Source organism: Bubalus kerabau, chromosome X, assembly GCF_029407905.1.
Source record: "Bubalus kerabau isolate K-KA32 ecotype Philippines breed swamp buffalo chromosome X, PCC_UOA_SB_1v2, whole genome shotgun sequence".
Taxonomy (NCBI): Eukaryota; Metazoa; Chordata; class Mammalia; order Artiodactyla; family Bovidae; genus Bubalus; species Bubalus kerabau.
Window position 1 is genome coordinate 67,190,609 of NC_073647.1, and position 140,031 is coordinate 67,330,639.

At 43.5% G+C, this 140,031-nt stretch overlaps 24 protein-coding genes across 24 annotated transcripts; 22 read left to right on the forward strand and 2 right to left on the reverse strand.

The window, feature by feature from the left end:
* Nucleotides 1-2,163: 2,163 nt before the first annotated feature.
* LOC129640046 (histone H2B type F-M-like) lies at nucleotides 2,164-5,085 on the reverse strand. Its single transcript, XM_055565301.1, has 2 exons — nucleotides 4,748-5,085; nucleotides 2,164-2,182 (listed from the first exon to the last, which is right to left on the reverse strand). Exons 1-2 carry the CDS (start codon nucleotides 5,083-5,085, stop codon nucleotides 2,164-2,166), a joined length of 357 nt encoding a protein of 118 aa, XP_055421276.1.
* Nucleotides 5,086-5,990: 905 nt separating this feature from the next.
* LOC129639686 (late histone H2B.L4-like) lies at nucleotides 5,991-6,541 on the reverse strand. Its single transcript, XM_055564871.1, has one exon. It carries the CDS (start codon nucleotides 6,420-6,422, stop codon nucleotides 6,063-6,065), a length of 360 nt encoding a protein of 119 aa, XP_055420846.1. The 5' UTR covers nucleotides 6,423-6,541; the 3' UTR covers nucleotides 5,991-6,062.
* Nucleotides 6,542-25,241: 18,700 nt separating this feature from the next.
* Nucleotides 25,242-25,760, forward strand: LOC129639667 (late histone H2B.L4-like). Its single transcript, XM_055564816.1, has one exon. It carries the CDS (start codon nucleotides 25,242-25,244, stop codon nucleotides 25,632-25,634), a length of 393 nt encoding a protein of 130 aa, XP_055420791.1. The 3' UTR covers nucleotides 25,635-25,760.
* A 994-nt stretch (nucleotides 25,761-26,754) lies between these two features.
* LOC129640047 (late histone H2B.L4-like) lies at nucleotides 26,755-27,273 on the forward strand. Its single transcript, XM_055565303.1, has one exon. The coding sequence runs from the start codon at nucleotides 26,755-26,757 to the stop codon at nucleotides 27,145-27,147; it is 393 nt and encodes a 130-aa protein (XP_055421278.1). The 3' UTR covers nucleotides 27,148-27,273.
* A 909-nt stretch (nucleotides 27,274-28,182) lies between these two features.
* Nucleotides 28,183-28,751, forward strand: LOC129639654 (late histone H2B.L4-like). The gene has a single exon (XM_055564805.1). The coding sequence runs from the start codon at nucleotides 28,276-28,278 to the stop codon at nucleotides 28,666-28,668; it is 393 nt and encodes a 130-aa protein (XP_055420780.1). The 5' UTR covers nucleotides 28,183-28,275; the 3' UTR covers nucleotides 28,669-28,751.
* A 1,011-nt stretch (nucleotides 28,752-29,762) lies between these two features.
* LOC129639718 (histone H2B 1/2-like) lies at nucleotides 29,763-30,307 on the forward strand. Its single transcript, XM_055564915.1, has one exon. The coding sequence runs from the start codon at nucleotides 29,789-29,791 to the stop codon at nucleotides 30,179-30,181; it is 393 nt and encodes a 130-aa protein (XP_055420890.1). The 5' UTR covers nucleotides 29,763-29,788; the 3' UTR covers nucleotides 30,182-30,307.
* A 916-nt stretch (nucleotides 30,308-31,223) lies between these two features.
* Nucleotides 31,224-31,830, forward strand: LOC129639658 (histone H2B type 1-A-like). The gene has a single exon (XM_055564808.1). The coding sequence runs from the start codon at nucleotides 31,312-31,314 to the stop codon at nucleotides 31,702-31,704; it is 393 nt and encodes a 130-aa protein (XP_055420783.1). The 5' UTR covers nucleotides 31,224-31,311; the 3' UTR covers nucleotides 31,705-31,830.
* Nucleotides 31,831-32,835: 1,005 nt separating this feature from the next.
* LOC129639544 (late histone H2B.L4-like) lies at nucleotides 32,836-33,354 on the forward strand. Its single transcript, XM_055564678.1, has one exon. The coding sequence runs from the start codon at nucleotides 32,836-32,838 to the stop codon at nucleotides 33,226-33,228; it is 393 nt and encodes a 130-aa protein (XP_055420653.1). The 3' UTR covers nucleotides 33,229-33,354.
* A 919-nt stretch (nucleotides 33,355-34,273) lies between these two features.
* LOC129639615 (histone H2B 1/2-like) lies at nucleotides 34,274-34,824 on the forward strand. Its single transcript, XM_055564745.1, has one exon. The coding sequence runs from the start codon at nucleotides 34,360-34,362 to the stop codon at nucleotides 34,750-34,752; it is 393 nt and encodes a 130-aa protein (XP_055420720.1). The 5' UTR covers nucleotides 34,274-34,359; the 3' UTR covers nucleotides 34,753-34,824.
* A 976-nt stretch (nucleotides 34,825-35,800) lies between these two features.
* LOC129639655 (late histone H2B.L4-like) lies at nucleotides 35,801-36,313 on the forward strand. The gene has a single exon (XM_055564807.1). The coding sequence runs from the start codon at nucleotides 35,884-35,886 to the stop codon at nucleotides 36,274-36,276; it is 393 nt and encodes a 130-aa protein (XP_055420782.1). The 5' UTR covers nucleotides 35,801-35,883; the 3' UTR covers nucleotides 36,277-36,313.
* Nucleotides 36,314-37,311: 998 nt separating this feature from the next.
* On the forward strand, nucleotides 37,312-37,926 carry LOC129639431 (histone H2B 1/2-like). The gene has a single exon (XM_055564589.1). It carries the CDS (start codon nucleotides 37,408-37,410, stop codon nucleotides 37,798-37,800), a length of 393 nt encoding a protein of 130 aa, XP_055420564.1. The 5' UTR covers nucleotides 37,312-37,407; the 3' UTR covers nucleotides 37,801-37,926.
* A 917-nt stretch (nucleotides 37,927-38,843) lies between these two features.
* Nucleotides 38,844-39,324, forward strand: LOC129640048 (histone H2B 1/2-like). The gene has a single exon (XM_055565304.1). The coding sequence runs from the start codon at nucleotides 38,932-38,934 to the stop codon at nucleotides 39,322-39,324; it is 393 nt and encodes a 130-aa protein (XP_055421279.1). The 5' UTR covers nucleotides 38,844-38,931.
* Nucleotides 39,325-40,455: 1,131 nt separating this feature from the next.
* Nucleotides 40,456-40,848, forward strand: LOC129640049 (histone H2B-like). The gene has a single exon (XM_055565305.1). It carries the CDS (start codon nucleotides 40,456-40,458, stop codon nucleotides 40,846-40,848), a length of 393 nt encoding a protein of 130 aa, XP_055421280.1.
* Nucleotides 40,849-41,900: 1,052 nt separating this feature from the next.
* LOC129639590 (histone H2B 1/2-like) lies at nucleotides 41,901-42,463 on the forward strand. Its single transcript, XM_055564718.1, has one exon. It carries the CDS (start codon nucleotides 41,980-41,982, stop codon nucleotides 42,370-42,372), a length of 393 nt encoding a protein of 130 aa, XP_055420693.1. The 5' UTR covers nucleotides 41,901-41,979; the 3' UTR covers nucleotides 42,373-42,463.
* A 1,040-nt stretch (nucleotides 42,464-43,503) lies between these two features.
* On the forward strand, nucleotides 43,504-44,022 carry LOC129639537 (late histone H2B.L4-like). The gene has a single exon (XM_055564665.1). The coding sequence runs from the start codon at nucleotides 43,504-43,506 to the stop codon at nucleotides 43,894-43,896; it is 393 nt and encodes a 130-aa protein (XP_055420640.1). The 3' UTR covers nucleotides 43,897-44,022.
* A 909-nt stretch (nucleotides 44,023-44,931) lies between these two features.
* LOC129639423 (histone H2B 1/2-like) lies at nucleotides 44,932-45,546 on the forward strand. Its single transcript, XM_055564575.1, has one exon. It carries the CDS (start codon nucleotides 45,028-45,030, stop codon nucleotides 45,418-45,420), a length of 393 nt encoding a protein of 130 aa, XP_055420550.1. The 5' UTR covers nucleotides 44,932-45,027; the 3' UTR covers nucleotides 45,421-45,546.
* Nucleotides 45,547-46,551: 1,005 nt separating this feature from the next.
* On the forward strand, nucleotides 46,552-47,070 carry LOC129640050 (late histone H2B.L4-like). The gene has a single exon (XM_055565306.1). It carries the CDS (start codon nucleotides 46,552-46,554, stop codon nucleotides 46,942-46,944), a length of 393 nt encoding a protein of 130 aa, XP_055421281.1. The 3' UTR covers nucleotides 46,945-47,070.
* Nucleotides 47,071-47,920: 850 nt separating this feature from the next.
* On the forward strand, nucleotides 47,921-48,469 carry LOC129640051 (histone H2B 1/2-like). Its single transcript, XM_055565307.1, has one exon. The coding sequence runs from the start codon at nucleotides 47,921-47,923 to the stop codon at nucleotides 48,467-48,469; it is 549 nt and encodes a 182-aa protein (XP_055421282.1).
* A 1,281-nt stretch (nucleotides 48,470-49,750) lies between these two features.
* Nucleotides 49,751-50,016, forward strand: LOC129639839 (histone H2B-like). The gene has a single exon (XM_055565110.1). The coding sequence runs from the start codon at nucleotides 49,757-49,759 to the stop codon at nucleotides 49,991-49,993; it is 237 nt and encodes a 78-aa protein (XP_055421085.1). The 5' UTR covers nucleotides 49,751-49,756; the 3' UTR covers nucleotides 49,994-50,016.
* Nucleotides 50,017-51,274: 1,258 nt separating this feature from the next.
* Nucleotides 51,275-51,540, forward strand: LOC129639880 (histone H2B-like). Its single transcript, XM_055565165.1, has one exon. It carries the CDS (start codon nucleotides 51,281-51,283, stop codon nucleotides 51,515-51,517), a length of 237 nt encoding a protein of 78 aa, XP_055421140.1. The 5' UTR covers nucleotides 51,275-51,280; the 3' UTR covers nucleotides 51,518-51,540.
* Nucleotides 51,541-52,648: 1,108 nt separating this feature from the next.
* LOC129640052 (late histone H2B.L4-like) lies at nucleotides 52,649-53,067 on the forward strand. The gene has a single exon (XM_055565308.1). It carries the CDS (start codon nucleotides 52,649-52,651, stop codon nucleotides 53,039-53,041), a length of 393 nt encoding a protein of 130 aa, XP_055421283.1. The 3' UTR covers nucleotides 53,042-53,067.
* Nucleotides 53,068-54,133: 1,066 nt separating this feature from the next.
* Nucleotides 54,134-54,667, forward strand: LOC129639666 (histone H2B 1/2-like). The gene has a single exon (XM_055564815.1). The coding sequence runs from the start codon at nucleotides 54,173-54,175 to the stop codon at nucleotides 54,563-54,565; it is 393 nt and encodes a 130-aa protein (XP_055420790.1). The 5' UTR covers nucleotides 54,134-54,172; the 3' UTR covers nucleotides 54,566-54,667.
* Nucleotides 54,668-93,836: 39,169 nt separating this feature from the next.
* On the forward strand, nucleotides 93,837-95,894 carry LOC129638744 (thymosin beta-15A-like). The gene is given in 3 exon segments (XM_055563386.1): nucleotides 93,837-93,856; nucleotides 93,858-93,934; nucleotides 95,857-95,894. Coding segments are annotated over 3 exon segments (135 nt in total).
* Nucleotides 95,895-113,723: 17,829 nt separating this feature from the next.
* On the forward strand, nucleotides 113,724-114,475 carry LOC129638952 (late histone H2B.L4-like). Its single transcript, XM_055563723.1, has one exon. The coding sequence runs from the start codon at nucleotides 113,819-113,821 to the stop codon at nucleotides 114,281-114,283; it is 465 nt and encodes a 154-aa protein (XP_055419698.1). The 5' UTR covers nucleotides 113,724-113,818; the 3' UTR covers nucleotides 114,284-114,475.
* The last annotated feature ends 25,556 nt before the right edge of the window (nucleotides 114,476-140,031 follow it).

Here is a 140,031-nt window from a genome sequence, read left to right on the forward strand (position 1 = left end):
AATACTAAAAAAAAAAGCCTTCTTCCCTCAAAGGTAAGTAGGTCATGGGGAGTTTCTATTTGAGACAAACAATGGTGAAAATTAATAGGTTTGGTAAATACATGCTTCTAGTAATTTTTGCCACAAAGTAAACAATAGGGTACCAATTATTTAATGTAACATTATGTTCATCATTCAGTCATGTCTGACTGTTTGTAACCCCATGAACTGTAGCTCCTGAGGCTTTTCTCCCCATTGGCTTCTCCAGGCAAGAATACTGGAGTGAATTGCCATTTCTATTCCAGGGGATCTTCTTGACTCAGAGATTGAACCCGTGCCTCCTGCACTGCAGACAGATTCTATACCTTCTGATCCACCAGGGAAGCCTAATGTAACATTCAGTTCAGTTCAGTTCAGTCGCTCAGTCATGTCCGACTATTTGCGACCCCATGAATCGCAGCACGCCAGGCCTCCCTGTCCATCACCAACTCCCGGAGTTCACTCAGACTCACGTCCATCAAGTCGGTGATGCCATCCAGCCATCTCATCCTCTGTCGTCCCCTTCTCCTCCTGCCCCCAATCCCTCCCTGCATCCGAGTCTTTTCCAATGAGTCAACTCTTCGCATGAGGTGGCCAAAGTACTGGAGTTTCAGCTTTAGCATCATTCCTTCCAAAGAACACCCAGGACTGATGTCCTTTAGAATGGACTGGTTGGATCTCCTTGCAGTCCAAGGGAGTCTCAAGAGTCTTCTCCAACAGCGCAGTTCAAAAGCATCAATTCTTTGGCACTCAGCTTTCTTCATAGTCCAACTCTCACATCCATTCATGACCAATGGAAAAACCATAGCCTTGACTAGATGAAACTTTGTTAGCAAAGTAATGTCTCTGCTTTTTAATATGCTGTCTAGATTGGTCATAAATTTCCTCCCAAGGAGCAAGTGTCTTTTAATTTCATGGCTGCAGTCACCTTCTGCAGTGATTTTGGAGTGCAGAAAAATAAAGTCAGCCACTGTTTCCACTATCATAGGCAATGGGAATTTACTGTATGGCTCAGGAAACTCAAACAATCAACCTAGAGGGGTGGGATGGGGAAGGAGGTGGGACTGGGGTTCAAAAGGGAGAGGATATGTGTATACCTATGGCTGATTCATGTTGGGGTTTGACAGAAAGCAACAAAATTTTGGAAGGCAATTATCCTTCAATAAAATAATTAAAAAGAAAAAAAATTTCATACAGATGTATCTAATTAGTTATCTTCTAACAGAGAATCTTTTGATCTTTAAAACAATAACTTTCATGACCTGCAATTTTGTGTCCATTAGGGGTGTCCAGGGAAGGCATTTCAAACATCTATCTCCACTGGTACAGCCAGCCTGTGAGTCACAGCTGTTGACTCAAAGTGTGGTTGAATGACCAGAGCTCAAGAGATAATACCCTTTCTATGAAAATCAGGCTGGAGATTAGGGGGAAAGAACTGTGGTACTTGGCCAGTTCTTTTTGGTTCTTTATTTATATTTAGCTATGGAGATTTAAGGACATGAATCCAGAGCGGGTCATGTCTTTGGGCCCTTACAGTAATGTAGAGGATAATTATCAGCAATAAAACCTACAGTATCTCCTTTTACCTCAAAATGTTTGAATGGCCAGCTTCATGTTGAAGTTCACGGCTTTTCTTGTCCATTCCCTTTTCTTTGTGGTCCAGGAAGATTTTTCTTTTAATTTCATTTGTGTAAATTTCCTATATATGGAGTGATGAATTTTAATGGTGTTGCTAATTTTCTATTAGTTTCCTTGATAAACAAGTTTCTAGCTTATGACATCTGTTGAGAGAGAACAATCTGTGGAATTTCAGTCCTTTACAATTTATTATGATTTTCTTTGAAGCTTATTACATCCTATTGTGAAATATTTCATTTGAATATTTAAAATAAGCTGTAAGTAACCCTTTTGACTAGGATGATGACACGTGTGGAGGATATCTCTGTTATGCAAACAATGAGATTAAAGTGATATAAACTACAAAATTCAAAAATTTCAGTGCTCATTCTTCACAGCAAGTGTTCTTGCCTGGAGAATCCCAGGGACGCGGGAGCCAGGTGGGGTCACACAGAGTTGGACACGACTGAAGCGACTAAGCAGCAGCAGCAGCATTCTTCACAGAGATCAAAAACAAATTATTATACCTCAGACAGAGCACCACCTCCTGAAGAGTAAAATGGGGGCAAGATTTGATTCCAGAGAGAGTTAATGGACTATAGCAAATATGAATGGGGCCAGTATCACCTCCAGACCTCTCTTTGAGATCAATAGAAAAAGAATTTAGGCAATAAGCCCCCTCAAGAAATTCATTTCTTATTATTATTCTGTAATGTTGAAAATTAAGGATTTTGAAGAGGAAAAGGAGCTTATTATGCAAGCTACATTAAAATCAACCATGAAATCCAGTGCATACCTTACTGTTGCAGCAATTAGAAATTGAATATCCACTGGGAAAAAAATTCAGAAGTGGAAACTCTGTGCAGATCCAGGTGCCTTCTCTGAGAAACAAATGTGAACCATTTGAAAAGAGTGACTTCAGAAAACACCTTAATGTCTATGTTGCTAATAGTTGCTGCTTCAAAACATCAGTTTTTCTTCTTATGAGTCAGGAATGCATTACCAAGGTAGATTTAGAAAAGGCAGAGGAACAACAGATCATATTGCCAACATCTGTCGGATCATCAAAAAAGTAAGAGAGGTCCAGAAAAAAATCTACTTCTGCTTTATTGACTATGCCAAAGTCTTTGACTATGTGGATCACAGCAGACTGTGGAGAATTCTTCAAGAGATGGAAATACCAGAACCCCTTGCCCGCCTCCTGAGAAACCTGTATGCAGGTCAAGAAGCAACAGATAGAAATGGACATGAACAACAGACTGGTTCCAAATAGGGAAAGGAGTACCTCAAGGCTGTGTATTGTCACCCTGTTTATTTAACTTATATGCAGAGTACATCATGAGAAACGCTGGACTGGAAGAAGCACAGGCTGGAATCAAGACTGCTGGGATAAATACCAAAAACCTCAGATAGGTAGATGACACCACCCTTATGGCAGAAAATGAAGAGAAACTAAAGAGCCTCTTGATGAAAGTGAAAGAGAAAGAGTTAAAAGGTTGGATTGAGACTCAACATTCAAAAAATGAAGATCATGGCATCCGGTCCCATCACTTCATGGCAAATAGATGGAGAAAAAGTGGGAACAGTGGCAGACTTTATTTTGGGGGGCTCCAAAATCACTGCAGATGGTGACTGCAGCCATGAATTTAAAAGATGCTTACTCCTTGGAAGGAAAGTTATGACCAATCTAGACAGCATATTATAAAGCAGAGACATTACTTTGCCAACAAACGTCCGTCTAGTCAAGGCTATGGTACTTCCAGTAGTCACGTATGGATGTGAGAGTCACACTTTAAAAGAAAGCTGAGCGCCGAAAAAAACTGATGCTTTTGAACTGTGGCGTTAGAGAAGACTCTTGAGAGTCCCTTCTACAGCGAGGAGATCCAACCAGTCCATCCTAATGGAAATCAGACCTGAACATTCATTGGAAGGACAGATGCTGAAGCTGAAATTCCAATACTTTGGCCACCTGATGTGAAGAACTGAGTCATTTGAAAAGACCCTGATGCTGGGGAAGATTGAAGGTGGGAAGCGAAGGGAACAACAGAGGATGAGATGGTTGGATGGCTTCACTGACTCAATGGCCATGAGTTTGAGTAAGCTCCTGGAGTAGGTGATGGACAGGAGGGGCTGGAGTGCTGCAGTCACTGGGGTTGCTCAGCCTTCTTGATAGTCCAACTCTCACATCCATACATGATTACTGGAAAGACCATAGCTTTGACTAGACAGACCTTTGTTGGCAAAGTAATGTCTCTGCTTTTTAATATGCTGTCCAGCTTGGTCATAGCTTTTCTTCCAAGGAACAATTGTCTTTAATTTTATGGTTGTAGTCACCATCTGCAGTGATTTTGGATCCACACCCCTCCCACCAAGAAAACTCCCTCACTGTCCCCACTGTTTCCCCATCTACTTGCTGTGAAATGATGGGATAGATGCCATGATCTTCGTTTTCTGAATTTTGAGTTTTAAACCAACTTTTTCACTCTTCTCTGTCACTTTCATCCAGAGGCTCTTTAGTTCCTCTTTGCTTTCTGCCATGAGGGTGTTATCTGCGTATCTGAGGTTATTGATATTTCTCCTAGCAATCTTGTTTCCAGCTTGTGCTTCATCCACACCAGCGTTTCTCATGATGTACTCTGCATATAAGTTAAATAAGCAGGGTGACAATATACAGCCTTGAAGTACTCCTTTCCCAATTTCGAACCAGTCTGTTGTTCCATGTCCAGTTCTAACTGTTGCTTCCTGACCTGCATACAGATTTCTCAAGAGGCAGATCAGGTGGTCTGGTATTCCCATCTCTTTCAGAATTTTCCACAGTTTCTTGTGATCCACACAGTCAAAGGCTTTGGCATAGTTGATAAAGCAGAAATCGATGCTTTTCTGGAACTGTCTTGCTTTTTCGATGATCAAACAGATGTTGGCAATTAGATCTCTGATTCCTCTGCCTTTTCTAAATCCAACTTGAATATCTGGAAGTTCAAGGTCCATGTACTTTTGAAGCCTGGATTGCAGAATTTTGAGCATTACTTTGCTAGTGTGTGAGATGAGTGCAATTGTGCGCTAGTTTGAGCATTCTTTGATATTGCCTTTCTTTGGGATTAGAAAGGCATACTTGCGGAGCTCCACAGGCAACAGAAGACGCACAGCTGCCTCGATGTCTTCGTGCGTGATGGTGCGGCGCTTGTTGTAGCGGGCCAGGCGCCCAGCCTCTTCGGCAATCCGCTCAAACATAACTTTCACAAACGAATCCAGGATGTTCACGGAGTCGTGGGAAAGACTCAGGCCTTTATGCATTTGCCTCAGCACCCTAGGGAAATAGGTAGCAAAACTTGAGAAATTGTCCTTACGGCAGTGCCGGCGACGGCGACGGCGGCCATTAGCTGTCTTCTGCTTTGCCTGTTTTGGTTCTGCATCATACGGCTCTGGTTTGGAGGTCTCTGCTTTCGCCATCTCCGTTTCAGAGGGTTCAGTTTCGGAGGATGGTTGGGACACGACAGAGCCACCCCTCCCCGTAGCTCAGCCCAGAACACCAGTGAGGGGGAGGTTGAAGGCCGTTGGCTGGATTTATAGGCCCTGCTTTCCCTGACGTCACAGACACTGTCCATATCTGACTGGATGCAAGGCAGGGAGGCGTGTTACTATGGCAGCCCATGTCACGTGACACTGGACGTCCCACTTCCCAACTCCTGATGCGCCCCTCCCCCACGTTTCACCCCCCCTCCCCCCCAGTCAGCCCAACTCCCCTGGTGGCTCTGACGGTAAAGTGTCTGTCTACAGTGCGGGAGACCTGGGTTCGATCCCTGGGTCGGGAAGATTCCGTGGCGAAGGAAAGGGCAACCCACTCCAGTACGCTTGCCTAGAAAATCCCATGGGCGGCGGAGCCTGGTGTCCATGTGGTCACAAAGAGTCGGACATGACTGAGCGACTTCACTTTCGCTTTTCACTTTCATGTATTGGAGAAGAAAATGGCAACCCACTCCAGCGTTCTTGCCTGGAGAATCCCAGGGATGGGGGAGCCTGGTGGGCTGCCGTCTATGGGGGTCACACAGAGTCAGACACGACTGAAGTGACTTAGCATAGCATAGCATAGCATACCCCATATAAAAATCTCTGGATGATACCTAAATATAGATGGGAAAATGAAAATGGAAAAGGCCAATGAAACTTGTAGGGAGAGAATTTTGACCATAAAGATCCCTAAACTTACGGAGAAACCACGAATAGAAATAACCATTTAGGAAAGTGACGCGTTGCGAAAAGTACAGGGGTTTCCATCGAACAAATGACACAACCGACACATATTGAAGCAAAGTTCAGGAGGTTTTTAATGTTTTCGTTGAGGTAGAAATGTTTTAAAGATTAAATGTAAGGCCTAAGGGGAGAACCCTTAAGTCTGGTTTGCGATGGTCAGACAGTCCTGAGGCAGTTCATCTGCAGGTGTGGTATCTGATGAGCGACTTGGTGGCCTCTGTTATGGCATGCTTGCGGAGCTCCCCAGGCAACAGAAGACGCACAGCTGTCTCGATGTCTTGGTGCGAGATGGTGCGGCGCTTATTGTAGCGGGCCAGGCACCCAGCCTCTTCGGCAATCCGCTCAAACATATCTTTCACAAACGAATCCAGGATGTTCACGGAGTCGTGGGAAAGACTCAGGCCTTTATGTATTTGCCTCAGGCACCCCGGGGAAATAGGTAGCAAAACTTGAGAAATTGTCCTTACGGCAGTGCCGGCTACGGCGATGGCGGCTATTAGCTGTCTTCTGCTTTGCCTGTTTTGGTTCTGCATCATACGGCTCTGATTTGGAGGTCTCCGCTTTCGCCATCTCCGTTTCAGAGGGTTCAGTTTCCGAGGATGGTTGGGACACGACAGCGCCACCCCTCCCCGTAGCTCAGCCCAGAACACCAGTGAGGGGGAGGTTGAAGGCCGTTGGCTGGATTTATAGGCCCTGCTTTCCCTGACGTCACAGACACTGTCCATATCTGATTGGATGCAAGGCAGGGAGACGTGTTACTATGGCAGCCCATGTCACGTGACACTGGACGTCCCACTTCCCAACTCCTGATGCGCCCCTCCCCCACGTTTCACCCCCCACCCCCCCGAGTCAGCCCAACTCCCCTGGTGGTCTGACGGTAAAATGTCTGTCTACAGTGCGGGAGACCTGGGTTCGATCCCTGGGTCGGGAAGATTCCATGGCGAAGGAAAGGGCAACCCACTCCAGTACTCTTGCCTAGAAAAATCCATGGACTGTGGAGCCTGGTGTCCATGTGGTCACAAAGAGTCGGACATGACTGAGCGACTTCACTTTCACTTTCAGCCAAACCCAGTGAAATTCACCTAAGTTGAAAAATGAAATAATCAATTAGAGTTTCCTGAAAGAGTATGACAGACCTGCATTCCTCAAGCTCTTTCAGGCATCAGTGTGACTCAGGTCACTTCGTGTACATTTTACTCGAACCCAGTCTGATCTACAGTGGCATGTGCAAAATGTCCTTGCTTCCTCAGCAGAGTGCTCCTGAAAATAATAGGAATTAAATGAACAGCTATTATCTCCAAAATTTATCAAAAGCAATGATCAGTATGAAGAGAATGACAAAATCCCATTCTCCAAATACAGAACACAAACAGAAATAGGAATACTTACACATACACACTAAAAATATTTAACATTTTGCAAATTATAAATTCTTTTCTTAAACATTATTTAGGCCCCCCAAATACCACACATACTGGAATTGATTATTTATAGTGGTTATTTCTCAAAAAATTATTACTCTTATTGCTGAGAAGCCACTAGGATGAGAGAAAGCGAATAAAAAAAGAGAGAAATAAACCACCTAGAAATAAACGTACCTAAGGTGGTGAAAGACGTGTACTTAGAAAAAATAAGACCCTCATCAAAGAAAGTGAAGATAATACAAAAAGAGGGAAAGGTTTACCTTGTTTATGGATTGGAAAAATTGATATTGTTAAAATAAACATGCTACCCAAGGCAATCCACATACTCAATGCAATTGCTATGAACATACCAGGGCATTTCCCACAAAACTACCACAGACAATTTTAAATTTTGTGTAGCAAATGTAAGACCCTGAATTGCCAAAACCATCTTAAGGAAGAAGATCAGAACTGGAGGAATCAGGTTCCCTGACTTTGAACTATATCAGAAAACTACATTAATCCAATCAGTATAGTATTGGCACAAAAACAGACATATGGAACCGAAGAGAGAGCCCAGAAATAAACCTATGTGCTTATGGTCAATTAATCTGTAATAAAAAAGACAAGAATATACAGTGGAGAGAAGACAATCTCTTCCATAAGTGGTGCTGGCATAACTGGATAGCTACATGCAATAAAGTAAAATTAGAACATTCTCTAACAGCATATACAAAAATAAACTTAAAATGGACTAAAGACCTAAATATAATACATATAGTATGTAGGAAGTAATTTTAAGAAACAGAATCCATTATTTTAATGAGCTGTGTTTCTTTCACATTTGTAAATTCAGAAATTAAATGAACATATTAGTCATAAAAAAACATTAAAAATACAAAACAATTGGGTTGTAAAGAGATAACTGGGACCTCAAAGGTCTCTGATACACAAGAAATGTAGCACAGAGAAGGGAAAAGCAGTTTGATGTTGAAGAATGGAAGGGGGAGTAACGCTAGTAATTGTTCACTTCAGTTGATGATTGAGGAAATAAAAGAGCCTAGTGGGCTGTCACCTTGCAATGTTGTAGTTCACTGTAAAGGCAAAATAAGGGAAATGGCTTCATGGCTGAGTTAACAATTTGCAAGTCTCAACTCACGGATGATGGTGTTGATAGGATAGGCATACCCCATTCAGAAACCTTTTCAACATTACCATTGTTTCTGGATTCACTTATAAAGAGGACCCCAACACAGCATAGAAGTTAAGTGCAACAAAAAAATCAGGGAAAAAAAACTCATTTCACACTCCCTAGAATCAGAAGTTTCTACCCTAACTCATTCAGATGATCTAATGTCGTTCTTTTTCAGCCCTTAATCTCTTGTTTTTGAAGTGGAAAACCTTCATGGTTTTCAGCTTAACATCCTAGGGATGACGAGGGCATTCATCAGAGAAGCTAAAAAGTTCATGTTGACTCCATGTCAGCCAAGGAGGGACTCAAACTGGTAGCCACAGTCACAGAGCCACCCTACAGCGAGGTTATCCTAACTAAACCAATAATGGTCTTCCTGGGGTGTTTGGGTCTGGTGACAGTAGTGTAAGAAGTATGATTATTTATTTTATTGTTCATTTTATAAAACTAATTAAGATCATTTAAATATTATATAAGTATTAGAAAATGGCCAAATAGTAAAGAATCCACTTGCAATGCAGGAGACTCAGGTCCAATCCCTGGGTCCGGAAGATCCCCTGGAGGAGGAAATGGAATCCCACTCCAGTGTTCTTGCCTGGAAAATTCCATGGACAGAAGAGCGAGGCAGGTTACAGTCCATGGAGTCACAAAGAGTCAGACACGACTGAGCGACTAATACTTTGAACACTTTCAAGTATTCTAGATCTCCTGTACAAAATGCTAGTGATTGGGTCAATTAAACACATTCATTTATTGTCTCATACTTGTGGAGGCTCTAAGTCCAAATCAAGGTTTCATCTGAGTTGGATCTTATGCAAGGTGTGAATGCATAAGGGGCCTCCATTCCTGGCCATTTTCCTTGGCTTGTAAATAGCTGAAATCTCCCTATACCTCCCCACATTTTCTTCTCTATATGTATGTATCTATGTCTGATTTTCCCTTGTTCAGTTCAGTTCATTTCAGTTGCTCAGTCGTTTCCGACTCTTTGCAATCCTATGAACCACAGCACGCCAGGCCTCCCTGTCTGTCACCAACTCCCAGAGTCCACCCAAACCCATATCCATTGTGTTGGTGAGGCCATCCAACCATCTCATCCTCTGTCATCCCCTTCTCCTCCTGCCCTCAATCTTTCCCAGCATCAGGGTCTTTTCAAATGAGTCAGCTCTCCGCATCAGGTGGCCAAAGTACTGGAGTTTCAGCTTCAACATCAGTCCCTCCAATGAACACCCAGGACTGATCTCCTTTAGGATGGACTGGATCTCCTTGCAGTCCAAGGGACTCTCAAGAGTCTTCTCCAACACCGCAGTTCAAAATCATCAATTCTTCAGCGCTCAGCTTTCTTTATAGTCCAGCTCTCACATCCATGCATGACTAATGGAAAAACTGTAGCCTTGACTAGACAGACATTTGTTAGCAAAGTAATGTCTCTTCTTTTTGATATGCTGTCTAGGTTGGTCATAACTTTCCTTCCAACGAGCAAGCGTCTTTTAATTTCATGGCTGCAGTCACCATCTTCAGTGATTTTGGAGCCCAAGAAAATAAAGTCAGCCACTGTTTCCCCATCTATATGCCATGAAGTGATGGAACTGGATGCCATGATCTTAGTTTCCTGAATGTTGAGCTTTAAGCCAACTTTTTCACTCTCCTCGTTCACTTTCATCAAGAGGCTCTTCCCTTTTCATATGGATATAACTCATTTGGATTAAGACCTACTCTAATGAACATATTTTAACTTGATTACTTGGTAAATTTTCTATCTCCAAATATGATCACATATGAGTGTTTATGGCATAGATACATTAATTTTAGAGGCACAAAATCAACCCATAGGAGATACGCATTTTGAACTACTTGTGGGCATATCTCCTGCCTCTTCCATCTTATTAAGAGAACACTAGTGACCACTTATGAGAAACACGGTGGCCCCACCACAGTCCTTTTCACAATTCTGTGAATGTTCAGTAATTTCATTTTAGTATTTTATTTCATCTTCCCTCTGTGAGGGAGAAGATAGTCTGTCATTCTCAATTGTTAGAAAGTATTCTTTACACCTACAGTTGTAATTGCTTCCTATTGTATAGAATATAAGAGCCCGTAAAGTACACCACTCTCAGCCAGACATTGAGATAAAATCCTGATAATCCACGAAATCAAACTTTTCCTGAGCACTTCAGGAAAGGGACAGGGCTCTACAGGACAGAAAAAACAGAAGACTTTCTTTAAACTGGCAGAACCTCATGAGATAAAGAAAAAGAATTGAGTTCCTCATTTCATGCCAGTCAGAATGGCTGCTACCCAAAAGTCTACAAGCAATAAATGCTGGAGAGGGTGTGGAGAAAAGGGAACCCTCTTACACTGTTGGGAATGCAAACTAGTACAGCCACTACGGAGAACAGTGTGGAGATTCCTTAAAAAACTGGAAATAGAACTGTCATACGACCCAGCAATCCCACTGCTGGGCATACACACTGAGGAAACCAGAATTGAAAGAGACACGTGTATCCCAATGTTCATTGAAGCACTGTTTATAACAGCCAGGACATGGAAGCAACCTAGATGTCCATCAGCAGACGAATGGATAAGAAAGCTGTAGTACATATACACAATGAAATATTACTCAGCCATTAAAAAGAATGCATTTGAATCAGTTCTAATGAGGTGGATGAAACTGGAGCCGATTATACAGAGTGAGGGCAGAAAGAAAAACACCAATACAGTATACTAACCCATATATATGGAATTTAGAAAGATGGTAAAGATGGAGAAGCTCTATATAGTCAGCAAAAGCAATACATTAATTTTATTATGTATTGGGAGCTGACTGTGGCTCAGATCATGAACTCCTTATTGCCAAATTCAGACTGAAATTGAAGAAAGTAGGGAAAACCACTAGACCATTCAGGTATGACCTAAATCAAATCATGATCAATATGTGAGCAAAACTACAGCTCTGGTATTTTGCAAATATTTTCCAGTACTGTTTGCTTTGTTCTACAAATCTTGGAATGTTGCTAAATCCAGGGAGTGGTTGGCCAGACCTCCTCCAGGGACATAAATTCCAAGATCCTCTTCTTATCTATCTATTACACAATAGATAATAGATTCTCTTCCACACTCACAGCAGGTGTGGCTGACACCCACAGCAGTAGTCAGGGCAGTGTCCTGGTAGGTCAGAAGCAAGGTCAGAGGCCTGTTCTGCTTTGTCTCTGAAGCCTAAACAAGACTTAATGTAATTTCCCTAACAATAGTGTCTATTGTTGTAAATATCATGATTTTTCATGTTGTCTCCAATTTTTTTTTTACAAATTAAGTTCTAAGAATGATGTGGTCTTTCGTGTGCAGGACATTTATGCACTCTCATTGCCCGAGAAAGGGATGGGATGAAGACAGGTGTGGGCAGAGGAAGAAGCGCATATCTAATGCTGACTCTCCAAAATTATTTTCTGATCCCATACTGAATCTGAAGGTAAAATGAGCCATTAAAATCACTTCATACTGGCCCAGCAGAGTCAGAACTTTATACCACCTCCTTGATCAGTCCTTAGAATTGGGCTGACTTGAGAAGTTCAATGCAGCTCTGTGCAGCTGAGGTACACCTGAAGTGGCTTATGACTAAGGAACAGCAGTAAGTCTGTCCTTGTTGTGGTGTTCTGAGTGGTCCATCTTTGAGTCTATCAAAGCCTTATCATGATACTTAGGCTAGGAATGCAACACTATCTGTGTGTTTGCTTACTCTCACTACTTGCTTTCTGCTTCCATTTGTTTATGAAAGGAGATTTACTGTCATAGTCTTTGGCATGGCTCTGTAGACAATGTGTCTTTTTGTTTGCTAGTATGATCTATATGCTAACTTTATCTGTAGCTTTACAACGATGTGTCCAGGTGTGCTTCCTGAATCTATGGAAACATAGCCTCCCTAAATTCTGGAAAGTATCAACTGTTTCTCTGTGAATATTATTATTCTAAAATTTAGCCCGGTTACCACTTTTGGCATGCCTACAAGATGTACTTAATACCTCCTTAGTATTAAGTCCATTTCTTAAGTCTCTTGCCATCTATTTAATCTTTTACTTCATGTGTCTTTCTATGAGGTAGTCTATATAATTTCTTTCATCTATATTCTAAATCAACAATTCTTCATCCAGCTGTGTATCTTCTGCTGTTTAAAATTTCTTGGAAGATATTTATAAGAATACAGTAATGTTAGGGAAGTTTAACACCACACTTACAGCAATAGACAGATAATTTAGATAGAAAATCAATAAGGAGACAGCAGTGGCCTTCAATGACATGTTAGTCCAGTTGGATGGAATAAATATTTATAGAATATTCCATCCAAAATAGCAGAATATACATTCTTTTCAAGTACACGTGGAACATTGTCCAGGATAGACCCCATGCTATGCCACAAAAAACCCAAGACTCAACAAACTTAAAAGAGCAGTAATTGTACCAAGCATTTTCTCTAACCACACTGTATGAAATTAGAAAATAATTACATAAAGAAAATGCAAAAACCACAAACACATGGAGACAAAAGAATATGATGGGAAAAAAAAAAACAGTGCATCAGTGAAGAAATCAAAGAAGAAGTTAGAAAATACCTGGAGACAAATGAAAACAAACACACATGTTTCCAAAACCTATGGGATGCAGCAAAAGCAGTTCTAAGAGGAAAGCTTATAGCCACGCAGGTCTACCTCAAAAACCAAGGAACATCTCCAATAAAGAACCTAACCTACCATCTAAAGGAATTAGAAAAAGAACAAGCCAAGCCCAAGGTCAGCAGAAGGAAGGAAATAATAAAGATCAGAGAAGAAATCAATAAAATAGAGACAGGAGAGAAGCAGTAATTTGAAAGGAGCCTAGGTCAGACCCACCTACTGATCTTGGAGTGTCTCTTGGAGAGGTAGGAGAAATCTGGAGCTCACTCTGGGGACATAGATACTGGTGGACGCAATTTTAGAAAGCTTTTTCTGCCACATGGACACTGGTGCTGGCAAGTATCATTTTGACATCTTCCCCCTGGCCTATAAGTCTCAGGACCAAGCCTTGCTCCTGACCACAAGCCCATGGGCACCAGGATTGGATGTCTCAGGTCAAGTAACTGGCCAGGCAGAGACACAGGCCCATCCACCAGCATCCAGCGTGCCTTATGATGCCCTGAGCCCACAGGTGCCACTGGACACAAGCCTGTCCACCAGAGTGCCTAGAATCTGTCCCACACATGAGAGCACAGGCACTAGACCTGGGACACCCAGGGTCCTGCAGCCAGAGCCCCAGGACCCAGCTCTGCCCACCATGGAGCTGCTAGTAGCCCTAGGACAGCCTGGGCCTCAGTCCCACCCACCAGCAGGTCAGCACCAGCTCTGAGATACCTTGGACTCCTCAGCCAGCTGTGCCAGGACACAGCCCCACTCACCAGTGAACCAGTGTTAGGTTTTGGATACACTAGAGCTTGCAGCCAGCTCTATCTGGAATGGGTCCCATCCAACAGAAGGTGGAAACTAGATCTAGGCTGCTCTTGGATACTGTCCAGCAGCTGCTTCAACATCTTTGTCTGTGAGAAAGCCCAAAGTGCTTGTCATTGAACAGATGTTGATGTGCCAAGGACGAGATGCACAGTCAGTGTTACTGTCTAATCTGGGTTACTAAAATTGTTACCAAACCAAACTTGGACCCACTATCCAGCACAGAGTAAAGCCAATCTACTGACACCAGGTTGTGGCGAAGGAAAGTACACTGCTTATGGCAAGCATCAAGCAAGGAGCATGGGCAGCTAATACTCAAAAGATCTGAACTCTCTAGTGGCCTTCAGGGAAGGGTTTTTTAAAACAGAGTGAGGGAGAGGGTAACAGGGTGTGTGACCAGCACACACATATTCTTCTGATTGGTTGGTGATGAAGTATAATGGGAGTGAGCATCATCAACCTAATAGTTCCAGCTAGTTTGGGGTCTATGATCCCAATGCTTGTGGTCAGCATAGAGTTAACTTCTTTCACCTGATGTGGGTTTCAGTATCTGCAAACAGCTCAAAGTATATGGCTCAGAATATTATCTATAGCCCTTCAGGAGAAACTGAGGTCCTTGATTTCGTGTAATGGCCAAACTATTATTATTTTGTCTTGCTTGACTGTTTTCCTTTGTCTCTGTATTTTCTTGCTTCTCTGATTCAGTTTTACTCTTTGGAATTCAGAGAAGATATAGCATGCTAAACTAGATATAGCATGCTAAACATTTTCTGCAAACAAGAGGCAGGTGGAAGACATATGGGGAGGGAGTCTCCTCGAATTCTACATAGTGTCCTGCTCAGTTACAGTAATGTGTAATGATACTAATAACGGGCTCATTGGCCCTCAGTCCTGGCTCTCCTTTTCCCAAGGTAAGCACTTGAGGTATGATGAGCTACCAGACTGCTTCCAAACGGGGCTGGAAATACCAGAACTTTCTGCCCCCTCCTTGCTCAGGCATTGTCCCCTTTATGTCTGCACTATTCAGTGAAGCTCCCTCTAGTGTCCTACCCTCTAGGAGAAGGCAATGGCAACCCACTCCAGTGTTCTTGCCTGGAGAATCCCAGGGACAGGGGAGCCTGGTGGGCTGCCGTCTCTGGGGTCGCACAGAGTCAGACACGACTGAAGCGACTTAGCAGGAGTGTCCTGTTCTGGCTCATTCTTTCTCTTTAGCTCACAGGCTTCCACTGAGGGTGAAATCCTGTATGTATTTGGTCTCTACAAAAGGGTTTTATACTTTCTGGATGGGCTCGAGAAAAGTTATATTTTTTGTATATTTTTGTGTTTGTCTCATTGTTTGGCTGAGAGTGATTCCTTACAAGTTTATACATCCTAATCCAAAGGAGAATTTTCAAACAATTTAAGAATACAAATAGAAAACTTGACACAGTTAACCAAAAATTGAGTTCTAATAATGAATTTGATAATATATAATATATATGAATTTCATAATAAATTCCCAAAGTTGAAATGACAGAACATGTTGTTTCTCCATAGAAATGGGAGGTTATAAATCTATTAAAAGTAACGAGAAAATCACCATCTGCCTCTGAGTTAAATAATAACTTACAGAAACACAGAACACCAATGGGCTAAGAGGAAAACACAGAGGAAATTAGATTATATTAACAATACCATTAATATTAATATTAATATTGAAACACTGCAAAGACAAGGTCATCTCAGTTTTTTGTTTTTTGTTTTTTTTTACTGCTCACCATTTTCTCTTAACTTAATGCAAAGGTCAAAAGACATGTTCCTCTTTCAGCTGTGGATTCATATCATCAAATAACCATGTTTGAAAACAAACCTCAAGGAAGCACACACAGGTTTATCCCAGGTCACCTCCCCACACATTTTGGGACAATGCCTGTGGCTCACAGGCTGTAGGACCCTCATTGGCTGTTCCACTGGACACTGGTGCTTGAGCTACTCTCATTGGGCACTCTTGTTATCCTGTGATACATAATTGTGGGTCACAAAACTTTTCTTTGGAATGTGGTAAGAAATAGTAGGTAAAAAATTAGAATTTGGTAAGTCTGAACATACCAATAATGGAGTATGGAATACTAACTTCATAATTCAGAGACCTGGAGAAGTAAACTGATATTTTTGTACTATTTTTTGTTTCTCACTTATGTATCTTAAATAATTCTGAATATGGGGTATGTGGTAACTTTGACTTTTCTTATCAGTTTCTTCACTTTACTTTTTTGTCATTTCCCACATAAAATATTCTGGATTACTGTACCCTATTTCTTAGACACTTACAGAATAAAAGAAGCAAATAAAATGTTTAGAAAACTGATAATGACCCTAGAGATCACCAGAAAGGCTGAAACAGGAATTATTTCTTGAACTTTTAAATTCAGCTATTTCTGCAACATATTTCAGTTTACGCTTATGTTTTACAATGAATTCTGTAATACAGACAATGTTGAAAAAAGTTGAAATGGGTATGCTTGTCAACTTAATACTATTTTCCTAAGGTGGGAATTGATAGTTTGTTATTTAAGCTGTAAAGTCCTTGCTGTAATTTGTATTTTCAAGCTAACACTGTTAGATCATGTTTACACTTTAGGTGTCTGCGTTCCTCAATCACCCTCTAAAGTGAAAAACAACATATTCTCATTTCCCATCCAGGTCTTTAACATTGAACCCCATTTTCCCTCCCTCCTTCCTAGAGGTCATGTGTGTCACTCACCCTTGCATTTCTGCTTCATGGCCCGTATGGTGCAGTTGTAACACTCGTTTATTAATGCCTGTATTTGATTATTGGATTCACTAAATGTAAAATACACCTAACACAATAAAAATCATCCTAGTTCATTCACAGGAATTCATACATAATATATCTTTCTGACTAGCATGCGAGAAAAGTTCTGAAAAACATTTGTATATCATATGGCCAGACATTGAGATACTGAAGCAGCAAACAATGAACACAACAGAAATTATGTCATTTTGGAAAACACTAATTTTTTAATTAATTTATTTGTTATTGAAAGATAAACACTATTTTTCTTATGGGTCCACAGTTCTGTTTTGAAACTTGATGGCTCTTCAGTGAGCTTTTCACTTCCAAAACTGTATCCTGGTTGTATAAGACCATGTCAAGGTCCCATCCAGAGAAATTTAATTGCAGGTGATTTGGTGGAAGTTTTTCCTGATAATCCTTGGGAACCATATCACTTTTTCTAATTCTTTCTTAAGATTTTTCTAGAGGGTTTCCCTGGTTTTCCAGTGGCTGAGACTCTGCACTCCCAAGGAGGGGTCCCAATTTCAATCCTGGGTTGGGGAACTAGATTGTGCATGCTGCAACGAAGAACTGCTGCAGTGAAATAAATTAATAAAAAATGATTTTCTAATATTCCACAAACATAATGAATAATAACCCTGATAAGGGGACTCATTTAATATAAATCTGTACTCCAATGATCCCAAGGAGATCTGAAGTGTGTAGCTGTAGGCCTAGAAACACTAGGTGCAGTATTCACTTGCTGATGGGAGGAGCCTTGGCCTCGGGGTATCCTGAAGCTGGTGTCAGCCCATAGGTAGGTCGGGCCAAATTCTAGGGCCAATGACTGAGCAGCCCAAAGTATCCCTGGGGTCCTGGGGATGGCACCAGCCATGAACTGAGAATTTCCAGGTGTATCACCTGGATTTAGAAAAGGCAGACGAACCAGAGATCAAATTGCCAACATCTATCCGATAATAGAAAAAGTGAAAGTGTTAGTCGTTCAGTCATCTGTAACTCTTTCTGCCTCTATAGACTGTAGCCACCAGGCTCCTCTATCCACGGGAGTTTCCAGGCAAGAATACTGGAGTAGGTTGCCATTTCCTTCTCCAGGGAATCTTCCCAACTGAGGGATCAAACCTAAATCTCCCACACTGCAGACAAATTCTTTACCATCTGAGCCATCAAGAAGACAGAAAAAGCAAGGGAATAAAAAAAAAAAGCTTCTATTTCTGCATCATTGACTACACTAAAGCCTTTGAATGTGTGGATCACAATAAAGTGTGGAAAATTCTTAAAGTGATGGCAAGACCAGACCACCTTAACTGCCTCCTGAGAAATCTGTATACAGGTTCAAGAAGCAACAGTTAGAACTGGACATGGAACAATGGACTGGTTCAAAGTTGGAAAAGAGTAAGTCAAGGCTGTATAGTGTCACCATGATTTTCTAATTTCTATGCAGAATACATCATGTGAAATGCCAGGCTAGATGAATCACAAACTGGAATCAAGATTGCCAGGAAAAATAACAATAAAAACAGATATGCATATGACACTACTCTAATGGCAGAAAGTGACAAAGAAGTAAAGAGCCTCTTGGTGAAGGTGAAAGAAGAGACTGGAAAAGCTGGCTTAAAACTCAACATTCAAAAATCTAAGATTGTGGCATCTGGTCCCATCACTGTGGCAAATAGATGGGAAAACAATGAAAACCGTGAGAGACTTTATTTTCTTGGGCTCCAAAATCATTGTGAACAGTGACTGCAGCCATGAAATTAAAAGATGCTTGCTCCTTGGAAGAAAAGCTTTCACAAACCTATACAGCACATTAAAAAGCAGAGATGTCACTTTGTCAACAAAGGTCAGTCTTGTCAAAACTATGCTTTCTCCAGTAGTCATGTACAGATGTTAGATTTGGACTATAAAGAAGGCTGAGCACCAAAGAATTGATGCTTTTGAACTGTGCTGCTGGAGAAAACACTTGAGAGTCCTTTGGACTGTAAGATTAAGCCAGTCATTCCTAAAGGGAATCAACACTGAATGTTCATTAGAAGGACTGGTGCTGAAGCTGAAGACCCAATACTTTGGCCACCTGATCCGAAGAGCCAAGTCATGGGTAAAGACCCTGAGCTGGGAAGGAGAGAAGGCAAAAGGAGAAGGAAGTCGCAAAGGATGGAGATGGTTAGTTAGCGTCACCGACTCATTGGACATGAATTTGAGCAAAATCTAGGAGATAGTAGAGGACAAAGGAGCCTACCATGCTATAGACCGTGGGGTCAAAAAGAATCAGATTTGACTTAGCAACTGAACAACTCTAAGCCCTGTGATTGTGTCACCTCATTGATATTTCAGCAAAAGTTTTGCTTAGGAACGTTTATGCTATTGCAGAGACCATAGTTTTCACTTCCTGTAAACCCAGTGATTATTTCAGAATGTCATCTCTTAGAAGGGAGTGGTAAGGTAATACTCAAGGTTGCAAAAAGCAACAGCATAATACCCTTTAGTCAGAAAATATATGAATATTAATAGACCACAGTCCGGATGCTTAGGCACTTAAATGCTAACATGGCTAATTGGTAGGATTATAGGTGATTGGTTCTTATAAATTTCAAGTGATAAATGTATCATTTTAGGGCAGCCATCCGGACTCATCTATTTATTTGTTTTGTTGATTATATTAGTCAGCTAGGCTTGCCATAACAAAATACTGTAGACTAGGTGGCATAAACAACAGAAGTTCATTTTCTCACAGTTCTGGAGGATGGAAATCTGAGAATGAAGATCTAGTACTGTCAGTTTCTGGTGAAAGCTCTCTTTCTGTCTTGCTAGTGGTCATCTTCTTGTTGGGTCCTCACATGTAGGGGAAAGATCTGGTATCTCTTCCTCTTCTGTATGGCCACAGTCCTATCCAAGTATGCCCCTGCTCCCATCTCAATTAATTACCTAAATACCTATCTCCAGATCCAGTCACACTTGAGGTTAGGGCTTCAACATATTAATTTTTTGGAGGGGAGCCAATTCGGTTCATAGCACCTGTGCTCACCACAAACACCAAAAATACTTGGTTCATAAAACAGTGAATTCTGTTCAGGACAAGAACCAGACCAGAAGTTCTGTGCTGCAGCTCATTCACAAGTATTAGATATCTGAGCTGATGCCCAATGAAAGATGTGATGTGCTTAGCAAAGCGGGTGTTAGCAAGAGCCTCTTGCCTCTCTCCAACCAACCCCAGCCTTTCATGTCCCCTGACTTCAGCTGAAAAGCACTTTCCAAAAAGCAAGAAGAGTCCCCCTAAAATTCTAGCCCTTACACGCCTTAGAAGATCAAATCAGACCCTTTGTTTTCATTTCTTCATTTCTGAGACAAAGGGGCTAGTATACATGACCTCTTCTTCCAAGGCTCTCTATCTCTATGATTCCAACTTCCAGGAAGAGCACTTAGTATCCATGTAGGAGGGCACACATATTGAATAATATCCTGCAAACTGAGAAGGAATTTGACACCAAAAGAACGAAGTGAGCGATGCCATAAAGTGCAATTATGAAGTTCACTGTGGGTAACTAACATAAGGCACAAAGACAGAGTCGACAGATAATCCAGAGACATTCACAGCTGCACTGCACACTGACTGCCAAAAAGGGTACAAGAGAATTTAAAGGGGCCAAAGCTAAAAGTAGAATCTGACTACCAAGAGAGAAGCACATGTGTACCAACTGGAATCGGGGTTCCTCCCTCCAGGGGTCTCATGACCATTAACTATCTATGTCAGCAGAAACCACTTTGCAGGTTTCATATCAGATGAAAGCAAAGGCAAAAGTTGATAGGGTACTCATCTGGCTTGGACTCACTTCTTGTAAATTAGGCTAAAGCTCAATCATGTGAAAAGAGGGGAACCTAGGACTGTGCAAATTAAGATGGAACTGACAAAATGGAGTGGATGTGGTTCAGCCACACAATCCCCCAATCAGGACCCACGTGCTCTGGACAGAAGCGGCCTCTCCCGTGTGCCAAATCTGCTAAAATAGCTTTCCTGCACTCATTTTATTCGGCTGAAAAGTAGCCTTGTGTACTTTCATTCCTTAGAAGACCACCAGAAATGAACCACAGGAGCTCGTGCTAAACCTATTGGTCGTATTTATTATTTTACTGCTTCATTAGAAATGAAAAAAAAAAAATTGTGAGAAGGTGCGAAACCATGGAACCTAAGGATTATGAAGCGATAGAGGGAATCATTGTAGAAAGTGAAAAGCAGCTTATCCTATGGGAGTTCAAAGACTACACATAAAGATCATCAATTGTGAGATTATTGACAGCATCTGCCTGCTGGAATTTATGCACCAATGGAAGTTTTAAGATGCGTGGACTTTGGCTACCCCTGACCTCTTAGCCAGGGGCTATGGGTGAAAAGACATCAGAAGATACCTAAAATCTCTACAAAGATTTGCCAAAAGCAAAACACTCAAGCAATGCTGGAATTTGCTCTTGCAAGGAGGTCCCCATTTTACATTTCAGCACACTCTTTCTCCTGCTGAATAGCTGGGGAAAAAAACAAATACACACCCACAAAAATTATTATGAGGATATTTTCCTAACATTAAGTTCAATTTCTTCCAAAAGAGCTCTTTGCCAAATCACTGGAGGCTGCCATAAGAAAGAAAGTGTTAGTTGCTCAGCCATGTTCAACTCTGCAATCCCATGACCTGTAGCTCTCCAGGCTCTTCTGTCCATGGGATTTCCCAGGCAAGAATACTGGAGTGAATTGCCATTTCCTTCTCCAGGGGATCCTCCCAAACCAGGGATCGAACCTGAGTCTCCTCATTGCAGGAGGTTTCTTTACTGTCTGAGCCACCAGGGAGGCTGCCATACCTTCTTTAAATTTAGAATGCCAAGGCACTAACCACAAATCCTCAGTGAGGTATGTGTGTGTGCGCAATGTAATGAACAGAACGTTTGTTAGACTCAACTGTAGTTTTTTTTTCCCCATTTGAGAGGTAGATATATGCTATTTTCATTTTTTCCACAGGTTGCTCTGAGACTGTGGGACAACCGAAGCATTTTCTTCAGAATGATCTATCACTATACAATTAGAAAGGAATGCCTTTTCAGACAATCTTGACTAACTTTGAAACTTTCAGATAAAACTACATGACAAAACGTTTCTTTTGGCTCGGAGTTTCTCCAGCAGGCTGTAAGTGAGGAGGGCCAAACTGATCCCCTGATCCCTGGGAAACTTGAGTATACCCAATATCTAAACTGATTATCTCACCTTATCCTGTCGTTAGGTAGGGAAGGCCAAATCCATAGCTTGCATGGCTCGTTAGGGATGAGATAAAAGACCCAAAACACTAGATGCAGAAAAATGACAAATAGCCAAAATTGGACAAAACTCTTATAGTTCTAATGTTATGTCCAGTATTTTGAGATTGGTTTTAATGTGATTCTTAGTAATATTCTAACAAAAAATCAGTTTTTATATTCCCTCATTACTACTAAGGCCTATATTTTAAAATTAATTAATTTATTTTAACTGGAGGCTAATTACTTTACAATATTGTAGTGGTTTTGGCCATACATCGACATGAATCAGCCATGAGTGTACATGTGTTCCGCATCCTGAACACCCCCTCCCACCTCCCTCCCCATCTCATCCCAATAGCAGCCATTCTAACCAGCATGAGATGGTACCTCATTGTGGATTTGATTTGCATTTTCTGATAATGAGTGATGTTGAGCATCTTTTCATGTGTTTGTTAGCCATCTGTATGTCTTCTTTGGAGAAATGTCTGCTTAGTTCTTTGGCCCATTTTTTGATTGGGTCATTAATTTTTCTGGTATTGAGCTGCATGGGCTGCTTGTATATTTTTCAGATTAATTATTTGTCAGTTGCTTCATTTGCTATTATCTTCTCCCATTCTGAAGGCTGTCTTTTCATCTTGCTTATAGTTTCCTTCGTTGGGCAAAAGCTTTTAAGTTTAATTAGGCCCCATTTGTTTATTTTTACTTTTATTTCCATTATTCTGGGAGGTGCGTCATAGAGGATCCTTCTGTGATTTATGTCAGAGAGTGTTTTGCCTATGTTTTCCTCTAGGAGTTTTATAGTTTCTGGTCTTACATTTAGATCTTTAATCCATTTTGAGTTTATTATTATTTTCTTTTTCTTTTTTAATATAAATTTATTTATTTTAATTGGAGGCTAATTACTTTACAATATTCTATTGGTTTTGCCATACATCAACATGAATCTGCCACGGGTATACATATGTTCCCCATCCTGAACCCCCCTCCCATCTCCCTTCCCATACCATCCCTCTGGGTAATCCCAGTGCACCAGCCCCGAGCATTCTGTATCATGCATCAAACCTAGACTGGCGATTCATTTCACATATAATATATACATGCTTCAATGCCATTCCTCCAAATCATCCCACCCTCGCCCTCTCCCACGGAATCCAAAAGACTGTTCTATACATCTGTGTCCCTTTTGCTGTGTTGCATACAGGGTTATCGTTACCATCTTTCTAAATTCCATATATATGCATTAGTATACTGTACTGGTGTTTTTCGGTCTGCCTTACTTCACTCTGTAGAATCGGCTCCAGTATCATCCACTTCATTAGAACGGATTCAAATGTATTCTTTTTAATGGCTGAGTAATACTCCATTGTGTATATGTACCACAGCTTTATTATCCATTCGTCTGCTGATGGACATCTAGGTTGCTTCCATGTCCTGGCTATTATAAACAGTGCTTAGATGAACATTGGGGTACACGTGTCTCTTTCAATTCTGGTTTCCTGGGTGTGTATGCCCAGCAGTGGGAGTTTATCTTTTGTATGGTGTTAGAAAGTGTTCTAGTTTCATTCTTTTACAGGTGGTTGACCAGTTTTCCCAGTATCACTTGTTACAGAGATTATCTTTTCTCCATTGTATATTCTTGCCTCCTTTGTCAAAGATAATGTGTCCATAGGTGCATGGATTTATCTCTGGGCTTTCTATTTTATTCCATTGATCTATATTTCTGTCTTTGTGCCAGTACCATACTGTCTTGATGACTGTGGCTTTGTAGTATATCCTGGAGTCAGGCAGGTTGATTCCTCCAGGTCCATTCTTCTTTCTCAAAATTGCTTTGGCTATTCGAGTTTTTTTGTATTTCCATACAAATTGTGAAATTATTTGTTCTAGTTCTGTGAAAATATCATTATTATAGAAAAATACCATTAATAGGATAATACCATAGAAAATAGAAAAATACCATTTTCTCAAATAGAAACTTGATAGGGTTTTCACTGAATCTATAGATTGCTTTGGGTAGTATACTCATTTTCACTATTTTTCTGATCCATGAACATGGTATATTTCTCCATCTATTTGTGTCCTCTTTGATTTCTTTTATCAGTGTGTTATAGTTTTATATATATAGGTCTTTCACTTCTTTAGGTAGATTTATTCTTAAGTATTTTATTCTTTTCATTGCAATGGTTAATTGAATTGTTTCTCTAATTTCTCTTTGTTTTCTCATTGTTAGTGTACAGGAATGCAGGCCTATTTTGCAACGACTACTTATATAATATAAGTAAAAAGGCAACTAATTGCTATTTTCTGATGACTCTTCTAAGATCTTAGAAGACATAACTCTTCTAAGATCTTAGAAGACATAACTCTTCTAAGATCTGTTGCTGTTTGCCTTTTGAAAATCAGCAGGTAAAATACATACCGACATTAAATATGACAATTTTGACTCTTACTCCTTAGTATGATAATAGTTCTACCACGGCACTTTTTTAAATATTTCTTTTCTATCTTTTGGTCAACATGAGTGATAAGTCAGACTTGTCTGAAGTAGAGAAGTCTGAAAGGACAAAACTGAAGAAAACTAATACTTAAAAAAAGGCCTTCCTCCATCAAAGGTAAGTAAATCATGGGGAGTTTCTATTTGAGACAAACACTGGTGAAAATTAATAGGTTTGGTAAATATATGCTTCCAGTAATTTTTGCCAAAAAGTAAACAATAGGGTACACATTATTTAATGTAACAATTATTTAATGTTCAATTAACTCTTTCTGACAACATGGACACCAGGCTCCGCCGTCCATGGAATTTTCTAGGCAAGCGTACTGGAGTGGGTTGCCCTTTCCTTCGCCATGGAATCTTCCCGACCCAGGGATCGAACCCAGGTCTCCCGCACTGTAGACAGACACTTTACCTTCAGAGCCACCAGGGGAGTTGGGCTGACTGGGGGGGAGGGGGGGTGGTGCAACGTGGGGGAGGGGCGCATCAGGAGTTGGGAAGTGGGACGTCCAGTGTCACGTGACATGGGCTGCCATAGTAACACGTCTCCCTGCCTTGCATCCAATCAGATATGGACAGTGTCTGTGACGTCAGGGAAAGCAGGGCCTATAAATCCAGCCAACGGCCTTCAACCCCCCCTACCGGTCTTCTGGGATGGGCTACGGGGAGGGGTGGCGCTGTCGTGTCCCAACCATCCTCAGAAACTGAACCCTCTGAAACGGAGATGGCGAAAGCGGAGACCTCCAAACCAGAGCCGTATGATGCGGAACCAAAACAGGCAAAGCAGAAGACAGCTAATGGCCGCCGTCGCCGTCGCCGGCACTGCCGTAAGGACAATTTCTCAAGTTTTGCTACCTATTTCCCCGGGGTGCTGAGGCAAATGCATAAAGGCCTGAGTCTTTCCCACGACTCCGTGAACATCCTGGATTCGTTCGTGAATGATATGTTTGAGCGGATTGCCGAGGAGGCCGGGCGCCTGGCCCGCTACAACAAGCGCCGCACCATCACGCACGAAGACATCGAGGCAGCTGTGCGTCTTCTGTTGCCTGGGGAGCTCCGCAAGCATGCCATAACCGAGGCCACCAAGTCGCTCATCAGATACCACATCTGCAGATGAACTGCCTCAGGACTGTCTGACCATCGCAAACCAGACTTAAGGGTTCTCCCCTTAGGCCCTACATTCAATCTTTAAAACATTTCTACCTCAACGGAAACATTAAGAACCTCCTGAACTTTGCTTCAATATGTGTCGGTTGTGTCATATGTTCGATGGAAAACCCTGTACTTTTCGCAACTCGTCACTTTCCTAAATGGTTATTTCTATTCGTAGTTTCTCCGTAAGTATAGGCATCTTTATGGTCAAAATTCTCTCCCTACAAGTTTCATTGGCCTTTTCCATTTTCATTCTCCCATCTATATTAAGGTATCATCCAGAGATTTTTTTTTTTTAATTTATTTTATTTTTAAACTTTACATAACTGTATTAGTTTTGCCAAATGTCAAAATGAATCAGCCACAGGTATACATGTGTTCCCCATCCTGAACCCTCCTCCCTCCTCCCTCCCCATTCCATCCCTCTGAGTCGTGGGGTATGCTATGCTATGCTATGCTAAGTCACTTCAGGCGTGTCCGACTCTGTGCGACCCCCATAGACGGCAGCCCACCAGGCTCCCCCGTCCCTGGGATTCTCCAGGCAAGAATGCTGGAGTGGGTTGCCATTTTCTTCTCCACTACATGAAAGTGAAAAGGGAAAGTGAAGTCGCTCAGTCGTGTCCGACTCTTTGTGACCACATGGACACCAGGCTCCGCCGCCCATGGGATTTTCTAGGCAAGCGTACTGGAGTGGGTTGCCCTTTCCTTCGCCATGGAATCTTCCCGAACCAGGGATCGAACCCAGGTCTCCCGCACAGTAGACAGACACTTTACCGTCAGAGCCACCAGGGGAGTTGGGCTGACTGGGGGGGGAAGGGGGTGGCGCAACGTGGGGGAGGGGCGCATCAGGAGTTGGGAAGTGGGACGTCCAGTGTCACGTGACATGGACTGCCATAGTAACACGTCTCCCTGCCTTGCATCCAATCAGATATGGACAGTGTCTGTGACGTCCGGGAACGGAGGGCCTATAAATCCAGCCTACGGCCTTCAACCCCCCCCCCACCGGTCTTCTGGGATGGGCTACGGGGAGGGGTGGCGCTGTCGTGTCCCAACCATCCTCGGAAACTGAACCCTCTGAAACGGAGATGGCGAAAGCAGAGACCTCCAAACCAGAGCCGTATGATGCGGAACCAAAACAGGCAAAGCAGAAGACAGCTAATGGCCGCCGTCGCCGTCGCCGGCACTGCCGTAAGGACAATTTCTCAAGTTTTGCTACCTATTTCCCCGGGGTGCTGAGGCAAATGCATAAAGGCCTGAGTCTTTCCCACGACTCCGTGAACATCCTGGATTCGTTCGTGAAAGATATGTTTGAGCGGATTGCCGAGGAGGCCGGGCGCCTGGCCCGCTACAACAAGCGCCGCACCATCACGCACGAAGACATCGAGGCAGCTGTGCGTCTTCTGTTGCCTGGGGAGCTCCGCAAGCATGCCATAACCGAGGCCACCAAGTCGCTCATCAGATACCACACCTGCAGATGAACTGCCTCAGGACTGTCTGACCATCGCAAACCAGACTTAAGGGTTCTCCCCTTAGGCCCTACATTCAATCTTTAAAACATTTCTACCTCAACAAAAACATTAAAAACCTCCTGACCTTTGCTTCAATATGCGTCGGTTGTGTCATATGTTCGATGGAAAACCCTGTACTTTTCGCAACTCGTCACTTTCCTAAATGGTTATTTCTATTCGTGGTTTCTCCGTAAGTTTAGGGATCTTTATGGTCAAAATTCTCTCCCTACAAGTTTCATTGGCCTTTTCCATTTTCATTCTCCCATCTATATTTAGGTATCATCCAGAGATTTTTTTTTCTTTTTTATTTTTAATTGATTTTTTTTTAAACTTTACATAACTGTATTAGGTTTGCCAAATGTCAAAATGAATCCGCCACAGGTATACAAGTGTTCCCCATCCTGAACCCTCCTCCCTCCTCCCTCCCCATTCCATCCCTCTGGGTCGTGGGGTATGCTATGCTATGCTATGCTAAGTCACTTCAGGCGTTTCCGACTCTGTGCGACCCCCATAGACGGCAGCCCACCAGGCTCCCCCGTCCCTGGGATTCTCCAGGCAAGAACGCTGGAGTGGGTTGCCATTTTCTTCTCCACTACATGAAAGTGAAAAGGGAAAGTGAAGTCGCTCAGTCGTGTCCGACTCTTTGTGATCACATGGACACCAGGCTCCGCCGCCCATGGGATTTTCTAGGCAAGCGTACTGGAGTGGGTTGCCCTTTCCTTCGCCATGGAATCTTCCCGACCCAGGGATCGAACCCAGGTCTCCCGCACTGTAGACAGACACTTAACCGTCAGAGGCACTAGGGGAGTTGCGCTGACTGGGGGGTAGGGGGGGTGGTGCAACGTGGGGGAGGGGCGCATCAGGAGTTGGGAAGTGGGACGTCCAGTGTCACGTGACATGGGCTGCCATAGTAACACGTCTCCCTGCCTTGCATCCAATCAGATATGGACAGTGTCTGTGACGTCAGGGAAAGCAGGGCCTATAAATTCAGCCAACGGCCTTCAACCCCCCCCCACCGGTCTTCTGGGATGGGCTACGGGGAGGGGTGGCGCTGTCGTGTCCCAACCATCCTCGGAAACTGAACCCTCTGAAACGGAGATGGCGAAAGCGGAGACCTCCAAACCAGAGCCGTATGATGCGGAACCAAAACCGGCAAAGCAGAAGACAGCTAATGGCCGCCGTCGCCGTCGCCGGCACTGCCGTAAGGACAATTTCTCAAGTTTTGCTACCTATTTCCCCGGGGTGCTGAGGCAAATGCATAAAGGCCTGAGTCTTTCCCACGACTCCGTGAACATCCTGGATTCGTTCGTGAAAGATATGTTTGAGCGGATTGCCGAGGAGGCCGGGCGCCTGGCCCGCTACAACAAGCGCCGCACCATCACGCACGAAGACATCGAGGCAGCTGTGCGTCTTCTGTTGCCTGGGGAGCTCCGCAAGCATGCCATAACCGAGGCCACCAAGTCGCTCATCAGATACCACACCTGCAGATGAACTGCCTCAGGACTGTCTGACCATCGCAAACCAGACTTAAGGGTTCTCCCCTTAGGCCCTACATTCAATCTTTAAAACATTTCTACCTCAACGAAAATATTAAGAACCTCCTGAACTTTGCTTCAGTATGTGTGGGTTGTGTCATATGTTCGATGGAAAACCCTGTACTTTTCGCAACTCGTCACTTTCCTAAATGGTTATTTCTATTCGTGGTTTCTCCGTAAGTTTAGGGATCTTTATGGTCAAAATTCTCTCCCTACAAGTTTCATTGGCCTTTTCCATTTTCATTCTCCCATCTATATTTAGGTATCATCCAGCGATTTATTTTTTCTAATTTATTTTATTTTTAAACTTTACATAACTGTATTAGTTTTGCCAAATGTCAAAATGAATCCGCCACAGGTATACATGTGTTCCCCATCCTGAACCCTCCTCCCTCCTCCCTCCCCATTCCATCCCTCTGGGTCGTGGGGTATGCTATGCTATGCTATGCTAAGTCACTTCAGGCGTGTCCGACTCTGTGCGACCCCCATAGACGGCAGCCCACCAGGCTCCCCCGTCCCTGGGATTCTCCAGGCAAGAACGCTGGAGTGGGTTGCCATTTTCTTCTCCACTACATGAAAGTGAAAAGGGAAAGTGAAGTCGCTCAGTCGTGTCCAACTCTTTGTGACCACATGGACACCAGGCTCCGCCGCCCATGGGATTTTCTAGGCAAGCGTACTGGAGTGGGTTGCCCTTTCCTTCGCCATGGAATCTTCCCGACCCAGGGATCGAACCCAGGTCTCCCGCACTGTAGACAGACACTTTACCGTCAGAGGCACCAGGGGAGTTGGGCTGACTGGGGGGGAGGGGGGGTGGTGCAACGTGGGGGAGGGGCGCATCAGGAGTTGGGAAGTGGGACGTCCAGTGTCACGTGACATGGGCTGCCATAGTAACACGTCTCCCTGCCTTGCATCCAATCAGATATGGACAGTGTCTGTGACGTCCGGGAACGGAGGGCCTATAAATCCAGCCTACGGCCTTCAACCCCGCCCCCACCGGTCTTCTGGGATGGGCTACGGGGAGGGGTGGCGCTGTCGTGTTCCAACCATCCTCGGAAACTGAACCCTCTGAAACGGAGATGGCGAAAGCGGAGACCTCCAAACCAGAGCCGTATGATGTGGAACCAAAACAGGCAAAGCAGAAGACAGCTAATGGCCGCCGTCGCCGTCGCCGGCACTGCCGTAAGGACAATTTCTCAAGTTTTGCTACCTATTTCCCCGGGGTGCTGAGGCAAATGCATAAAGGCCTGAGTCTTTCCCACGACTCCGTGAACATCCTGGATTCGTTCGTGAAAGATATGTTTGAGCGGATTGCCGAGGAGGCCGGGCACCTGGCCCGCTACAACAAGCGCCGCACCATCACGCACGAAGACATCGAGGCAGCTGTGCGTCTTCTGTTGCCTGGGGAGCTCCGCAAGCATGCCATAACCGAGGCCACCAAGTCGCTCATCAGATACCACACCTGCAGATGAACTGCCTCAGGACTGTCTGACCATCGCAAACCAGACTTAAGGGTTCTCCCCTTAGGCCCTACATTCAATCTTTAAAACATTTCTACCTCAACGAAAACATTAAGAACCTCCTGAACTTTGCTTCATTATGTGTCGGTTGTGTCATATGTTCGATGGAAAACCCTGTACTTTTCGCAACTCGTCACTTTCCTAAATGGTTATTTCTATTCGTAGTTTCTCCGTAAGTATAGGCATCTTTATGGTCAAAATTCTCTCCCTACAAGTTTCATTGGCCTTTTCCATTTTCATTCTCCCATCTATATTTAGGTATCATCCAGAGATTATTTTTTTCTTTTTTTTTTAATTTATTTTATTTTTAAACTTTACATAACTGTATTAGTTTTGCCAAATGTCAAAATGAATCAGCCACAGGTATACATGTGTTCCCCATCCTGAACCCTCCTCCCTCCTCCCTCCCCATTCCATCCCTCTGAGTCGTGGGGTATGCTATGCTATGCTATGCTAAGTCACTTCAGGCGTGTCCGACTCTGTGCGACCCCCATAGACGGCAGCCCACCAGGCTCCCCCGTCCCTGGGATTCTCCAGGCAAGAATGCTGGAGTGGGTTGCCATTTTCTTCTCCACTACATGAAAGTGAAAAGGGAAAGTGAAGTCGCTCAGTCGTGTCCGACTCTTTGTGACCACATGGACACCAGGCTCTGCCGTCCATGGGATTTTCTAGGCAAGCGTACTGGAGTGGGTTGCCCTTTCCTTCGCCATGGAATCTTCCCGACCCAGGGATCGAACCCAGGTCTCCCGCACTGTAGACAGACACTTTACCGTCAGAGGCACCAGGGGAGTTGGGCTGACTGGGAGAGGAGGGGGGGTGGTGCAACGTGGGGGAGGGGCGCATCAGGAGTTGGGAAGTGGGACGTCCAGTGTCACGTGACATGGGCTGCCATAGTAACACGTCTCCCTGCCTTGCATCCAATCAGATATGGACAGTGTCTGTGACGTCCGGGAACGGAGGGCCTATAAATCCAGCCTACGGCCTTCAACCCCCCCCCCACCGGTCTTCTGGGATGGGCTACGGGGAGGGGTGGCGCTGTCGTGTCCCAACCATCCTCGGAAACTGAACCCTCTGAAACGGAGATGGCGAAAGCGGAGACCTCCAAACCAGAGCCGTATGATGTGGAACCAAAACAGGCAAAGCAGAAGACAGCTAATGGCCGCCGTCGCCGTCGCCGGCACTGCCGTAAGGACAATTTCTCAAGTTTTGCTACCTCTTTCCCCGGGGTGCTGAGGCAAATGCATAAAGGCCTGAGTCTTTCCCACGACTCCGTGAACATCCTGGATTCGTTCGTGAAAGATATGTTTGAGCGGATTGCCGAGGAGGCCGGGCGCCTGGCCCGCTACAACAAGCGCCGCACCATCACGCACGAAGACATCGAGGCAGCTGTGCGTCTTCTGTTGCCTGGGGAGCTCCGCAAGCATGCCATAACCGAGGCCACCAAGTCGCTCATCAGATACCACACCTGCAGATGAACTGCCTCAGGACTGTCTGACCATCGCAAACCAGACTTAAGGGTTCTCCCCTTAGGCCCTACATTCAATCTTTAAAACATTTCTACCTCAACGAAAACATTAAGAACCTCCTGAACTTTGCTTCATTATGTGTCGGTTGTGTCATATGTTCGATGGAAAACCCTGTACTTTTCGCAACTCGTCACTTTCCTAAATGGTTATTTCTATTCGTAGTTTCTCCGTAAGTATAGGCATCTTTATGGTCAAAATTCTCTCCCTACAAGTTTCATTGGCCTTTTCCATTTTCATTCTCCCATCTATATTTAGGTATCATCCAGAGATTATTTTTTTCTTTTTTTTTAAATTTATTTTATTTTTAAACTTTACATAACTGTATTACTTTTGCCAAATGTCAAAATGAATCAGCCACAGGTATACATGTGTTCCCCATCCTGAACCCTCCTCCCTCCTCCCTCCCCATTCCATCCCTCTGAGTCGTGGGGTATGCTATGCTATGCTATGCTAAGTCACTTCAGGCGTGTCCGACTCTGTGCGACCCCCATAGACGGCAGCCCACCAGGCTCCCCCGTCCCTGGGATTCTCCAGGCAAGAATGCTGGAGTGGGTTGCCATTTTCTTCTCCACTACATGAAAGTGAAAAGGGAAAGTGAAGTCGCTCAGTCGTGTCCGACTCTTTGTGACCACATGGACACCAGGCTCTGCCGTCCATGGGATTTTCTAGGCAAGCGTACTGGAGTGGGTTGCCCTTTCCTTCGCCATGGAATCTTCCCGACCCAGGGATCGAACCCAGGTCTCCCGCACTGTAGACAGACACTTTACCGTCAGAGGCACCAGGGGAGTTGGGCTGACTGGGGGGGGAAGGGGGGGTGGTGCAACGTGGGGGAGGGGCGCATCAGGAGTTGGGAAGTGGGACGTCCAGTGTCACGTGACATGGGCTGCCATAGTAACACGTCTCCCTGCCTTGCATCCAATCAGATATGGACAGTGTCTGTGACGTCAGGGAAAGCAGGGCCTATAAATCCAGCCAACGGCCTTCAACCCCGCCCCCACCGGTCTTCTGGGATGGGCTACGGGGAGGGGTGGCGCTGTCGTGTCCCAACCATCCTCGGAAACTGAACCTTCTGAAACGGAGATGGCGAAAGCGGAGACCTCCAAACCAGAGCCGTATGATGCGGAACCAAAACAGGCAAAGCAGAAGACAGCTAATGGCCGCCGTCGCCGTCGCCGGCACTGCCGTAAGGACAATTTCTCAAGTTTTGCTACCTATTTCCCCGGGGTGCTGAGGCAAATGCATAAAGGCCTGAGTCTTTCCCACGACTCCGTGAACATCCTGGATTCGTTCGTGAAAGATATGTTTGAGCGGATTGCCGAGGAGGCCGGGCGCCTGGCCCGCTACAACAAGCGCCGCACCATCACGCACGAAGACATCGAGGCAGCTGTGCGTCTTCTGTTGCCTGGGGAGCTCCGCAAGCATGCCATAACCGAGGCCACCAAGTCGCTCATCAGATACCACACCTGCAGATGAACTGCCTCAGGACTGTCTGACCATCGCAAACCAGACTTAAGGGTTCTCCCCTTAGGCCCTACATTCAATCTTTAAAACATTTCTACCTCAACGAAAACATTAAGAACCTCCTGAACTTTGCTTCATTATGTGTCGGTTGTGTCATATGTTCGATGGAAAACCCTGTACTTTTCGCAACTCGTCACTTTCCTAAATGGTTATTTCTATTCGTAGTTTCTCCGTAAGTATAGGCATCTTTATGGTCAAAATTCTCTCCCTACAAGTTTCATTGGCCTTTTCCATTTTCATTCTCCCATCTATATTTAGGTATCATCCAGAGATTATTTTTTTCTTTTTTTTTAAATTTATTTTATTTTTAAACTTTACATAACTGTATTACTTTTGCCAAATGTCAAAATGAATCAGCCACAGGTATACATGTGTTCCCCATCCTGAACCCTCCTCCCTCCTCCCTCCCCATTCCATCCCTCTGAGTCGTGGGGTATGCTATGCTATGCTATGCTAAGTCACTTCAGGCGTGTCCGACTCTGTGCGACCCCCATAGACGGCAGCCCACCAGGCTCCCCCGTCCCTGGGATTCTCCAGGCAAGAATGCTGGAGTGGGTTGCCATTTTCTTCTCCACTACATGAAAGTGAAAAGGGAAAGTGAAGTCGCTCAGTCGTGTCCGACTCTTTGTGACCACATGGACACCAGGCTCCGCCGTCCATGGGATTTTCTAGGCAAGCGTACTGGAGTGGGTTGCCCTTTCCTTCGCCATGGAATCTTCCCGACCCAGGGATCGAACCCAGGTCTCCCGCACTGTAGACAGACACTTTACCGTCAGAGGCACCAGGGGAGTTGGGCTGACTGGGGGGGGAAGGGGGGGTGGTGCAACGTGGGGGAGGGGCGCATCAGGAGTTGGGAAGTGGGACGTCCAGTGTCACGTGACGTGGGCTGCCATAGTAACACGTCTCCCTGCCTTGCATCCAATCAGATATGGACAGTGTCTGTGACGTCCGGGAACGGAGGGCCTATAAATCCAGCCTACGGCCTTCAACACCCCCCCCACCGGTCTTCTGGGATGGGCTACGGGGAGGGGTGGCGCTGTCGTGTCCCAACCATCCTCGGAAACTGAACCCTCTGAAACGGAGATGGCGAAAGCGGAGACCTCCAAACCAGAGCCGTATGATGTGGAACCAAAACAGGCAAAGCAGAAGACAGCTAATGGCCGCCGTCGCCGTCGCCGGCACTGCCGTAAGGACAATTTCTCAAGTTTTGCTACCTATTTCCCCGGGGTGCTGAGGCAAATGCATAAAGGCCTGAGTCTTTCCCACGACTCCGTGAACATCCTGGATTCGTTCGTGAAAGATATGTTTGAGCGGATTGCCGAGGAGGCCGGGCGCCTGGCCCGCTACAACAAGCGCCGCACCATCACGCACGAAGACATCGAGGCAGCTGTGCGTCTTCTGTTGCCTGGGGAGCTCCGCAAGCATGCCATAACCGAGGCCACCAAGTCGCTCATCAGATACCACACCTGCAGATGAACTGCCTCAGGACTGTCTGACCATCGCAAACCAGACTTAAGGGTTCTCCCCTTAGGCCCTACATTCAATCTTTAAAACATTTGTACCTCAACGAAAACATTAAGAACCTCTTGAACTTTGCTTCATTATGTGTCGGTTGTGTCATATGTTCGATGGAAAACCCTGTACTTTTCGCAACTCGTCACTTTCCTAAATGGTTATTTCTATTCGTAGTTTCTCCGTAAGTATAGGCATCTTTATGGTCAAAATTCTCTCCCTACAAGTTTCATTGGCCTTTTCCATTTTCATTCTCCCATCTATATTTAGGTATCATCCAGAGATTATTTTTTTCTTTTTTTTTTAATTTATTTTATTTTTAAACTTTACATAACTGTATTAGTTTTGCCAAATGTCAAAATGAATCAGCCACAGGTATACATGTGTTCCCCATCCTGAACCCTCCTCCCTCCTCCCTCCCCATTCCATCCCTCTGAGTCGTGGGGTATGCTATGCTATGCTATGCTAAGTCACTTCAGGCGTGTCCGACTCTGTGCGACCCCCATAGACGGCAGCCCACCAGGCTCCCCCGTCCCTGGGATTCTCCAGGCAAGAACGCTGGAGTGGGTTGCCATTTTCTTCTCCACTACATGAAAGTGAAAAGGGAAAGTGAAGTCGCTCAGTCGTGTCCGACTCTTTGTGACCACATGGACACCAGGCTCTGCCGTCCATGGGATTTTCTAGGCAAGCGTACTGGAGTGGGTTGCCCTTTCCTTCGCCATGGAATCTTCCCGACCCAGGGATCGAACCCAGGTCTCCCGCACTGTAGACAGACACTTTACCGTCAGAGGCACCAGGGGAGTTGGGCTGACTGGGGGGGGAAGGGGGGGTGGTGCAACGTGGGGGAGGGGCGCATCAGGAGTTGGGAAGTGGGACGTCCAGTGTCACGTGACATGGGCTGCCATAGTAACACGTCTCCCTGCCTTGCATCCAATCAGATATGGACAGTGTCTGTGACGTCAGGGAAAGCAGGGCCTATAAATCCAGCCAACGGCCTTCAACCCCGCCCCCACCGGTCTTCTGGGATGGGCTACGGGGAGGGGTGGCGCTGTCGTGTCCCAACCATCCTCGGAAACTGAACCCTCTGAAACGGAGATGGCGAAAGCGGAGACCTCCAAACCAGAGCCGTATGATGCGGAACCAAAACAGGCAAAGCAGAAGACAGCTAATGGCCGCCGTCGCCGTCGCCGGCACTGCCGTAAGGACAATTTCTCAAGTTTTGCTACCTATTTCCCCGGGGTGCTGAGGCAAATGCATAAAGGCCTGAGTCTTTCCCACGACTCCGTGAACATCCTGGATTCGTTCGTGAAAGATATGTTTGAGCGGATTGCCGAGGAGGCCGGGCGCCTGGCCCGCTACAACAAGCGCCGCACCATCACGCACGAAGACATCGAGGCAGCTGTGCGTCTTCTGTTGCCTGGGGAGCTCCGCAAGCATGCCATAACCGAGGCCACCAAGTCGCTCATCAGATACCACACCTGCAGATGAACTGCCTCAGGACTGTCTGACCATCTCAAACCAGACTTAAGGGTTCTCCCCTTAGGCCCTACATTCAATCTTTAAAACATTTCTACCTCAACGAAAACATTAAGAACCTCCTGAACTTTGCTTCATTATGTGTCGGTTGTGTCATATGTTCGATGGAAAACCCTGTACTTTTCGCAACTCGTCACTTTCCTAAATGGTTATTTCTATTCGTAGTTTCTCCGTAAGTATAGGCATCTTTATGGTCAAAATTCTCTCCCTACAAGTTTCATTGGCCTTTTCCATTTTCATTCTCCCATCTATATTTAGGTATCATCCAGAGATTATTTTTTTCTTTTTTTTTAAATTTATTTTATTTTTAAACTTTACATAACTGTATTAGTTTTGCCAAATGTCAAAATGAATCAGCCACAGGTATACATGTGTTCCCCATCCTGAACCCTCCTCCCTCCTCCCTCCCCATTCCATCCCTCTGAGTCGTGGGGTATGCTATGCTATGCTATGCTAAGTCACTTCAGGCGTGTCCGACTCTGTGCGACCCCCATAGACGGCAGCCCACCAGGCTCCCCCGTCCCTGGGATTCTCCAGGCAAGAACGCTGGAGTGGGTTGCCATTTTCTTCTCCACTACATGAAAGTGAAAAGGGAAAGTGAAGTCGCTCAGTCGTGTCCGACTCTTTGTGACCACATGGACACCAGGCTCCGCCGTCCATGGGATTTTCTAGGCAAGCGTACTGGAGTGGGTTGCCCTTTCCTTCGCCATGGAATCTTCCCGACCCAGGGATCGAACCCAGGTCTCCCGCACTGTAGACAGACACTTTACCGTCAGAGGCACCAGGGGAGTTGGGCTGACTGGGGGGGGAAGGGGGGGTGGTGCAACGTGGGGGAGGGGCGCATCAGGAGTTGGGAAGTGGGACGTCCAGTGTCACGTGACGTGGGCTGCCATAGTAACACGTCTCCCTGCCTTGCATCCAATCAGATATGGACAGTGTCTGTGACGTCCGGGAACGGAGGGCCTATAAATCCAGCCTACGGCCTTCAACCCCCCCCCCACCGGTCTTCTGGGATGGGCTACGGGGAGGGGTGGCGCTGTCGTGTCCCAACCATCCTCGGAAACTGAACCCTCTGAAACGGAGATGGCGAAAGCGGAGACCTCCAAACCAGAGCCGTATGATGTGGAACCAAAACAGGCAAAGCAGAAGACAGCTAATGGCCGCCGTCGCCGTCGCCGGCACTGCCGTAAGGACAATTTCTCAAGTTTTGCTACCTATTTCCCCGGGGTGCTGAGGCAAATGCATAAAGGCCTGAGTCTTTCCCACGACTCCGTGAACATCCTGGATTCGTTCGTGAAAGATATGTTTGAGCGGATTGCCGAGGAGGCCGGGCGCCTGGCCCGCTACAACAAGCGCCGCACCATCACGCACGAAGACATCGAGGCAGCTGTGCGTCTTCTGTTGCCTGGGGAGCTCCGCAAGCATGCCATAACCGAGGCCACCAAGTCGCTCATCAGATACCACACCTGCAGATGAACTGCCTCAGGACTGTCTGACCATCGCAAACCAGACTTAAGGGTTCTCCCCTTAGGCCCTACATTCAATCTTTAAAACATTTCTACCTCAACGAAAACATTAAGAACCTCCTGAACTTTGCTTCATTATGTGTCGGTTGTGTCATATGTTCGATGGAAAACCCTGTACTTTTCGCAACTCGTCACTTTCCTAAATGGTTATTTCTATTCGTAGTTTCTCCGTAAGTATAGGCATCTTTATGGTCAAAATTCTCTCCCTACAAGTTTCATTGGCCTTTTCCATTTTCATTCTCCCATCTATATTTAGGTATCATCCAGAGATTATTTTTTTCTTTTTTTTTAAATTTATTTTATTTTTAAACTTTACATAACTGTATTAGTTTTGCCAAATGTCAAAATGAATCAGCCACAGGTATACATGTGTTCCCCATCCTGAACCCTCCTCCCTCCTCCCTCCCCATTCCATCCCTCTGAGTCGTGGGGTATGCTATGCTATGCTATGCTAAGTCACTTCAGGCGTGTCCGACTCTGTGCGACCCCCATAGACGGCAGCCCACCAGGCTCCCCCGTCCCTGGGATTCTCCAGGCAAGAACGCTGGAGTGGGTTGCCATTTTCTTCTCCACTACATGAAAGTGAAAAGGGAAAGTGAAGTCGCTCAGTCGTGTCCGACTCTTTGTGACCACATGGACACCAGGCTCTGCCGTCCATGGGATTTTCTAGGCAAGCGTACTGGAGTGGGTTGCCCTTTCCTTCGCCATGGAATCTTCCCGACCCAGGGATCGAACCCAGGTCTCCCGCACTGTAGACAGACACTTTACCGTCAGAGGCACCAGGGGAGTTGGGCTGACTGGGGGGGGAAGGGGGGGTGGTGCAACGTGGGGGAGGGGCGCATCAGGAGTTGGGAAGTGGGACGTCCAGTGTCACGTGACGTGGGCTGCCATAGTAACACGTCTCCCTGCCTTGCATCCAATCAGATATGGACAGTGTCTGTGACGTCCGGGAACGGAGGGCCTATAAATCCAGCCTACGGCCTTCAACCCCCCCCGCACCGGTCTTCTGGGATGGGCTACGGGGAGGGGTGGCGCTGTCGTGTCCCAACCATCCTCGGAAACTGAACCCTCTGAAACGGAGATGGCGAAAGCGGAGACCTCCAAACCAGAGCCGTATGATGTGGAACCAAAACAGGCAAAGCAGAAGACAGCTAATGGCCGCCGTCGCCGTCGCCGGCACTGCCGTAAGGACAATTTCTCAAGTTTTGCTACCTATTTCCCCGGGGTGCTGAGGCAAATGCATAAAGGCCTGAGTCTTTCCCACGACTCCGTGAACATCCTGGATTCGTTCGTGAAAGATATGTTTGAGCGGATTGCCGAGGAGGCCGGGCGCCTGGCCCGCTACAACAAGCGCCGCACCATCACGCACGAAGACATCGAGGCAGCTGTGCCTCTTCTGTTGCCTGGGGAGCTCCGCAAGCATGCCATAACCGAGGCCACCAAGTCGCTCATCAGATACCACACCTGCAGATGAACTGCCTCAGGACTGTCTGACCATCGCAAACCAGACTTAAGGGTTCTCCCCTTAGGCCCTACATTCAATCTTTAAAACATTTCTACCACAACGAAAATATTAAGAACCTCCTGAACTTTGCTTCATTATGTGTCGGTTGTGTCATATGTTCGATGGAAAACCCTGTACTTTTCGCAACTCGTCACTTTCCTAAATGGTTATTTCTATTCGTAGTTTCTCCGTAAGTATAGGCATCTTTATGGTCAAAATTCTCTCCCTACAAGTTTCATTGGCCTTTTCCATTTTCATTCTCCCATCTATATTTAGGTATCATCCAGAGATTATTTTTTTCTTTTTTTTTAAATTTATTTTATTTTTAAACTTTACATAACTGTATTAGTTTTGCCAAATGTCAAAATGAATCAGCCACAGGTATACATGTGTTCCCCATCCTGAACCCTCCTCCCTCCTCCCTCCCCATTCCATCCCTCTGAGTCGTGGAGTATGCTATGCTATGCTATGCTAAGTCACTTCAGGCGTGTCCGACTCTGTGCGACCCCCATAGACGGCAGCCCACCAGGCTCCCCCGTCCCTGGGATTCTCCAGGCAAGAATGCTGGAGTGGGTTGCCATTTTCTTCTCCACTACATGAAAGTGAAAAGGGAAAGTGAAGTCGCTCAGTCGTGTCCGACTCTTTGTGACCACATGGACACCAGGCTCTGCCGTCCATGGGATTTTCTAGGCAAGCGTACTGGAGTGGGTTGCCCTTTCCTTCGCCATGGAATCTTCCCGACCCAGGGATCGAACCCAGGTCTCCCGCACTGTAGACAGACACTTTACCGTCAGAGGCACCAGGGGAGTTGGGCTGACTGGGGGGGGAAGGGGGGGTGGTGCAACGTGGGGGAGGGGCGCATCAGGAGTTGGGAAGTGGGACGTCCAGTGTCACGTGACATGGGCTGCCATAGTAACACGTCTCCCTGCCTTGCATCCAATCAGATATGGACAGTGTCTGTGACGTCAGGGAAAGCAGGGCCTATAAATCCAGCCAACGGCCTTCAACCCCGCCCCCACCGGTCTTCTGGGATGGGCTACGGGGAGGGGTGGCGCTGTCGTGTCCCAACCATCCTCGGAAACTGAACCCTCTGAAACGGAGATGGCGAAAGCGGAGACCTCCAAACCAGAGCCGTATGATGTGGAACCAAAACAGGCAAAGCAGAAGACAGCTAATGGCCGCCGTCGCCGTCGCCGTCACTGCCATAAGGACAATTTCTCAAGTTTTGCTACCTATTTCCCCGGGGTGCTGAGGCAAATGCATAAAGGCCTGAGTCTTTCCCACGACTCCGTGAACATCCTGGATTCGTTCGTGAAAGATATGTTTGAGCAGATTGCCGAGGAGGCCGGGCGCCTGGCCCGCTACAACAAGCGCCGCACCATCACGCACGAAGACATCGAGGCAGCTGTGCGTCTTCTGTTGCCTGGGGAGCTCCGCAAGCATGCCATAACCGAGGCCACCAAGTCGCTCATCAGATACCACACCTGCAGATGAACTGCCTCAGGACTGTCTGACCATCGCAAACCAGACTTAAGGGTTCTCCCCTTAGGCCCTACATTCAATCTTTAAAACATTTCTACCTCAACGAAAACATTAAGAACCTCCTGAACTTTGCTTCATTATGTGTCGGTTGTGTCATATGTTCGATGGAAAACCCTGTACTTTTCGCAACTCGTCACTTTCCTAAATGGTTATTTCTATTCGTAGTTTCTCCGTAAGTATAGGCATCTTTATGGTCAAAATTCTCTCCCTACAAGTTTCATTGGCCTTTTCCATTTTCATTCTCCCATCTATATTTAGGTATCATCCAGAGATTATTTTTTTCTTTTTTTTTAAATTTATTTTATTTTTAAACTTTACATAACTGTATTAGTTTTGCCAAATGTCAAAATGAATCAGCCACAGGTATACATGTGTTCCCCATCCTGAACCCTCCTCCCTCCTCCCTCCCCATTCCATCCCTCTGAGTCGTGGGGTATGCTATGCTATGCTATGCTAAGTCACTTCAGGCGTGTCCGACTCTGTGCGACCCCCATAGACGGCAGCCCACCAGGCTCCCCCGTCCCTGGGATTCTCCAGGCAAGAATGCTGGAGTGGGTTGCCATTTTCTTCTCCACTACATGAAAGTGAAAAGGGAAAGTGAAGTCGCTCAGTCGTGTCCGACTCTTTGTGACCACATGGACACCAGGCTCCGCCGTCCATGGGATTTTCTAGGCAAGCGTACTGGAGTGGGTTGCCCTTTCCTTCGCCATGGAATCTTCCCGACCCAGGGATCGAACCCAGGTCTCCCGCACTGTAGACAGACACTTTACCGTCAGAGGCACCAGGGGAGTTGGGCTGACTGGGGGGGGAAGGGGGGGTGGTGCAACGTGGGGGAGGGGCGCATCAGGAGTTGGGAAGTGGGACGTCCAGTGTCACGTGACATGGGCTGCCATAGTAACACGTCTCCCTGCCTTGCATCCAATCAGATATGGACAGTGTCTGTGACGTCCGGGAACGGAGGGCCTATAAATCCAGCCTACGGCCTTCAACCCCGCCCCCACCGGTCTTCTGGGATGGGCTACGGGGAGGGGTGGCGCTGTCGTGTCCCAACCATCCTCGGAAACTGAACCCTCTGAAACGGAGATGGCGAAAGCGGAGACCTCCAAACCAGAGCCGTATGATGTGGAACCAAAACAGGCAAAGCAGAAGACAGCTAATGGCCGCCGTCGCCGTCGCCGGCACTGCCGTAAGGACAATTTCTCAAGTTTTGCTACCTATTTCCCCGGGGTGCTGAGGCAAATGCATAAAGGCCTGAGTCTTTCCCACGACTCCGTGAACATCCTGGATTCGTTCGTGAAAGATATGTTTGAGCGGATTGCCGAGGAGGCCGGGCGCCTGGCCCGCTACAACAAGCGCCGCACCATCACGCACGAAGACATCGAGGCAGCTGTGCGTCTTCTGTTGCCTGGGGAGCTCCGCAAGCATGCCATAACCGAGGCCACCAAGTCGCTCATCAGATACCACACCTGCAGATGAACTGCCTCAGGACTGTCTGACCATCGCAAACCAGACTTAAGGGTTCTCCCCTTAGGCCCTACATTCAATCTTTAAAACATTTCTACCTCAACAAAAACATTAAGAACCTCCTGAACTTTGCTTCATTATGTGTCAGTTGTGTCATATGTTCGATGGAAAACCCTGTACTTTTCGCAACTCGTCACTTTCCTAAATGGTTATTTCTATTCGTAGTTTCTCCGTAAGTATAGGCATCTTTATGGTCAAAATTCTCTCCCTACAAGTTTCATTGGCCTTTTCCATTTTCATTCTCCCATCTATATTTAGGTATCATCCAGAGATTATTTTTTTCTTTTTTTTTTAATTTATTTTATTTTTAAACTTTACATAACTGTATTAGTTTTGCCAAATGTCAAAATGAATCAGCCACAGGTATACATGTGTTCCCCATCCTGAACCCTCCTCCCTCCTCCCTCCCCATTCCATCCCTCTGAGTCGTGGGGTATGCTATGCTATGCTATGCTAAGTCACTTCAGGCGTGTCCGACTCTGTGCGACCCCCATAGACGGCAGCCCACCAGGCTCCCCCGTCCCTGGGATTCTCCAGGCAAGAACGCTGGAGTGGGTTGCCATTTTCTTCTCCACTACATGAAAGTGAAAAGGGAAAGTGAAGTCGCTCAGTCGTGTCCGACTCTTTGTGACCACATGGACACCAGGCTCTGCCGTCCATGGGATTTTCTAGGCAAGCGTACTGGAGTGGGTTGCCCTTTCCTTCGCCATGGAATCTTCCCGACCCAGGGATCGAACCCAGGTCTCCCGCACTGTAGACAGACACTTTACCGTCAGAGGCACCAGGGGAGTTGGGCTGACTGGGGGGGGAAGGGGGGGTGGTGCAACGTGGGGGAGGGGCGCATCAGGAGTTGGGAAGTGGGACGTCCAGTGTCACGTGACATGGGCTGCCATAGTAACACGTCTCCCTGCCTTGCATCCAATCAGATATGGACAGTGTCTGTGACGTCAGGGAAAGCAGGGCCTATAAATCCAGCCAACGGCCTTCAACCCCGCCCCCACCGGTCTTCTGGGATGGGCTACGGGGAGGGGTGGCGCTGTCGTGTCCCAACCATCCTCGGAAACTGAACCTTCTGAAACGGAGATGGCGAAAGCGGAGACCTCCAAACCAGAGCCGTATGATGCGGAACCAAAACAGGCAAAGCAGAAGACAGCTAATGGCCGCCGTCGCCGTCGCCGGCACTGCCGTAAGGACAATTTCTCAAGTTTTGCTACCTATTTCCCCGGGGTGCTGAGGCAAATGCATAAAGGCCTGAGTCTTTCCCACGACTCCGTGAACATCCTGGATTCGTTCGTGAAAGATATGTTTGAGCGGATTGCCGAGGAGGCCGGGCGCCTGGCCCGCTACAACAAGCGCCGCACCATCACGCACGAAGACATCGAGGCAGCTGTGCGTCTTCTGTTGCCTGGGGAGCTCCGCAAGCATGCCATAACCGAGGCCACCAAGTCGCTCATCAGATACCACACCTGCAGATGAACTGCCTCAGGACTGTCTGACCATCGCAAACCAGACTTAAGGGTTCTCCCCTTAGGCCCTACATTCAATCTTTAAAACATTTCTACCTCAACGAAAACATTAAGAACCTCCTGAACTTTGCTTCATTATGTGTCGGTTGTGTCATATGTTCGATGGAAAACCCTGTACTTTTCGCAACTCGTCACTTTCCTAAATGGTTATTTCTATTCGTAGTTTCTCCGTAAGTATAGGCATCTTTATGGTCAAAATTCTCTCCCTACAAGTTTCATTGGCCTTTTCCATTTTCATTCTCCCATCTATATTTAGGTATCATCCAGAGATTATTTTTTTCTTTTTTTTTTAATTTATTTTATTTTTAAACTTTACATAACTGTATTAGTTTTGCCAAATGTCAAAATGAATCAGCCACAGGTATACATGTGTTCCCCATCCTGAACCCTCCTCCCTCCTCCCTCCCCATTCCATCCCTCTGAGTCGTGGGGTATGCTATGCTATGCTATGCTAAGTCACTTCAGGCGTGTCCGACTCTGTGCGACCCCCATAGACGGCAGCCCACCAGGCTCCCCCGTCCCTGGGATTCTCCAGGCAAGAATGCTGGAGTGGGTTGCCATTTTCTTCTCCACTACATGAAAGTGAAAAGGGAAAGTGAAGTCGCTCAGTCGTGTCCGACTCTTTGTGACCACATGGACACCAGGCTCCGCCGTCCATGGGATTTTCTAGGCAAGCGTACTGGAGTGGGTTGCCCTTTCCTTCGCCATGGAATCTTCCCGACCCAGGGATCGAACCCAGGTCTCCCGCACTGTAGACAGACACTTTACCGTCAGAGGCACCAGGGGAGTTGGGCTGACTGGGGGGGGAAGGGGGGGTGGTGCAACGTGGGGGAGGGGCGCATCAGGAGTTGGGAAGTGGGACGTCCAGTGTCACGTGACGTGGGCTGCCATAGTAACACGTCTCCCTGCCTTGCATCCAATCAGATATGGACAGTGTCTGTGACGTCCGGGAACGGAGGGCCTATAAATCCAGCCTACGGCCTTCAACCCCCCCCCCACCGGTCTTCTGGGATGGGCTACGGGGAGGGGTGGCGCTGTCGTGTCCCAACCATCCTCGGAAACTGAACCCTCTGAAACGGAGATGGCGAAAGCGGAGACCTCCAAACCAGAGCCGTATGATGTGGAACCAAAACAGGCAAAGCAGAAGACAGCTAATGGCCGCCGTCGCCGTCGCCGGCACTGCCGTAAGGACAATTTCTCAAGTTTTGCTACCTATTTCCCCGGGGTGCTGAGGCAAATGCATAAAGGCCTGAGTCTTTCCCACGACTCCGTGAACATCCTGGATTCGTTCGTGAAAGATATGTTTGAGCGGATTGCCGAGGAGGCCGGGCGCCTGGCCCGCTACAACAAGCGCCGCACCATCACGCACGAAGACATCGAGGCAGCTGTGCGTCTTCTGTTGCCTGGGGAGCTCCGCAAGCATGCCATAACCGAGGCCACCAAGTCGCTCATCAGATACCACACCTGCAGATGAACTGCCTCAGGACTGTCTGACCATCGCAAACCAGACTTAAGGGTTCTCCCCTTAGGCCCTACATTCAATCTTTAAAACATTTCTACCTCAACGAAAACATTAAGAACCTCCTGAACTTTGCTTCATTATGTGTCGGTTGTGTCATATGTTCGATGGAAAACCCTGTACTTTTCGCAACTCGTCACTTTCCTAAATGGTTATTTCTATTCGTAGTTTCTCCGTAAGTATAGGCATCTTTATGGTCAAAATTCTCTCCCTACAAGTTTCATTGGCCTTTTCCATTTTCATTCTCCCATCTATATTTAGGTATCATCCAGAGATTATTTTTTTCTTTTTTTTTAAATTTATTTTATTTTTAAACTTTACATAACTGTATTACTTTTGCCAAATGTCAAAATGAATCAGCCACAGGTATACATGTGTTCCCCATCCTGAACCCTCCTCCCTCCTCCCTCCCCATTCCATCCCTCTGAGTCGTGGGGTATGCTATGCTATGCTATGCTAAGTCACTTCAGGCGTGTCCGACTCTGTGCGACCCCCATAGACGGCAGCCCACCAGGCTCCCCCGTCCCTGGGATTCTCCAGGCAAGAACGCTGGAGTGGGTTGCCATTTTCTTCTCCACTACATGAAAGTGAAAAGGGAAAGTGAAGTCGCTCAGTCGTGTCCGACTCTTTGTGACCACATGGACACCAGGCTCTGCCGTCCATGGGATTTTCTAGGCAAGCGTACTGGAGTGGGTTGCCCTTTCCTTCGCCATGGAATCTTCCCGACCCAGGGATCGAACCCAGGTCTCCCGCACTGTAGACAGACACTTTACCGTCAGAGGCACCAGGGGAGTTGGGCTGACTGGGGGGGGAAGGGGGGGTGGTGCAACGTGGGGGAGGGGCGCATCAGGAGTTGGGAAGTGGGACGTCCAGTGTCACGTGACATGGGCTGCCATAGTAACACGTCTCCCTGCCTTGCATCCAATCAGATATGGACAGTGTCTGTGACGTCAGGGAAAGCAGGGCCTATAAATCCAGCCAACGGCCTTCAACCCCGCCCCCACCGGTCTTCTGGGATGGGCTACGGGGAGGGGTGGCGCTGTCGTGTCCCAACCATCCTCGGAAACTGAACCCTCTGAAACGGAGATGGCGAAAGCGGAGACCTCCAAACCAGAGCCTTATGATGCGGAACCAAAACAGGCAAAGCAGAAGACAGCTAATGGCCGCCGTCGCCGTCGCCGGCACTGCCGTAAGGACAATTTCTCAAGTTTTGCTACCTATTTCCCCGGGGTGCTGAGGCAAATGCATAAAGGCCTGAGTCTTTCCCACGACTCCGTGAACATCCTGGATTCGTTCGTGAAAGATATGTTTGAGCGGATTGCCGAGGAGGCCGGGCGCCTGGCCCGCTACAACAAGCGCCGCACCATCACGCACGAAGACATCGAGGCAGCTGTGCGTCTTCTGTTGCCTGGGGAGCTCCGCAAGCATGCCATAACCGAGGCCACCAAGTCGCTCATCAGATACCACACCTGCAGATGAACTGCCTCAGGACTGTCTGACCATCGCAAACCAGACTTAAGGGTTCTCCCCTTAGGCCCTACATTCAATCTTTAAAACATTTCTACCTCAACGAAAACATTAAGAACCTCCTGAACTTTGCTTCATTATGTGTCGGTTGTGTCATATGTTCGATGGAAAACCCTGTACTTTTCGCAACTCGTCACTTTCCTAAATGGTTATTTCTATTCGTAGTTTCTCCGTAAGTATAGGCATCTTTATGGTCAAAATTCTCTCCCTACAAGTTTCATTGGCCTTTTCCATTTTCATTCTCCCATCTATATTTAGGTATCATCCAGAGATTATTTTTTTCTTTTTTTTTAAATTTATTTTATTTTTAAACTTTACATAACTGTATTACTTTTGCCAAATGTCAAAATGAATCAGCCACAGGTATACATGTGTTCCCCATCCTGAACCCTCCTCCCTCCTCCCTCCCCATTCCATCCCTCTGAGTCGTGGGGTATGCTATGCTATGCTATGCTAAGTCACTTCAGGCGTGTCCGACTCTGTGCGACCCCCATAGACGGCAGCCCACCAGGCTCCCCCGTCCCTGGGATTCTCCAGGCAAGAATGCTGGAGTGGGTTGCCATTTTCTTCTCCACTACATGAAAGTGAAAAGGGAAAGTGAAGTCGCTCAGTCGTGTCCGACTCTTTGTGACCACATGGACACCAGGCTCCGCCGTCCATGGGATTTTCTAGGCAAGCGTACTGGAGTGGGTTGCCCTTTCCTTCGCCATGGAATCTTCCCGACCCAGGGATCGAACCCAGGTCTCCCGCACTGTAGACAGACACTTTACCGTCAGAGGCACCAGGGGAGTTGGGCTGACTGGGGGGGGAAGGGGGGGTGGTGCAACGTGGGGGAGGGGCGCATCAGGAGTTGGGAAGTGGGACGTCCAGTGTCACGTGACGTGGGCTGCCATAGTAACACGTCTCCCTGCCTTGCATCCAATCAGATATGGACAGTGTCTGTGACGTCCGGGAACGGAGGGCCTATAAATCCAGCCTACGGCCTTCAACCCCCCCCCGCACCGGTCTTCTGGGATGGGCTACGGGGAGGGGTGGCGCTGTCGTGTCCCAACCATCCTCGGAAACTGAACCCTCTGAAACGGAGATGGCGAAAGCGGAGACCTCCAAACCAGAGCCGTATGATGTGGAACCAAAACAGGCAAAGCAGAAGACAGCTAATGGCCGCCGTCGCCGTCGCCGGCACTGCCGTAAGGACAATTTCTCAAGTTTTGCTACCTATTTCCCCGGGGTGCTGAGGCAAATGCATAAAGGCCTGAGTCTTTCCCACGACTCCGTGAACATCCTGGATTCGTTCGTGAAAGATATGTTTGAGCGGATTGCCGAGGAGGCCGGGCGCCTGGCCCGCTACAACAAGCGCCGCACCATCACGCACGAAGACATCGAGGCAGCTGTGCCTCTTCTGTTGCCTGGGGAGCTCCGCAAGCATGCCATAACCGAGGCCACCAAGTCGCTCATCAGATACCACACCTGCAGATGAACTGCCTCAGGACTGTCTGACCATCGCAAACCTGACTTAAGGGTTCTCCCCTTAGGCCCTACATTCAATCTTTAAAACATTTCTACCACAACGAAAATATTAAGAACCTCCTGAACTTTGCTTCATTATGTGTCGGTTGTGTCATATGTTCGATGGAAAACCCTGTACTTTTCGCAACTCGTCACTTTCCTAAATGGTTATTTCTATTCGTAGTTTCTCCGTAAGTATAGGCATCTTTATGGTCAAAATTCTCTCCCTACAAGTTTCATTGGCCTTTTCCATTTTCATTCTCCCATCTATATTTAGGTATCATCCAGAGATTATTTTTTTCTTTTTTTTTTAATTTATTTTATTTTTAAACTTTACATAACTGTATTAGTTTTGCCAAATGTCAAAATGAATCAGCCACAGGTATACATGTGTTCCCCATCCTGAACCCTCCTCCCTCCTCCCTCCCCATTCCATCCCTCTGAGTCGTGGGGTATGCTATGCTATGCTATGCTAAGTCACTTCAGGCGTGTCCGACTCTGTGCGACCCCCATAGACGGCAGCCCACCAGGCTCCCCCGTCCCTGGGATTCTCCAGGCAAGAACGCTGGAGTGGGTTGCCATTTTCTTCTCCACTACATGAAAGTGAAAAGGGAAAGTGAAGTCGCTCAGTCGTGTCCGACTCTTTGTGACCACATGGACACCAGGCTCTGCCGTCCATGGGATTTTCTAGGCAAGCGTACTGGAGTGGGTTGCCCTTTCCTTCGCCATGGAATCTTCCCGACCCAGGGATCGAACCCAGGTCTCCCGCACTGTAGACAGACACTTTACCGTCAGAGGCACCAGGGGAGTTGGGCTGACTGGGGGGGGAAGGGGGGGTGGTGCAACGTGGGGGAGGGGCGCATCAGGAGTTGGGAAGTGGGACGTCCAGTGTCACGTGACATGGGCTGCCATAGTAACACGTCTCCCTGCCTTGCATCCAATCAGATATGGACAGTGTCTGTGACGTCAGGGAAAGCAGGGCCTATAAATCCAGCCAACGGCCTTCAACCCCGCCCCCACCGGTCTTCTGGGATGGGCTACGGGGAGGGGTGGCGCTGTCGTGTCCCAACCATCCTAGGAAACTGAACCCTCTGAAACGGAGATGGCGAAAGCGGAGACCTCCAAACCAGAGCCTTATGATGCGGAACCAAAACAGGCAAAGCAGAAGACAGCTAATGGCCGCCGTCGCCGTCGCCGGCACTGCCGTAAGGACAATTTCTCAAGTTTTGCTACCTATTTCCCCGGTGTGCTGAGGCAAATGCATAAAGGCCTGAGTCTTTCCCACGACTCCGTGAACATCCTGGATTCGTTCGTGAAAGATATGTTTGAGCGGATTGCCGAGGAGGCCGGGCGCCTGGCCCGCTACAACAAGCGCCGCACCATCACGCACGAAGACATCGAGGCAGCTGTGCGTCTTCTGTTGCCTGGGGAGCTCCGCAAGCATGCCATAACCGAGGCCACCAAGTCGCTCATCAGATACCACACCTGCAGATGAACTGCCTCAGGACTGTCTGACCATCGCAAACCGGACTTAAGGGTTCTCCCCTTAGGCCCTACATTCAATCTTTAAAACATTTCTACCTCAACGAAAACATTAAGAACCTCCTGAACTTTGCTTCATTATGTGTCGGTTGTGTCATATGTTCGATGGAAAACCCTGTACTTTTCGCAACTCGTCACTTTCCTAAATGGTTATTTCTATTCGTAGTTTCTCCGTAAGTATAGGCATCTTTATGGTCAAAATTCTCTCCCTACAAGTTTCATTGGCCTTTTCCATTTTCATTCTCCCATCTATATTTAGGTATCATCCAGAGATTATTTTTTTCTTTTTTTTTAAATTTATTTTATTTTTAAACTTTACATAACTGTATTAGTTTTGCCAAATGTCAAAATGAATCAGCCACAGGTATACATGTGTTCCCCATCCTGAACCCTCCTCCCTCCTCCCTCCCCATTCCATCCCTCTGAGTCGTGGGGTATGCTATGCTATGCTATGCTAAGTCACTTCAGGCGTGTCCGACTCTGTGCGACCCCCATAGACGGCAGCCCACCAGGCTCCCCCGTCCCTGGGATTCTCCAGGCAAGAACGCTGGAGTGGGTTGCCATTTTCTTCTCCACTACATGAAAGTGAAAAGGGAAAGTGAAGTCGCTCAGTCGTGTCCGACTCTTTGTGACCACATGGACACCAGGCTCTGCCGTCCATGGGATTTTCTAGGCAAGCGTACTGGAGTGGGTTGCCCTTTCCTTCGCCATGGAATCTTCCCGACCCAGGGATCGAACCCAGGTCTCCCGCACTGTAGACAGACACTTTACCGTCAGAGGCACCAGGGGAGTTGGGCTGACTGGGGGGGGAAGGGGGGGTGGTGCAACGTGGGGGAGGGGCGCATCAGGAGTTGGGAAGTGGGACGTCCAGTGTCACGTGACATGGGCTGCCATAGTAACACGTCTCCCTGCCTTGCATCCAATCAGATATGGACAGTGTCTGTGACGTCAGGGAAAGCAGGGCCTATAAATCCAGCCAACGGCCTTCAACCCCGCCCCCACCGGTCTTCTGGGATGGGCTACGGGGAGGGGTGGCGCTGTCGTGTCCCAACCATCCTAGGAAACTGAACCCTCTGAAACGGAGATGGCGAAAGCGGAGACCTCCAAACCAGAGCCTTATGATGCGGAACCAAAACAGGCAAAGCAGAAGACAGCTAATGGCCGCCGTCGCCGTCGCCGGCAGTGCCGTAAGGACAATTTCTCAAGTTTTGCTACCTATTTCCCCGGTGTGCTGAGGCAAATGCATAAAGGCCTGAGTCTTTCCCACGACTCCGTGAACATCCTGGATTCGTTCGTGAAAGATATGTTTGAGCGGATTGCCGAGGAGGCCGGGCGCCTGGCCCGCTACAACAAGCGCCGCACCATCACGCACGAAGACATCGAGGCAGCTGTGCGTCTTCTGTTGCCTGGGGAGCTCCGCAAGCATGCCATAACCGAGGCCACCAAGTCGCTCATCAGATACCACACCTGCAGATGAACTGCCTCAGGACTGTCTGACCATCGCAAACCGGACTTAAGGGTTCTCCCCTTAGGCCCTACATTCAATCTTTAAAACATTTCTACCTCAACGAAAACATTAAGAACCTCCTGAACTTTGCTTCATTATGTGTCGGTTGTGTCATATGTTCGATGGAAAACCCTGTACTTTTCGCAACTCGTCACTTTCCTAAATGGTTATTTCTATTCGTAGTTTCTCCGTAAGTATAGGCATCTTTATGGTCAAAATTCTCTCCCTACAAGTTTCATTGGCCTTTTCCATTTTCATTCTCCCATCTATATTTAGGTATCATCCAGAGATTATTTTTTTCTTTTTTTTTAAATTTATTTTATTTTTAAACTTTACATAACTGTATTAGTTTTGCCAAATGTCAAAATGAATCAGCCACAGGTATACATGTGTTCCCCATCCTGAACCCTCCTCCCTCCTCCCTCCCCATTCCATCCCTCTGAGTCGTGGGGTATGCTATGCTATGCTATGCTAAGTCACTTCAGGCGTGTCCGACTCTGTGCGACCCCCATAGACGGCAGCCCACCAGGCTCCCCCGTCCCTGGGATTCTCCAGGCAAGAATGCTGGAGTGGGTTGCCATTTTCTTCTCCACTACATGAAAGTGAAAAGGGAAAGTGAAGTCGCTCAGTCGTGTCCGACTCTTTGTGACCACATGGACACCAGGCTCTGCCGTCCATGGGATTTTCTAGGCAAGCGTACTGGAGTGGGTTGCCCTTTCCTTCGCCATGGAATCTTCCCGACCCAGGGATCGAACCCAGGTCTCCCGCACTGTAGACAGACACTTTACCGTCAGAGGCACCAGGGGAGTTGGGCTGACTGGGGGGGGAAGGGGGGGTGGTGCAACGTGGGGGAGGGGCGCATCAGGAGTTGGGAAGTGGGACGTCCAGTGTCACGTGACATGGGCTGCCATAGTAACACGTCTCCCTGCCTTGCATCCAATCAGATATGGACAGTGTCTGTGACGTCAGGGAAAGCAGGGCCTATAAATCCAGCCAACGGCCTTCAACCCCGCCCCCACCGGTCTTCTGGGATGGGCTACGGGGAGGGGTGGCGCTGTCGTGTCCCAACCATCCTAGGAAACTGAACCCTCTGAAACGGAGATGGCGAAAGCGGAGACCTCCAAACCAGAGCCTTATGATGCGGAACCAAAACAGGCAAAGCAGAAGACAGCTAATGGCCGCCGTCGCCGTCGCCGGCACTGCCGTAAGGACAATTTCTCAAGTTTTGCTACCTATTTCCCCGGGGTGCTGAGGCAAATGCATAAAGGCCTGAGTCTTTCCCACGACTCCGTGAACATCCTGGATTCGTTCGTGAAAGATATGTTTGAGCGGATTGCCGAGGAGGCCGGGCGCCTGGCCCGCTACAACAAGCGCCGCACCATCACGCACGAAGACATCGAGGCAGCTGTGCGTCTTCTGTTGCCTGGGGAGCTCCGCAAGCATGCCATAACCGAGGCCACCAAGTCGCTCATCAGATACCACACCTGCAGATGAACTGCCTCAGGACTGTCTGACCATCGCAAACCGGACTTAAGGGTTCTCCCCTTAGGCCCTACATTCAATCTTTAAAACATTTCTACCTCAACGAAAACATTAAGAACCTCCTGAACTTTGCTTCATTATGTGTCGGTTGTGTCATATGTTCGATGGAAAACCCTGTACTTTTCGCAACTCGTCACTTTCCTAAATGGTTATTTCTATTCGTAGTTTCTCCGTAAGTATAGGCATCTTTATGGTCAAAATTCTCTCCCTACAAGTTTCATTGGCCTTTTCCATTTTCATTCTCCCATCTATATTTAGGTATCATCCAGAGATTATTTTTTTCTTTTTTTTTAAATTTATTTTATTTTTAAACTTTACATAACTGTATTACTTTTGCCAAATGTCAAAATGAATCAGCCACAGGTATACATGTGTTCCCCATCCTGAACCCTCCTCCCTCCTCCCTCCCCATTCCATCCCTCTGAGTCGTGGGGTATGCTATGCTATGCTATGCTAAGTCACTTCAGGCGTGTCCGACTCTGTGCGACCCCCATAGACGGCAGCCCACCAGGCTCCCCCGTCCCTGGGATTCTCCAGGCAAGAATGCTGGAGTGGGTTGCCATTTTCTTCTCCACTACATGAAAGTGAAAAGGGAAAGTGAAGTCGCTCAGTCGTGTCCGACTCTTTGTGACCACATGGACACCAGGCTCTGCCGTCCATGGGATTTTCTAGGCAAGCGTACTGGAGTGGGTTGCCCTTTCCTTCGCCATGGAATCTTCCCGACCCAGGGATCGAACCCAGGTCTCCCGCACTGTAGACAGACACTTTACCGTCAGAGGCACCAGGGGAGTTGGGCTGACTGGGGGGGGAAGGGGGGGTGGTGCAACGTGGGGGAGGGGCGCATCAGGAGTTGGGAAGTGGGACGTCCAGTGTCACGTGACGTGGGCTGCCATAGTAACACGTCTCCCTGCCTTGCATCCAATCAGATATGGACAGTGTCTGTGACGTCCGGGAACGGAGGGCCTATAAATCCAGCCTACGGCCTTCAACCCCCCCCCCACCGGTCTTCTGGGATGGGCTACGGGGAGGGGTGGCGGTGTCGTGTCCCAACCATCCTCGGAAACTGAACCCTCTGAAACGGAGATGGCGAAAGCGGAGACCTCCAAACCAGAGCCGTATGATGTGGAACCAAAACAGGCAAAGCAGAAGACAGCTAATGGCCGCCGTCGCCGTCGCCGGCACTGCCGTAAGGACAATTTCTCAAGTTTTGCTACCTATTTCCCCGGGGTGCTGAGGCAAATGCATAAAGGCCTGAGTCTTTCCCACGACTCCGTGAACATCCTGGATTCGTTCGTGAAAGATATGTTTGAGCGGATTGCCGAGGAGGCCGGGCGCCTGGCCCGCTACAACAAGCGCCGCACCATCACGCACGAAGACATCGAGGCAGCTGTGCGTCTTCTGTTGCCTGGGGAGCTCCGCAAGCATGCCATAACCGAGGCCACCAAGTCGCTCATCAGATACCACACGTGCAGATGAACTGCCTCAGGACTGTCTGACCATCGCAAACCAGACTTAAGGGTTCTCCCCTTAGGCCCTACATTCAATCTTTAAAACATTTCTACCTCAACGAAAACATTAAAAACCGCCTGAACTTTGCTTCAATATGTGTCGGTTGTGTCATTTGTTCGATGGAAAACCCTTTACTTTTCGCAACTCGTCACTTTCCTAAATGATTATTTCTATTCGTGGTTTCTCCGTAAGTTTAGGGATCTTTATGGTCAAAATTCTCTCCCTACAAGTTTCATTGGCCTTTTCCATTTTCATTCTCCCATCTCTATTTAGGCATCATCCAGAGATTTTTATATGGGGTATGCTATGCTATGCTATGCTATGCTAAGTCAATTCAGGCGTGTCCGACTCTGTGTGACCCCCATAGACGGCAACCCACCAGGCTCCCCGGTCCCTGGGATTCTCCAGGCAAGAACGCTGGAGTGGGTTGCCATTTTCTTCTCCACTACATGAAAGTGAAAAGGGAAAGTGAAAGTGAAAGTCAAGTCGCTCAGTCGTGTTCGACTCTAAGCGATATGAGATATAGCATCCGAGAAAAAAACAGTGTGGTCTTCCCGGGTGGCTCAGCAGTAAAGAATCCGCCTGCAATGCAAGAGTCGCAGGAGAGGCAGGTTCCATCACTGGGTCATAAAGATCCCCGAGAGGAGGGCATGGCAACCCTCCAGCATTTTCCTAGCGAATCCCCATGGAGAGAGGAGCCTGGTGGGCTACAGTCCATAGCGTCTGCAAAGAGTCGAGTCCCACTGAAGCAAGGTAGCACGCAGGCACACAAAGAGCAGTGTGTGTGTGTGTATGTGTGCTCAGTCACTCAGTCATGTCCGACTCTTTCTGACCCCATGGACAGGAGCCCACCAGGCTCCTATCTCCTTGAAAATTTCCAAGCAAGAATACTGAACTGGGTTGTCATTTCCTACTCCAGGGGATCTTTCTGACCGAGGGATAGAAACTGTGTCTCTTTTGTCTCCTGCATTGGCAGTCAGATTCTTTACCACTGCACCAGCAGTAGCAGATATAAAAATCACATTTACCCATTCTTCCTTCAATCCCAATTCACTTCCATGTGTAAAATAGGACTCAAACACAGTGTTAAATAAGAAAATTCTAAATTTCTGGAATCAAGCACCATATCTTCTGAAATTACCTTATCCAGATTTCTCTGACCCTATTTTTTGTTTGCAACCTAGAACATTTTGCTTAAAAAAAAAAAAAATCCTGACTGAATTGCAAACTTGCAGGGATGATGGGATAGTCCAGTGACAGTGAACGTAGCCACAGTCTCCACAGTAGCAGCCAATGAGGGACTGGTAGCCCATGAGATAAAGCAATTGGCCAAACGTATGGTAGAGTGAGGAGGGCTGAACAAATAACAACCTTCCTCTGACACTCAGCCTAGAAGATGGAGCAGGAACGTGGGGTGATAGTTTCCCTGATGTTTTTACATTCAAGCACCTGCTTTTAACCAGGGCGATTTAAGTACAGGCATCCATTTCTTGGGGCTTCCCAGGTGGTGCTAGTGGTAAAGAACCTGCCTTCTTATGTGGGAGACGTAAGAGCCATGGATTCAACCCCTGGATTGGGAAGATGCCCTGGAGAAAGGCATGGCAACCCACTCCAGTATTCTTACTGGAAAGTTCCATGGACAGAGGAGCCTAGCGGGTTACAATCCATAGGGTCTCAAAGAGTCAGACACGACTGAAGTGGCTTAGCATGTGCACATCCATTTCTTGGGTCTTCCCAGGTGGTGCCGGTAGTAAAGAACCTGCCTGCAATGCAGGCGACACAGGAGACCCAGGTTCTGTCCCTAGATGGAGAAGGTTCCCTGGAGGAGGGCATGAAAACCCACTCCAGTATTCTTTCCTGGGTAATTCCAAGGGACAGAGTAGCCTGGTAGGCCAGAGTTCATAGGGTCACAAAGAGTGGGACACAACTGAAGAGACTTAGTGCACATGCATGCATCCATTTCTTGTTGTGGGACATGTCTCTAGCTCCTTGCATCAAAATAAGGAGGAGGAGGATGTTCAGCAATTAAGAGAAATAAGATGACTCCTCCTTCTACCTCACATATTTGACTGCTATTGCTTATGATAGTATTTACTGAATTTAATGTCCATTATGTTTTCTTCTTGGTGCATTGCCATTTTTATTTCTATAAGTATATTGCTGAATTTCAAAGTAGTTGGTGATTTTCCTATTCCTTTTATTTTTGTTTATTTTGAGATACTTTTTATTTTTTAATTAATTAATTTTTATTGAAGGATTATTGCTTTACAGAATTTTGCTGTTTCTGTCAAACCTCAACATGAAACAGCCTAGGGTATACATATATCCCCTCCCTTTTGGAACTCCCTGCCATCTCCCTCCACATCCAACCGCTCTAGTTTGATACAGAGCCCCTGATTGAGTTTCCTGAGCCATACAGCCAATTCCCGTTGGCTATCTATTTTACATATGGTAATGTAAATTTCCATGTTACTCTTTCCATGCATCTCACCCTCTCCTCCCCTTCTCACTATCCATAATTCTATTCTCCTATTTCTTTTTTAAAAGATTGATTTCAAGCTTACTACATCCTTGGAGAGAGAGAAAGCACTCTGTGATTTCGGTCCTTTTTAATTTACAATGGTTTTCATTAGAACTTAATATTTCATTATATTTTAAGTTATTCATTTTGAACTTTAAGCAACAAGGATATGCTGTACAGCACAGAGTAATATACCAATTACCTATTAATAAATGTAAACGCAGTATAATATATAAAACAACTGAAGCACTATGTTGTAAACCTGAACAAATATAATATTGCAACTCATGAATATATCCATAAAAAAATTTAAAGTTAAAAAGAATTTATCAGTACCACTGTTATTGGATGTAGAAATCTGTGAAGGATGTGACTCTCAGCAAAACAATGAGAGAAAAGGTAAGAGGATCTACAAAATTCCAACCTCTTGACCCCAGCTGTAGTGTTTTCTCTAGGTCAGTCATCACAGAGTTTGGCAAGCTCTGAATGATTTTCCTAGCAATTTCATTTCCCAGTTTATTCTCATTCTCCCAAAGTGTACTATGGAGTTCTTCAGAAGCAGTTTATGTGTGATATGCAATAGATAAAGTGAAGAAACTGATATACCCATCCACTACCTCTATTATACTTTCCCCACATATCCCAGTTTATTCACATATGTTCCACATATCCTAGTTAATCAAACGTTTAAATATATAAATGGGGACTGATATATAGTACAGAACTGGCAAAACAAAAATTTCACACACATTTCAATTTTCTTATTTCCTGGTTTTTGAAATTGTTTTAAAGATTCATACAGGAGAATAAGATGGCAGAGGAATAGGTGGACGTGGAGTACATCTCTCTCCATGGATACATCAGGAATACACCTTCAGACACAGAAGTGCATGCAGAACACCAGCTGAGAATGGACAGGAGTTATTGACCAGCGGAAAATAATATATAGCCCCACCCAAACCTTGGTAGGATGAAGGAACCAGGGGGAAAAACAGGAGTGTTAGTAGGACTGGACCTGCCCTCGGCAGGTGGGGGAACTGAAGCAAGGGTCGGATCCCCACATCAGGGCAATTGTCTGAGTCAGAGGAGAAACATTTAAGGCTGAGAGTGAAACAGCTGATCTGTGGCAGCCTAAATGGAATGAGCATCAGACAGTCCTTGCAACCATACATACCCAAGACAGGGATGCAGATCCCCTGGAAGGTGCAGCGGCTGGTAGCTGGAGTTTAGGGATTGTGGAGCAATCCCAAAGCGAGGGCGGCTGTTGACTGTGGAGAGACTTATCAAGGGGATGTGAGGGAGGAGGCTGTGGTGGGAAATGCCTGTGGAGGAAAGCCAGGCAGCCATGGAATCTAGGCGATTCTGCTGAGTCACGTTTGGGGGTGGAGCCATCACCATAGCCTCTCTCTCCCCACAGTGCCAGCATTGGCAGCTGAACAATAATAGAGAGGCTGGCCCAGCAAGCACCTGACGCACTGAACTACAGAGTAGGACCCCACCCAGGGTACCCCTTTAAGTGCCTGATGTGCCAATCTACAGAGTAGAACCCCAGCCAGGGGGGCCCCTATATGTGCCTGATGTGCCAAACAACAGAGAAGGTCCCCAGGCAAGGAAGCCCTCTAAGTGCCTGAACGGGTGGAGCTATGGACAAAGACTGGCCAAAGAGGCCTTCTGATTGCCAGCTACAAGAGGCTCGAAAAAAGACTCTGATAGGGCCATAACTCCTGTGCAGGAGTTATGTGCACCAGTCTGTGTCCCTGCACACCTGGTGCTGCCAGGGTCCCCGCAAGACAAGCAGCTGTGCCACCTTCACCCTCAACTCTCACTGGGGCAGAGCTGCCACAGGCAAAAAAAGTCTTGCGCCTCTGCATGTGGGGTCGCTTCGGTAGTGTCCTACTCTTTGTGACCCTGGAGACTGGCCTGCCAGGCTTCTCTGTCAGGGAGCAGGGTTCTCCAGCAAGAATACGGAAGTGTGTTGGGCAATACTGGTTTCCATGGCTGTGTGGCCCTGGAGCAGCCCTGAGGAGATACCCCACGTCCAAGGTCAGAGAAGCCCCAGCAAGACGGTAGGAGGGGCGAATTCACCTTTAGAATCACACCCCATCTCTGCCAGAGACACTCAGAGGGCTCGAACAAACCTTGTGTGCACCAGGACCCAGAGACCCCACATAGACTGAGAAAGAACTGGGTTCGAGTGTCTTCTGTGTAGGTATGAGTCAGCAATGGACTGCCACAGGGGCAGGGGCCCTGGGTGCAGCAGACTTGGGTATGGCATAAGCACTCTTGGAGGAGGCCGCCATTAACCCCACCATAAAGCGGCCAGAACTTACACAGGACTGGGAAATAGACTCTTGAAGCGCACAAACAGAACCTTGTGTGCACCAGGACCCAGGAGAAAGGAGCAGTGACCCCACAAGAGACTGACCCAGACTTGCCTGGGAGTGTCCAGGAGTCTCCAGTGGAGATGTAGGTTGGTGGTGGCCTGCTGCAGGGTTGGGGGCACTGAGTGTAGCAGTGCATGCATGGGGCCTTTTGAAGGAGGTCGCCACTATCTTCATTACGTCCACCATAGTTTGGCCCCAGGTAAATAAGAGGGAGGGAACACAGCTCCACTCATCAACAGAAAATTGGATTAAAGATTTATTGAGCATGGTCCCACCCATCAGAACAAGACCCAGTTTCCCCCTCAGTCAGTCTCTCCCATCAGGAAGCTTTCATAAGCCTCTTATCCTTCTGCATCAGAGGGCAGACAGACTGAAACCACAATCACAGAAAACTAACCGACCTGATCCCATGGACCACAGCCTTGTCCAACTCAGTAAAACTATGAGCCATGCCGTGTAGGGCCACCCAAGACGGACAGGTCACGATGGAGCGTTCAGACAAAATGTGGTCCACTGGAGAAGGGAATGGCAAACCACTTCAGTATTCTTGCCTTGAGGACCCCATGAACAGTATGAAAAGGCAAAAACATAGGACACTGAAAGATGAACTCCCCAGGTGGGTAGGCGCCCAATATGGTACTGGAGATCAGGGGAGAAATAACTCCAGAAAGAATGAAGAGATGGAGCCAAAGCAGAAACAACACCCAGTTGTGGATGTGACTGGTGATGGAAGGAAAGTCCGATGCTGTAAAGAGCAATATTGCATAGGAACCTGGAATGTTAGGTCCATGAATCAAGGCAAATTGGAAGTGGTCAAACAGGAGATGGCAAATGTGAACGTCAACATTTTAGGAATCAGCGAGCTAAAGTGGACTGGAATGGTTGAATTTAACTAGGATGATCATTATATCTACTACTGTGGGCAAGAATCCCTTAGAAGAAATGGAGTAGCCATCACAGCCAACAAAAGAGTCTGAAATGCAGTACTTGGATGCTGAATGATCTGTTTGTTTCCAAGGCAATAATTCAATATCAGAGTAATCCAAGTCTATGCCCTGACCAGTAATGCTGAAGAAGCTGAAGTTGAACGGTTCTATGAAGACCTACAAGACCTTCTAGAACTAACACCCCAAAAAGATGTCCTTTTCATTATAGTGGACTGAAATGCAATAGTAGGAAGTCAAGAGATACCTGGAGTAACAGGCAAATTTGGCCTTGAAGTGCAGCATGAAGCAGGGCAAAGGCTAACAGAGTTTTGCACAGAGACTGAACTGGTCATAGCAAACACCCTCTTCCAACAACACAAGAAAATACTCTACACATGGACATCACCAGATGGTCAACACCAAAATCAGACTGATTGTATTCTTTGCAGCCAAAGATGGAGAAGCTCTATACAGTTTGCAAAAACAAGACCAGGAGCTGATTGTGGTTCAGATCATGAACTTTTTATTGCCAAATTCATGCTTACATGGAAGAGAGAAGGGAAAACCACTAGAGCATTCAGGTATGACCTAAATCAAATCCCTTACAATTATACGGTGGAAGTGACAAATAGATTCAAGGGATTCGATCTGCTAGACAAAGTGCCTGAAGAACTATAGACGGGGGTTCGTGACATTATACGGGAGACAGGGATCTAGACCACCTCCAAGAAAAGGAAATGCAAAAAAGCAAAATGGCTTTTGAGGAGGCTGAGGCTGTTTGAGGAGGCCTTACAAATAGCTGTGTAAAGAAGAGAAGTGAAAAGCAAACAAGACAAGGAAAGATATACCCCTTCAAATGCAGAGTTCCAAGGAATAGAAAGAGAGTTAAGAAAGTCTTCTTTTGTGATCAGTGCAAATAAACAGAGGAAAACAATAGAATGGGAAAGACTAGAGATCTCTTCAAGAAAATTAGAGATACCAGGGGAACATTTCATGCAAAGATGGGCACAATAAAGGACAAAAATGGTATAGACCTAACAGAAGCAGAAGATATTAAGAAGAGGTGGCAAGAATACACAGAAGACCTATACAAAAAGGATCTTCATGACCTAGGTAATTATGATGGCATGATCACTCACCTAGAGCCAGACAACCTGGAATGTGAAGTCAAGTGGGCCTTGGGAAGCATCACTATGAACAAAGCTAGTGGAGGTGATGGAATTCCAATTATGCTATTTCAAATCCTTAAAGATGATGCTGTGAAAGTGCTGCACTCAATATGCCAGCAAATTTGGAAAACTCAGCAGTGGCCACAGGACTGGAAAAGGTCAATTTTCATTCTAATCCCAAAGAAAGGCAATATCAAAGAGTGCTCAAACTAGCGCACAATTGCACTCATCTCACATGCTAGCAAAGTAATGCTCAAAATTCTCCAATCCAGGCTTCAACAGTACATGGACCTTGAACTTCCAGATGTTCAAGTTGGATTTAGAAAAGGCAGAGGAACCAGAGATCAAATTGCCAACATCTATTGGATCATCGAAAAAGCAAGACAGTTCCAGAAAAACATCTATTTCTGCTTTATCAACTATGCCAAAGCCTTTGACTGTGTGGATCACAAGAAACTGTGGAAAATTCTGAAAGAGATGGGAATACCAGACCACCTGATCTGCCTCTTGAGAAATCTGTATGCAGGTCAGGAAGCAACAGTTAGAACTGAACATGGAACAACAGACTGTTTAGAAATTGGGAAAGGAGTACATCAAGGCTGTATATTGTCACCCTGCTTATTTAACTTATATGCAGAGTACATCATGAGAAACGCTGGTGTGGATGAAGCACAAGCTGGAAACAAGATTGCTAGGAGAAATATCAATAACCTCAGATACGCAGATGATAACACCCTCATGGCAGAAAGCAAAGAGGAACTAAAGAGCCTCTAGATGAAAGTGACAGAGAAGAGTGAAAAAGTTGGTTTAAAACTCAAAATTCAGAAAAAGAGGATCATGGCCTCTATCCCATCATTTCACAGCAAGTAGATGGGGAAACAGTGGGGACAGTGAGGGAGTTTTCTTGGTGGTGGTGGGGGGGGGGGCTCCAAAATCACTGCAAATGGTGACTACAACCATAAAATCAAAGACAATTGTTCCTTGGAAGAAAAGCTATGACCAAGCTGGACAGCATATTAAAAAGCAGAGACATTACTTTGCCAACAAAGGTCTGTCTAGTCAAAGCTATGGTCTTTCCAGTAGTCATGTATGGATGTGAGAATTGGACTATCAAGAAGGCTGAGCAACCCCAGTGACTGCAGCACTCCAGCCCCTCCTGTCCATCACCTACTCCAGGAGCTTACTCAAACTCATGGCCATTGAGTCAGTGAAGCCATCCAACCATCTCATCCTCTGTTGTTCCCTTCGCTTCCCACCTTCAATCTTCCCCAGCATCAGGGTCTTTTCAAATAACTCAGTTCTTCACATCAGGTGGCCAAAGTATTGGAATTTCAGCTTCAGCATCTGTCCTTCCAATGAATGTTCAGGTCTGATTTCCATTAGGATGGACTGGTTGGATCTCCTCGCTGTAGAAGGGACTCTCAAGAGTCTTCTCTAACACCACAGTTCAAAAGCATCAGTTTTTTCGGCGCTCAGCTTTCTTTTAAAGTGTGACTCTCACATCCATACGTGACTACTGGAAGAACCATAGCCTTGACTAGACGGACGTTTGTTGGCAAAGTAATGTCTCTGCTTTTTAATATGCTGTCTAGATTGGTCATAACTTTCCTTCCAAGGAGTAAGCATCTTTTAAATTCATGGCTGCAGTCACCATCTGCAGTGATTTTGGAGCCCCCCAAAATAAAGTCTGCCACTGTTTCCACTTTTTCTCCATCTATTTGCCATGAAGTGATGGGACCGGATGCCATGATCTTCATTTTCTGAATGTTGAGTTTCAAGCCAACCTTTTCACTCTCCTCTTTCACTTTCATCAAGAGGTTCTTTAGTTTCTCTTCCTTTTCTGCCATAAGGGTGGTGTCATCTACATATCTGAGGTTATTGGTATTTATCCCAGCAGTCTTGATTCCAACCTGTGCTTCTTCCAGTCCAGCATTTCTCATGATGTACTCTGCATATACGTTAAATAAACAGGGTGACAATACACAGCCTTGAGGTACTCCTTTCCTTATTTGGAACCAGTCTGTTGTTCATGTCCATTTCTATCTGTTGCTTCTTGACCTGCATACAGGTTTCTCAGGAGGCGGGCAAGGGGTTCTGGTATTTCCATCTCTTGAAGAATTCTCCACAGTCTGCTGTGATCCACATAGTCAAAGACTTTGGCATAGTCAATAAAGCAGAAGTAGATTTTTTTCTGGACCTCTCTTACTTTTTTGATGATCCGACAGATGTTGGCAATATGATCTGTTGTTCCTCTGCCTTTTCTAAATCTACCTTGGTAATGCATTCCTGACTCATAGGAAGAAAAACTGATGTTTTGAAGCAGCAACTATTAGCAACATAGACATTAAGGTGTTTTCTGAAGTCACTCTTTTCAAATGGTTCACATTTGTTTCTCAGAGAAGGCACCTGGATCTGCACAGAGTTTCCACTTCTGAATTTTTTTCCCAGTGGATATTCCAATTTCTAATTGCTGCAACAGTAAGGTATGCACTGGATTTCATGGTTGATTTTAATGTAGCTTGCATAATAAGCTCCTTTTCCTCTTCAAAATCCTTAATTTTCAACATTACAGAATAATAATAAGAAATGAACTTCTTGAGGGGGCTTATTGCCTAAATTCTTTTTCTATTGATCTCAAAGAGAGGTCTGGAGGTGATATTGGCCCCATTCATATTTGCAATAGTCCATTAACTCTCTCTGGAATCAAATCTTGCCCCCATTTTACTCTTCAGGAGGTGGTGCTCTGTCTGAGGTATAATAATGTGTTTTTGATCTCTGTGAAGATCAAAAACTCTGCTGCTGCTGCTAAGTCGCTTCAGTCGTGTCCAACTCTGTGTGACCCCATACACGGCAGCCCACCAGGCTCCCGTGTCCCTGGAGTTCTCCAGGCAAGAACACTGGCTACGAAGAATGAGCACTTAAATTTTTGAATTTTGTAGTTTATATCACTTTTATCTCATTGTTTGCATAACAGAGATATCCTCCACACGTGTCACCATCCTAGTCAAAAGGGTTACTTACAGCTTATTTTAAATATTCAAATGAAATATTTCACAATAGGATGTAATAAGCTTCAAAGAAAATCATAATAAATTGTAAAGGACTGAAATTCCACAGATTGTTCTCTCTCAACAGATGTCATAAGCTAGAAACTTGTTTATCAAGGAAACTAATAGAAAATTAGCAACACCATTAAAATTCATCACTCCATATATAGGAAATTTACACAAATGAAATTAAAAGAAAAATCCTCCTGGACCACAAAGAAAAGGGAATGGACAAGAAAAGCCGTGAACTTCAACATGAAGCTGGCCATTCAAACATTTTGAGGTAAAAGGAGATACTGTAGGTTTTATTGCTGATCATTCTCTTCTACATTGCTGTAAGGGCCTGAAGACATGACCCGCTCTGGATTCATGTCCTTAAGTCTCCATAGCTAAATATAAATAAAGAACCAAAAAGAACTGGCCAAGTACCACGTTCCTTCCCCCTTAATCTCCAGCCTGATTTTCATAGAAAGGCTATTATCCCTTGAGCTCTGGTCACTCAACCACACTTTGAGTCAACAGCTGTGACTCACAGGCTGCCAGTCTCCGACTGGCTGTACCAGTGGAGATAGATGTTTGAAATGCCTTCCCTGGACACTCCCTAATGGACACAAAATTGCAGGTCATGAAAGTTATTGTTTTAAAGATCAAAAGATTCTCTGTTAGAAGATAACTAATTAGATACATCTGTATGAATTTTTTTCTTTTTAATTTATTATTTTATTGAAGGATAATTGCTTTCCAGAATTTTGTTGCTTTCTGTCAAACCCCAACATGAATCAGCCATAGGTATACACATATCCTCTCCATTTTGAACCCCGGTCCCACCTCCTTCCCCATCCCACCCCTCTAGGTTGATTGTTTGAGTTTCCTGAGCCATACAGTAAATTCCCATTGCCTATGATAGTGGAAACAGTGGCTGACTTTATTTTTCTGCACTCCAAAATCACTGCAGATGGTGACTGCAGCCATGAAATTAAAAGACACTTGCTCCTTGGGAGGAAATTTATGACCAACCTAGAGAAGCATATTAAAAAGCAGAGACATTAGTTTGCCAACAAACGTCCGTCTAGTCAAGGCTATGGTTTTTCTAGTGGTCATGAATGAATGTGAGAGTTGGACTATGAAGAAAGCTGAGTGCCGAAGAACTGATGCTTTTGAACTGCACTGTTGGAGAAGACTCTTGAGACTCCCTTGGACTGCAAGGAGATCCAACCAGTCCATTCTAAAGGACATCAGTCCTGGGTGTTCTTTGGAAGGAATGATGCTAAAGCTGAAACTCCAGTACTTTGGCCACCACATGCAAAGAGTTGACTCGTTGGAAAAGACTCTGATGCAGGGAGGGATTGGGGGCAGGAGGAGAAGGGGATGACAGAGGATGAGATGGCTGGATGGCATCACCGACTCGATGGACGTGAGTTTGAGTGAACTTCGGGAGTTGGTGACGGACAGGAAGGCCTGGCGTGCTGTGACTTATGGGGTTGCAAAGAGTCAGACACGACTGAGCGACTGAACTGAGCTGATTCTGACCGGTATGAGGTGATATCTCACTTTGGTTTGCATTTCTCCGATAATGAGTGATGTTGAGTATCTTTTCATGTGTTTGTTAGCCATCTGTATGTCTTCTTTGGAAAAATGTCTGTTTAGGTCTTTCCCCCACTTTTTGATTGCGTTATTTGTTTTCTGGCAATTAGTTGTATGAGCTGCTTGTATATTTTGGAAATTAATCCTTTGTCAGTTGTTTCATTTGCTGTTATTTTCTCCCATTCCAAGGGTTGTCTTTTCACCTTGCTTAGAGTTTCCTTTGATTTGCAAAAGCTTTTAAGTTTGACCAGGTCCCATTTGTTTACTTTTGTTCTTATTTCCATTACTCTAGGAGGTGGGTCATAGAGGATCTTGCTTTGCTTTATGCCATTGAGTCTCCTGCCTATGTTTTCCTCTAAGAGTTTTATAGTTTCCGGTCTTATATTTAGGTCTTTACATCCATTTTGAGTTTATCTTTGTGTATGTGTGGATGTGTCTATTTCCCTTTTGATTTCTTCAGTAACCTGTTGGTTATTTAGAAACATATTTTTTAATCTCCATGTGTTGGTGTTTCTTACAGTTTTTTTCTTGTAATTGATATCTAGTCTTATAGCGTTGTGGTCAGAGAAGATGCTTGATAAGATTTCAATCTTCTTAAATTTACTGAGGTTTGATTTGCGATCCAAGATGTGGTCTATCCTGGAGAATGGTCCATGTGCACTTGAAAAGAATGGTGTATTCTTCTGCATTTGGATGGAATATCCTGAAGATATCAATGTGATCCATCTCCTCTAATGTATCATTTAAGACTTGTGTTTCCTTACTAATTTTCTCCTTTGATGATCTGTCCATTGGTGTGAGTGGGGTGTTAAAGTCTCCTACCACTATTGTGTTACTGTCAATTTCTCCTTTTTTGTTTTTTAGTGTTTGTCTTATGTATTGAGGTACTCCTATGTAGGGTGCATAGATATTTACAACTGTTATGTCTCCCTCTTGAATTGATCCCATGATCATTATGCAGTGCCCTTCCTTATCTCTTGTAATCTTCTTCTTCTTTAAGATCTATTTTGTCTGATATGAGGATTGCTACTCCAGCTTTCTTTTGTTTCCCATTTGCATAGAATATATTTTTCTATCCTCTCAATTTCAGTCCATATATGTCTTGAGGCCTGAAGTGGGTTTCTCGTAGACAGCATATATATGGGTCTTGTTTTTGTATCCATTCATCCAGTCTGTGTCTTTTGGTTGGAGCATTTAATCCATTTATATTTAAATTAATTATTGATATATATGTTCCTATTGCCATTTTCTTAATTCTTTGGGGTTGATTTTGTAGATCTTTTTTCTTCTCTTGTATTTCTTGACTCTATCGGTCCCTTAAACATTTGTTGTAAAGCTGGTTTGGTGGTACTGAATTCTCTTAACTCTTGCTTGTCTGAAAAGCTTTTTATTTCTCCATCAATTTTGAATGAGATCCTTGCTGGGTACAGTAATCTTGGTTGTAGATTTGTACCATTCAACACTTTAAATATATCCTGCCATTCCCTTCTGGCCTGTGGAGTTCTGCTACAAGATCAGCTATTAAGCTTATGGAGCTGACACCTATCCTACTCAAACTCTTCCAGAAAATTGCAGAGGAAGGTAAACTTCTAAACTCATTCTATGAGGCCACAATCACCCTAATACCAAAACCATACAAAGATGCCACACACACACACAAAAAAACTACAGGCCAATATCACTGATGAACATAGATGCAAAAATCCTTAACAAAATTCTGGCAAACAGAATCCAACAACATATTAAAAAGACCAAGTGGGCTTTATCCCAGGGATGTAAGGATTTTTTAATATCCACAAATCAATGAATGTGATTCACCACATTAACAAATTGAAAGATAAAAACCATATGATTATCTCAATAGATGCAGAGAAAGCCTTTGACAAAATTCAACATCCATTTATGATAAAAAACCCTCCAGAAAGCAGGCACAGAAGGAACATATCTCAACATAATAAAAGCCAGCTATGATAAACCCACAGCAAACATTATCCTCAATGGTGAAAAGTAGAAAGCATTTCCCCTAAAGTCAGGAACAAGACAATGGTGCCCACTCTCACCACTACTATTCAGCATAGTTTTGGAAGTTTTAGCCACAGCAATCAGAGAAGAGAAAGAAATAAAAGGAATCCAGATTGGAAAAGAAGAAGTAAAACTCTCACTGTTTGCTACATAGAAAACCCTAAAGACACCACCAGAAAATTACTAGAGCTAATCAATGAATAGAGTAACATTGCAGGATATAAAATCAACACACAGAAATCCCTTGAATTCCTATACACTAACAATTAGAAAACAGAAGGAGAAATTAAGGAAACAATTCCATTCACCATTGCAATGAAAAGAATAAAATACTTAGGAATAAATCTACCTAAGAAACAAAAGACCTATATATAGAAAACTATAAAACACTGATGAAAGAAATCAAAGATGAAATAAATAGATGAAGAAACATACCATGTTAATGGATCAGAAGAATCAATACAGTGAAAATGAGTATACTTCTCCAAGCAATCTATAGATTCACTGCTGCTACTGCTAAGTTGCTTCAGTCATGTACGACTCTGTGCAACCCCATAGACGGCAGCCCACGAGGCACCCCTGTCCCTGGGATTCTCCAGGCAAGAACACTGGAGTGGGGTGCCATTGCCTTCTCCAGTGCATGAAAGCGAAAAGTGAAAGTGAAGTGGCTCAGTCGTGTCTGACTCTTCACGACCCCTTGGACTGCAGCCTTCCAGGCTCCTCCACCCATGGGATTTTCCAGGCAAGAGTACTGGAGTCAGGTGCCATTGCCTTCTCTGCAATCCCTCTCAAGTGACCAACGGTGTTTTTCAGACTATTAGAACAAATAATTTCCCAATTTGTATGGAAATACAAAAAACCTCGAATAACCAAAGCAGTCTTGAGAAAGAAGAATGGAACTGGAGGAATCAACCTGCCTCACTTCAGGATACACTACAAAGCTACAGTCATCAAGACAGTATGGCACTTGCACAAAGACAGAAATATAGATCAGTGGAACAAACTAGAAAGCCCAGAGATAAATCCACACACTTACCTCTTTGACAGAGGAGGCAAGAAAATACAATGGAAAAAAGACAATCTCTTTAACAAGTGATACTGGGAATACTAGTCAACCACTAGTGAAAGAATGAAACCACAACACTTTCTATCACCATACACAAAAATAAACTCAAAATGGATTAAAGATCTAAATGTAAGACCAGAAACTAAAACTCCTAGAGGAAAACATAGGCAAAACACTCTGACATAAATCACAGCAGGATCGTCTATGACCCACCTCCCAGAGTAATGGAAATAAAAGGAGAAATAAACAAATGGGACCTAATTAAACTTAAAACCTTTTGCACAACGAAGGAAACTAGAAGCAAGGTGAAAAGACAGCCTTCAGAATGGGAGAAAAAAATAGCAAATGAAGCAACTGACAAAGAATTAATCTGAAAAGTGTAGAAGCAGCTCCTGCAGCTCAATTCCAGAAAAATAAATGATCCAGTAAAAAACTGGGCCAAAGAACTAAACAGAAATATCTCCAAAGAAGACATACAGATGGCTAACAAACACATGAAAAGATGCTCAACATCACTCATTGTCAGAGAAATGCAAATCAAAACCAAAATGAGGTACCATTTCACACCGGTCACAATGGCTGCTATCAAAATACCTACAAAGAATAAATGCTAGAGAGGGTGTGGAGAAAAGGGAACCCTCTTACACGGTTGGTGGGAATGCAAACGAGTACAACCACTATGGAGAACAGCGTGGAGATTCTTTCAAAAACTGGAAATAGGACTGCCATATGACTCAGCAATCCCACTGCTGGGCATAAACACCGAGGAAACCAGAAAGAGACACGTGTACCCAAATGTTCATCGCAGCACTGTTTACAATACCCAGGACATGGAAACAACCTAGATGTCCATCAGCAGACGAATGGATAAGAAAGCTGTGGTACATATACCCAATGGAATATTAATCAACCGTTAAAAAGAATGCATTTGAATCAGTTCTAATGAGGTGGATGAGACTGGAGCCTATTATACAGAGTGAAGTAAGTCAGGATGAAAAACACCAATACAGTATACTAACGCATATGTATGGAATTTAGAAAGATGGTAACGATAACCCATATGCGAGACAGCAAAAGAGACACAGATGTATAGAACAGTCTTTTGGACTCTGTGGGAGAAGGCAAGGGTGGGATGATCTGAGAGACTAGCATTGGAACATGTATATTATCATCTGTGAAACAGATCGCCAGTCCAGGTTTGATGCATGAGACAGGGTGCTCAGGGCTGGTGCACTGGGAGGACCCAGAGGGATGGGATAGGGAGGGAGGTGGGAGGGGGGTTCAGGATGGGGAACACATGTACACCCATGGCTGATTCATGTCAATGTATGGCAAAAACCACTACAATATTGTAAAGTAATTAGCCTCCAGTTAAAATAAATAAATTTTTAAAAAGTAAAATAAATATATAAATTAAAAAAATAAACCAGAATGAATTTATAAGGACTGAAATGAAATAGTAACTTCTCTCTTCAGATAGAGAGGAAAATCAGAAACTTTTATAAACTGAATAAAATTATTCACTATTGAAATAGTTGAGAAAATTACATGAGAGGAGTGACTTTATTTTTTCCCTTAAGTGCTCACCAATGTTCTCTTTATTTTTATTATTATTGTTATATGAGTATGTACACACCATTACTGATTATCAAGCAGCCATTTTAGAATGCAGAGAAGTGTCTTATACAGTATTAATTTTGAAGCAATGTTATATAAAGTGCACAAGGGACTATGAAAAACAGGGAGTTGCAAAAAAATCCTGACACTTACTAGACACATCAACAGAAGCATTCACCTTGCACATTAGATACATAAGGAATCATAAATAATCGCTCCCTTAATGCACTAAGTTCTGACGTAATTTATAATGCATCCATCGATAAATGACATGTGATTATCAAAAATTCAATATTTGCCAAATTGCACAGGGATTTGGATACCCTCATTCATCAAGAAATTCGTATAAGTAAGACTTTCCCTCAATATTCTACACTTGTATGTTTGAAGAATTAAAACATTGTAGCTATACCACCTAGTAAATATCATACCAGCATTTATCTGTGAAAAAAAAATGGTTTCAATACAATGGAAAATTCAACAGCTATGCCCACCTAAACTCAAAATTCTTGTCTTCTCTGGGTTGAATTCCTTTCCCTAATACATCTGTGCTGATGTACTAAACCCTAGTAACTGACATGTAATACGTGTTTACGGAGACAGGATTTATACTGGAGGAATCAAGTTCAACTGGGTTCATTATGATGCCCTCTAATCCAAAATGCCCTGTATCCACATAAAAATGGGAAATATGGACACAGAAACCTTCATATAGGGAGGAAACTGTGAGCAGATATGGAAGGGTCACTGCCATCTCCACAAGCCAAGGAGAGAGGACTGGAACAGAGGCTTCCTTCACATCACTCTGAAGGAACCAAACCGGCTGACATCTTCAGTGGGATTTCTGGCCTCCAAAAGTGTGAGACATGAAGTACGTACTGTTCAATATACTGATTTCTGGCATTTCATACATCAGTCTCAGATATGATATTTCAAAATCGCCATGATTAGAAACACACAACGAAGCAAGCAAAGAAGGAAAGGGCCAGAAGATAATCTCTCTTGATACCCTCTATGTTACCAAGAAAATAATCACACCTGATACCCTCTGTCTTACCTCTATGTTGTTGTTGTTGTCATTCAGTCTCTCAGTCATGTCCGACTCTTTGTGACTCCATGAACTGCAGCATACCACGCTTCGCTGTCCCTCACTATCTCCCGGAGTTTGCTCAAAATCATGTCTGTTGGATCGGTGATGCCATCCAACCATCTCATCCTTTTTTGCTCCCTTCTCCTCCTGCACTCAATCTTTCCCAGCATCAGGGTCTTTTCCAGTGACTCAGCTCTTCTCATCGGGTAGCCAAAGTATTGGAGCTTCAGCTTCAGCATCCATCCTTCCAAGGAATATTCAGGGTTGATTTCCTTAAACATTGACTGGTTTGATCTCTTTGCTGTCCAAGTGAGTTGCAAGAATCTTTTCCAAGACCACAGTTCAAAAGCATCAATTCTTCGGCACTCAGCCTTCTCTATGGTCCGACTGTCACATCCATACAGGACTACTGGAAAAAACAATAGCTTTGACTGGACGGACCTTTGTTGTCAAAGTGATGCCTCTGCTTTTTACTACACTGTCTAGCTTTGTCATAGTTTTTCTTCCAAGGAGCATGCAACTTTAAATTTCATGCCTGCAGTCACCATCCACAGTGATTTTGGAGCCCAAGAAAATAAAGTCTGTCACTGTTTCCACTTTTTCCCCATCTATTTGCCATGAAGTGTTGGGACCAGATGCCATGATCTTCATTTTTAATGTTAGGTTTTAAGGTTGCTTTTTCAGTCTCCTCTTTCAACTTCATCAAGAGGCTCTTTAGTTCCTCCTCATTTTCTGCCATTAGGATGGTGTCATCTGCATATGTCAGGTTGTTTATATTTCCTCAGAAATCTTGATTCCAGCTTGTGCTTCATCCATTCCAGCATTTCACATGATGTCCTCTGCATAGAATTTAAATAAGCAGGGTGACAATACACTGACTTGACGTACTCATTTCCCAATTTGGAATCACTCCATTGTTCCATATCTGGTTCTAACTCTTGCCTCTTGACCTGCATAAGGCTCCTTAGGTGACAGGTAATGTGGGATGATGTTTCCATCGTTTTAAGTATTTTCCACAGTTTGTTATGCTCCACACAAAGACTTTATTGTATTCAGTGAGGCAGAAGTCAGTGATCTAAAGCAAATCAAAATATTACAAAGGATTGAAATCCCACAGAATGTTCTCTCTCTGCAGATGTACTAAATTAGAAATCAGTTTAAAACAAAAATAATAGGAAATCCATTTCTTTAACATCCATCAATACACTATAGAAAAATGACTTAAGTAAAATTCAAATACAATTTTTCAAGGGCCAAGAAAAAACCACAATAGAAAATATATGACCCTTAACATGAACTTCACATTCAAACGTCTTGAGGTAAAAGGAGATATCTTAGAGTTTATATTAGTAATAATCCTTTTCTAAATTGATGCAAGAGGCTGAAGATATGACCTGATCTGAGTTCATATTTTATCCCCATGATTAAAAAGAAATATGGAACCAAAAAAGAACTGGCAAACTATCACAGTTCCTTCTCCCTTAATCTTCAGGCTGAATTTCATAGAAAAACTATATCTGTTTAGCCCTGGTCATTCAAACACACTTTCAGTCAACGGCTGTGGCTCACAGCTTGCCAGTTGACCATTGCAAGTTGTACCAGTGGAGACAGGAGATTGAGCTGCTCTCGCTGGACACTCTCTAATGGATGTAAAATTGCAGGCCATGGAAGCTTGTGTTTTAAAGAGCAACTGATTCTCTGCTGGAAAAACATTGATTCGAAACATCTGTATGAATGTTTAACAGAATTTCAGAAACCAGGGAACTAGAAAAGTTAAATCTTTGTGAAAAGTTCGTTTTGCCATTCCTGTACTATATATCAATCCCCGTTTACAAAATTACTTGCATGCTTAATCTGGCATATGTGTGATAAGTATAATATAGGTAGTGGATGGGTATAGCTGTTTCTTCACTTTATCTATTGCATATCGCACATAAAATACTTCTGAAGAATTCCATAATACACTTATGGGAAAATGAGAATAAAATGGGAAATGAAATTACTAGAACAATAATTTAGACATTATAGAACTCTATCATGTCTGACTGACCTAATGAAGCACTGAATCTGGGCTCAAGAAAAGGCTAGAATTCCCCATTTTCTCTAGTTTTCTCTCATCGTTTGGCTGATACTGACATCGTTCACAGGTTTCTACATCCAAATCCAGGAGTACTGAGAATGTTTTTTAATTTTGAAAATTTTCATTTAAGTTTAGCTGAGTTACAATATTATATTAGTTCAGGTTTACAACACAGTGTCCAATAATTTTATATATTAAACTGTTCAAAGTTGCTGAAAAAAATAATTGCTATAGTTCCTTTTGCTCTACAGTATACTCTTACTAAGAATTGAAGAAAGTATAGTTTAAAATGTGATGAAATAGGATTGGGAACACGTGTATACCCGTGGAGGATTCATGCTGATGTATGGCAAAACCAATACAATATTGTAAAGTAATTAGCCTCTAATTAAAATAAATAAATTTAAATTTAAAAAAAATGATGAAATACTGAATTCTAATGAAAATCATAGAAAATTACAAAAGACTGAAATCATGTAGTGCATTGTCTCGTCAATGTTGTAGTAAGCTAGAAATTAATGGGAAAAAAAGGAATTGTAAAATCACCAACTACACTGAAAGTCACCTACATACCTACAGAAAAACAAAAGAACAGGTCAATGCACCAAGAAACACAATGGATATTAAATTTAATAAATATTATTATAAGCATTAACACTCAAATTGCTAGAGTTAGAAGAAGGAGTCCTCTAAATTCTGAGTTGCTGAACATCCTTCTCTTATTTTGATGCAAGGAACTAGAGACATGTCCCACTACCAGATCTGGATGCCTGTACTTAAATCACCATGGTTAAAAGCAACCACTTGAACAGAAAATCAACAAGAAAACCATCACAACCCCTTCCTAATCAATCTCCAAGGTGAAAATCACAGGAAAGCTGTTATTGGCTCATCGCTGGTCCCCCACCACACTTTGGTCCTATCATTTGGCTTACTGAGTCGCCAGTCCCATTGGCTGTTACTATGGAGACTGTGGCTACAGCGTCTGTCCTTCAATGATCTCATCATTTGGGCAAAACTGCACTTAAGCCAAGACTTTTGCATAAACCCCAAAAAGTTACAGGCTGTAAAAAAAAAAAAAAAAAAAAGGAGATAAATCTGAATTAGGTAGAACATTAATTTCAGAAAGTATATTGCTTGATTCCAGAAAATTAGATTTTCAAATTTTACACTGCAGTGGGGTCCTATTTTATGTTTTTAAGTGAATCCAGATTTCAGATATGTTGAAAGAGTAGGAATGGGTAATTATGATTTTTATATCTGCTGTGTAAATGGATGGTAAGTCATGTCTGACTCTTTGTGACCCTATGAACCACAGCCCACCAGGCTCCTCTGTCCATGTGATTCTCCAGGCAATACTGGAGAGGGTTGCCATGCCCTTCTCCAGGAGATCTTCCAGACCCAGGGATCAAACCTACCTCTCCTACATCTACCTGCACTGGCAGCGAGGTTCTTTACCACTAGCGCCACCTGGGAAGGCATTTATGTCTGCTACTGCATTTTATGGATTCCTATATCGAACATAAAAATATCTGAAAGGTCAATGAAACTTTCATGGAAAGAATTTTGACCATAAACATCCCTAAAGTGGCTGACAGAGAAACCACAGATAGAAATGACCTTTTAGGAAAGTGAGGAGATGCAATATGATTAAGAAATGTTCATGATTTTCCACAGAACGATTGACATTACAGACACATATTGATGAGGTTTATAATGCTTTCCTCAGGGTAGAAATGTTTTAACCATGGACAGTAGGGCACAGGGCGAGAACCCAGAGTGCATGTGACTGTTCAGTGCTACAGGTCTTTTCCTGCCGAGTGGCTCTGAAAAGAGCCTTTGGTTTGCAAAGTTCCGGTGGTCAGGGTCAGCCTATCTGCTGGAGGTATATTTGATGACCACGTTGGTGGCCTCTGACACGACATGCAGCAAGTGCACAGAGGTCTGGGTCTCTCTGGAGTGATGGTGCGGGGCTTGTTGTTGCGGGCCAGGTGCCCAGCCTCTTCGGCTATGTGCTGGAACATATCCATCACGGAGGAATTCATGAGGTTCACGGCCTCCTGTGAGAAACTCAAGCCCATGTGGACTTGCTTCAGCACCCTGGGGGAAATAGGTGGCGAAGCTCTCAATGTTCTCGGAGGGGCGGTGACTGTGATGGCCGCTGCGGCTGCCGCCACGGCGGCCCTTTGGTGTCTTCTTTGCCTTCCTTGGCTCCGTTTCGAAGGGCTCAGCTTCGCAGAGCTCAGTTCCTTCATTGCCCAGGTCTTCCTCAGACAGCTTAGACGATGGCTCATCCATTTCAGACTCACTTTCCCCACAGCTCAGAGGGAAGTACAGGGTGGCTTCTGAGGGCTGGTGCCTGGCTTTATAAGCCCAGCCTGCCCTGATGTCACGGCAAGGTCCATATATGATTGGATAAAATGCAAGTCAGGGAGGTCAGTCACTCTGACACCCCATGTCATGTGTCACTGAATGCCCCTCCCCCGTTGGCCCCCTGTGGATCAATCACAGCAGGAATCTTTAAACTTTCTGTGACCTCCGCCAGAAACTCTTTGAACTATGTGGCATGTAGGAAAGGGCTTCCCAGGTGGCGCTAGTGTTAAAGATCTTGCCTGCCGCTGCAGGATATGTAAGAGACGTGAGTTCGATCCCTGGGTCGGGAAGATCACCTGGAGGACGGCACGGCAACCCACTCCAGTATTCTTGCCTGGAGAACCCATGGACAGAGGAACCCGGCATGCTACCGCCCATAGGGTTGCAAAGAGTCAGACAGGGCTGAAGCGACTTAGCAAGCAGGCCATGTAGGAAAGAGATTAGAGAGTCGAGTTAGTCGCTCAGTTGTGTCCGACTCTTTGCTGTCCCATGGACTGTAGCCTGCCAGGCTCCTCTGTTCATGGGATTTTCCAAGCAAGAATACTGGAGTGGGTTGCCATTTCCTCCTCCAGGGGATCTTCCCAGCCCAGGGATTGAACCCATGTCTCTTACATCTCCTGCATTGGAAGGCAGGTTCTTTACCACTGGTGCCACCTGGGAAGCCACACTCAATACTGCCTGAGCATAATTTATTTAAGGAGTGAAAAGGATGAGTACATGCCATCCTTTTGTGTTGTATAGGCAGGACTCAGAAAATGTTATACACTAACAAATACATAACTAATACTGAAAATAAATGTATCCAAAAATACCCATTTTCCCTTTTTAAACAAACACTGAAATTCTGAGCGTCCTTTTTAATACTCCATTAATTCAACCGTCCTCTAAACACTGAACTGCATCCCTGCAGTGTTTTTTAGTCACTACTCTAGGGAGTAGCGGAGAAGGCAATGGCAACCCAATCCAGTACTCTTGCCTGGAAAATCTCATGGATGGAGGAGCCTTCTAGGCTGCAGTCCATGGGGTCGCGAAGAGTTGGACACAACTGAGTGACTTCACTGTCACTTTTCACTTTCATGCATTGGAAAAGGAAATGGCAACCCACTCCAGTGTTCTTGCCTGGAGAATCCCAGGAACAGCGGAGCTTGGTGGGCTGCCATCTATGGGGTCGCAGAGTCGGACGCGACTGAAGCGACTTAGCAGCAGCAGATAGGGAGTAGCCTATTTTCTGAGATACAAATGCAGACATCATTCTGTTCTTATGGAAGCAGTCGTGCACAGGAGTGTTGAGATGAGGTTTTGAAGGTGGAACCCCATGATGGGATTAGTGACCTTAGAAAAAGAAAAAAGACACCAAAAAGTAAGAAGGCAGCTATCAGCAAGCCAAGAAGAAGGCCCTTGCAAGCACAAAATCTCCCAACACTTTGATTTTGGACTTCCAGACTTCAGAAGTGTGAGAAATATGTGTCTTATTTAAAAGTCACACAGTCTATAGATTTTTGTTATAGCAGCCTGAGTGAATACAAGTCATTATAAAAAAAAGTTTCAACAATCAAGTACAAATCCTCTTGAAACAAATGTCAAAACAGAAAATCTCAGCAAAACAAACAAAACCCAGATGTTATAATTATATCATAGAACTAAATGGAACTTTTATAACTGAAAAATATAATCACAGAAACTTTTAAAAACTCAGTGGATGGGGTCAACAATATAGTGGAAATGACAGAGGAAAGAATCAATGAACTTGAGGAATATGAATAGAATTCACCCAAAGTGAACAACAGAGAGAAAACAGGCCCCCCCACCCAAAAAAAAAAAAAAAAAGCTGAACAGAACCTTAGCAATCTGTAGGAAAATTTAAAAAAAAAAAAAAAAAAGGATCATTAGAATCCCAGATGGAGAAAAGAAAACAGAAAGAGTATCTGAAGAAATAAGGCCTGAAATTTCCCCAAATTTGGTGAAAGGATAAGCCTAAAGATCTAAGAAGCAAAGCAAACCACAAACAAATCAATCAATCCAAATCAAGACCCATTATAACTCAATTCTGGAAAACTAAAAATAAAGAAAAAACTTTGAAAGCAACCAAAGGAAAAGGGCAACAGTACCTACCATCAGTCTGAATGAAGACAGATTTCTCATCTAAACCTTGGAGAAGTGCCAGAATATTTTTCAAGTGCTGAAAGAAAAGAACTGTAATCCACGAATTCCATACCTTACGAAACTATCCTTCAGGAATGAAAGAGAGAAAAAAAAGTGATCAGATAAAGAGAAGCTAAGATAATTTGTCACTAGCGTTGGTTAAAGGAAGTTCTTCAAACAGAAAGGTTATTGTATGAGTTTTCTAGGCCTGCCACAACAAAGTATCAGGATCTGGGTGGTTTAAACAACAGAAATGTATTGTCTCACAATCTGGTGACAAGGAGTCTGAAGTCATGGCTTCAGGGGCCCTGCTCCCTCTGAAACCTGGAGGGGGGACTCCTCCCTTTGTGCTGCCTGGGTTCTGGTGGTTGATGGCAGTCCTTGGGGTTCCATGACCTGGAGCTAAAGCACTTCCATCTCTGTCTCCCTCATCACAGGGCATTCTCCCCTGGGTTTCTGTGTCTCTTCTCTTCTTGTCAGGACAATGGTCATACTGGATAAGGGTCTTCTCTATTCCAATATGACCTCACTGGAACTACTTACAGCTGTAACAACTCCATTTCCAAATCAGGTCACATTCAGAGGTCCTGGGGGTCAGGAATTCAACAGACCTCTGGGAGAGACACAATTTAGTACATAACAAATTACCAAAGAAAAGTTTACAAACTGTAGGTTGCCATTCATATAACCTTCTCCTAATGAGAAAATTATAGAGATGGAGAAGAGATTCATGACTGCTGATGCTCAGAGGTGAATTGAGGGACCAGAATACCATGTGTGACTATACGGGGGTAGGAGGAGGGAGACCTTTGTGATGATGGAAATGTACCTATCTTGACTGTAGGGGTTTAATGAATCAATATGTGTGATAAAATGACAACTACACACACACTATCACCTGGAGGAGGGCACTGCAACCCACTCCAGTATTCTTGCCTGGAGAATCCATGGACAGAGGAACCATGAACAGAATCCATGTCCAGAGAATCCATGGACAGATGGCATGCTACCATCTATAGGGTCGCAAAGACTTGGACAGGGCTGAAGCAACTTAGCAAGCATGCCATGGAGGAAAAAGATCATCCATTTGCTTTAGCTGATTTATGGCTACTTGTGAACTTTCAAAAGATGTCCAGAAAGTCACCTAAATTGGACAAAAAAAGAAAAGAAAAGAAAAGAAAAGAAAACTAGTTTGGGATTCCTGAGAGGGTCTGACTGACCTCCATAACTCAAGTGCTTGCTGCCATCAGAGTGACTCTGGCCACTTGGTGGCCATTTTACACCACCACAGAATCTTATTTTTCCTTTTCTGAGCCACTGTAGCTTGAGCGCTGCTTCCCAGGTATCGGTAGTGGTAAAGAACCTGCCCCCCAGTGCAGGAGACATAAGAGAGGCAGAGTCTATCCCTGGGTCAGGAAGACCCCCTGGAGGATGAAATGACAACCCACTCCAGTATTCTTGCCCAGACAATCCTACAGACAGAGGAGCCTGGCGGGCTACCGTCCATAGGGTTGCAAACAGTCCAAGTCGACTGAAGCGACTTAGCACACACAAGCACACAGCTTGAGCAGGAACTCTCTGATGTGTTCAGCAGACTGCTCCTCAAAATCATAGGACATATCTGTGTGCGTCCATGCCTGGTCACTTCAGTCGTGTCAGATTCTTTGTGATCCCATTGACTGTAGCCCGCCAGGCTCTTCAATCCATGGGATTCTCCAGAACTGACCTGCTATTACCTACAGTACTCATCAAAGTCCATGAGAAAAAATAAAAGTAGCAAGCCCACATCCTCCAAAGATGGAAGAGGAGTAGAAATGGAGTACTTACAAATTATTAAAAATATTTCTGTATTTATGGATTGAAATTTAAATATTTAAAATTTAACGTTTTACATTTTGCATGTGTGCTCAGTCCCTTCAGTCATGTACAACTTTTCGGGATCCCATGGACTGTAGCTCACCAGGCTCCTCAGTCTATGAGATTTTCCAGGCAAGAATATTGGAGCGGGTTGTCATTTCCTTCTCCAGGGGATCTTCCCAGCCCATGGATCGAACCCAGGGATCAAACCCTCATCCCTTGCATCTCCTGCATTGGCAGGCCTATTCTTCACCACTAGCACCACCTGGGAAGCCCCCCAAAAGTTAGCAAATCACCTCAAATTAATCCATAAGTCCAGTAACACTCCAATAAAAAGATGAACATTAACAAGCCCATTTTTTGGTGGAAGTTGAAAATTGATTACAAAATTGGAAAAGGCATATACCGAAAATTGATTTATCAAGGATGTTGCACTGCAAAAGAGTGGAGAAAGGATGCATAATTGATGGATAAAGAATGGTCTTGATCTGGGGACTGGTTTTATGGGTGTCTTCATTTTGTGAACATTCATCAAGATGTACAATTAAGATATGGCCTTTTTCTGTATGCGTGTTATACTTACCAGCCTGATAGAAAACTTTCTCACCAGTAGTGTTGCATGTGTACCAAAAGTCGTTCTTTCCTCAAACAGGTTTATTTCAGTTACATTTATTGTAAACCAAATAAGAATGGTTTATAAACCAAACCAACAAAAGAGGAATGCAGTAAAGATCTTTCTGGAATACAGAGAAATTTTTCAAAATATGTTACGGACCAATAATTAGAATATAAAATATGTAAAGCACCCGTGAGAAGCAATATTAAGAAGACAAACAGGGGATTCCCTGGTCGCTCAGTGGTAAAGAATCTGCCTGCAATAGAGGAGATACGATTTCCATGCCTAGTCCAGGAGGATCCCACATGCTGCCGAGCAACTTTGCTACAACTATTGAGACTGTGCTCTAAAGCCCGGGAACTGGAGCCCCTGTGCCCTAGAGCCCGTGCTGCACAAGAGAACCCAATATAATGAGAAACCAACGGACTGCAACTAGAGAGTAGCCCCTGCTTGCCATTGCTAGAGAAAAGGATGTGTGCAGCAACTAAACCCCAGTGCAGCCCTCCAAATAAATAAATACATAAGATAATTTAAAAAAGAAGAACAGAAAAATGGGTAAAGGACATCAAAAGATAATTCACAGAAGAGGAAAAGAAATATGTTTGTTCAGAAAAACCTAAAAAGAGATGCACACCCATGACATAATCTGGGAAAGGCAGGTTCAACACTAGGGAGATGCTCATTTTCACCTGTTAAATTGGTAAAAAAAAGAAATTTAAAAATTATTATCTCCAAGAATGTGGGGGAAATGGGTACTCTTCTATAGCTGATGTGTGTGTGTAAATTGATGTAATTACTATTTGGCTTTGTCTAGTGAGGTTGAATGGGCTTTCCAGGTGCTGCTAGTGGTAAAGAACCCACCTGCCAATTCAAGAGGCATAAGAGACACAGATTCGATCCTTGGGTCAGGAAGATCCCTGGTGGAGGGCATGGCAACCCACTCCAGTGTTCTTGCCTGGAGAATCCTATGGACAGAGGAGCCTGGTGTGCTACAGTCCAGAGAGTCAAATATGACTGAAGCAACTGAGCATGCTCACACAGTGAGGTTGAAGATGCACATACACTGTCATTTAGCAATTCCAGCTCTAGGAAACATATCTATAGAGTAATGAAAGGCTATAACAAGAGTATTCGTTGCAGCATTATTTGTAAAAGCAACAAAAAGAGAAGCAACTCAAAGATGTCTACAAGAACGGCATGCCTAAGGAAGCTATTCATAAAAGGGCATATTACATACCAGTTAAAATGGATGTGTATATGTTATAGATGAACACGGACAAATCTAAAAATCATAATGTTGGGTGAAAAAACCAAGTTGTGGACAATTACTTGCAGTGTGATATAACTTATTGTAGTACAAAAATTATGAGAAAATTCTTTTTAAAAACGTCATTTTGTGTACAAATCTAGGTACTTAGAATCAGTGAACAAAACAGATCTCTGCCCTTATGGACTTTACATCTCAATGGAGGAAGACTGAAATAAATCAATATGCACAGTAAGTAAATGAGCTATATATTGTGTTAGAGAAAACAGAGCAGGGGAAGGCAGATAGAGTAGGGCTGTGCAAGTTGCAGTATGAAATAGGCTAGTTCAGATAGGCTTCATTGAAATGGTGAGATTTGGGCCTTAATGTAGGTGAAAGGGTTTAAATAAATGGATAACATGGAAAAGAGCACTCCTTCTAGAGGGACATTGCAAAGGTTCCATGGCAACAGTGAGCCTGGCATTTTTAAGGGACAGTAAGGAGGCCACATGAACAGTATGAAAAGGCAAAATTATAGGATAGTGAAAGAGGAACTCTCCAGGTCAGTAGGTGCCCAATATGCTACTGGAGATCAGTGGAGAAATAACTCCAGAAAGAATGAAGGGATGGACCCAAAGCAAAAACAATACCCAGTTGTGGATGTGACTGGTGATAGAAGCAAGGTCCAATGCTGTAAAGAGCAATATCGCATAGGAACCTGGAATGTCAGGTCCATGAATCAAGGCAAATTGGAAGTAGTCAAACAGGAGATGGCAAGAGTGAACGTCGACATTCTAGGAATCAGCGAACTAAAATGGGCTGGAATGGGTGAATTTAACTCAGATGACCATTATATCTACTACTATGGGTAGGAATCCCTTAGAAGAAATGGAGTAGCCATCACGGTCAACAAAAGAGTCCGAAATACAGTACTTGGATGCCATCTCAAAAACGAGAGAAATATCTCTGTTCATTTCCAAGGCAACTCCGGGCATCGGTGATGGACAGGGAGGCCTGGCGTGCTGCGATTCATGGGGTCGCAAAGAGTTGGACACGACTGAACGACTGAACTGAACTGAAGGAGGCCACAGATTAGACAGAGTAAGTGGGGAAGAGAGCAGGTGCAGCAGTCAGAGATATAATGGAGAACCAGAAATTGTAGGGTTTTGTAGGGATTTTGACTCTCACTCAGTGGAATTCACTCTCTTTTTCAGGTTTTGAGCAGAGTGCAAGGATTTCATTTATATTTAAAAATTATCACTTAACTTTTGCCTGCAGTATACACCACAGAGGATCAAGGATAAAAACAGAGAGATCTGTTAGAAGGCTATTTCAGTTATTCAGGTGAGAAATAATGGCAAATTTGGCCTCATATGTAGTACTGGGGATGTGAGAAGGATTGGATTTTGGATGCATTGAGTAAGAACCCAAATGATTTCCTGATGAGTTATATGTACAGTGACTTCCCCAGGACTTCCCTGGTGGCTCAGATGGTAAAGCATCTGCCTACAATGAGGGACACCCAGGTTCCATCCCTGGGTTGGGAAGATCCTCTGAAGAAGGAAATGGCAACCCACTCCAGTACTCTTGCCTGGAAAATCCTATGGACGGAGGAGCGTGGTAGGCTAAAGTCCACGGGGTTACAAACAGTCAGACACGACTGAGCAACTTCACTGTATGTACAGTGGGAGAGAAAGGGAGGAATTGAAGATAATGGCAAGATTTCTGGCCTGACTCTATGGACTGGGCTTCCCTGGTAGCTCAGCTGGTAAAGAATCCGCCTGCAGTGCAGGAGACTATAGTTCAATTCCTGGGTTGGGAAGATCCGCTGGAGAAGGTTAAGGATACGCACTGCAGTATTCTTGGGCTTTCCTGGTGGCTCAGCTGGTAAAGAATCCACCTGCAATGCGGGAGACCTGGGTTCGATCCCTGGGTTTGGAAGATCCCTGGGTTTGGAAGATCCCCTGGAGAAGGGAATGGCCACTCACTCTAGTAATCTGTCCTGGAGAATTCCATGGGCTGTATAGTCCATGGGGTCACAAAGAGTCAGACACAACTGAGCAACTTTAACACACAGCTGTGATTCCCTCTCACATATGGACTGATGGAACTGCCACCAGTTGAGATGCAGATGGCTATAGGAAGAGCAGGTTTGGGGGAAAAGATCAGGAATTCAATGTGCAACATTTTGAGTTTGAGATGTCTATTAGACATCTGAGTGGAGGTGCTGAGTAGGCAGTTGGATATATTAGACTGTATGTTGTGATACAGATCCAATCTGCAGACTTGAGTTTAAGAGTTATAAGTATAGAAAGTGTTTTACAGTGTTCGAATTGGAAGACATCACCAAGGGAGGGTAGATAGAAATGAGAAGAACAGGGACCAAGCCTGGGCACACTCCCATTTTAAGAGGTTCAGGAGGAGAAGAGGAACCAGTAAAGGTAACTGAGAAGAAGCAGCCAGAGAGGTCAGAGGAAACCAGGAGAACAGGGTCCTGGAACCCAACTGAAGACAGTAAACTGAGGAGGAGTGACTCATGAGGTGTGCCAAATGCTGTTGATAGATCCAGTAAGGATTAAGAATTGATCATTGGACTGAACAATGCAGAAGTTACTCATGACCTTGAGGACAGAAATTTCAGTGGAGTGGTGGAGGTGAACCCCTGATTGGACTGTGTTCAAATGAGAATAGGAAGGAGGAGAAAAATCGGAAACAGTGATTAGAGACAACAATTACAAAGGGGTGAAGCAGTAGTCCAAGTGGATATCTGAGGGAAGAACATTCCTGGAAAATGGGACAGACATTGAAAAAGCCCTAGCAACAGTGAGTGTGGCTTGTTTGAGGAACAGGAGAGAGACCTTGTTGGGGCAGTGAATGAGGTGCAGAGCAGGCAGAGAGCACAGGGGGCTATGGAAAGAAAGTTGTCTGGGGCTCCCTTTGATACCAGTTTGTTGTCAGTAGAAAGCCTAGGGGAATATGGTCTTAGATAAGGAATACTGGTTCAGTCAACACCTTCAAATATTCATGTTCCAATATTGCACATAGAGATGTATGTTACATACATCTGTAAAAGAAGTTTGCCTTGAGACTTCCCTGGTGCTCCATGGTAGGACTTCGCACTCCCAAGGCAGGGGGCCCAGTCCCTGGTCGGGGAAGTAGATCCCATAGGCAACAGCTAAGAGTTCACATGCTGCAGCTATGGATTATGCATGCCTCGACAAAGACCAAAGATCCTGCATGCCGCTACTAAGACTTGGTGCAGCCAAGTAATAAAAATAAACAAATATGTATATTTTAAAGGAAATGTGCCCCAAATAAGAGCAAAGATATAGAATGCTATCAGTTGCTGAAAGTGTAATCTACATATGAAACTGTGAAAGTGTTAGTTGCTCAGTCGTGTCCAACTCTGTGTGAGTCCATGGACTGTAGCCTACCCAGCTCCTCTGTCCATGGACTTCTCCAGGCTAGAATATTGGATTGGGTTGCCATTCTGAATATTGGATTGGGTTGCCATTTTCTTCTCCAGGGGATCTTCCCAATCCAGGGATTGAACCCACGTCTCCTGCCTTGCAGGCAGATTATTTACCATCTGAGCCACCTGGGAAGCCATGTGAAGATAAGAAATAATGGCCTGATGTTTTCCTAATAGAAACGACCTAGCAGAGGGCACAACATTGACAGTGGTGATAAAGGCGTGAAAGATGGTAGTGATCTTGTTGAACTGGTGTAAGAGAAAGAGGTCTATAGACCTCCCCAAATTATAATAGGGCTGCATCTGCGTAAACCCATTGTAACTTGAAAATACCACAAGTCAAAAATGCATTAAGACCACAAATAGCCAAAACGATCTTGAGAAAGAGGAATGGAGATGGAGTAATCAGCCTTCCTGACTTCAGACTACAAAGCTACAATTATCAAGACAGTATGGTTCTGGCACAAAAACAGAAATATACACCAAGGGACTAGGATAGAAAGCCCAGAGATAAACCCACACACCCATCAACACCTTATATTTGACAAAGGAGGCAAGAATATACAGTAGAGAAAAGATAGTCTCATCATAAGTGATGCTGGGGAAACTGCACTGTTATGTGTAGAAGAATGAAATGAGAACATTTCCTAACAGCATACACAAAGATAAACTCAAAATGGATTACAAACCTAAATGTAAAACCAGAAACTATAAAACTCTTAGAGGAAAACATAAGCAGAACACTCTTTGACATAAATCACAGCAAGATCCTCTGTGACTCACCTTCTAGGGTAATGGAAATAAAAACAAAAATAAACTAATGGGACCTAATTAAACTTAAAAGCTTTTGCACAGCAAAGGAAACTATAAACAAAGTTTATAGAAAAGACAACCCTCAGAATGGGAGAAAATAATAGCAAATGAAACAACTGACAAGGGATTAATCTCCAAAATATGCAAGCAGCTCATGAAGCTCAATACCAGAAAACAAACAACCCAATCAAAAAGTGGGCAGAATACCCGAACAGACATTTCTCCAAAGAAAACATACAAATGGATAATAAACACATGAAAAGATGCTCAACATCACTCACTATTAGAGACATGCAAATCAACATTACAATGAGGTATCACCTCACAAGGTGAGAATAGCCATCATCAGAAAATCTACAAACAAGAAAAGCTAGAGAGGGTGTGGCAAAAAGGGAACACTCTTGCACTGTCTGTGGGAATGTAAATTGATGCAGTCACTATGGAGAACAGTATGGAGATTCCTTAAGAAACTAGGACTAAAACTACCATATGAGCCAACAATCCCACTACTGGGCATATACCCTTAGAAAACCATAAATGAACAAGACACATGTACCCCAGTGTTCATTGCAGCACTACTTGCAATAGCTTCCCTGGTAGCTCAGACAGTTAAGCATCCACCTGCAATGCAGGAGACTGGGGTTCAATCCCTGGGTTGGGAAGTTCCCCTGAAGAATGGAATGGCTACGCACTTCCATATTCTTTGGAGAATTCCATACACAGAGGAGCCTGGAGGACTACAGTCCATGGGCTCACAAAGAGTTGGACAGGAGTGAGTGACTAAAACGTTACAATAGTTAGGACATGGAAGCAACCTAGATGTCCATCTATAGATGAATGGATAAAGCTGTAGTACATGTATAGTAATACAATGGAATATTATTCAGTCAAAAAAAGGAGCACATTTGAGTCTCTTTAACAAGGTGGATGAACCTAGAGCTTATTATACAGAGTGAAGTTAGAAAGACAAAAACAAATATTTTATATTAATGCATATATATGGAAATCTAGACAGATCATCAAACCAGTCAATCCTTAGGGAAAGAAAGCCTGAATACTCATTGGAAGGACTGATGCTGAAGCTGAAGCTCCAATGTTTGGCCATCTGCTATGAAAAGCCAACTCATTGGAAAAGACTCTGTTGCTGGGAATGATTGAAGGCAGAAGGAGAAGAGGTGACAGAGGATGAGATGGTTGGATGGCATCACCAATTCAATGGACATCAACTTGGGCAAACTCTGGGAGATGGTGAGGGCCATGGAGGCCTGGTGTGCTTCAGTCCATGGTGTTGCAAAAGCCGGACACGACTTGACAACTGAACAACAGACAGATGATACTGACGAACCTATTTGAAGGGCAGCAGGGAAGACACGAACATGGAGAACAGACTTGTGGACACAGTAGGAGAAGAAGAGGGTGGGATGAATTGAGAGAGTAGCATGGAAACATATACAGTACAATATGTAAAATAGCCACAGGGAATTTGCTGTATGATGCCGAGAGGTTAAACCAGTGCTCTGTGACAAAATAGGGGGTGGGATGGGGTGGGAGATGGGAGGGAAGTTCAAGAGGGAGGGGACACATGTATACCTATGGCCGATTCATGTTGACGTATGACAGAACCCAACAAAATATCATAAAGAAATTTTCCTCCAATTAAAAATAAGCTAAAAAAGAAAAATGCATTAAATACTCATTACTTACCCAACATCATTGCTTAGACTAACCTGCCCTAAACATGCTCAGAACACTTATATTTATCAGCCCGGGTGTGTGAAAGTCACTCAGTACTGTCCGCTTCTTTTCAACCCCATGGACTATGCATTCCATGGGATTCTCCAGGCCAGAATACTAGAGTGGGTAGCTGTTCCCTTCTCCAGGGGATCTTCCCAACCCAGGGATCGAACCAAGGTCTCCCAAATTGTGGGCAGATTCTTTACCAGCTGAGCCCCCAGGGAAGCCCAAGAATAATGGAGTGGCTAGCCTATCCCTTCTCCAGAGGAAATTCTCAACCCAGAAATTGAACCTGGGTCTCCTGCATTACAGGCACATTCTTCACCAGCTGAGCTACCAGGGAAACCCATTTACTAGCCTACATCTGGGCAAAATCATCTAACACAAAAACTCTTTTATAATAAAATGTTCAATATCTCATGTAATTTACTGAATACTGTACTGAACGTGAAACACAGGATGGCTGAACAGGTACAGAATGAGTGGAAGCATATCAGGATCAGTTGTTTACCTTGTGATCACTCCGCTGACTGGGAGCTGAAGCTCTCTGCTGCTGCCCAGCATCATGAGAGAGTATCCTACCACATATCGCTGGCCAGGGGAAACATGAAAATTCAAAAGCTTGTGGTTGTGTGTTTTTCCTTTGGACAGGTTTATCTAAGTGTGAGTTCAGGCTCACTGAGGCGTATCTTGACTTAGCTAGAGATATGATTTTGCCAGGGAAGCAACAATACAAAGTGAGAGAGGGGCAGGAGAGTGGAGGGTATATGTCAGTGAGTGATCACAAAGACTGAGCATGACATCTGAGCTAGGGAAGGAAGGGAGAGAAAACAGTAAGGGAGAGAGAGGTGGTGAAATCTGGTAAGACCAGTGGACTAGAGATTCTGGTGAGGTTAAAGGGTAGTGGAGTCTGGTCCCAAAGGGAATGCACTGGAAAAAGAGGAGGTGTATCAGAACGATCATTCTTGTGTTCACCAGAAATTAAGACAGGACAACTACTGTTGAGAGTGACCTAGTGCAGGAGCTAAAATTTTTGAGAAATAAAGGAGAGGAGCACTGAAGTTGGCTTGATGATGACAATGCAGGCTAGTTGGTGACACAAGCTGTCAAAAGCAGGAGGTTATGAGGGGGTGTGTGAGAGGAATGCTCTAAAGGCAGCAATGAGAAGCATGGAAGACATTTACCAGAGCTTTAGGCTCTGTGGGACAATGGCCATGGGAGAAGAAAATTGTTTCTCTTAAGTGGGCTTCAGGGGACACAGAATCCTCAAGGAAGAACATGGTTTCTGTTAGGGCAAGACAAAGAAGGGCACATTCAGAGAAGAGGGTGATGATATGGAGGAATTATTGAGGTTGCATTGCATTTTAAGAGTAGGGAAGGGTGTGAGAAGTGAAGTAAAGAGATGTGGTCACAGCCTTATGGAATTTAGAATGTAGAAGTTGAGGAGTATCATGGGGATTTGGAGGTTCTTGTGGCGACTGGCACAAATGGGAATGGAGATTATGATGAGGTGAGTTCTAATGGATTTGAGGCAGATCGATTCAAGATAGACTTTGAAGTTTGGAACAGGAGTGAGGAGGTGCCTGTCTGGGGCTTCCTGTTGACCCCAAGAGATGTGGAAGTGCAGTCTTACACCTGGACCACTGGAAAACAGAATGCTCCATATTGCTCCTGGAGACAGAGCACATAAATCTGCAACGATGGGAAACGTGGCTAGAAACTACATATCACATTCAGGGTAGAAGTACCACTTGGAAAGTGAGAGGGGAATGGAAACTGGGTGAAAGTTAAGGAAACTTCCATTTTTCTATAATATCTCTATTCCTTTAAAAGGCAAAGTAAACATACCTAAATACTAACAGCATCTAACTCTGAGTGGTGGAAACACTGGTGTGTATTATATTTAATGCCTGGGACATTGTAGATACACAGTGAAAGCTATTTTTTTTGAATGAGCATGTTTTTCTGTTTTAAAAGCTCCTCCTACAAACATGTAAAACTCTCAAGTTAGCACACTGTGCTACAAGAGCATAGAAAAATACTAGAAGTGGGGGAGGTGTGAGAAATGCTTGAGGAGAGAATGATCGCTGATGTATGTAGAGCTCTGCCACCATACATGAGCCATATCGAAAATATGGAGTGTAAGCTCTGATCTGATCTGAAGCTGAAGACAGTCCTATCTCCATTTAATTTTAATACTCTAAGGTTCTGGGTGAGTATCCAGAAAATGACCTTGGAAGTCTGAGTTCTTCCAAGTACCTACCAGATCCTCACTCTTCTCCTCAACAGAGACACTGGGTGGTGCTGCTGTCCAAAAATTCTGCTCTATCCAGGAGTTATTATCTCAATCTAAAGACTCATTGGAAAAGACCCTGATGCTGCGAAAGATTGAGGGCAGGAGGAGAAGGGGATGACAGAGGATGAGATGGTTGGATGGCATCACCGACTCAATGGACATGGCTTTGGGTGGACTCCAGGAGTTGGTGATGGACAGGGAGGCCTGGCGTGCTGCGATTCATGGGGTCTCAAAGAGTCGGACACGACTGAGTGACTGGACTGAACTGAAAGACGTGTATTCATCTAAGCAACTACTGTAGACTGTGCTTCCCAGACGGCGCTAGGGGTCAACAAACCACCTGCCAATGCAGGAGACATAAAGAGACATGAGTTTTATCCCTTGGTAGGGAGGATTCCCTGGAGGAGAACATGGCAACCCGCTCCAGTGTTCTTGCCTGGGGAATCCCATGGACAGAGGAGCCTGGCGAGCTACAGTCCATAAGGACGCAGAGAGTCAGACACGCCTGAAGTGACTAAATATGCTTGCACACTACTGTCGACTAAGCAAAGTGCTTGGGATTAGAGCTATAAAGATGAATAGCCTCAGCAGATTCTCCTCTGATTACACTGCTACCAGCTTCAGTGGCTAAGAAATTAGAAAATGTGACTTTTACATAGGAGAGCACCACTGTCACAGACATGCCCAGTTGTGGGAGTGAAAGACCCCGCACGACCCACCCTTTCCATGAGCACCCCTCCCCCACCAGCTGGTCGAGGATTACAACAGACAACAGTGAGCATCGCTGGTCATCACCACAAGCTTTGGCTCCTTCGGATATAAAATGCCGAGCGTACCTGAATACGGCTCCTTCATCTCGAATCTCAGAGCTTCAGATGTTCCAAGCTAACTGGGTAAGATGTGTCTGCTTGTTGTGAAAGTGAAGTCGCTCAGTCGTGTCTGACTCTGTGCGACCCCGTGGACTGTAGCCCACCAGGCTCCTCCGTCCATGGGATTCTCCAGGCAAGAATACTGGAGTGGATTGCCATTTCCTTCTCCAAGGGATCTTCCCGACCCAGGGACCGAACCCAGGTCTCCCGCATTGCAGGTAGATGCTTTAACCTCTGAGCCACCCCTGTTATTGTGGAGGAGTGAGGAAACTTGGGAGGAAGGGAAGTGGACCCTCAGGATGAAAGTAGTGGGAGAAGCAGGGGAGGTAGGCCAGCCATCAGTCCCTGGAGGAATCAGAATGTGTTTGGATGGAGTCTGGGGAGGCGAATCTGGTATGAGGTTACTAACACCCAGTTGCAGGGGTGAAGTCCTGAGTAGAGGAGAGATAATGGACTCAGGCCAGCAAGGCTAAAGCGGTGGGAGGGGCGAGGAGGCGGGTCTGGGATTCCTTGGCCAATCGAAGAGGACTGGGGCCGAGCCTGTCACGCACCGTATAACTGAGGGGTTCTGCGCAGGAAGGCTAACCCCGTCTAGAGTGCTAAGCGGTGTCAGGGCAGCCCTCTACCTTTCTCTGATCGTCAAGTCTTCGAGTGAGGACGTGTGTCCCCGCCGGAGCCAGAGGACTATGGGGACAGGAAGGCGTGGCGGCCTCGGGGCAGACGAATCGGGCCTGCAGGAATTGGAGGGGCGGAGATTAGGATGGGCGGTTTGTAGCGGCGCCTCCTGGCAAGTCAATGCCTTTGTCTTCGCAGCGCCGCCTTCTGAGGCAGGATTCGTATCCCTCTTGGGTTGGTCCCTGGCAGGACCGAGGCAGGAGCCCCAGGAGTGGCCAGTTCATTGTCGCTGTAGGTCTGATGCTGAGGGGACGAAGAGTTTGGGGCTCAGAATGGGCCCTCTGGGACTGGCGCTTCGCTCCCTCCCCTCCTGTGACAGCTAGGTTGGAATGGGCTACCAACAGTGATGATAGTTATTTTAAAATGTAAGCAAATCGCTACTAACAACGTGGCTTATGAGGCCAGCCCTGTTGTTTTTTTATTTAAAGTCCCTGTTTCCCCACCTCTGGATTTTGGCAGCTGATCGCTTCTCCAGGAGGGTCCTAGGGTGACCACGACGGAGGGGAGGCATATTCGGGACGTCTGGTTGCTTGGGGGCCTCTCCATTCTCGTCTAGGCACTAGACACCTCTTACTCCACCGGGATGAGACCAGACACGGGCAGGAGGGTTCTGCTTTCTGGGCCCAGAGGTCCTCTATTTTCCCCTCTGGACAAACCCGGAATGATCACTGAGCACTTCACTTAGCTTCATCTCCTCCTCTCTCCTCTTGAGGAAAAAACATGGTAAAATAAAAATCGACTCTGTTTGGTTTATCCCTTTCTGCTGAAGTTCTTGGTTTGATCATAATTAGCTGTGCCATCTTACAGCATTTACAAACCAGTCCCACAGGGAGGTATTGTGAGACATGTAATTAATTTTGACTGGATTTAATCCCTCCTCTTATTGTAGCCCCTTAGTCTCTTGTCTTCAGGCAGATGAAATAGAAAGAAACTAGTCCAGTTAATGCTACATTTGCATGCTGCTTCCTAACCCCCCCAAGAAAAATGTCCCCCTCTCTAATAATTGAATACAAAGTGAAGCTGCTCAAATAGTGCTATCTCCTGTTACAAATTCGTTAGTTGGTCAAACCCAGTCCTTAATTTTTATCCTATCCCTCTCTTCTCATATGTTTCTATTACCTCCATTTTACTTTTGCTGTGATTTTTAAAAGAGTCAGACATATTGGCTCCGGGCTTCTAGAACATCTTTGTTTCTAGTGCACTTGATCCAGTGGCATTTACTGTCTTCAGAAACGGAAAATTGATGTGGAATAAAATGTATTTTATTAAAAACATGACTCTTCTAAGATCTGTTGCTGTTTGCCTTTTGAAAATCAGCAGGTAAAATACATATTGACATTAAATGTGAGGATTTTGTCTCTTACTCCTTAGTATGATAATGGTTTTACCAGGTAAGGTTTTTTGTTTTTTTTTTTTTTTTTTTTCCAATTTTTTTTTCAGTCTTTTCATCAAGATAACTGTGGTGTTGGAAAAGACTCTCGAGAGTCCCTGGACTGCAAGGAGATCAAACCAGTCAATCCTAGAGTAAGCTCTGGGAGTTGGTGATGGACAGGGAAGCCTGGCGTGCTGCAGTCCATGAGGTCACAAAGAGTCGGACATGGTTGAGCGACTGAACTGAACTGAATTGAACTTCGTCAAAATGAGTGATGAGCCAGACTTGTGAAGTGGAGAAGTTTGACAGGTCCTAACTGAAGAAAACTAATACTAAAGGAAAAAACACTCTTCCCTCAAAGGAAAGTAAGTCATGAGGATTTTCTATTTGAGACAAACCATTGTGAAAATTAATAGATTCTCTTAAATACATGCTTTCTAGTAAATTTTGCCACAAAGTAAACAATAGGGTATCAGTTATTTAGTGTAACATGGCATTAGTCATTTAGTCATTCAGTTGTGTCTGACTCTTTGTAACCCCATGCACTATAGCTCATCAGGGTTCCCTGTCCTTGGACTTCTCCAGGCAAGAATACTGGAGTGAATTGAGTTCCTACTGCAGGGGGTCTTCCCCACCCAGGGATCAGTCCTGTGCCTCCTGCAATACAGGTAGATTCTTTACTTTGTGAGCCACCAGGGAAGCCCAATGTAACATTTAAAAATAGCAAAATTATTGCCATTTTACTTTGCTTATATAAGTAGTTCTTGCAAAATAGGCCTTAGAAGTAATGGAATACAAAAACTGATTTTGTTGGAACATTACTAAGAATCACATTAAAATCAATCTTAAAATATTGGAAGTAACATTAGAAATGTAAGAGTTTTGTCCAATTTTGGCTATTCATCATTTTTCTGCATCTAGCGTTTTGGGTCTTTTATCTCATCCATATGAATCAAACAAACTATGGTTTTGGCCTTCTCTACCTCACGACAGGATGAGGTGAGATAATCAGTTTAGATATTGGCTATACTCAAATCTCCCAGGGGTCAGGGGATCAGTTTGGCCCTCCCCACTTACAGCCTGCTGGAGAAACTCCAAGCCAAGGGAAACGTTTTGTCATGTAGCGTTATCTGAAAGTTCCAAAGTTAGTCAAGATTGTCTGAAAAGGCTTACCTTTCTGATCATATCAGTTCAGTTCAGTTCAGTCACTTAGTCGTGTCCAACACTGTGACCCCATGAACCACAGAACACCAGGCCTCCCTGTCCATCACCAACTCCCGGAGTACACCCAAACCCATGTCCATAGAGTCGGCAATGCCATCCAACCATCTCATCCTCTGTCGTCCCCTTCTCCTCCTGCCTCTAATCCCTCCCAGCATCAGGGTCTTTTCCAATGAGTCAACTCTTTGCATGAGGTGGCCAAAGTATTGGAGTTTCAGCCTCAGCATCAGTCCTTCCAATGAACACCCAGGACTGATCTCCTTTAGGATGGACTGGTTGGCTCTCCTTGCAGTCCAAGGGACTCTCAAGAGTCTCCTCCTACACCACAGTTCAAAAGCATCAATCCTTCGGCGCTCAGCTTTCTTCACAGTCCAACTCTCACATCCATACATGACCATGGGGAAAACCACAGCCTTGACTAGATGGACCTTTGTTGGCAAAGTAATATCTCTGCTTTTTAATATGCTGTCTAGCTTGGTCATAACTTTCCTTCCAAGGAGTAAGCATCTTTTAATTTCATGGCTGCAATAGTGATAGATAATTCTGAAGACAATGCTTCACTTGCCCCTCAGTCTCAGAGCAATCTGTGGAAAAAATGAAAACAGCATATGTCTACCTCTCAAATGGGGAAAAAAAATGTCTACAGTTGAGTCTAACAAACGTTCTGTTCATTACATTGCACACACACATACCTCACTGAGGATTTGTGGTTAGTGCCTTGGCATTCTAAATTTAAAGAAGGTATGGCCACCTCCCTGGTGGCTCAGACAGTAAAGAATCCGCCTGCAATGCGGAGACTCAGGTTCGATCTCTGGTTTAAGATGATCCCCTGGAGAAGGGAATGGCAATCCACTCCAGTATTCTTGCCTGGGAAATCCCATGTTCAGAAGAGCCTGGAGAGCTACAGGCCATGGGATTGCAAACAGTTGGACACGACTGAGTGACCAACATTTTCTTTCTTATGGCAGAGTCCAATGACTTGGCAATGAGCTCTTTTGGAAGAAATTGAACTTAACCTTAAGAAAATACCCTCATAATAATTTTTTTGCGTTTGATTTTCCCCCAGCTATCCAGCAGGAGAACGTGTGTGCTCAAACATCATAAAATGGGGACCTCCTTGCAAGAGCAAATTTCAACATTGAGTGTCTTGCTTTTGGCAAATCTTTATAGAGATTTTAGGTATCTTCTGATGTCTTCTCACCCATAACCCCTGGCTAAGAGGTCAGGGGTAGCCAATGTCCCCTCCCCTCATCTTAAAACTTCCATTGGTGCATAAATTCCAAAAGGCAGATGCTGTCAATAATCTCACAATTGATGATCTTTGTGTGTGTAGTCTGTACTCCCCCATAGGATAAGCTGCTTTTCACTTTCTACAACGATTTCCTCAGTTGTTTATAATCATTAAGTTGCATGGTTTTGCATCTTCTCACAATTTATTTTCACTTCTAATGAAGCAGCAAAATAATAATATAACCAATATGTTTAGCATGGGCTCCTGTGGTTCATTTCTGGTGGTCTTCTAAGGAATGAAAGTACACAAGGCTACTTTTCAGCCGAACAAAATGAGTGCAGGAAAGCTATTTTAGCAGATTTGGCTCTCAGGAAAGGCCCCTTCTGTCCAGATGAAGTGGGTCCTGACTTGGGGATTGTGTGGCTGAACCACAGCAACTCCATTTTGTCAGTTCCATCTTAATTCACACAGTCCTAACCTCCCCTCTTTTCACATGATTGAGCTTTAGCTTAATTTACAAGAAGTGAGTCCAAGCCAGATGAGTACCCTATCAACTTTTGCCCTTGCCTTCATCTGATGTGAGACCTGCAAGAGTGCTTTTGCTGACATAAATGGCTAATGGTCATGAAACCCCTGAGGGGAGGAGCCCCGATTCCAGTTGTTGCACCTGTGCTTCTGTCTTGTTGGTCAGATTCTACTTTTAGCTCTGGTCCCATTAAATTCTTTTGTACCCTTTTTGGCAGTCAGTGTGCAGTGCAGCTTCGAATGCCTCTGAATTATCTGTCGACTCTATCCTTTGTGCTTGTATGTGATTTACCCACAGTGAACTTCATAATTGCACTCCGTGGCATTGCTCCCTCTGTTTTTTTGGTCCCAAAGTTCCATCTCAGTTTGCAGGATATTATTCAGTATATGTGCCTCCCAACAGGGATGCTAAGTGCTTTTCCTGAAAGTTGGAATTATAAAGATAGAGAGCCTTGGGAGAAGAGGTCACGTAGACTAGCCCCTTTGTCTCAGAAATGAGGAAATGAAAACAAAGGGTCTGACTTGATCTTCTAAGGTGTATAAGGGCTGGAATTTTAGGGGGACTCTTCTTGCTTTTTGGAAAGTGCTTTTCAACTAAGGTCAGGGGACATGAAAGGCTGGGGTTGGATGGGGAGGGACAAGAGTCTCTTGCTAACACCCGCTTTGCTAAGCACATCACATCTTTCATTGGGCATCAGCTCAGATATCTAATACCTGTGAATGAGCTGCAGCACAGAACTTCTGGCCTGGTTCTTGTCCTGAACAGAATTCACTGTTTTATGAACCAAGTATTTTTGGTGTTTGTGGTGAGCACAGGTGCTATGAACCGAATTGGCTCCCCTCCAAAAAATTAATATGTTGGAGCCCTAACCCCAAGTGTGACTGGATCTGGAGATAGGGTATTTAGGTAATTAATTGAGATGGGGGCAGGGGCATAATTGGATAGGATTGTGGCCATACGGAAGAGGAAGAGATACCAGATCGTTCCCCTACATGTGAGGACCCAACAAGAAGATAACCACTAGTAATACAGAAAGAGAGGTTTCTCCAGAAACTGACACTGCTAGATCTTGATTTTGGCACTTCTAGCCTCCAGAACTGTGAGAAAATGAACTTCTGTTGTTTATGCCACCTAGTCTACAGTATTTTGTTATGCCAAGCCTAGCTGACTAATATAATCAGGAATACATATAAACAGATGAGCCCAGATCACTGCCCTAAAATGATACATTTACCACTTGAAATTTATAAGAACCAATCACCTATAATCCCACCAATTAGACATGTTAGCATTTAAGTGCCTAAGCATCCATACTGTGGTGTATTAATATTCAGATATTTTCTGACTAAAGGGGATTATGCTGTTGCTATTTGCAACCTGGAGTATTACCTTACCACTCCCTTCTAAGAGGTGACATTCTCGAATAATCAGTGGGTTTACAGAACGTGAAAACTATGGTCTCTGCAATAGCATAAACGTTCCTAAGCATAAAGGGGGTTGGGGGGTCACTTCTGCTCAAATATCAGTGAGGTGACACAATCACAGGTCTTAGAGTTGTTGTTCAGTTGCTAAGTTGAGTCTGATTCCTTGTGACCCATGGACAATAGCATGGTAGGCTCATCTGTCCTCTACTATCTCCTAGAGTATGCTCAAATTCATGTCCATTGAGTCGGTGATGCCATCTAACCATCTCCATTCTCTGCCACCTCCTTCTCCTTTTGCCTTCAATCTTTCCCAGTATCAGGGTTTTTACCAATGATTCGGCTCTTCAGATCAGGTGGCCAAAGTATCGGAACTTCAGTTTCAGCATCGCTCCTTCCAATGAACATTCAGTGTTGATTTCATTTAGGATTGACTGGTTTGATCTTACAGTCTAAAGGACTCTCAAGAGTTTTCCCCAGCAGCACAGTTCGAAAGCATCAATTCTTTGGTGCTCAGCCTTCTTTATGGTCCAAATCTAACATCTGTACATGACTACTAGAAAATCCGTAGCTTTGACTAGACCGACCTTTGTTGACAACGTGATGTCTCTACTTTATAATGCACTGGAATGCAAAAGTAAGGGCTACATGGAGTAACAGGCAAATTTGGCCTTGGAGTACAAAACGAAGCAGGTCGAAGGCTAACAGAGTTTTGCCAAGAGAATGCACTGGTCATACCAATCGCACTCTTCCAACAACACAAGCGAAGACTCTACACATGGACATCACCAGATGGCCAATACTAAAATCAGGTTGATTATATTCTTTGCAGTCAAAGATGGAGAAGCTGTATACAGTCAGCATAAGCAAGACTGGGAGCTGACTGTGGCTCAAATCATGAACTCCTTATTGCCAAATTCAGACTTAAATTGAAGAAAGTAGGGAAAACCACTAGACCATTCAGGTGTGACCTAAATCAAATCCCTTACAAGTATACAGTAGAAGTGACAAATAAATTCAAGGGATTAGATCTGATAGACAGAATGCCTGAAGAACTATGAACGGAAGTTTGTGACATTGAACAGGAGGCAGGGATCAAGACCATCCCCAAGAAAACGAAACGCAAAAAGGCTAAATGGTCGTCTGACGAGGCCTTACAAATAGCTGAGAAAAGAAGAGAAGCTAAAGGCTTCTCTTGGCCAAAACTCTGTTAGCCTTTTCCATGCTTCATTTTGTACTCCAAGGCCAAACTTGCCTGTCACTCCAGGTATCTCTTGACTTCCTGCTTTTGCATTCCAGTCTCCTATGATGAAAAGGACACCTTTTCGGGGGGGTTATTTATAAAAGGTCTCGTAGATCATTATAAAACCATTCAACTTCATCTTCTTAGGCATTAGTAGTTGGAGAATAGACTGGATGACTGTGATATTGAATGGTTTGTCTTGGAATGAACCGAGATCACTGTTGCTTTTGAAATTACACACAGGTACTGCATTTCAGACTCTTTTGTTGACTATGAGGGCTACTCCATTTAATGCAGATGACCCATAGTAGTAGATATAATGGTCATCTGGATTAAATTCACCCATTCTTGTCCATTTTAATTCACCGATTCCTAAATGAATATGTTCACCCTTGGCATCTCCTGTTTGACCACTTACAATTTACCTAGATTCATGGACCTAACTTTTCAGGTTCCTATGCAATATTGTTTTTTGCAGCATCAGACTTTTACTTTCACCACCAGACACATCCAAAACTGGGTGTCATTTCCACTTTGGCTCAGCCTCTTCATTCTTTCTGGAGCTATTTTTCTGCTGTTCTCCAGTAATGTATTGGATTCCCTACTGACCTGGGGGTTTCATCTTTCAGTGTAATATCTTATTGCCTTTTCATCCTGTTCGTGGGGTTCTCAAAGGAAGAGTGCTGAAGTGGCTCGCCATTTCCTTCTCCAGTGGACCGCATTTTGTCAAACACTCCACCTTGACCATCTATCTCGGGCGGCATCATATTATATCTCTGGAAATAAAATATGCTTTCCTTCACAATGTGGAACTATTAATATTTTGTTCGAAGCAAAATTAACTCTTCCTTGGAAGTTTAAGCAGATGCACCCTTGGAAGATTGCCATTTGGCCGACGGTAGCTCACTGATGACCTCCATTTCTTGAGTTGTTGCTTAAGTCCTTGTTGGATTCATTTCTATAATTTGGCTCATTTCTATATGATTTTACATTCTTACATGTATAAATATTTTTGCATGTATTACCAAAGATTATTGAAAAGATTGTGTTTTTAAATTATTTCACATTTATTTATATTTTTTCTGTCCCTAAGGAGGTTTCCTAGAGAATTAGGTGAATATATATTTTCCACCCATAGGTGTTCACCAGTTCTAGCTTTGGGAGTATTTTTAGAATCTAAGTATTATGAAGAAAACAATATTAAACTTGGGACATGATTAAGGAGGTGGAGACATGGTCAACCCATACTCTAAGGTGGGCAACCTCATAATGGGAGTATAACAACAATTCAAGTTTTCCTCAAGGAATAAGTGGTCCATGCCCACATAAGTCTTTCCAGACTGGGGGCCCTGTACCAGGAAGATAAGCCCCCAGAATGCTTGGCTTTGTAGGTCGGTAAGGCTCACTTTCAGGAGAGCCAGAGGGCTGTGGGAAATAGAGACTCTACCCTTACAAGGTGCACAGAAAATCTTAACAAGCTTGAGAACCTAGGACAGAAACAGCAATTTGAAAGAAGCCTGGGTTAAACCCATCTGCTGATCTTGGAGAGCCTCCTGGAGAAGTAGAAGGCAGCTGGAGCTCACCATGGGGATATAGACATAGGTGGCAGCCATTTGGGGGAGCTGGTTCTACCACGTGGACCCTGGTGCTAGAGCACCATTTTGTAATCCTCCTTCTAGCTTATTCGTGCTATAACCCAGACCTGATGAACATGCCTATCAGCACCAGTACTGGGATGCCTTAGGCCAAGCAAAAACCCAGGCAGAGATACAGACCCACCTTGAAACCCCTGAAGCCTGTAGTTACCCTGGAACCCAGCTTTGGCCACCCCAGGACCTGGCCCCACATACCAGTAGTCTAGAACTAGCTGCAGCACCAACCTCACCCATCAAGGGGTAGGCACCATCCCATCATACTCTGGACCCGAGTCCAGCTTACCGATGGGTTGAAACACCGGCTCCAGGACACTCAGGGCTATGCAGCCCACGTTCCCAGGACCCATCTTCATCTATCAGTGAGTTTGTGCTAGTCCTGGGAATCCCTGGGCCTCACCCTCCCCACAAGCAGGCCAAGACACAAGCTCTGTGACCCATGGGACCTGCAGCCAGAGACCCCAGGACCCACCTCTACCTGTCAGGGTGGTACCACCACCCACCAGTGGGGAGACACCAGCCCCAGAACCATCAGAGCCGTTCATCCTGCCATATCAGGACCCATCCCACAACAAAGCTGGCTGGTGCCTGCCCCAGGACCGCAAGGATGACTTGGGCTGCTCAGCCAGTGCTGAGGACTAGAATTTGGCTGTACCTACCTATGGGCTGAGGCCAGCTTCAGGACACCCCCAGGCCATGAGTCCTCCCACCAGCAAGCGAATACTGCATCTAGGACTCCCAGGCCTATAGCTACATACTCCAGAGCTCCTCGGGATCATTGGAGTCCAGATTTAGGATAAAGGAGTCCCCTTATCAGGGTTATTATTTATTATGTTGTGGAATACTAGAAAAACCATTTTTTATATTCGTTCATTTGGCTGCATCAGGTCTTAGTTGTGGCATGCAGGATCTAGTTCCCCAATCCGGGATTGAACCCAGGACCCCTCCCTGGGAGTGCAGAGTCTCAGCCACTGGACCACCAGGGACATCCCCTAGGAAAATCTGAAGAAAGAATTAGAAAAAATGATATGGTTCGCAGTGATATCAGGAAAAACTTCCATCAAATCAACTGCAATTAAATTTTTCTGGATGGGACCTTGACATGGTCTTAAACAAGCAGCATATAGTTTTGGGAGTGAAAAGCTCACTGCAGAGCCATCACAGATTCAAAACAGGACTGTGGACCCATAAGAAAACTAGCGTTTTACAAAATGACATAATTTCTGTTGTGTTCATTGTTGCTGCTTCAGTATCTCAGTGTCTGCCCACATGATATACAAATATTTTTCAGAACTTTTCTGGCATGCTGGTCAGAAATATAAACTATGTGTGAATTCCTGTGAATGAACCAGGATTTTTTGTGTGTGTGCTAGGTGTGCTTTCCATTCAGTGAATCCAATAACCAATACAGGCATTAAGAAACCAGTGCTACAACTGCACCATACGGGCCATGAAGCAGAAATGCAAGGGTGAGTGACACACATGACCTCTAGGAAGGAGGGAGGGAAAATGGGGTTCGATGGTAAAGGCCTGGAGGGGAAATGAGAATATGTTGTTTTTCACTTTAGAGGGTGATTGAGGAACGCAGACACCTAAAGACTAATCATGGTCTAACAGTGTTAGCTACTGAAAATTCAAATTAGAGCAAGGGCTTTACAGCTTAAATAAGAAACTATAAGTTCCAACCTTAGGAAAATAGTGTTAATTCGACAAGCATACCCCATTCAAACTTTGTTCAACTTTGTCTGTATTATAGAATTCATTGTAAAGCGTGTTCATTGAAACACTTTACAGAAATAGCTGAATTTGAAAGTTCAAGAAATAATTCCTGTTTCAGCCTTTCTGGTGATCTCTAGGGTCATTATCATTTTATTTACCTCTTTTATTCTCTAACTCTCTAAGAGATACGGCACAATAATCCAGAATTTTTATGTGGGAAATGGTGAACAAGTAAAGTGAAAAAACTGACAAGAAAAATCAAAGTTACCTCAATGAAACTTCTTTCAACATACCCCGTATTCAGAATTATTTAATATACATAAATGAGAAACCAAAAATAGTACAAAAATATCCGTTTACTTCTCCAGATCCCTGAATTCTGAACTTACTATTCCTATATGCTCAGATTTATCCAATTCTAATTTTTCACCTTCTATTTCTTATGACATTTAAAAGAAAATCCACTGGGGTCAGCAGATTGGCTTTACTATGTGCAGTATTGCAGACCCAAGTTTGGTTGGTAACAATTTTGGTAACCCAGATTGGACAGCAACCCTGAGTGTGCATCTCATCCATGGCACATCAACATCTGTTCAATGACAAGCCCTTGGGGCTGCCTCACAGACAAAGGTACTCAAGCAGCTGCTGGACAGGATCCAAAAGCAGCCTAGATCTAGATTCCACCTTCTGTTGGATGGAGCCCTTTCCCAATAGAGCTGGCTGCAAGCTCTAGTGTAACCAAAACCTAACGCTGGTTCACTGGTGAGTGGGGCTGGGTCCTGGCACAGCTGGCTGAGGAGTCCAAGGTATCTCAGAGCTGGTGCTGACCTGCTGGTGGGTGGGACTGAGGCCCAGGCTGTTCTAGGGCTACTAGCAGCTCCATGGTGGGCAGAGCTGGGTCCTGGGGCTCTGGCTGCAGGACCCTGGGTGTCCCAGGTCTAGTGCCTGTGCTCTCATGTGTGGGACAGATCCTAGGCACTGTGGTGGACAGGCTTGTGTCCAGTGGCACCTGTGGGCTCAGGGCATCATAAGGCACGCTGGATGCTGGTGGATGGGCCTGTGTCTCTGCCTGGCCAGTTACCTGATGTGAGACATTCAATCCTAGTGCCTATAGGCTGGTGGTCAGGAGCAAGGCTTGGTCCTGAGACTTATAAGCCAGGGGGAAGATGTCAAAAGGATACTTGCCAGCACCAGTGTCCATGTGGTAGAAAAAGCTTTCCAAAATGGATACCAGCAGTATCTATGTTCCCAGAGATAGCTCCAGTTTCTCCCTACATCTCCAGGAGACACTCCAAGATCAGTAGGTGAGTCTGACTCAGGCTCCTTTCAAATGACTGCTTCCGGGCTTCCCTGGTGGCTCAGAGGTTAAAGCGTCTACCTGTAGTGTGGGATACCTGGGTTCGATCCCTGGGTTGGGAAGATCCCCTGGAGAAGGAAATGGCAACCCACTCCAGTATTCTTGCCTGGGGAATCCCATGGATGGAGGAGCCTGGTGGGCTACAGTCCACGGGGTCGCAAAGATGAGTGACTTTAAACATAAACATGTCCTGTCTCTATTTTATTGATTTCTTCTCTGATCTTTATTATTTCCTTCCTTCTGCTGACCTTGGGCTTGGCTTGTTCTTTTTCTAATTCCCTTAGGTGGTAGGTTAGGTTCTTCATTGGAGATGTTCCTTGGTTTTTGAGGTAGGCCTGTATGACTATAAGCTGTCCTCTTAGAACTGCTTTTGCCGCATCCCATAGGTTTTGGAAAGATGTGTGTTTATTTTCATTTGTCTCCAGGTGTTTTCTAACTTCCTCTTTGATTTCTTCACTGATCCATGGGTTTTTTCCTATCATATTCTTTTCTCTGCATGTGTTTGTGGCTTTTTCTTTTTCTTTATGTAATTATTTTCTAATTTCATACAGTGTGGTTGCAGAAAATGCTTGGTGCAATTTCTGTTCTCTTAAGTTTGTTGAGACTTGGGTTTTTTGTGGCATAGCACGTGGTGTAGTCTGGACGATGTTCCACGTGCACTTATAAAGAATGTGTACTCTGCTGCTTTTGGATGGAATGTTGTGTTTATTACATCCAACTGGAGTAACATGACATTGAAGGCCACTGTGGTCTCCTTCTATCTAAACTATCTGTCTATTGCTGTAAGTGGGATGTTAAATTTCCCTAATATTATTGTATTCTTATACATTTCTTCCAAGAAATTTTAAACAGTAGATGATACACCGCTGGAGGGTGTATTGGTGTGTTAGAAAATAGATGAAAGAAATTATATAGAATACCTCATAGAAAGGTAAATGAAGTAAAAGATTAAAGAGATGCCAAGAGACTTAAGAAATGGACTAAGGAGTAATTAAGTGAATCTTGTAGGCATGCCAGAAGTGGTAACCTGGCTAAGTTTTAGAATAATAATATTCACGGAGAAAGAGTTGATACTTTTCCAGAATTTAGGAAGGCTATGTTTCCATAGATTCAGGAAGCACACCTGGACACATCATAGTAAGGCTACAGACAAAGTTAGCATATAGATTATAATAGCAAACAAAAAGCCACAGTGTCTACAGAGCCATGCCAAAGACTGTGACAGCAAATCTCCTTTCATAAACAAATGGTAGCCGAAAGCAAGTAGTGAGAGCCACCCACGTAATGTTGCATTCGTAGCCCAAGTATAAGGCTTCGATAGACTCAAAGATGGGCCACTCAGAACACCACAATAAGGACAGACCTACTGCCAGTCCTTAGTCATAAGCCACTTCAGGGGTACCTCAGCTGCACAGAGTTGCTTGGTCCAATGCCTTGTACTTCTAGAGTTGGCCCACTTCCAAGGACTGATCAAGGAGGCGTTATAAAGATCTGACTATGTTGGGCCAGTGTGAAGTGACTTTAATGGCTCATTTTACCTTCAGAATTCAGCACGGGGTCAGAAAATAATTGTGTAGCGTCTGCATTGGATATGCATGTCTTCCTCTGCCCACACTGGTCTTCTTCCCATCCTTTCCTTGGGCATTGAGAGTGCATAAATATCCTGCACACTAAACACCTTATCATCCTTACAACTTAATTCAGAGAAAAAGACATTGGAGACAATGTGAAAAATCATGATATTTACACCAGTAAACACTATTATTAGGGAAATTAAATAAACACTCTTGTTTAGGCTTCAGAGACACAGCAGAACAGGCCTCTGACTTTGCTTCTGACAAACCTGGACACTGCCCTGACTACTGCTGTGGGTGTCAGCCACATCTGCTGTGAGTGAGGAAGAGAAACACAATTGATAGATAGGAAGTGGATCTTGGAATTTGTTAAGTACCTGGAGGAGGTCTGGCCAACCATTCCAGGATTTAGCAACTTTCCGAGCTTTGCAGGACAAAGCAAACGGTATTGGAAAAAATTACCATCATGCCACAGCTGCAGTTTTGCTTACAGATTGAAGATGATAATCAGTTTGTGGCCTGGGATTATAAGCAGGGAACCCAGAACTGCATTCTTTGAAGTCTCACCCATGGAGTGGACGGGCTACCTGGGACCTTTTCCCGATTGGGGCTCCAGATGTGCTGTGTCACGTGGCTTCCCAGAGTTGTTTAAGTCTGAATGTTGTGCAAAATCCAGTTTGGCGATATATCCTCTGCCCTATTTCTCTCTCTTTTTTCATGTTAGTATATTGCAAGTAAGTTAGATAATTCTCTAATAAATACGTGTATTGTTTATTTGTATATACTGAGTGGCTCGTTTTGTTAACAAATCCTTTGAACCTGAGATGAAAGTGAAAACTTTCGATAAAACAACTATGGTAAAGGAACTCCTAAGAAATGTTTGTCACTTCTGGTAGGCCGAGGAGATGTATTTTCTTAGTCCATTTCTTAGGTTTCTTGACCTCCATTTAATTCTTTTATTCTCTTTATGAAGTATTTTGTAGTATTTCTTTCATGTATCTTCTAGATCGTATATTCTCTCTCCATTTCTGTCTCAGCTGTTTAAAATGTCTTTACTCTTCTGTTACGATGTTCAGTACTAGAAAGCTTATTTGCCTTCTGATAATTAGCTATTTATTACTCATGTTTCATGTATCTTATCATCTATTTAAATATGTTAGGTACATTTCTTGTACTTCGTATCTGATTATTAGTCTTTACAGGTTTCCATCTTGGTTTATTGTTTACACTGATGCTGTCATTTTGGAGGGCGGAGTTGTATTTGTTTCAGTTCAGTTCAGTTCAGTCGCTCTTCCCGACCTGTCCTGTCAGACTCTTCCCGACCCCGGGGCTTTAATTGTAGGAATACTTGTAGAAGCCTCAATTAGGGTTAAGCTCCGCTAGACACAATTAGATTTGCATTTGCCATACATGTGCAGACAGAAATTACTTGGGCCATGCTGATAGTATTACTTAGAATACCAAAGCTACATCAGGGCACTCTTTTGGTTACAAATTCTTTAGCAACATTTTATTCCTCACCCATAGCTAAGGACAAAAATTAGAATTTTCTTTGGTCCTTCCTTTCTTATGAGAAAGAAAGTCCAGTTTTCCCACTATGGGTACAGTCAATTAATCATTTAGAATTATGTGTGTGTGTCAGCTGTCTATTGATTTGAGCCACTTTTCAAGCACATCTGAGTATTTAAAATTCTGTTTCACATAACTTGGTATATTACAATTTATAATGGGAAGATTTTAAATTTTTTAACACAATTTCCAAATGTGAAAAGTAAATATCTGTTAAAAATATGAACCATCCTAAGACCACTCAGTGATAAGCACCTGATACCTAAGCTACACTGCAAAGTTCCAGGCAGCCTTCACACACATACCTGGTGCAGAAAGGGGCCTCTTTTCTTGTGGGGAGGTCTAGCAGGACAGACTAACCCTTTCCATGGTAGCTCTATGTCCTCAAACAGCAAGGCAGAAGGACATTCCTTCTTAAACCTTAGGCTGGTAAATTGCCTAATACAATTTCCACCATTTTTACTCATTGCTCAAAATAATCAAAGGCTTCATCAGCTCAAGAGGAGGGGGAAACAGACAAGACTTCTTATTGGAAGGAGTACTCAGGGACGAGCAATATTCCTGACTCTAATAGCCACTGAAATCAAAGTCAAGCTTCTTGAGATATTTTTGGGTGTCATACACAGGGTAAGGCTATAGAAATAAGTGTTTTGTTCACTATACTATGGTGATTTCTTTGGATTGGTTTACTTTACTTCCTACTAGGAGAGGGACACCTACTATTTAGTGGAATCTTATACTGCATGCCACAGCTTTCACACTAAAGTGGACTGAAATTTCTAACCATTATAGACATCCTCTCCCACTTGTAGGGCCATTTATGAAGACAAAGAAACACGCAGGTAGACAGCATGGAGAATGTAAGTACAGATTTCTTGGTGAAAGGAACTCAGACAGACCTGGCCTGAATAACTAGTTTTTCTGATTTAGGAACACAGAGTTTTCTCATATACCTCATGGCCCTCTTCTTTTTGGGTCCTCTAATATCTGACATTTATTTGTAATCCGCCTTCTCAATTGTGAAAAGTGCATATCCACAGAGCCATAAATGGGGCAGTTTTGAGGAAAAAAATTAGGGAGAGGGAAAAGCATAAAAAGCTGCCCTTGCATGATGTTGGAGTTTGGTTAAGGGAAACACTTCATTATGTGTTTTTCACTTGAATTATTTTCCAGAGGGAGATTTGAGATCATTGGAGGTCATTCTTTTATGTCGAGATATTTCCTACCAAGCAGGCTCATCAAGAGAAGCATGGTTTCTGTAATCCTCTGATAGAATCACTCAAAGGCAAAACCATGCATAATAATGGATCAGACACTGAAGTGAGGTTCAGGAAATCACCTGGATCCTGGTGTCAGTTCTAATTCAGTAGCTATGTGGCTCTGGGTAATGCTCTTCACCTACCAGAATATGGTAAAGGACTCGAGTTTTCAGACAGTTATATTACACGGATATATTACATAAGCCAGTCGATTTACTTCCACAAGTACAGTAACCTTGCATGTTACTCCTACTTAAAACAAACTTCCCTCAGGTGCATGACAAAATACCTGCTCAAGCATCAGACCTACCATGCTATATGACTTCTGCTTATCTTCACTTCTCAAAGATTGATGAATTTCACAATGCCTCTGTCTAGAGGAATACTGCAGTTATTTCTGCAGTATTCTGCTGAACGAGGTTCAGCTCTCGTTTATGTTTTACAATAAATTCTATCATACAGATTATGTTGAAAAACATTTGAACTCTTTCCCTAGGGTTGAAACTTATAGTTTGTTATTTAAGCAGTAAAACCCTTGTCCTAATTTGTGCTTGCAGTAGCCAGCGCCGCTAGGTCATGATTATTCTTTAGGTGCCTGTTTTCTTCAATCACCCTGTCAAGTGAGCAATTATATATGCTCATTTCCTCTCTTGGTCTTCAGCACTGAACCCCATTTCTCTCTCCCTCCTTCCTAGGTGTCAAGTGTCATTCACCCATGCACTTCTGTCTTCATGGACTACATGATGCAGTTGTAAAACCGGTTTCCTAATGCCTGTATTTGATTATTGGATTCACTACATGTGAAACACACCTAGACCAATAAAAATATGCCAGTGGGTTAGGTTTGCTGACAGGAATTCTCACATAATAACAATGTGTAAGAATTGAGTGGAAAAACATTTGTATGTCATATGGGTAAACACTGGGATATTGAAAGCAGCAACAATGAGCACAATAGAAATGACATGATTCTGTGAAATGATGTCTTTTTCCTATGGGTCCACAGTTCTCTTTTCAAAAATGCAATGGCTCTGAAATGAGCTTTTCATTTCCAAAATTATATTCAGATTGTCTACAGTCATCTCAAGGTCCCACCTAGAGATAGTTTCTTGCCATTGCTTTGGTGGAAGAATTTCCTGGTCTCCTTGGGAATTATATGCTTTTTTAAAAGTTCTCTCATAAGATTTCTCTAATTTTCCACAAAATGCTAAATAATATTCTTGATAATTGGACTCACATTTCCTAAATATTTACTGCAGTGACCAAAGAGAGCCCTGGAGGTATAACAGCCCATCAGAGTTCTTCTATATTGGACCCAAAGATACAGACCTTCATTGCCCATTCTTGAAAAGGCACTGTCCACTTCACACCTGTACTACTCAGGGAGGCTCTCTCTAGTATCTTGCCACAGGACCTAAATTCTTTTTCTTTATCTCATGAGGTTCTGCCAGTTTAAAGAAAGCTTTTGGTTTTTTCTGTCATGTAGAGCCCTGTCCTTTTCCTGAAGGGCTCAGGAAAAGTTTGATTTCGTGGATTATCAGAATTTCATGTCAATCTTTGGCTCAGAGTGGTGTATTTACAGGTTCTTATATCCTGCTACTGCTGCTGCTAAGTCGCGTCAGGCGTGTCCGACTCTGTGTGACCCCACAGACGGCAGCCCACTAGGCTCCTCTGTCCCTGGGATTCTCCAGGCAAGAATCCTGGAGTGGGTTGCCATTTCCTTCTCCAGTGCATGAAAGTGAAAAGTGAAAGTGAAGCCGCTCAGTCGTGTCCGACTCTTTGCGACCCATGGACTGCAGCCTACCAGGCTCCTCCGTCCATGAGATTTCCCAGGCAAGAGTACTGGAGTGGGGTGCCATTGCCTTCTCCTGTTATATCCTACCCAATAGGAAATAATTACAACTGTAGGTGTAAAGACTCCTTTGTAACAATTGAAAATGACACACTATCTTCTCGCTCACAGAGAGAAAAAGAAATAAAATACTAAAATGAAATTACTAAACATTCACAGAATTGTGAAAATGACTGGGGTGGGGCCACCTTGTTTCTCATAAGTGGTCACCAGTGTTCTCTTAATAAGATGGAAGAGGCAGGAAATATTCCCATGTTTAGTTCAAAATACATATCTCCTATGGGTTGAATTTGTGCCTCTAAAATTAATGTATCTATGCCATAAACACTCATATTCGTATGTGATCATATTTGGAGATGAGTATTTACCAAGTAAACAAGTTCAAATATGTTCATTAGAGTAGGTCTTAATCTAAAGGAGTTATATCCATATAATAAGGGAAAATCAGACACAGACACATAACACATAGGAAAGAAAATGTGGACAGGTATAGGGGGATTTCAGTTATCTGCAGGCCAAGGAGAAGCTTCACACCTTGCATAAGATCAACCCAGATGAAACCTTGATTTGGACTTAGAACCTCCACAAGTATGAGACAATAAACGAATGTTGTTTAGGTGACCTAATCACTAGCATTTTGTACAGGAGCTCTAGAATACTTGAGAAAGTGTTGAACGTGTTAATCGCTCAGTCATGTTCGACTCTTTGTGACCCCATGGATTGTAGCCTACCAGGCTCCTCTGTCCATGGAATTTTCCAGTCAAGAATACCGGAGTGGGTTTCCATTTCCTACTCCAGGGAATCTTCCAGACCCAGGGATTAAACCTAGGTCTCCTGCATTGCGGTGGATTCTTTACTACCAGGCCATTTCCTAATCCTTATATATAAATGACCTTGATTAGTTTTATAAGACCAACTATAAAGTAGATAATCGTGCTTGTTACCCTACTGTCAAAGTAGATAAATAATCAAACTTGTTACCTGCTGTCACCAGACCTGAACACCCCAGGAAGACAGTTATTGGTTCAGTCAGGAAAACCTCACTGTAGAGTGGTTCAGTGACTGCGGCTACCAGTTCGAGTCCCTCCTTGGCTGACATGGAGTCAACATGAACTTTTTAGCTTCTCTGACTGCATGAAGGCTCTCACCATCCCTATGATGTTAAGTTGCAAATCATGAAGGTTTTCCACTTCAAAAACAAGAGAATGAGGGCTGAAAAAGAATGACATTAGATCATCTGAACGCATTAGGGTAGAAACTTGTGATTCTAGGAAGCGTGAAATGGGTTTTTTTCCCCTGAATTTTCTGTTGCACTTAACTTCTATGCTGTGTCGGAGTCCTTTTTTTATGTGAATCCATAAACAATGGTACTGTTGAGAAGGTTTCTGAATGGAGTATGCCTATCCTATCAACACCGTCATTTGTGAGTTGAGACCGGCAATTGTTATTTAAGCCGTGAAGCCATTTCCCTTATTTTGCTTTTACAGTGAACCACAACATTGCAAGGTGATTGCTCACTGGGCTCTCTTATTTCCTCAATCATCAACTCAAGTGAATAATTACTAGTGTTACTCCTCCTTCCAATCTTCAACATCAAACTCTGTTTTTCCCAACTCCATCCTAGATTTCCTGTGTATCAGAGACTTTTGAGGTCCCAGTTATCCCCTCAAAATCCAATTGTGGTTGTTTTCAGTGGGTTTTTTTTTTTTTTTTCTCATATAACTGCTGTGTTCATTTAATTTCTGAATTTACAAATGTGAAAGAAACACAGCTCATTAAAATAGCTAATGGATTCTTAAAATACAATATATGTATTATATTTAGGTCTTCAGTCAATTTTAAGTTTATTTTTGTATATGCTGCTAGAGACTGTTCTAATTTTACTTTATTGAATGTAGCTATCCAATTATCCAAGCACCGCTTATTGAAGAGACTGTCTTCTCTCCATTTGTACATTCTTGCCTTTTTAAATTGCAGATTAATTGATCATGGACTGCAAGGATATCCAACCAGTCAATCCTAAAGGAAATCAGTCCTGAATATTCATTGGAAGGACTGATGCTGAAGCTGAAACTCCAATACTTCTGACATGATGTGAAGAACTGACTCCTTGGAAAAGCCCCTGGAGCTGGGAAAGATCGAAGGCAGGAGAGAAAGGGAAGACAGAGGATAAAATGGTTGGATGGCATCACAGACTTGATGGACATGAGTTTGAGTAAGTTCTGAGAGTTGGTGATGGACAGGGAAGCCTGGCATGCTGTCGTCCATGGGGTCACACGTGACTGAGAGACTGAACTGAACAGAATTGACCACAAGCCCATAGGTTTATTTCTGGGCTCTCCTGTTCCACGGATCCATGTGTCTATTTTTGTGCCAGTATTACACTGATTGGATTACTGTAGTTTTCTGTTATAGTCTGAAATCAGGGAACCCGATTCCTCTAGTTCTGGTCTTCTTCCTTAAGATTGTTTTGGCGATTCAGGGTCTTTCATCTTTCCATACAAAATTTAAAATTGTTTGTTTTAGTACTGTGGAAAGTGCCCTGATATTTTCATAGGAATTGCATTGAATATGTGGATTGCCTTTGATAGCATGGTTTTTTAAAGAATATCAATTCTTCCAATCCATAAACAAGGTAAGCCTTTCCTTCTGTTTGTATTAGCTTCAATTTCTTTGATCAGGGTCTTATTCTTTCTAAGTACAGGTCTTTCACCACCTTAGGTACCTTTATTCCTAGGTGTTTTATCTCTCTCTCTTTTTATTCTTTTTCTCTCACTCTGGTGGTTTTTCAGCAATAAGAGTGATCATTTTTTGAGAAATAACCACTATAAATCATTAATCAATTCCAGATGGTGTGGTATTTGGGGGACCTAAATAATGTTTAAGAAAACAATTTAAAATTTGCAAAATGTTAAATATTTTTAGTAAGTATTCCTATTTCTGTTTGTGTTCTGTATTTGGCAAATGGGATTTTGTCATTCTCTTCATAGTGATCATTGGCTTTGATAAGTTTTGGAGATAATAGCTGGTCAACTAATTCCTATGATTTTCAGGAGCACTCTGCTGAGGAAGTCAGGAGTTTCTGCTCATGGGACTGTAGGTCAATCAGAAGGAAAAGATTCTGTGTTGGAGTAAAATGTCTACCAAGTGACCTGAGTCACTCTGATGTCTGAAAGAGCTTGAGTTATGGAGGTCAGTCAGACTCTTTCAGGAAGCTCTAACTGATTATTACATTTTTCAACTTAGATGACTTTGGTGACATCTTTGAAACTTCGCATGCATCAATAGTAGACATAAATCAGCTGAGGTGAATAGATAACTGTCTCCTTCACGGGGCAGTGTTCAAAGATTTTTCTGGTGGAAGTCGTGGAAAGTTTAAAGATACCACTGAGTTTGACTGACTGTGTGGTTAAACGTGGGGGAGGGGCGGTGGGAGTTGGGGGTGGAGCATCCAGTGTCACGTGGCATGGGCTGCCATAGTAACAGGCCTCCTGTCCTGCATTTTATCCAATCAGATATGGACAGTGTTTGTGACGTCAGGGCGAGCAGGGCCTATAAACTCCGCAAACTGCCTTCAACCCCCGCATGTCCTTTCCTCTGAGTAGTGGGGACTGGTGGCTCCGACATGGCTCAACCATCCTCTGACAAATCTGAGGAAGACCCTGGCACCAACGAAGCTGGAACCTCCAAAATAGAGCCCTCTGAAACAGAAACCTCAGAATCGGAGCCCTCCGAACCGGAGCCCTATGATGCTAAGCCAAAGAAGGTGAAACGGAAGACAGCTAAGGGCCGCCGCTGCCATCAGGACAACTTTGCAAGCTTCGCCACCTATTTCCCCAGGGTGCTGAGGCAAGTGCACACCGGCCTGAGTCTCTCTCACGAGGCCATGAACGTCCTGGATTCGTTTGTGAAGGATATGTTTGAGCAGATCGCGGAAGAGGCCGGGAGCCTGGCCCACTCCAACAAGCACTGCACCATCACGAGTGGAGACATCCAGAGAGCTGTGCGTCTTCTCTTGCCTGGGGAGATCGGCAAGTACGCAGTGTCCGAGGCCACCAAGTCGGTCATCAGATACAACACCCACAGGTGAACTGCCTCATGACCACTGCAACATCGCAAACCAAAGACTCTTATCAGAACCACTCGAAGGGAAAAGACCTGTAGTGATAAAGAGCCACGTCCATCCACTCTGGGTTCTTTACGTAAGCCCTACTTTCCATCTTTAAAACATTTCCATCCCAAGGAAAACATTAAAAACCTCATCAAGTTTGCTTCAATAACAGTTGGTTGTGCCATTTGTTCGATGGAAAACCGTGTACTATTTTCTTAACGTATTGCAACTCGTCGCTTTCCTAAATGGTTATTTCTATTCGTGGTTTCTCAGTCAGCGATTTTAAGGATCTTTATGGTCAAAATTCTTTCCCTAAAAGTTTCATTGGCCTTTTTCATTTTCATTCTCCCACCTATATTTAGGTATCATCTAGGGATTTTTATACGGGGTATGCTGCTGCTGCTACTGCTGCTAAGTTGCTTCAGTCGTGTCCAACTCTGTGCGACCCCACAGACGGCAGCCCACCAGGCTCCCCGGTCCCTGGAATTCTCCAGGCAAGAACACTGGAGTGGGTTGCCATTTCCTTCTCCAAAGCATGAGAGTGAAAAGTGAAAGTGAAGTCGCTCAGTCGTGTCCGACTCCTAGCGACCCCATGGACTACAGCCTACCAGGCTCCTCCATCCATTGGGTTTGCAACCAATAAAGAGCAGTGTGTGCTTCCCGGGTGGCTCAGCGGTAAAGAATCTGCCTACAATGCAGGAGTTGCAGGAATGGCAGGTTCGATCCCTGGGTCAGAAAGATCCCCTGGAAGAGGGCATGGCAACCCACTCCAGTATTCTTGCCTGGAAAATCCCATGGACAGAGGAGCCTGGTGGGCTACAATCCATAGGGTCTGAAAGAGTCAGAAACGACTCAAACGACCTAGCATGCCGGCATCCATTTCTTGGGGCTTCGCAGTTGGCATCAGTGGTAAAAAACCTGCCTGCAATGCAGGAGACACAGGAGCCCCGGGTTTGATCCCTAGGTGGAGAAGGTTCCCTGGAGGAGGGCATGGAAACCCACTCCAGTATTCTTGCATGGATAAGCCCCATGAACAGAGGACCCTAGTGGGCTCCAGTCCATGGGGTCGCAAAGAGTCCGACATGACTCAAGAGGCTTAGCACATACAGATGCATCCAATTCTTGTTGTGGGACATGTCTCTAGCTCTTTGCATCGGTAAAAGAGGAGGATGTTCAGCAATTAAGAGAAATAAGATGACTCCTTTTTCTACCTCAAGTATTTGACTGCTAATGCTTAAGAAAATACTTACTGAATTTAATGTCCATTGTGTTTTCTTCTTGGTGCATTGACATTTTTTTCCCTATAGGTATATTGCTGAATCTCAAAGTAGTTGGTGATTTTCCTATCCTTTTTTTTAAAAGATTGATTTCAAGCTTACTACATCCTTGGAGAGAGATAAAGCACTCTGCGATTTCAGTCCTTTGTAATTTAGTATGGTTTTCATTAGAACTTAATATTTCATTTTATTTTATACTACTCATTTTGAACTTTAAAATAAGCAACAAATATATGCTGTACAGCTCAGAGAAATACAACAATTATTTATTAATAAATGTGAACAGAGTATTATATATAAAACAATTGAATCACTAAGTTGTAAACCTGAACAAATAGAATATTGTAACTCACAAATACATCCATAAAAATTTTTAAGTTAAAACAAACTTTTCAGTACGACAGGATTTGGATGTGGAAATCTGTGAAGGATGTCACTCTCAGCCAAACAATGAGAGAAAAGCGAGGAGGAAATACAAAATTCCAACCTTGCCTTGATCCCAGTTATAGCGTCTTCTCTAGGTCTTTCATGATAGAGTTTTATGGGGAGGGAGGAGGGAGGAGGATTCAGGATGGGGAACACATGTATACCTGTGGCGGATTCATTTTGATATTTGGCAAAACTAATACAATTATGTAAAGTTTAAAAATAAAATAAAATTAAAAAAAAATAAAAATGTAAAAAAAAATAAAAAAATAAATTATTTTCCTAGTATTTTAATTTCCCATTTTATTCTCGTTCTCCCAATGTGTATTATGGAATTCTTCAGAAGCATTTCATGTGTGATATGCAATAGATAAAGTGAAGAAACTGATATACTGATACACCCATCCACTACCTCTAGTATACTTGTCCCACATATCCCAGTTTATTTATTTATTTCCTTGTTAATCAAACATTTAAATATATGAATGGGGGTGGATATATAGTACAGAAATGGCAAAACAAAAATTTCACACACATTTCAATTTTGTAATTCCCTAGGTTTTGAAATTGTTTTAGAAATTCATACAGATGTATCTAATCAGTTATTTTCTAGCAGAGAATCTTTTGATCTTTAAAACACAAACTTTCATGACGTGCAATTTTATATCCATCAGAGGGAGTCCAGAGAAAACATTCCAAGCATCTATCTCCACTGGTACAGCCAATGGGGGACTGGCAGCCCGTGAGCCACAGCTGTTGACTCCAAGTGTGGTTGAGTGACCAGAGCTCAAGGGATAATAGCCTTTCTATGAAAATCAGACTGGAGATTAATGGGGAAGGAACTGGGGTACTGTGCCAGTTCACTAAGACACTGCTATCGTGCTTTGTGTATTTTGTGTTTGTAAATACAGAAATGCAATAGGATCAGTTTTGAAAGATGTTACAGATGCAGCATAATTGGTCTAGAGAGTGAAGACTGGGAGCGTAAGGGAGGACAACACTTAAGAAATCTAGAAAGAAGAAAAGAAAATTGGAATTTTGTTATTGTTGTTGAAGGTGGAAGGGGGAGTAGCGATCCTGATTATACACTTTAGTGGGCCCTTTTGGAAAGAAGGGCAGCTAGTGCCCACACCCAATGGTGTGGTTTACTGTGAAGAGGAAATGAGGGAAAACCTTCCCTGCTTAATCAACAAATTATAATTATCAATGCATGGAAAATAGTATTGATAGGTCAAATATACCTCACTGAAACTCTTTTCTCCATTACCTGTGTTATGCAATTCATTTGAAGTGCGGATTCAAAAACAGTGAATGAATAACTAAATCCTTGTAAGGAAAAAAAATATTACAGATTCTAATCTACTTGGAAAAATCTTATTCTAACTGAATGGTCTACTCTAACTTGTTCAGGTAACCTGTCCCTTTTCTTGTCCAGGCTTTACTCTTCAAGTTTTGAAAATGACAACCCTAGTGATATTACCCTCTGAGAGTGGGACGTCCAGTCAGAGAAGTGCAAAGGCCACTCTGCTCTGAATTAGCCAATCAGGGACCAGCCTGAGTGAGCCACAGCCATTGTTCAAAATGTTCATTGTCTGAAGTTCAAGCCTGTTTTCCCGTGTCCATGGAGTACATCCCTTCCTGGATGTTCAGCTTTGGTAACAGGGATGGTATCCCGTGCCATTCTTTGCCTGCACTGTCTTTGCTGAATTGCTTGAATGAGTCTAATTGTGGAGATTTAATAATATCATATTAGTTACCTGGGCTAATGTACAAAATGCCTGAGATTGGTTTACTTGAACTGCACATAATTAAGGTCTCACATTTCTGCAGGTGAGAAGTCCAAATCAAGATGACAGCTGATTTGGTTCCTTCAGAGTGGTATGAAGAAAGCATCTGTTCCAGTCTTCTCGCCTTTTCTTGTCAAAGTGGCAAAGAGACCCCTACCTTTGTTCAGTTTCCTTCCTATGTGAGAGTCTCTGTGTCCACGTTTCCTCTTTTTACATAGCTACAGGTCATTTTGGATTAGGGGGCATCCTAATGAATACAGCTGAACTTTATTCCTCTAGGATAGATTTTACCTCCATAAACAATCACACGTCAGGTACTAGTGTTGAGGACATCAGCATAGGATTTTAGGGAGAATGAATACAACTCATATAAGACATGAATTTTGAGTTATAGGTGGGCATATCTCCTCACACTTCCATTATATTAAGAGCACATTGGTGTTTTTCACACATAAATAGTGGTTTGATGCTTACTGGGTGGTGTAGTTACAGTTTCTTAATTCTTCTAACCCATGCAAGTGTAGAATGTTGATGGAAAGTCTTACTTAAAATGATTAATTTTGATAAATCAAGGCTTTCAAATCAATTGCAACTGTGATAAACTTGAATTTTTCATAATATATATCATTTAGTGATGGTTGCATTGTAAATTATTTCAGAATTTAGTGAATTAAAGCAGCAATTATTTATTACTTCTCATGTATCTGTGGGCTGGCCGAATGCTTCTGTTGATCTGTCTGGTGTGTATCAGTATTCTTTTTGTAGCTCCCTCTTTTTTTCATGGCTCCCAATACACTTTATATCACATTGCTTCAAAATTAGCAGTGTACACATAGGACTTTTCTCTGTTTGGTAAAATTGCTGTTTGGTTATAAGCAATGTTTTGTAGATACTCCTATAACAATAATAAAGAAGAGAACAGTAGTGACTACTGCTGAGCTCACTTGCTCAGTTGTGTCCAAATCTTGACAACCCTATGGACTGTAGCCTGCCAGGCTCCTCTGCCCTTTGAATTTTCCAGGCAAGAATACTGCAGTGGGTTGCCATTTCCTTCTCCAACACTAATGACTACTTAAGAGAAAATAAGGTGACTGCTCTCATGTGATTGTCCTCAACTATTTGAAGATTGAATAGTTGTATTTACTTTTAAAAGTTTTCTCACTGTCCATCTCGGTAATGACGGGAGATACACTTTCAATTCCGTCCTTGTAAATGCTTTAAAATGTTAATTATCATTTGCTTTAAACACTAAGTATGTTCTGTTATGTTTGGTATCCATTTTTCTACTTGTAAAATAAGTTTTAAATTTTCCTATTGATTAGAATGTTTAAACATCAAAAGGATGTCATTCAGTCAAATGATGTCACTCAGTGAGACAAATGATGGTAACCTACAGAAATCAAAACTTTTCTTCAAGCCTTGAGAAAAGGGACAGCACTGTCCTGAAAGGACAAAACAGCAAGTCTTTAAATTTCAGAAACCCACAAACTCAGGAGTAAGACTTGGGCAAGGCTGGATACTAGAGAGAGCTTAACTGCTCTGAGTTGTGTGTCTATGAAGGGGGCCATTTCCTGATCAAGGAGGGCTCTAAAGGCCTTTTTCCTTTGGTCCAGTGTAGAACTCTGTTCTGCTGTTACCTCTCAAAACTGTCTTGGGGCCATTATGACAGATGAGCCACTGGAACAGTAAGATAACTTATATGCTTGAATTTTATATGAATCTTATGAAAACATTCCAAAACATTGACTTCCAAGGAGACTAGGGAAAACTACCACCAAAGGACCTGCAGGTAAATACCTCTTTGCCTCAGGGTGGTCTTACACACCTGGAACAAAATTTTGGATGAGAGGAACTCTTGGTAAAGCTCAAGGATGACTGAAACACAGGAAATCTTAAAAAGGAGTAAGACAGTGGGAATTGATGCTGAAAAGACTAAGGCCAAATAAGCACATATGTTAACTGACTTCAGTAGGTGATCAAGGAGAAAGGGCACCTCCTGTACAATCATAATTTATACTGAGGTTTGCTGACATGACAACATATGGGAAGAGTTTATGTTTAATAACACATGATGAGTAAGAACTTGGAGAAAATAGTATTAATAGGATAAACATACCCCATTCAAACCTTGCTGACATTATTTGTATCATAGAAATCATTTGAAAATATAAGCAAGGTCCCAAACACAGTGCTAAAATAATTAAAGCAAAATGTTCCAGAAGCAATATTTCCAAAGTGGAAGAAACAGAAGTTATTTTTCTGACTGGTTCAGATCAATCTTTTTTTTTTTTTTTCCCCTGAAGAGTACATCCTCCCGTTTTGGAAAATTGGAAGCCTTCATGACTTGCACCTCTGCATTGTGAGGATGCTGGAAGCTTCCAATCGGAGTAGCTCAAGCACCACTTGGGACTGGCTCAGCCAATGAAAAGCCTGCAAATCCAGAGGCACAACCCTTGACTCAAAATGTGAACACTGTCTTGAGCTGAAGCAATAGGAGGCGTACTAACATCTGCAGCCTTTGAGATTGAGGTAGGCAAGGAGTGTTGTTTCTTGTCATTGGGCCAAACTGTTATAGTGTGACACAGGATACACCAATCACAGCCTTCTTGGGAGTTTGGCCTTTGGAGATTATGGAGTATGTTGGTATAGTTCACTCCCTGTGGTTTGCTTCTTGGCTGCTGTTTAAACATGGTGGTTTAATGATATGAATTCAGAGACTGTCCTGTATATGTCTTTTGTCCCTTGCATCAAAAAATGGCAAGAAGTTGAGTACTAATATTTCAGGCAAGATTTTTAAATTCATAGTTGTAAACAGAACTCTTCAGATACTGATTAGTAAGATTTCACCACTGTAAATTTCCACTGCATTTTCTAGTAATACAATTTAGCTTTTCCCCCTTCATGATTGAAATCTTCTTATTAACAGTAGAATTAGCTGTCCCTTAAATGTCCAAGAGGAAACACCATAGGAAGCCTAGTCATTGGGAATGAAACCACACTGATGAGTCCCATTTCTTAAATTCTTCTAAAGTTTTCTTTGGTTCAATTTCTGTAATTTATTTCTGCATAAATATATTTAAGGAATACCTTTGACTGCATTGTCATATATCCTTGAAAGTTATAGGATTTTAATTTTTGTGTGTTTCTCTCTTATTGGTTCCATTTTTTTACCCCATGCTGCTGCTGCTGCTGCTAAGTCGCTTCATTCGTGTCTGACTCTGCGTGACCCCAGAGACGACAGCCCACCAGGCTCCCCCATCCCTGAGATTCTCCAGGCAAGAACACTGGAGTGGGTTGCCATTTCCTTCTCCAATGGTGGCTTCTTAAACAATGAGGTAACATTTTCTTCCCAACCAAGAATTCTTATATGTATTATGTGGGTTATTTTTCAGAACCTAAATTGTGTCAAAAAACAACTTTTAAATTTGTTATTTACTAAATATTTTTAATAGTAAGATACCATGAAATTTCAGTTTGTGTCCTCTATGTAGAGACTCTGATTTTGCAATTTCTCTTTCTTGATATTATGAGGGTTTTGATCAGAGCTGGAGAAAATATTAGGCCAGTTATTTCTGTGATTTCCAGGAGCACTACTCTGTGTACAAGGAGCTGACTTTGCACTTCTAAGTCCATCTGTGTCTAGCAGGTTGTGAATCACTTTCTCATTAATTTTGGCATTTCCTTAAATGTCATGTGTGAATTATTTTCTTAGCAATATCATTGAGGGTGGATCAGATATGCTTCCTTCCTGGCCCTTTCCATCAAGGGCTGATTCTCACCTCCAGATAGATCCTCAGTGCATTTCACCCGCTGCTGTCAGGGGAGATTGGGGAGCACAATGTGTCTGAGGCTACCAGGGCTGCCATCAGATACACCACCTGCAGACGAGCTGCCTCAGGACCACCTGAGCAAAACAAACCAAAGGCTTTTTTTTTTTTTTTTTTTTTTTTTGCAGAGCCACACCATTGGCGGGAAAGACTTGTAGCTCTCAAAAATAGGATGTGCTCTAGTTTTTGGACCTATGCCATTTCCCCTGTTTTTGAAGCCCTTTAATTTTGAAGGAAACACTATCTCACATTATCAGATCCACGGGGATATATGGCTCTAGTGCAGTTTTTATAAGGAAAATCATGGATTTTCCCTAACCATATTTCCTTTCATCACTTTCTTAATGGTCATTCTGTTAGTTATCACTCGAGGTCTGCTTTTTGGGGTCTTCATCATCAAAATTATTTTCATAATAACTTCATTTACTTTTTTGCTCTCATTCTCCCACATAGAACAGCAGTAGCTTCCAGAGTTTTAAAAATTCATGCCAAATATTCCTCAAACTTTCAAATCATAATACTCTCAAGAAATTATCTTATCACCTTCCTAACTCTAAATAGTAATGACAGTGGCATTTCATCAGCAAACATTATATTGGGTTTTCCTTTGATGTTCCTGTTTTTTCACAATAACGTTTTTGGTTTTGGAGCATGTCAGGTACCTAAGAGATATCAAGTATTCACTCAGGTCATTTTAACAACATTTGGGATTCATATGTCTTTTGTCTTTCTGCTTATTCATATAAATCACATTAAAAAATTTCCATTCAAATCACCTTAGCATTTTGGGAAGGAAATCCCTTCCCTGGGTATGTTTCAGGGTATTAATTAGGTTATTTCCCATGTGGACTCAAGAGGAGGGCCACCAGCATTGTCAGAGATCTGTTTTCTCATGACTTCTCTACCTTTGGACACTTGCTTCCTTCAACAGTTCCCAAAGTCCTACTGTGTCCTGGGGGTTTCAATTTCCCTGTAGCAGTTCACACCCAAGGCCTATCTAGACTCTGATTTAAGGCAAAACAGGGGCTACGGGAGTGGGCATGATCCCATGACCCCATTCCTAGTCTTTTCTTTCACCAGTTTTTGTTTGATTCCTCAACTCTCCATGCTCCACATATTTGATGCACAGCTGTGCTGAGAGGGCAATTGTACTCAACCGCACTGGCCCCCAAGTAGAGCACATTCTGCATTCCAAGCTTACTTCTACCCCTGTTTCTTGATTGCTCAAGGACCAACAAACTAGAATGTACACAAAAGCCCTCAAAAGCACATTTATAATGTGTTTCTTCCTTATTTCATCCCCATGGAAAGGTGGGCTACTCCCCTCAGGTCGAACTCCATACTCACTCAGGAGCACCTGTCCAACAGATATGTCATGGTTTACTGAACATTATGTGTGAAGCTGTTCACCTCTTAGTAGGGATGGTTACCGTGTAATTTCTTGTCCAATTATGCAGACCCTTTTGAGAGTAAAAGGGCCACTACAAAGAATTGTGCTGGGACAACAAAGAAAATCAGGGTGTGTGGAAACACTTTAAGGGAAAAGAACTGGGAAAAGAGTAACGACATCTCTTAGGGGTGGAATTGGAGAGCACAAGGGGTGAGTGGGAAAATGAGAATGCCTCACGCTTCCAAGTTTTCTTCTCCTCAGAATTGTGGTGCCTTTGATCTCTAGAGACAAATAGTGCTGCACAGTGGCATTAACAAGGAATGGACACACAACAGGGTGACAGTGTTTGCTTGGGTCCTGTAACTACTTTGAGCAGTGAGACTATAATCAGCAGTAAGAGTGATTAAGGACAGAGGTTTTGGAGTCAGATTAGACCTGGATTGAAACTCCAGCTGTCGTTCTTCCTAGATGTGGTGCTTTGAATACATGACTTGACCTCTCTGAACCTCAGTTTCCTCCTCTGTGGAAGAGGGTCTACGAGATTGTTGTGAGGACTCAGTGAGATAAGGAAGATGGAGTGCCCAGTGTACGGAGGCTAGACTTATTATCAGTCCTAATGTTCATGCTCTCAGGCAATCAGAGGGGTAGGGAGTGAGACTTGATGCCAGATAGCTGGATGGATATGCTCTCCTGGCTGCTTTGGCCCCGTCTGTTTGCTTAGGGCTGACAGTGAGATAAGGGTGGATGAGTTTTCACTTCAGAGCCTCACTCTAGTGAAGTTGAGGAGATAAGGCAGGTCTGAGGTGTGATGGGAAGTTGCTAGGGAGCAGATGGAAACTGCCACATTACCTCGGTTGCTTTAGGCATTGTCAACTCAGGGCTCTGAGAGCCAGCTGTTCCTCTTCATTCCGGTGAAACTCAGCCCCTCTTCCTTTTCCTTCCTAATCTTATTCATCTTCCCAGTCTTGGCTCAAATCATACTTCCTCTGTAAAGATGACTTGACGATTCCAGCCTACTGTGAATTCTCTCTCCTTCAGCTTCTTCATCATCACGTGTACAAAGGACATACTATTGACAATGCCCCTACAGAGGGGCTGTGATTAGGACTGAATGAGAGTGTAGATGTAGCATGACAAGTGCAGTGTCTGGTACAGGCCCATGGTGAGTTCTCAGGCTGTTTCTCTTCCCATTCTCTGAACCTCCATGACATGCATCGTGGTTGTGATCAGGTACAGCCTTCTATAGGCAACCACACAGCTTTCCATTCATTTGTAATGTCACAGAGTTCTGGGTCACATTTTAACCCTCTTTACTCTTCAGGAGCCAGCTCCACACAAATCACCATAGAAAACATTTTTTATTTGAGCACTTTAAGATTCTATGTAGCAGGCACTCTGCTGCATATGTTATGCACATCTGTCTATTACTCACCCTCTGTCCTTATATTTTCCTCTTAGGACAAGCAAATGAAATTCTCCCTGTCAAGAAGACTGAGGCTCTGAGACATTGAGTTAAGTACCACCCAAGCTCACCCCCTAAGTAAGTGTCCTGGCCAGAAATCAAGTCTGAGTTTTCCTTCAATGTGAGATTAAAAGAACAATGAATAGTCTTGAAGGATTGGTGGGAGGACAGAGAGAAGTGGACACCAGAGGAGGGACACCTGCATCCTTTCTTGGACTTTGTAGAGGGAGGCTGCTTGACAAATAATCTTTAGTTGATAAAGGTATTTGGATTCAGTGGGTCCCTAAGCTTAGTGAAGAGGATACATTGCCATTGGGCAGGAAAAGAAAGATGGGTTGATGAGTCAAGGTAAATCCCAGGGAATTCCATGGTGGTCCCAAGATTCCAAAAATCAGGTGTGGAGAACCTATCCACTGGCCATTCTCAAGAGAAAGTGTTAAACAAACAGTGGTTAAACAAATGTCCATTGAAGAGGATTATTAGCCTGAAAAGAATCGCAATCACTTGCAGTCAAGGCAGGGCATTTCCTTCCAATAGGTCTTTGGTAAAAACAAAGACAGTTTATCAAGCTGCAGTGTATGATTAGGGGTGGAGTTAACCTCTGCTGCACTCTTGCATCAGGTGAGGTGATGAAGAGAGCAGAGGGGATTTGACATTTCATTCAGTGGACTCCAAATTTCTATCCCTTGACACTGGCCTGAGTACCCATGATAATGACCTCACAGGCGAGAAGGCTGGTAGTCCTTGGAAAAACACAATGCCCACACTTCCAGCCCTTGACCTGAGGGAATCAGAATGGTGGGACTGCTCAGCTAGGTCTTGCCTGGCCAATAGAGGCAGGTCTTCTATAGGTGAGCGCTTTAGGGGTTTATGAACTGTCTCATTGGGCCCTCCAGAGGTTCCAGAGGCCTCACATGCTCAGACACAGGGAAGAGCCCATCCCTGGTTGAGTTCTAGTTCCAGCTCTCCTCCTGCCTTGGCTTCCAGGCATTAACATCAGTGAGGGAGCAGGGAACACCCAGACTCTCCCCTGCTCGACTGGCCAGGCTCAGGAGCATCCTACCTATTCTCTGCTTCTCTTTACAGTAGCCTCCACTGGGACCCACTTAGGTAGGCCTCAGGGTACAAGGAGCAAGAAACTGGGCACTTGTGTCACTGAGATCTAAGCTCTGATCCTGGCACACCTGTGTCCTGAACTGCATGAGGCATGGCAGTTGACTCAGCATTCCACTGATGGATCTGTTCTTCATTAGCAACATAAACAGCACTGTCCTCCAAGGGTTTTAGAGATCCATTAGAAGTGTTATCATGTGCCCCCTCCCAGCTTCTTAGAACCAGGGAAAGGCCAACTGTCAGAAAGGCAATTTGACATAAAACTGTCAAATCTGTGTGAAATCATCCTTGAAAACTGTAGAACATGTCGCAATATTATTTTCTTCATTGTTCTGGGCAACAGGATAAAAATTGGTAACCGCTTATTTGTATAGAGAAAAAAGAACAAAAAATTTGATATTGCCACTTTCAAGTAATTTTCAGTTCTCCATCAATGGTATTTCAGTCATGCTATCCTCAGAAAGAGTCAGGAAATTTCATGGTAGGGTTATAGTCAGCCTGCTTTCATTTATTTAACAAACATTTACTGACTACCTATGATATCAGGCACTGATAGCTTCTGCAAGTCACAAATGCATAAGGTGATGGTCTGCAAACTGGTTAGTGTGTAGAATGAGGAAACAGATACTTTCAACAGATATTTATAATATATTAAATGTTGTGACAGAGATGTGTTCCGGTTATTTGAGGAGCACAGCAGAGAGCAATCCATCACAGCTAGGGGGTAGTCAGAAAACTCTTTCTGGAAGAGTCTACATTATGTGCATTTTGTTTACCAGTGTTTTTATTGCTTTGCAGCTTTAGTATGATGTTTCCAAATGTGTGTCTGGAATCTAAGTTATCAAGGATATCATCCATTCTAGAAAATTACCAGCTGTTTCTTTTTAGAATATCATTGATTCCCCAGTATTTACTTCACAGACTCCTATAAGATGTACGTTTTGTGTTTTTGGTCTACACCTTTTGTCTGTTGAACTTTCTTTAACCATTATTTCTTATCTTTCCAGGAAGCATTCTCCAGAATTTCTTTCACTTGTTTTTAGTAGATAATTCTACTTTCAGGTGTGTCTAATTGGTTATTTTAAATCATAATAACCTTTTCCTTCAGGGGTTCCATTTTCCACTTTCAGGAATTTTATTTGATTCTTTGCATTATTTGGTTGCCTCTTCCTTTTGATGGTTTATATCCTCTCGTTAGCTTAAGCATGTTAAACATTTTTCCAACAGTTTGTATTTGACAATAATCCTTTGGAAGGACATATGTTTGTGTTTCTTATTATGAGCTTGTTTGGGAGAGCTTCCCTGGTAGCTCAGCTGGTAAAGAATCCACCTGCAATGCAGGAAACTCTGGTTTGATTCCTAGGTTGGGAAGATCCCCTGGAGAAGAGAATGACTACCCACTCCAGTATTCTGGCCTGGAGAATTCCACAGACTGTATAATCCATGGGGTTGCAAAGAGTCAGACATGACTGAGAGAGTTTCACTTTCTTTGGGAGGGTTTTATCTGTGGGAACCACCTCAAAGCCTCAGTTATGGGTCGGTTCCTCCAGAAAAGATTTGACTTGCATGTGCCCCATATCTGGATTTCCACCAGAATTCCTTGAACCATACTGATAGTGTCAATTGGAACTCCAAAACTAAATGAGGGCAGAAATGTGATTGCAAATTCTCAGAACTGTGATTTCAATTTCTCAAAGAAGCCCTATTACTCCCATCAGACTGAAGGTATAGAGGTATCAGTTTCCCTGTTATTTCCCATTCTTTGTACTAAAAAGGCTAGATTTTCACTGAAGTTGTTTTCACTCAAGGGGCTAGGGTTGGTACATAGGTTACAGTTACATAGTAATCTGTCTCTTTTTCAGTTCATACAAACACTTTGGTATAATGTTTATATAATTTTTCAAGTACTTGTCAATATATCTGTTTGGAATCAGAGGTTTTTCATCAATCTGTTCCAAATACTGTCCTAATAAGAAGTAAAACCTCTAAAGTATAATCCAGAATAGGATCAAACTGCAGTGTTCAGCCAATTTCTAAAGTACTCTTCAAGGTTTGGGACAACTGACACTCACCTGCCCGTTGCCTCGACAGTGCTGCTTGCAACCCTCAGGAGGGCACCTGTACTGCTCCACTGAGTCTTGCAGCATTTTCATATGGTGTCTCCAGCAGGATAGGTGAATTCTTACGTGGAAGCTCAGAGCTCTTAACAAACAAGGAAGAATGCATCTGTCCTCTTAAAGATTATACCTGTAACTTCTATAACATCATTTCCACCATGTTCCATTGGTCAAAGAAATTACATGCCAAGAGTCAAGACCAAGGAAAAAAGACAGGACCAATCAGTGTTTGGAAGGCCAAGGAATAAGGGGCCTTCCTGAACCTGATACACAGTGCCACGTACACACATTTCTTGAGGTGCTGCTTGTTGCCTCATGATGGGCATATCCATATATCAAAGTCCCTGGGTCCCTGGTTCAGAGTGGTAATCTCTGGAATAGTTTTCCACTTGAATTGCCCTAGTGAGGTGACTCAGCCCATCAGCCCATCCCTCTGATACAAGGAAGATCTTTTACCCTGAGGAAGTATGAAATTTCCAGCCATTCTACACACCCTCTCCTTACTCATGGGTAGCTGGACATAGACACACAGACACACAGATGCACATAAGACAGAATGGATGATGTCTTGTGTGTGTACTAGGTGAAAGAAGCTTCACCAGAATCTGGTACCAATATCTGATTTTCCTGTCTTGAGGTCACAAAGTTTGCCCATACTCATCTTGGTCCTCTTTTTACAAGAATTTCCAAACTACAGACACTTCAATTGCAGTCCATACCTCTATCATGCCTACAGTACTACATATTCACAGAGTGTATGGGGTAGGTGTACAGTCATGGAAAGAACTTAGGGAGTGAGGGAAGCAGAAATAACACTCAATGTCTGGCATCCCATGCTGGAGGTAGAGATGGTGGTAGGAGAAGCAAGTCTAGGTTGCATTTCCTTTTATTTTAAACTATTTTCTGTCCAGTAGGATAATTCAGAGAAGCATAGTTTCTAGGTGCCTCAGATATGCTCTATCAATGAAAGGGTGATATGACATTGGAGTGAGATTCCAGAAATCATGCAGGTTCCTGATGTCAAATCTAGTTAGTAGCTATGTGACTCTGTATAATGCCCTTCACTACTCTGGGTATATCCCATCTAGAAAAAGTCATTGAGTTCCTAGTAGTAATACAATTGACTATGCCAATACAACTGTTATAAATAGCACAGAACTTACAAACATGATTTCCCCCTTAAAACCAACTTGCCAATGGTGCATGTAAAATGCCTGGATAAGTATCATGTTTTTCCAAAGCCAAATAGTATGTAACTTCAACACCCAAGATCTGATGTCGTTCTCCACTATCCTTCTGTAGGAAGATGTTGGAAGCACTAGAGTTACATTATGGACAGCTCTTAAGATTTCAGAAGAAGCCTAACAGCAGAGGCCATGAGAAGCAGGACTGGCCTTATCACAATGCCAGATGCCAAGGACTGGGTTCATGACCTGCTAACAGGGACCTGGGATGCTTTCCTGTTCCACTAATGTATGCCAATGATCCTACTTTTTAAACTTCCTTACAATATGGAGAAACCATAAATGAACAGTTTTTTCAAAGTTACTCTTCCTAGCCCACACTCATTCTCCTCTCATCCAGGTGTGACAGGAAAATGGGGGAAACAATGGATCAGGAACAAGGACCTGCCCATTTCCTTGGCCCATGTCTTGAAAGCTGGGTGTGACTTATTCCTGCCAAGACAACCTAGTGTGTTCTATTTTTGTCAGCTTGATTCCTTGGAGAAAAAAAAATACTTCAACGTTTGTATAGCTAGAAAAGGAAAACAGGATCCAGGCAGGGGCAATTATTTTAATAATTTTCAACGGCAAGGAATCAAATCCCTTTTCCACTTCAATTTCAAAAATTGCACGTCCCTGGAAGACTCCTTTTGCTTCAGTCCAGGACAATTGTTGACACTTTTGAGTCCATGGCTGTGCCTCAGGAAGTGCAGACTTTTCATTGGCTGAGCCAATTCTGAGTGTTGCTTGGGCTTCTCTTGTTGGACACTTCGAGCAGCCTCACTATGCCATGCTGCAAGTCAAGAAGGCTTCCATTTTTCAAAAGCAGGAGGATGTACTCTTTCTTGGGAAAAAACTAAATAAGCTTAATCTGAACCAGTTAGAATAGTAACTTCACCTTGTATAGGTATTGTTGCTTGAACATTTTGCTTTATTTCTGTACTGTGTTTGGGTCCTCAGTTCTGTTTCCAAATGATTTCCCTGACACAAGTAATGTTTAAAAAGTTTGAATGGGTTATATTTGTCCTAGTAAAACTACTTTCTCCAAATTATTGCTTCCATTTGTTATTAAATCAGTAAATTCCTTTCCCTTAGTTTATCATTTCAGTAAATCACGCTGTTAGATCATGATTGCTCACTAGGTAGGTGCACTTTCTCTTTAATCACCTTCTGAGATCAGTAATCCTCTTCAACATCAAATCCCATTGATCCTCTCTTTCTTAGATTTCCTGTGTGTTATTCATCCTTGGACTCCCAGTCTTTACTCCACAGTATAATTTTAGTGCCTTTTAAACATTGTTTTGGAGAAGGAAATGGCAACCCACTCCAGTGTTCTTGCCTGGAGAATCCCACAGACGGCGGAGCCTGGTGGGCTGCCGTCTATGGGGTCGCACAGAGTCGGACACGACTGACGTGACTTAGCAGCAGCAGCAAATTTTGTTTAGTAATGCTCCTGCTTGATTTCTGAGTTTACAGATACACAACATGCAAGCACAATTACATATATTGTAGTGTTGTAGGTTTCTTTAAATGACTTCTCACAGAATACAATATGTATGAAATCAGTTTGCAAGAACTGGTTTGGAAAGCTAAACTTTGGAAAAGATTTTCTATGGGAAAATACTGGGAATTTGAAGTAGGGACAATGACCATGATAGAAAATAAATGACTTATTAAAAGTGCTGTGCTTTCAAACTGGCCCATGATGCTGTCTTTGACAATGTACAGGGCTTTACCAAGAGCTCTTCTCGTTGAAAACTTTGTTCCGGGTGTGTAAGATGATCCTGAGGTACCACACAGACACGCTTACCTGCAGGTGATTTGGTGTTACTTCTTCTTGGTCTCCTTTCAAATCAATTCATCAAATATTTTCATAAGAATCTCATCATACACAAAAATAAAAATGATCTGTATCAGGGGGTTTCTTTATTTAAAAGTCTAATTATTCATAGGACAGTTTTTGAGGGGTGGTAGCTCATCAGAATTCTACATTGGATCCCCAAAAAAAGACCTTTATAGCCGTCCTTGATCAGGCCCCATTTGTAGCCACACAACACGGAGTGGTTAAGCTCTTTCTAGTATCCTGCCTTGCCCAGTTCTTTCTCTTGAGTTTGTGGGTTTCTGAAAATTTTTTTTAAGACCTTCTGTTTTTTCTCTCCAGGATGACGCTGTCCCTTATCTCGGACATAAAGAACAGTGTTGGTTTCTGTAGGCTGTCCATATTTTGCCTGTCGTTTGGCTGAGAGTGACTTCCTTTTCAGGTTTTGACATCCTAATAAATAGGGAAATTTTTGACTTGTTTTACAAGTATAAAATGAATACCAAACATAACTAAATAAACATTGGTGCTTAAAGCAAACCAGAATGCATTTATAAGGACTGAAATTAAATAGTATCTTCTCTCTTCACAGAGAGTGTAATGTCAGAAACTTTTAAAAACTGAATAAAATTATTCACTGTTGAGATAGTTGAGGAAATTACATGAGAGGAATGACCTTATTTTCCCTTAAGTGCTTACCAATGTTCTCTTTATCATTATTATTATATGAGTATGTACAAACCATTACTTATAATCATGCATAAATTTTAAAACCCAGAGAAGAGTCTTACACACTACTCATTTTGAAGCAATGTGGTATAAAGTGTACAAAGGACCATGAAAAACAGAGGGAGCTACAAAAAAAAAAAAAAAAATCCTGACACATATCAGACACATCAGCAGAAACATTCACTTGGCCCATAGATACATGAGAAATCATAAATAATTGCTGCTTTAATTCACTAAGTTCTGAGGTAATTTACAATGCAACAATTGTTAAATGATACACAATTACAAAAAATTTAAGTTTATCACAGATTGCTCAGGAATTTGGATGCCTGCTTTATCAAAAAGTCAGTTTAAGTAAGACTTTCCATCAATACTCTAGGCTTATATGTGTTTTAAGAATTAAAAATTGTAACTATACCACCTAATAAGCATCATACTGGCATTTATCTGTGGAAAAACAAGAAATGGTTTCAATACAATGGAAAAGTCAACAGCTATGTCCACCTATAACTCAAAATCCTTGTCTTCTCTGGGTTGAATTCTTGTTCCCTAATACATCTGTGGTGATTCACTAAACTCTGATATGTGTTTAGTACTATGTACATATGTATGTATGTATGATATGTACTAAACCTGATATGCGATACATGCACACAAAAATAGGATTTATACTGGAGGATTCAAGTTCGACTGGGTTCATTATGCTGCTTCTTTTAATCCAAAATGACCTGTACCCATATAAAAGGGCTTCCCTGATGGCTCAGATGATAAAGAATCCACCTGCAATGCAGGAGAGCTGGATTCAATCCCTGGATTGGGAAGATCCCCTGGAGGAGGGCATGGCAATCCACTCCAGTATACTTGCCTGGAGAATCTCCATGGAGAGAGGAGCCTGGCAGGCTACAGTCCATGGGATCACAGAGAGTCAGATACAACTGATCAACTAAGCACAACACACATCCATATAAAAATGGGAAATACGAACACAGAGACTCTCATATAGGGAGGAAACTGTGAACAGATATGGGGAGGGGAAGGGTCACTGCTGTCTCCACAAGCCAAGGAGAGAGGACTAGAACAGATGCTTCCTTCACATCACTCTGAAGGAACTTAATGAGCTGACATCTTTATTGGAATTTCTGGCCTCCAAAAGTGTGAGACATTAAGTATGTACTGTTCAATGAATCCATCTCTGGCATCTTGTACATGAGCCTCAGATAACTAATATGATATTTTAAAGTCTCCACGACTAGAAAATACAATGAAGCAAGCAACGAAGGAAAGAGCAGGCAAATAATCACTCCTGATAACTTCTCTGTTATCAAGGCTGAACATCTAGGAAGGCATGTACTTGATAGGTCCTGACAAATGAGTTGTACTTCAGACCAGTGGCTGTGGCTCACTGGTGTGCATCTCTGATTGGCTGATTCAGAGCCGGAGGGCTATATCACCAAAGTTGTGGTTTTCAAAAATAGAAGAGTAAAGCCTGGGTAAGAAAAGAAACAGATTATCTGATCAAATTAGAGTAGACCATTCAGTGAGAAGATTACGTTTTTATCATGCAGATGAAAATCTGGAATAGATATTTTTCTATAAAATTTTGATTGAGATATTCCTCTGCAGTGTTTGGATTGACAATTAAAATGAATTCCATAACACAGGTAACTGAGAAAAGAGTTTGAATGAGATTTTTTTTTCCTATCAACACTATTCTCCATGATGCTTATCATTTGTTGATTAAGCAGTGAAGGCCTTCCCTCATTTTGTCTTCACAGTAAACCACACCATTAGATCACAATTGCACACAAGGTGTCCTTCTTCCCACAATCGTCCACTGAAATGAAAAATCAGAATCACTCACTTCCCCTTCCCATCTTCACACACACACACAAGAAAATCCCATTATCTCATTTTCTTTCTAGATTTCTTATATATTACTCTCCCTTGTATTCCCAGTCTTCACTCTGCAGACCAAAAATGCTGCTTTTGCAACATATTTCAATATGCTATTATTCCATTCCTGAATTTAAAAATGCAAAAGCACAATAGCAAGTTCATGGTGTATTAGATCTCTTAGAATTCCCTTATATATGGACTAGAACTATGAGGCCAGCATACAAAAATACATCTTTGTATCCTAGGGAGAAAAACTGGCATTTTGAAGCAGCACCATTAGCATGATACATATTAAATGATTTTATGAAGTCAATTCTTTTCAAACTGCTCTACATTTGTTTCTCTGAAAAGTCAACTACATCTGCAAAGAGTTTTGACTTCTGAGGGTTTTTTCAGTGTGTACAACAATTTCTAGTTGCTACAGAGTGGAAGGTACACACTTGATTTCATGGTAGATTTTAACAGCAAGTTATGCTGTTCTCTTTTTTCAAATCCTTTTACTTTAATTTTCTACATGACAGAATAATAATAAGCAATGAACTTCATGGGGCTTCCTAGGTGGCTCAGTGTTTAACAATCCGCCTGCAGTGCAAGAGATGTGAGTTTGATCCCTGGGTCGAGAAGATCCCCTGGAGACAGAAATGGCAATGCTCTCCAGTATTCTTCCCTGGGAAATCCCATGGGCAGAAGAGCCTGGAGGGCTACAGTCCACGGGGTCGCAAAAGAGGTGGACACAACTTAGTGACTAAACAATAACAACAACTGTGAACTTCATGAGGGGTCTTATTTGCCTAAATCATATTTCTATTGAGCTCATAGGGGAGGAAATATTGACCCCTTTCATACTTGCAATAGTTCGTAAACTCTCTCCAGTATCAAATCCTGCCCCCCATTTTACTCTTCAGCAAGTGCTGCTCTGTCCAAGGTAGAATACTTTGTTTTTGGTCTCTCCAAAGAATGAGCAATGAATTTTTTTTTAAAGTCTTTTTTTTATTTTATTTTATTTTTAAACTTTACATAATTGTATTAGTTTTGCCAAATATCAAAATGAATCCGCCACAGGTATACATGAATTTTGTAGTTTTTATAGGTTTAGTCTCACTGTTAGCCTGACAGGGACATCCTTTACAAGCTTCTACATCCTAGTGAAAAGGGTTATTTGCAACTTATTTCAAATATTCAAATGAAACACTTTGCATTCATGATGAAATAGTGGGGTTTAATGCAAATCATAATATCACAATGGATTGAAATCCCAGAGAATGTTCTCTCAGTAAATGTAGTAAACTAGAAATCTGTTTAAAAAGAAAAGTAATAGAAAATCAGCAGCTTCTTTAAAATTAATCAATACACTTATAGAAAAATGACACAAATAAAATTCAAATAAATAATCTTCATGGGCCTTATAGAACAAACAATGGAAAAGATATGAACCTAAACATGAAACTTAACATTCAATTATCTTTGGTTAAAAGGAGGTATCTTAGGTTTTATATTGCTGATAATCTTTCTGTAAACTGATGCAAGGGGCTGAAGACATGACCTGCTCTGTATTCATGTCCCTAAATTCCCATGATTAAATATAACTAAGGAACCAAAAAGAACAGGAAGAGTATCACAGTTCTATTCGCCTTAATCTCCAGGTTGATTTTCATAAAAAGGCTATTAACTGTTCAGTACTAGTCACTCAAACACACTTTGAGTCAATGGCTGTGGCTCACAGACTGTCAGTTCACCATTGGCTGTACTAGTGAAGACAGGAGACTGAGCTGCTCTCTGTGGACTCCCTTTAGTGGGTATAAAATTACAGGTTATGAAAGCTGTTTTTTTTTAAAGATAAAAAGATTCTCTGCTAGAAAAGAATTCATTAGATACATTTGTATGACTTTTTATAATAATTTCCAAAACCAGAGAAATACAAAAGTGAAATGTTTGTGAAAATTTTGCTTTGTCATTTCTTTACTATATATCAGTCTCATTTATAAATTTATGCTTAAACTGGGAAAAATAGTAGAAGTAGTGGATGGGTATATCTGTTTTTTCATTTTATTTATTGCATATCTTACACAAAATACTTCTGAAGAATTCCATAGTATGTTCATGGGAGAATGAGTATAAAATGAGAAATGAAATTACTAGGAAAATAATTTAGACATTATACAACTTTATCATGTCTGACCTAAAGCTGGGTTCAAGAAAGGTCAGAATTCAGTAGTTTCTCTAGTTTTCTCTCATTGTTTGGCTAAGAGTGACATCCTTCACAGCTTTCTACATTCAAATCTAGGGGTACTGAACATTTCTTTAATTGTGAAATTTTTCTTTGATATATAGCTGAATTACAATATTATATTAGTTCACGTTTATAACATAGTGATTCAATAGTTATATATATATTATATTCTGTTTATAGTACTACAAAAATAATTGATATACTCCCTTTGCTGTAAAGCATATTTTTGTTTAAGAATTCAAAAAGAATAGTTTAAAATATGATGAAATATTGAGTTATAATGAAAACCATAGAAAATTACCATGAATTGAAATTGTAGAGTACATTCTCTCTGTAATGCACTAATCGAAGCCAGAAATTGTTTGTCAGTTGCTTCATTTGCTATTATTTTCTCCCATTCTGAAGGCTGTCTTTTCACCTTGATTATAGTTCCTTTTGTTGTGCAGAAGCTTTTAATTTTAATTAGATCCCATTTGTTTATTTTTGCTTTTATTTCCAATATTCTGGGAGGTGGGTCATAGAGGATCCTGCTGTGATGTATGTTGGAGAGTGTTTTGCCTATGTTCTCCTTTAGGAGTTTTATAGTTTCTGGTCTTATGTTTAGATCTTTAATCCATTTTGAGTTTATTTTTGTGTATGGTGTTAGAAAGTGTTCTAGTTTTATTATTTTACAAGTGGTTCACCAGTTTTCCCAGCACCACTTGTTAAAGAGATTGTCTTTTCTCCATTGTATATTCTTGCCTCCTTTGTCAAAGATAAGGTGTCCATAGGTGTGTGGGTTTATCTCTGGGCTTTCTATTTTGATGCAGGATACAGGAAGCTTGGGGCTGGTGCACTGGAATGACCCGGAGGGATGGTATGGGGAGGGAGGTGAGAGGGGCGTTCAGGATGGGGAACACGTGTACCCCCGTGGTGGATGCATGTTGATGTATGGCAAAACCAATACAATATTGTAAAGTTTAAATAATTTAAAAAAAAAAGAAAAAAAAAAGAAAACTACATAGAAAGTGTGTAATAAGTAAATGGGAAATTCTTTAAAATTTATAGCATATTTTCTTCCAGAATATATGAAAGGGCTTCCCTGATGGCTCAGTGGTAAAGAATCCACCTGACAATGCAGGGGACACCAGTTTGATCCCTAATCTGGGAAGATCCCATGTGCTGCGGAGCAACTAAGCACCTGTGCCACAGCTACTGAGCCTGTGGTGTAGAGCCCTGGAGCCACAACTACTGAAGTCCACATGCTCCAAAGCCCATGTTCTGCAACAAGAGAGTACCTCTCTCTCACCACAACTAGAAAAAAGCCAACATGCTTCAGTGAAAACACAGTGCAGCCAAAAATAAATAAGTAAACATTATTTTTTAAAAAAAGAATACATGACAAAAGCATTTCTTAAATGTATTTCCCCACTAATAAATTGCAAACTTTGAAAAAAAAAGGAATTAAGAGAAATGGAAAAATGGGGGTTCATCAGTATGGTTTCATCTGAAATGGTTAAGATTCCAAAGGTGTTTCCATTTAGATGTATAAAGAACTACTAATTCTATTTCCTCAAAATGTTTCCAATTATGAAGGGGAAAAGCTAATCTTTGTAATCAGAAATTTAATATGGTGATAAAACCAGTGAAGAAAGATCATTATTCCTGATTTCTGAAGAATCAAATTTACCAATGAAAACACAGAAATCCCTCTTGTGTTACCTAGTAGCCAAATCTTTCCCCTATTTTTGTGTGTGGTAGATAAACACATATGTTACAATTTCTGAATTCAAATCATAGTTGTTGTTAGTCAAGTCCCACTCTTTGCGACCCCATGGACTGCAGCAAGTTAGGCTTCCCTGTCCTTCACTATCTCCTGGAGTTTACTCAAACTCATGTCCATTGAGTCGATGATGCCATCCAACCATCTCATCCTCTGTTGCCCCCTTCCTGCCTGCCCTCAATCTTTCCTATCAGGTTCTTTTCCAAAGAGTCAGCTCTTCCCAGGAACTTCAGCTTCAGCATCTGTCCTTCCAATGAACATTCTGGGTTGATTTCCTTTAGCATTGACTGGTTTGATCTCTTTGCTGTCCAAGGGACTTTCAAGAGTCTTTTCCAGCACCACAGTTCTAAAGCATCAGTTCTTCGGTGCTCAGACTTCTTTATGCTCCAGCTCTCATATTCTTGCATGGGAAATCCTATGGAGAGAGGAGCCTGGCAAGGTACAGGCCATAGGTTCGCAAAGAGTCAGACAAGACTGAAGCAACTTAGCATTCATGCAAGCTCACTTCCATACATGACTACTGGAAAAACCATAGCTTTGACTATACAGATCTCTGTCAGCAAAATGATGTCTCTATTTTTAAAAAGCTGTCTAGGTTTGTCATAGCTTTTCTTCCAAGCAGCAAACTTCCTTTAATTTCATGGCTGCAGTCACTGTCCACAGTGATTTTGCAGCCCAAGAAAATAAAGTCTGTCACTGTTTCCATTTTTTCCCCATCGGTTTGCCATGAAGTGATGGGACTGGATTCCATGATCTTCATTTTTTAATATTGAGGGTTCTTTTTTAAAAATATTATATATTTTTGTATTGAAGGATAATTGCTTTACAGAATTTTCTTGTTTTCTGTCAAACCTCAACATGAATCAACTGTAGGTATATATATATCCCCTCCCTCCTGAACCACCTTCCCACCTCCTTCCCCACCCCACTGCTCCAGGTTGACACAGAGGCCCTGTTTGAGTTTCCTGAGCCATACAGCAAATTCCCATCGGCCATCTATTTTACACATGGTAATGTAAGTTTCCATGTTACTTGTTCCATACATCTCCCCCTCCCCTCCCATGTCCATAAGTCTATTCTCTATGACTGTTTCTTCATTGCTGCCCTGTGAATAAATTCTTCAGTACGATTTTTCTAGATTCTGTATATATGCACTAGAATAGGATATTTATCTTTCTCTTTCTGACCTACTTCACTCTGTATAAAAGATTCTAGGTTCATCCACCTCATCAAAACTGACTCAAAGGTGTTTCTTTTTATGGCAGAGTAATATTTCATCATATATATGTACCACAACTTCTTTATCCATTCATCTTTCGATGGACATCTAGGTTGCTTCCATGTTCTAGCTATTGTAAATAGTGCTGCAGTGAACAATGGGATACATGTGTCTTTTTCAATTTTGGTTTCCCCAGGGTATATGCCTAGGCATGGGATTGCTAGGTCATATGGTGGTTTTATTCCTAGGTTTTTTTTTAAGGAATCTCCATACCATCTTCCACTTTAGCTTTATCAATTTACATTCCCACCAACAATGCAAGAGAATTCCCTTTTCTCCACACCATCTCCAGCATTTATTGTATGTAGACTTTTTGATGATGGCCCTTCTGACCAGTGTGAGGTGATATCTCATCGTAGTTTTGATTTACATTTCTCTAATAATGAGTGATGTTGGGCATCTTTTCATATGTTTGTTAGCCATCTGTATGTCTTCTTTGGAGAAATGTCTGTTTAGGTCTTTTTTCCACTTTTTGACCGAGTTGTTTTTTTAATTTTTTTCCCCCGCCATATTGAGTTGTATGAGCTGCTTGTATATTTTGGAAATTAATCCTTTGTCAGTTGTTTCATTTGCTATTGTTTTACCCCATTCTGAGGGTTGTCTTTTCACCTTGCTTATAGTTTCTTTTGCTGTACAAAAACTTTTAAGATTGATCAGGTCCCACTTATTTACTTTTGTTTCTATTTCCATTACTCTAGGAGGTGGGTCATAGAGGAACTTGCTTTGATTTATGTTATTGAGTGTCCTCCCTATGTTTTACTCTAAAAGTTTAATACTTTACAGTCTTATATTTAGGTCTTTAATGCATTTGGAGTTTATCTTTGTGTATGGTGTTAGGAATTGTTCTAATTTCATTCTTTTACATGCAGCTGTTCAGTTTTCCCAGCACCATTTATTGAAGAGGCTGTCTTTGCCCCACTGTATATTCTTACCTCCTTAGTTAAAAATAAGGTACCCTTAGGTGCATGGGTTTATTTCTGGCTTTCTATCTTGTTCCATTGGTCTATATTTCTGTTTTTGTGCCACTACCACACTGTCTTGATGACTGTAGCTTTGTAGTATAATCTGAAGTCAGAAAGGTTGATTCCTCCAGCTCTGTTCTTGTTTCTCAAGACTGCTTTAGCTATTCAGGGCCTTTTGTGTTTCTATATGAATTGTGAAATGTTTTGTTCTAGTTCTGTGAAAAATGTCATTGGTAATTTGATAGGGATCTCATTGACTCTGTAGCTTGCATTTGGTAGTATAGTCATTTTCACAATATTGATTCTTCCTACCCAGGAACATGGACTATCTCTCCATCTGTTTATGTCAACTTTGATTTCTTTCATTAGTGTCTTATTATTTTCTGTGTAAAGTTCTTTTGTCTCCTTAGGTAAGTTTATTCTTAGAT

Excerpts from the sequence above, each read along its gene's own strand:
- LOC129639658 (XM_055564808.1), top strand. The coding sequence starts at position 31,312 with ATGGCGAAAGCGGAGACCTCCAAACCAGAGCCGTATGATGTGGAACCA.
- LOC129639431 (XM_055564589.1), top strand. The coding sequence starts at position 37,408 with ATGGCGAAAGCGGAGACCTCCAAACCAGAGCCGTATGATGTGGAACCA.
- LOC129640048 (XM_055565304.1), top strand. The coding sequence starts at position 38,932 with ATGGCGAAAGCGGAGACCTCCAAACCAGAGCCGTATGATGTGGAACCA.
- LOC129640051 (XM_055565307.1), top strand. The coding sequence starts at position 47,921 with ATGGACAGTGTCTGTGACGTCCGGGAACGGAGGGCCTATAAATCCAGC.
- LOC129639666 (XM_055564815.1), top strand. The coding sequence starts at position 54,173 with ATGGCGAAAGCGGAGACCTCCAAACCAGAGCCGTATGATGTGGAACCA.
- LOC129639718 (XM_055564915.1), top strand. The coding sequence starts at position 29,789 with ATGGCGAAAGCGGAGACCTCCAAACCAGAGCCGTATGATGTGGAACCA.
- LOC129639590 (XM_055564718.1), top strand. The coding sequence starts at position 41,980 with ATGGCGAAAGCGGAGACCTCCAAACCAGAGCCGTATGATGTGGAACCA.
- LOC129639667 (XM_055564816.1), top strand. The coding sequence starts at position 25,242 with ATGGCGAAAGCGGAGACCTCCAAACCAGAGCCGTATGATGCGGAACCA.
- LOC129640050 (XM_055565306.1), top strand. The coding sequence starts at position 46,552 with ATGGCGAAAGCGGAGACCTCCAAACCAGAGCCTTATGATGCGGAACCA.
- LOC129640049 (XM_055565305.1), top strand. The coding sequence starts at position 40,456 with ATGGCGAAAGCGGAGACCTCCAAACCAGAGCCGTATGATGTGGAACCA.
- LOC129639880 (XM_055565165.1), top strand. The coding sequence starts at position 51,281 with ATGCATAAAGGCCTGAGTCTTTCCCACGACTCCGTGAACATCCTGGAT.
- LOC129639839 (XM_055565110.1), top strand. The coding sequence starts at position 49,757 with ATGCATAAAGGCCTGAGTCTTTCCCACGACTCCGTGAACATCCTGGAT.
- LOC129639537 (XM_055564665.1), top strand. The coding sequence starts at position 43,504 with ATGGCGAAAGCGGAGACCTCCAAACCAGAGCCGTATGATGCGGAACCA.
- LOC129639544 (XM_055564678.1), top strand. The coding sequence starts at position 32,836 with ATGGCGAAAGCGGAGACCTCCAAACCAGAGCCGTATGATGCGGAACCA.
- LOC129639423 (XM_055564575.1), top strand. The coding sequence starts at position 45,028 with ATGGCGAAAGCGGAGACCTCCAAACCAGAGCCGTATGATGTGGAACCA.
- LOC129639655 (XM_055564807.1), top strand. The coding sequence starts at position 35,884 with ATGGCGAAAGCGGAGACCTCCAAACCAGAGCCGTATGATGCGGAACCA.
- LOC129639654 (XM_055564805.1), top strand. The coding sequence starts at position 28,276 with ATGGCGAAAGCGGAGACCTCCAAACCAGAGCCGTATGATGCGGAACCA.
- LOC129640047 (XM_055565303.1), top strand. The coding sequence starts at position 26,755 with ATGGCGAAAGCAGAGACCTCCAAACCAGAGCCGTATGATGCGGAACCA.
- LOC129639615 (XM_055564745.1), top strand. The coding sequence starts at position 34,360 with ATGGCGAAAGCGGAGACCTCCAAACCAGAGCCGTATGATGTGGAACCA.
- LOC129639686 (XM_055564871.1), bottom strand. The coding sequence starts at position 6,422 with ATGATGCAGAACCAAAACAGGCAAAGCAGAAGACAGCTAATAGCCGCC.
- LOC129638952 (XM_055563723.1), top strand. The coding sequence starts at position 113,819 with ATGGCTCAACCATCCTCTGACAAATCTGAGGAAGACCCTGGCACCAAC.
- LOC129640046 (XM_055565301.1), bottom strand. The coding sequence starts at position 5,085 with ATGGCGAAAGCAGAGACCTCCAAACCAGAGCCGTATGATGCAGAACCA.
- LOC129640052 (XM_055565308.1), top strand. The coding sequence starts at position 52,649 with ATGGCGAAAGCGGAGACCTCCAAACCAGAGCCTTATGATGCGGAACCA.